This window comes from Oryctolagus cuniculus, chromosome 10 (genome assembly GCF_051225735.1).
Source record: "Oryctolagus cuniculus isolate XC-2025 breed Fujian yellow rabbit chromosome 10, ASM5122573v1, whole genome shotgun sequence".
NCBI classification, from domain to species: domain Eukaryota; kingdom Metazoa; phylum Chordata; class Mammalia; order Lagomorpha; family Leporidae; genus Oryctolagus; species Oryctolagus cuniculus.
In genome coordinates this window covers 7175352-7319530 of record NC_142876.1, presented here as the reverse complement: position 1 = coordinate 7319530, position 144179 = coordinate 7175352, and positions in this window count along the sequence as shown.

Genomic DNA, 144179 nt, shown 5'->3' with positions numbered 1-144179 from the left:
TCCCAAATTGCACATCTCTTCCCTCTCTTATTCCCACTCTTATATTTAACAACGATCACTTTTTAGTTAAGTTTCAGCACTTAAGAAGAATTGTGTATTGATTACAGTATTCAACCAAAAGTATTAAGCAGAACAAACAAAAAAAAATACTAAGAGGGATAACATATTAAGCTGCTCATCAACAGTCAGGGTGAGGGCTGACCAAGTCACCATTTCTCATAGTGTTCATTTCACTTTAACAGGTTTCCTTTTTGGTGCTCAGTTAGTTGTCACCTATCAGGGAGAACATATGGTATTTGTCCCTTTCGGATTGGCTTATTTCACTCAGCATAATGTTTTCCAAATTCCTAACAGGGATCACTTTTCAGTTAAAATTTAAACACCTAGGAATAATTGTGTGTTAATTACAGAGTTCAACCAATGGTACTAGATCAAAAAAAAATACCAAAATGGATAAAGTATTACACTGTACATCAACAGTCAGGACAAGAGCTGATCAAATCACTGTTTCTCATAGTGTCCATTTCACCTCAACAAGTTTCCCCTTTGGTGCTCAGTTAGTTGTTGCCGATCAGGGAGAACATATGATATTTGTCCCTTTGGGACTGGCTTAATTCACTCAGCATGATGTTTTCCAAATTCCTCCATCTTGTTGTAAATGACCACATTTCATTTACAGTATTTTTTTTTAAAAAAAACTTCATTTATTTATTTGAAAGTCAGAGCCACACAGAGAGAGAAGGAGAGGTAGAGAGAGAAAAGTCTTCCATCCACTGGTTCACTCCCCATCTGGAGATTCGAAGCCAGGAGCCAGAATCTTCCTCCAGGTCTCCCACGTCGGTGCAGGGGCCCAAGGACCTGGGCCATCTTCTACTGATTTCCCAGGCTACAGCAGAGAGCTGGATCAGAAGTAGAGCAGTCAGGACTAGAACTGGCCCCAAATGGGATGCGGCACTGCAGACAGTAGCTTTACCCTCTACGCCACAGTGGCAGCCCTGGCCAATATTGTTTTTAACAAAAAAAATCCTATGGCAATGTTGTAGAATAAAATAATTTTTTATGTAGCCTGTTAAAAAAAAAACTCCTATTTTCTATGCCTTTGCATACAGTAGAATCATTAGAATGCAATATTTAGTATGCTCCAAAGGGCTACAGGGTCCACATTTGTGTCAGAGAGCTCATGGTCCAAAGAGCCTCTAACTGTCCTTGTGGCTCGCATCCACCCAGCAACACTGTAGGGACAAGTGAAGCACTGAGTAGTGACAAGCATTGGGGTGATGTCCTAATACAACTGTGGATTTTCAGGAAATTTCTGCATTGCATAAGCTTACAAGAATGCCACAGTCTAAATTGCTGTAAAATACTAAATAAAATCCGAGGTGTCTTTGGGGTTCTGGACTGGATTTTCTGTAGAGTAACAGCCTTTTAACTCTACATACATGTAGTACTCGAGGCACACACTAAGTGTTGGTGAATTTGGGGGGCCTGGTGTGAGATTTATCTTAATCTGATTCAAATTAAAGACATGTAAAGATGGACCATTCATGCTTTCTTCGTTAATTTTCTGAGTCCACTTTATTCAGAACTTAATTTCAGGGATAAACTTTCTTCAATGAGCATTGTTCTAAAACGAATTCTTGGGTTAAATAATCAATTCTTATCAGTTGCTTTTACTCCATGCGGTTTTTCTCGTGAGGCTGGCTGCTTTCTTGTATGACAGCAACATTTCCCTTCCATCTCTCTCTTCCATACCCAGGGCCCTGCTACTGGTTCCTGCGTGCTGGCTATGTTGGGATCCCTGGGGAGGACTGACGCTAGGACATGACAACACACAGAAAACATGAGCAAATGCAATCTTGTTATGTGGCTCTAGAGGGAAAACTTGGCCAACTATATGTATTATTTTCAGGTACTCTGCTCCCATCTTTCAAAAGTAGGTTAAAAATTCACGTGGCTAATATTTGGTGCTGTGATGTAGAGAAGGACTCTGAGGTTTTCAGCTTCCCTTTTCCCTGATGGAAAGTTACAGATAAAGAATAAGTCATGCTGTGCGAATTCTAAAATATACGTCCAAATAAATTCACTAGAACAATTAGAATTTAAAATAAAACACCATTAAATCAGCTCATACTTCTTTTGCCAAAAGCTGGGATATGGATTTCAACAAATGATGGAAAAATATTTCTGCTGGAAATTGATGAAAAACACGTGTTAAAATCAGCATGTTTTCCTCCGTGTCCAGGGCTCAGGCCTGCAAGATTCCTTTGAGAATCAACTTTTAATTTTTTTTTAATTTATATCAGCTGAGCAAATTTCATATATTTCATATATATACAGATTTAGGGGCACAGTGACACTTTCTGCCCTATACTCCCTCCTGCCTACCTTCTCACCCTCCTTCCTCCTTTCTTTCTTTTAAAAAATGACGAACTTTCATTTTATTTTATAATCACAAGATTAACCCTCCACTAAGAATTCAACAAATAATGTAAAAAAAAAACTGTTCCTCAACAGTAGAAACAAATGCTGTAAACATTCATTGAATATCAAAATGACAATTGGACTTTTATGTATTACATTTGTTGGTACCCTGATCAGGGAAAACACATGGTATTGTCTTTTGGAGACTGGCTTACTTAACTAAATACAATGATTTTCAGTTGCTCCCATTTCATTGTGAAAGATGGCATTTCATTCATTCTTACGGCTGAGTAGTATTCCATAGTGTATATAAACCACATTTTATATATCCAGTCACTGGTGGATGGGCATCTGGGTTGATTCTGTATCATAGTTAGCATGAATTGAACTGTAATACACACAGGGATACAGATAACTCTTTCATTGTGCTAATTCTGTTTTCTTTGGGGAAATTCCCAAGAGCGGGGTGGCTACATTAGTTGGATCAAAATAGATATATTTTCAGCTTTCTGAGGAATCTTCATATTGTCTTCTACGATGTCTGTACAAGTTTGTGTTTCCACCAACAGTAGACTAGGGTAACTTTTTTCCCAACACCCTCATCAGCATTTATTGTTTGTTGAATTCTGCATGAGATCCATTCTGATTGGAGTGAGGTGAAACCTCATTGTGGTTTTTATTTGCATTTCTCTAATGGCTAGTGATCATGAGAGTTTTTTCATGTGTCTGTTAGCCATTTGAATTTCATCTTTTGAAAAAGGCCTGTTCATGTCCTTTACTCTTTTTTATCTGGATTGTTTGTTTTGTTGTTGTTGAGTTTCTTGAGCTCTTTACAGATTCGGGATATTAATCCTTAATTAGTTGCATAGCTTTCAAATGTTTTTCCCATATGTTGTTGCCTCTTCACTATGTTAAGTGTTTCCTTTGCAGTGCTGTAATTCTTAGCTTGATGTAATTACATTTACCTATTTTTGCTTTTATTGCCTGTCTCTGAGATCTTTTCCAAGAAGTCTTTGCCTGTTCCAATGTCTTGCAGAGTTTCCATGATGTTCTCCTCTGTTGAGGTGGATTCTTTTCTGAGAGGAAGAGGGTGGTGGGGGCAAGAGGTGCAGAGTCACCACACAGACCCCGGGAGTCGGGTGAAAGCAGGCCTGAGGCAAGCAGCCTGCAGACTCATTTATTTCAGTTGCTACAGCTGCTTATATAGCCAAGGCAGCCAATCTGGTCAAGGGGCGGTCTATGCCCTAACCAATCGCAGTCTGTTGCCAGGCAGCTTCCAAAGCCATCCAATCATAGCCTGTTGCCAGTCAGGCTCTGTTGCCAGGCAGTTTCTGCTGTCAGTGGCCATCTTGGCATGACCTTCTCACCTTCTCATTCCACCACACTCCTCTGGAAATTTGATGATATTATTTCATAGTTGATTTTTGTATAAGGTTTAAGGTAAGTATTTTATTTCATACTTCTGTGTGTGGAGATCCAATTCTCCTAGCACTATTTGTTCAAGAGACAGTTCCAGTATTGTGATGCCTCCAGCTTTCTTTTTATTGTTTAATATTGCTTTAATTATTTGGTATCTCTTGTGTTACCATATGAATTTTAGCATTGTTTTTTCTAGATCTGAGAAGAATGTCTTTGTTACTTTGATTGAGATCTCATTGAATCTCTAAATTGCTTTCAGTAGTATGGACATTTTGATGATACTAATTCTTCCAATCTATGAACCTGGAATATTTTTCCATTTTTTGTGCCTTATATTTCTTTTTAATGTTTTGTACTTTTCATTGTAGAGATCTTTTTTTCCTTGATAGTAGTTATTATGAATGGGACTGATCTTACATGGTCTTTTTCAGCCATTACATTGTGTATACAAAGGCTATTGGTTTTTATATTCTGCAACTTTACCAAAATGTCTTATGAGTTCCAGTAGTCTATTTGTGGATTCTTTTAATTCACTTTTATATATATACAATTATGTCATCTCCAAAAAGGGATGATTTGACTTTCTCCTTTCCAGTTTGTAGCCCTTTGATTTCTTTTTCTTACCTAATGGCTCTGGCTAAAACATACAAGTCTATATTGAATAGCAATGGTGAAAGTAGGCATCCTTATTTGGTTCTGGTTCTTAATGGAAATGCTTCCAACCTTTAGCCATTCAATACAATACTGTCTATTGGTGTATCATAGATTGCCTTGACTTTGTTTTTGTCTTTTTTTTTGTTTGTTTGCTTGTTTTTGTTTTTTGACAGGCAGAGTGGACAGTGAGAGAGAGAGAGAGACAGAGAGAAAGGTCTTCCTTTTGCCTTTGGTTCACCCTCCAATGGCCGCCACAGCCAGAGTGCTGCGGCCAGCATATCACGCTGATTTGAAGCCAGGAGCCAGGTGCTTCTCCTGGTCTCCCATGTGGGTGCAGGGCCCAAGGACTTGGGCCATCCTCCACTGCACTCCTGGGCCATAGCAGAGAGCTGGCCTGGAAGAGGGGCAACTGGGACAGAATCTGGCGCCCCGACTGGGTCTAGAACCCGGTGTGCCGGCGCCACAGGCGGAGGATTAGCCTATTGAGCCGCAACACCGGCCAGATTGCCTTGACTTTGTTAAGGAATGTTCTGTACCCAATATGCTTAATGCTTTTATCATTAAGAGATGTTGTATTTTATCAAATGCTTTCTTTGCATCTACTGAGTTAATCATATGGCTTTTATTCTTGTATTCGTTAATCTGATGTATCACATTTATGGATGTGGAATCATCCCTGCATACCAGGGAAAATTCCCACTTGGTCTGGGTGACTTTTATTGTGGATTTCTGATGTGGTGTTGGATTTGATTGGCTAGTATTTCATTGTGGACTTTTACATCTATGTTCATCAGTGATATTGGTTTAGAGTCCTCTTTTCTTGTTGTATACCTTTCTGATTTTGGAATAAGGAGTTTGAGAGGGTTGCATCCCTTTCAGTTGTTTTGAATAGTTTGAAAAGAATTGGAGTAAGTTTTTTTTTATTTAAAAAACTGGTGGAATTCAGCAGCAAATTCTTCCAATCCTGGGTTCTTATTGGTTGGGAGGGTCTTTATTACTGATTCAATCTCACTCTTGGTTGTTGGTCTGTTTTGATGTTCTGTGTCTTCATGGCTCAGTTTTGGCAGATTGTATGTGTCCAGGATTCCATCCATTTCTTATAGATTTTCCAATTTGTTGGCATATAGCTGTTTGTGGTAATCTCTGATGAGTCTTTTGATTTATTGTTACATCTCCTTTTTCATCTCTGATTTTATTGATTTGGGTCTTTCTATCTCTTTCTTATTATTTTGTCTAATCATGTATCATTTTTTTTTCAAAAAAAGCTCTTCACTTTACTGATATTTTGTATTTTTTGTTTAAATTTTGTTTATTTATTCCCTAATTTTAATTATTTCTTTACTCTTACTAACGCCCCTTTAATTTAATTTGTGCAGGAGCTCTTCTTTCAGAATTATTTAGTGAGCAGAAAGTACCCATGCCTCCAGAGACATAGGAAAGCCCTTACAGATTAACAAATATTTTCACAGCTTACCAAAATAATTGTTTTTTTTTATTTATTTTTACTAATTTGAAGGAGTTAGAGAGAGAGAGAGAGAGAGAGAGAGAGAGAGAGACTGCCATAGCCAGTGCTGGGCCAGACCAAAACCTGGAACCAGGAGCTTCTCTGGTTCTCCCACATGGTTTCAGAGGCCCAAGCATCTGGGCCATTCTTAGCTATCTTCCCAGGTACATCAGAAGGGAGCTGGACAGGAAGGGGAGCAGCTAGGACCTGAGCTGGCACCCCAATAGGAGGCCCACATCACAGGTGGTGGCTCTACATGGTACACCACAACACCAGCCTCAAAATGATTGTTTTTAAATGAAGAAGTGTGATAGCACAGAAAGCCTGCCAACTTTGATCATGGAAATCCTGTAATATGATACCTACTTCCTGAGCCCTGAAGGGCACTGAGTCTCCATGTGACTCCACTGAGTGCAGGATGCAATGTAATTGCTGTTCCAAATCTTGTGTTTATGAACCAAGTTCTGAGGCATGGAGCAATCCCAGTATTCTTCTTCTTTTTTTTTTTTTTGTTTTTTTTTTTTGTTTTTTTTTTTTTTTGTTTGTTTTTTTTTTTGACAGGCAGAGTGGACAGTGAGAGAGAGAGACAGAGAGAAAGGTCTTCCTTTTGCCGTTGGTTCACCCTCCAATGGCCGCCGCGGCTGGTGCACTGTGGCCGGTGCACCGTGCTGATCCGATGGCAGGAGCCAGGAGCCAGGTGCTTTTCCTGGTCTCCCATGGGGTGCAGGGCCCAAGCACCTGGGCCATCCTCCACTGCACTCCCTGGCCACAGCAGAGGGCTGGCCTGGAAGAGGGGCAACCGGGACAGAATCCGGCGCCCCGACCGGGACTAGAACCCGGTGTGCCGGCGCCGCTAGGCGGAGGATTAGCCTAGTGAGCTGCGGCACCGGCCCAGTATTATTCTTGATATTGGGATCATGGGTTTTTTTCTTGGCTCCTGTGTTGGTTATTGTTTCTTTGTTTTTAACCATTCATTCATTCATTCATTCAGAGAAGGGCACTCCCATCTGCTGCTTTATTCCTCAAATGCCCACAACAGATGCATCTGGACTGGGCCCAAGATAGGAGCTGGGAGCTCAATCCATATCTCCTACATGAGTGGCAAAAACCCAGTTATTTGTGCCACCACCTCTGCCTCCCAGGATGTGGCTTTGCAGAATGTTGGAGTCAGGGACCAGATATGGTTATTAAACCCATTTTTTCCCACATGAGACTTGGGCATCTTAACCACCAGGCCAAATGTCTACTCCTTTGCTTTTTTAAAAAAATAAATTTGTGCCATTTTTCATTCCATTTGCTATGAGTCAAATTTGTCTTCTGGGATGGGCTGTTATTCCAGTACTTCAGATACCACTTCAGATGCCCAATCCATGTCAGAATGCCTGCATTCTAGCCCTAGCTCTATTCCTGATTACAGCTTCTTGCTCTTGTATAGTCTGGAAGGTAGCACCTGATGGCTCAAGTATTTTTGGTCCCTGCCACCTGCAACAAGGCCCTACATTTAGTTCTGGGCTCTCACCTTTGGTCTTGCCTAGCCTCAGCTGTTGTGGGCATTTGGAGAGTAAAGTTGAAGATAGCTCATTCTCTTCTCTCTCTCTCTCTCTCTCTCTCTCTCTCTCTCTCTCTCTCCCCCCGTCCCCCCCATCTCTACCTTACAAATAAATAGCCTTTTCTAAAAATGTCTGATACGTTCTCTTCTTCCTCATTTTCTCTAACTGGGATTCATTTCAGTCACTCCAACTCTGTCATTGGTGTCCTCACTCTATCCAGGCTCAGAGCCTCAGAGCTGGTTTGGACTCAACTCTTTCCTGATTAATCAACAGAGAATTATGTTGATTCTTTCCTCAAATATTTCCTTCATCTTTATTTCCTCTTTCTTCTTATAGGCACTCTTCTCGTCACCTTAAATCTAGGTATTTTAATTAATTAGTTTTTTTTCCCTAATCTATGCATTCAGGAACAGCATTGCCTACTTAATTGAGGACATAGTGCAAATCTGCTTTGTCACCAATGCCTTGGAAGGCCTTCATCAGTTGCCTCTATTTGTTCTGTCACTTGACTCTGATGGTTCTCTTATCATTGTTTGCTTATTTTTTCACCTTTTTTGGGCACCTCAAAAACTCCTATATTTAGCATCTCATACTCAGCATTCCTTTTGTCCTTCTAGTATTTAATTTCTTTAAGAGAGAGCAAATAAGCTAACGTTCCAAATGATTAATTAGATACCTTAATGCCTGCCATAGCGTCTTGTAATCAAAGGGATCACACTGTCAGGACACCTACTTCTTACCCAGCACACATTTTTATCGCTGTCAGCAAAAGATGCAGACGTGTGTGCAGCTGAACTACTCTCAGAGGCCTCTAATATTTTCAATGAATCTTCCAGATGACTTCTTTGTACCCTTGAACATGTTCTCATTATGGAGTGATAAGTATTCACCAAGAACTAGACTTTGCTAGTTAGGTAGCTCTGCTCTGTCTGCAGGAAATAACTTCCAATAACACAATAAGGGGAGGTAAGATAGTCAGATATTTTATGGTTTCCGTGGCCTAGTGATCTAAAAAATCAGACTTTTAGTAAGTTTATGAAATAATTAGTTAATTTTCTGCATGTGCCTTCTTAAGAACTACACCTGGATGGCCTGCTCTCACTGCAGTCCATAGTTTTCAGGCTCACATCCACTAAAAATCCAGAAAACTAGATAGAGCCAACTAAAAACATCCCTAGTCCAGGATGCAGTGTTTAGCAATACTAGTGCATAGCAATTCCTTTCTCTGTTAGTAAAATCACATCAGACATTGTTACAAAGGCCACACTTTTTGTCATTCCTGGGGTAGGGGGTATTTTCTAAGACCCCCTAAAAATAATTTGCTTCTCCAGGGTCGTTATTCAGAACCTCCTTAGGATGTTATATCCTGCAGACAAAGTAGCAATGACAGAGGCAGTTTGTTTGAGCCTGAAACTGGGATAGATGAGCAATGGTGTCCTTTTTAGGCAATTTAATGTTCCTGTGCCATCTTCATGAATTAATGCGGGGCTGGCACTGTGGTGTAGCAGGTATAGCCACCACCTGTGGCATCCCATATGGACACTAGTTTGAATCCCAGTTGTTCCATTTCCTGTCTAGCTCCCTACTGTTATGCCTGGGATGACAGTGGAGGATGACCCAAGTGTGTGGGCCCTCCCATCTGGGTGGGAGACTCAGAAAAAGCTCCTGGCTCCTGGCTTTGGACTGGCATAGCTCTGCCATTGTGGCCATTTATGGAGTGAACCAGGGAAACAGAAGATCTCTCTGTCTCTGTCTATCCCTCTCTCTCTTTGTAACTCTGCTTTTCAAGTGAATAACTAAACCAGTAAAAAATAAATTAGTGACATTGGAAGGGTTACCACCTGTATTATAGGTGCTTTCAGTGACTAGTGTGCAAAGTGTAGTAAAATATAGCACTGTTTGTGGAATTTTAGACATTTTAATAGTGTATCCACATGGGGGTTAATTAAAATAATTAATAATAAATAATAATAATAAATAACCAAGATTTTAAGGTGATTAGTGTTTATTTGCCTATTTTTATTTCCTTATTATTTGTTTTTGTCATGGGACCTGTTTTCACTAGTAAATGTATGTGATTAGTGTTTATTTGCCTATTTTTATTTCCTTATTATTTGTTTTTGTCATGGGACCTGTTTTCACTAGTAAATGTATGTGGAGGACATCACTAACAGCAATGGAAAGTGGTTCAGAGATGCACTGTGCAGTTGCCTGGGCCGGGGTAGAGTCGGGTGGAGTGAGCGATGCACTTGTTCAGAGAGCCCACATCTTCCTAATGGCGGGTCCCAAGCACATTCTGGAGATCACTGTGTCTGGAGGAACCTGTGGGTGAATGCGGAAGCTCTTGCCTGTGTGGTTCATCCTGCTTTACGTTCAGATACTACAGTCTGAAGTGTCTCAGCTCAGGCATACTGGAGAGCCTTCTCTTGTGAACCCTCGAGGTGGATCTGTCTCCTCTCGCATCACTCATGACTTCTTGCTCCTTGTCTGTCCATCTTTGTAGGATGGGGTGCACATTTACAGCAATGGCTAAGTCGCTGCTTGAGATTCCTGCATCCCAAATCATGTACCTGGTTATCTTCCCACTTCCAGTCGAGCTTTCTGCTGGTGTGTACCATGGAAGACAGTAGATGGTGATACAACTGCTTGAATCTCTATCACCCATCTGGGAGATCCAGATTGAGTTGTGGGAATTTGGTGAGTGACCGGACCCAGTGAAAGTCCACGCCCCATCTCTGTGCCTTTCAAATAAATAACTGAATAAAAATAAGAAAACAATGACTATTATCCTGATACAGCTCATGGATATTTGAGTTAAACAACATGGTGAAGAAAGTACACTGAACAGAAAGTGTGTCTCACAGGGAAGCATTTGTCATTTTCGGGACAGTAGATTGGCCCTGCTTATGCAAATAGAGAGTGGGCAACTGCCTGAATGTGTAAACAGAGTGGAAATGCTGGCGTTCTTAAAGACGCTACTTTTGAAAGTTCAGAGCCTCTTTGAAATTAAATAGAACTTTCATGGACCTAACATTTTAAACCCTTGGTTAAAGAATTAATCACTCACATATGAATTATAATTTGGTGCTGTGTGCAAATTATACTAAATTTAAATTGATGATATATTACCGAGGTGTAATAATAAAACACTATTATGTAACTGAAATATGTGTGAAGATACTAGCATATGTTGTCAAGGAGTTTTGTTAGTAAAAAATACAGTTCTCTAACAAGAAAAATATGATAATACTTTCTTTTTTTATGGGATATCCCTGTTAAAATATGCCATAATATGAAATATAAGTTCAATGGCTATTATAAATTTTTTAATTAAAGCATTTTAAATATATATGATAATTTATCACTGTTTGCCTTACCTATATTTTTTATTCCATGCATGTGTGTGTGTAAATTAATACTATCTTAAATGAGAAAATATTTATCTTCCATAAATAATTGGTCATGTACAGAGAAAGACCTTAAACATCCAAATAACCAGTAAAATTATATGATAAAATAGGTTAGAAATTTTCACACAGAGCTTAAATTTCTACATTTCTCTTATTAAATGAACTAAAAAGGTATATGTTAACAATGATGTTAATCCAAATATGAAACCTTTGTTACCAAAGAGTACATATTATTACTTTCCAATCTAGAAATCTCCACTGCAAGCTATTGACTATTTTAAATGGCATGTAATGGCTGCTCTTTGCTCGTTCTCCAGTAGAATTTGCTATTTTCTATTTCATCATCTTTGTCATTAAAAGTTATGCTCTCTGAGGGGCAGAGGATATGTTGAATGAATATTGGCCCAAAGTGTCTAGCACATAAGTTAACTCATGGTATGCTTTTGCAAAGATTTTTCAGTAAACACAAATGTTACTTAACTTGATCTTTTATCTACATAGGTTGGCTAATACATAAACTATAGCTCCCCTCTCTTACTGCTCATGCACTGGAAACCACTCATGTCATCAGTTTGCACCTGACAGTGCAGAAATTGAATCTGTCTCTGAGTGAATAGGGAAGTGGCAATCACTGCTTTTGTTGTTGGATGCTTTTTGTTATTGTTTAGATTTAGAGGACTGAACTGTTCTTGCCCCACATATGTTAGATGAGTGTGAGTTGCTTGCACTAAGATTAATTTAGGCATTCAGTTGGCAACACAGATCTTTCCATGATAGAAGACAGGACAATAGAAATAGATGATAGGGGGCCGGCGCCGTGGCTCACTAGGCTAATCCTCCACCTAGCAGCGCCAGCACACCGGGTTCTAGTCCCGGTCAGGGCGCAGGATTCTGTCCCGGTTGCCCCTCTTCCAGGCCAGCTCTCTGCTGTGGCCCGGGAAGGCAGTGGAGGATGGCCCCAGTGCTTGGGCCCTGCACCCCATGGGAGCCCAGGAGAAGCACCTGGCTCCTGCCTTCGGATCAGCGCGGTGCACAGGCTGCAGCGCACCAGCCGTGGCGGCCATTGGAGGGTGAACCAACAGCAAAAGGAAAACCTTTCTCTCTGTCTCTCTCTCTCACTATCCACTCTGCCTGTCAAAAAAAAAAAAAAAATAGATGGTAGGGAACACACTTTTAATATTTTAAGGCTGTTGATTAATTGATACATGAAAGATACTGAAAAGAATTATTTTTGCAAGTTGGAACAAGATTTACATATTTTCTGTATTTGTCAGTTTCTTAACTGCTGATTAAAATAGAGGAAATAAGGATGTTTTTTTATTTAGGAGTTGGATTTAAAGTTTTTTTTAATCTTGAGAATAAATAACAAATGGTTATGATAATGTTACTTTACTCAGAAACAGGACTTGTTTATAAAGTGGATTTTTAAAGTATATTCATTTACTTTTGGCATTTTCATTATATAATAGTGCTTGATTATTCCACTTCGGTAATATATCATCAAAGTAAATTTAGTATAGTTTTCACACTGTACCAAATTAAAATTCAAATGTTGGTAATTAATTCTTTAACCAAGCTTTAAAATGTTAGGTCCATGAAAGTTTGGTTTAATTTCAAAAAGGCTCTGAACTCTTAAAACTAGATGAAAAATTTCATATGTAAATTTTGGAGAATTTTCAGAATCTTGATATTAATTGTGTACTTAGCTGGAAAACTAAGTGTAAATTAAATGGTAAAATGGACCTTTCCAGGCATTTTGATAATTCTAAAATTATTTTCTTATTCTGTCAACATTAAAATATTTTAAACTAAGTATCATTGCTTGTTTTTGCTTGATATGTACCACCAATAACAAATTATTATGTTAATAATTTTTTCATTCTTTCACCAATTGAAAAAAATATTTATTTTACTTTATTTGGATAGCGAAGACTGAGAGAGGTAACTTAATGCCCACAAAAGGCAGAAATAGGCCAGACTAGAAATCCAAGGACCCAAAGTACTCGGATCATCACCTCCCACATCCCAGGGTACACATTAGCAGGTGCTAGATTGGAAGTGGAGGAACTGGGACCCATACCAGGCACTCATAATGGGATATAAGCATACCTTGACATATTAACCCAATATATCAAACCCCCACTCATCTTTGAAATACTTTTTATTGATAGAAAGGGAGCGAGTTTCATGGACTTCACACACACAGTTTTTTAAATGTAATGTTTGCCACCTTACCCTCCCTCCCATCTTCCTTCCTCTTTCCTGGTTTGTCTTTGAATATTTGCAGTGACATATTTTCACTTTACTTTAAAATCACAAGCTTAACCATATACTACATAAAAAATTCGACAAGTAAGAAAACCACTGTTCCTCGGGAGTATAGTATATACTATATATACTATACTATAAATAGGAGTATAGTATATAGTATGTAGTATTATTATAAAAATAGTAAGATCTTAAGATGTTAGTTTTGCTAATATATGCTACATTGCCTTTTGGTACTTTATATATTAGTCACTGCAAATCAGGGAAAACATAGGATATTTCTCTTTTTTCATATTGGCTTATGTCACTTTATGACATATGAGCATAATGGTCTCAAATTGCATCCGTTTTATTGCAAAAAAAACCAGGATTTCATTCTTTTCTATGGCTGAGCAGTATTCTATGATTATATATACCTGATTTTTTTTAATCCAGTCTTCAGTTGATGGACATCTGTGTTGATTCCACATCATAGTTGTTATGAATTGAGCTGCTGTGCACGTTGAGGTACAGGTAACTTTTTCATATGCTGATTTCATTTTCTTTGGGTAAATTCCTAAGAGAAGGATGGCTGGGTCATATGGCAGATTTACTTTCTTATTTCTGAGGTATCTCCATACTGTCTTCCATAATGGTTATACTAGTTCACATTCCCATCAACAGTATTTTAGAGTACCTTTTCCCCCACATCCTTGACAGCATTTGTTATTTTATTTTTTTTTATTTTTGGATGATGATCATTCTAACTGGGGTGAAGTACAATGTCACCGCAGTTTTGATTTACATTTCCCGGATATGCAGTAATTGTTAACATCTTTTCTTGTATCTGCTGGCCATTTGTATTTCATTCTTTGAAAAATTTATTTCCTTAATGATTTCTTAACTGGATTTTTGTATTATTGAATTTCGTGAGCTCTTTATATATTCTGTATATTAATCATCATTAATTCATCTGATGTAAAGTTTGCAAATATTTCTCCCGTTCTGTCTGTTGCCTCACCTTTGCTGTACAGATCTTCTTAGCTCAATGTAATCACATTTGTCTATTTTTGCCTTTATTGCCTGTGCTTCTGGGGTCTTATCCAATAAGTCCTTGCCTAAGACAATGTCTTTCAGAGTTTCCCCTATGTATTCCTCTAGTAATTTGATGGTTTCAGGTCTAAACATTTATATCCCTAATCCACTATGATTTGATTTTTGTAGATGGTATAAGGAAGGGGTATAGCTTCATACCTGCATACAGAGATCTAATTTTTTTTTTTTTTTTTTTTTTTTTTGACAGGCAGAGTGGATAGTGAGAGAGAGAGACAGAGAGAAAGGTCTTCCTTTTGCCGTTGGTTCACCCTCCAATGGCTGCCACGGCCAGAGCGCTGTGGCTGGCGCACTGCGCTGATCCAAAGCCAGGAGCCAGGTGCTTCTCCTGGTCTTCCATGGGGTGCAGGGCCCAAGCACTTGGGCCATCCTCCACTGCACTCCTGGGCCACAGCAGAGAGCTGGCCTGGAAGAGGGGCAACCAGGACAGAATCCGGCGCCCCGACCGGGACTAGAACCCGGTGTGCTGGCGCTGCTAGGTGGAGGATTAGCCTATTGAGCCACGGCACCAGCCTAGAGATCTAATTTTCACAATGCCATTTGCTGAAGAGACTTTCTTCAGGGAGTGATTGTAGCTAGTTTGTCAAAGATTCGTTGGCTATAGGTCTGTGGATTAATTTCTGTTGGCCTCTAATATTTCCATTGCTCCACATGTCTATTCTTGGACCAGTACCAAGCTGTTTTTCTTATAACTGCCCTGTACTATGTCTTGAATCTGGTATTGTGATCATCTTCCATCAATTTTTACCAATCATGTAATAGTTTCTATGTGGCAAATGTCTTTATCCTCAGAAGAAACAAAAAGCACTTCATGTTCTCAAAAAGCACAAAGTTTAATGGCGTAGACAACTGTTAAATCTGTAAAGTTGGTGTGGGGTAATATATTACAAACTCACAGCTATGCTGGCTGCAGGGTAAATGCAAGTTTTGGAAAATGTGAAATTTTAAGAATTTTTTTGGGGGGATGGATTATAGAATGATGGATAAATTCATGCAAATAGAATGATGGATAAATTCATGCAAATAAGGAAGGCTATCTATAAACAACACTGTATTTAGTAAGCTACATGCAGTCAAGTTTTTAGAATAAAACTGTTTCTTTCCAGTAGTTGAAAGACCATAGGATATATACTAGTTTCTGGAAAAAAATCTAAACCAAGAAAGACACAACTGAGAAGACGTGGAGTGGACAGGTGCAAGTACAGATGCTTGAATGTTTGTCTATGGTAAGTTCAGTGAGAATCTGCTGGCTGCTGAGTGTCAGGCACAGGCGGGCAGGTGCCTGTGCTGGTGCTTCAGAGAATTGCTCCCAGACAATCCTCCTCCTCTGGGACACCATCTAGATGTTGTAATGCAAATTTACTTAGAGAATACAAAACACAAAAACAGTTTTGCATGAAACATTGATCAAGTATCTTTAACCCATAGCCCTGCAGAAGCAACACATGTTTCACAAATGTGCTGTCTCCGTCAAACACAGGCTTTCCAGTGAATTTGGCAGCTGAAAACGGAAGCCAATTGTCTTAGAGCAAAATACATTGTGAAACCTTGGCTATTACTCTATAGTGTCATAGAGATTTTGATTTAAATTCTATGTATTTCTACAAAACACTTGTATTGCATCTTGTATAGGAAAATAGTCAAAATATTTAAAATGCCTTAAAATGTGACTTGCTTGAAGAAAATCTAGAATTTTGCCATTAAAATATCTTGGATTTATTTTTGTGATTTTGCTATTTCTGTACTAAAACTATTTTTAATTTTTCAGAATTTTTAAAATTTTAGTTTTCTGTTGTTTTGAGAGGCAGAGAGACACAGAAAGTGAGAGAGAGTTCCCACCCACTGATTTGCTCACAATTGCTGCAAAGGCTGGTTGTGATTGGGAGCGGAGCTGGCACTTGAACCCAGGCACTACGATATGGAATGCAGGCGTGCTAGCCAGCAGCTTAACCACTGGGCCAGATTCCTGCCTGATCTTCTATTTCTATGAGATCCCAACAATTTACGGGCAAATATTGTTGTGACTAAGCCACTTATGTTACAATGATCATGATGTCCTATTGTTGACCTGCTTGCGCCACAGCATTGGGCCCTATGACTACTTCTAATTGAATCTGTGAAAATTTATGTAATATCAACATTAGAAAATTTCTATTAGTTATATCTCATGCTTGTGAAAGGAAATTCATAAGTTTTTTTTTTAGCAAGTTTCAGTTGCAATTTATATTACCACAGATCTTGAGGCCTTACAATATAACAATTTTGTGCACTTTCAGTTTGTTTTAGAGTTCAATGCCACACATATCCGGTGGGCCTTTCAGTAACATTTTAGCTTTGTAAGGATAGCTTTGGATAAAACACTTTGCAATGTGCTGAATCTATGTGATGGCTCAATCCATGTTGTCAAGGAAAATGTTTACTTGTGTGTAAGATTTTTGTAAAATCAGTTGCTAATGGCTCAATTCTTATGTGGATTTATCCCATAATATACGCATTGAGGTCCATAATAAGTTTCATAATCTTTTCATTTTGTCAAGAGTAAATTTCCTCATATATCCTGAACACAAACCCATTTTGAAAATAACTGATGATCAAATTGGAAACTGTTTCTTGCTCTGCAGTCCTTTTCCTCCACATTCAAGTTTTCTGCCACTTTTTATAGCATTCCTTATTTTGAAATTCATCTTTACGGAATTGGTAGCATCATTCACACAAATAGATGTAAATATATATTTTCCATAAGCATAAGGATCAAACCTCTAATCATTTAATTCCTACAAAAACTTGGAGCATAGTAGTGTGAATGAGGATCCATGTCATTGCAAGAGATTAATTTACAACAGCAAAACTGTGAGCAGTGCTGATACTGACAGTAAACTGGCTAGACGAGAGTTCACTTCTATATTTTGTCAGATGGTGATCTAAGTCCTTTGGATCCATGAATATCTTTGCATCTTTAGATAACCCTGGAGGAATAAGACATTTCAAGAAAGGAAATCTGGATTTTCTGCTAAGAAGCAGGAGGATAGTATGTCTTTCCAAGTATTAATCTATGCAGCATCTCAAAAGGCAATACTTGTTTCTCCATAGTTACTTTTCTTCTCCCTCATTCATTAAGAAAGTATAAGCTTTCTGCACAGTCTGTTAGTGCTATATAGATAGGTTCAAGAGAGTGCTGTATATATATTTTCAAGATAGACGTGTTCCATTCTTAGACATGCAGCTTAGAGTTTAAGATGGAGCCAAACAGAAAAACAGCTTGAAACGGAATAAAATACATAATGATCAAACTAAAATACTCACAGAAATGTATCAAGTGAGGTGCAGAAAACACATCACCTATTCTCTCTACACAACACACAGTTGTCACCTAATGGGTCCCTCAAATTCAGAGCTCTTCTTTCTGCTTCAGTCCCGTGTAACCATTTCCACCAAGGTGTGCTATAGGCACCTTAAATGTAACATCTCTAGGTATTTCTTTTTTTTTAGAAAACTTTTATTTAATAAATTTCCAAAGTAGAACTTCTGGATTATAGCGGTTTTTACCCCATAACCGCTCTCCTACCAGCAAACCATCCCATCTGCTACTCCCTCTCTCATCCAATTCTTCATTAAGATTCATTTTTAATTATCTTTATATACAGAAGATCAACGTAGTATATACTAAGTAAAGAATTCAACAGATTGCACCCACATGGACACTCAAAGTATAAAGTACTGTTTGAGTAGTAGTTTCACCATTAATTCACATAGTACAACACATGACTCCTGTTGTTGATTTAACAATTGACATTTATTTATGACATTAGTAATCACCTGAGGCTCTTGTCATGAGATGCCAAGGCTACAGAAGCCTCTTGATTTCACAAACTCCAACCTTATTTAGACAAGGTCAAAATCAAAGTGTAAAATCTCTCCTCCCTTCAGAGAAAGGTATCTCCTTTTTTTTACGATTTATTTTACTTATTTGAAAGGCAGAATTCCAAAGAGAGGTAGAGACAGAGAGAGGTCTTTCGTCCACTGGTTCACTCCCCTGATGGCCACAACAGCTAGAGCTGCACCAATCAGGTAAATGTAAATTAAAACCAGCTAGCATCTGTTGTAGTTAGTGAAACCTCATTGTGGTTTTAATTTACATTTACCTGATGGCTAGTGATCCTGAACATTTTTGGATGTGTCTGTTGGCTGTTTGGATTTCCTCTTTTGAAAAAATGTGTATTTAGGGTTGGCACTGTGGCATAGTGGGTTAACGCCCTGGCCTGAAGTGCCAGCATCCCATATGGGCGCCAGTTCTAATCCTGGCTGCTCCTCTTCCAATCCAGCTTTCTGCTATGGCCTGGGAAGGCAGTTGAAGATGACCCAAGTCCTTGGGCCCCTGCACCTGCGTGGGAGACCCGGAAGAAGCTTCTGGCTCCTGGCTTCAGATCGGTGCAGCTCCGGCCGTTGCGGCCAATTGGGGAGTGAACCATCGGATGGAAGACCTCTCTCTGCTTCTCCTCTCTCAGTGTGACTCTGACTTTCAAATAAATAAAATAAATATTTTAAAAAATGTCTATTTAGGTCCTTGGCCCATCTCTTAAGTGTGTTGACATATCCAGGTATTTCAAACTTCATCTTGCTCCCATGAATATTTACCAGAGAGCAGAAACAACAAATTCAACTGCAATATTCAGTCTCCAGGAGAAACATTTTGGTATCTCCTGCTGTGACATACTTAGGAGGCAGAAGACTCCAATCCTTCTGATTCTCTCACACATAGCCATCTCCTGACTCCACTGCTACCATATCTGATGAAACACTCGATACTCTCTCTGAGTACCCTCCCAACAGGCCAATCTGCACGCACTCCTTCTTGTTTTCTGTAGCTTTTTCACAGTACAGGCAGCATGATTTTTTAATAACTAACATGTTTCTTATTGTTTATTATCCTTTTTTCAAATAAATTCCAGAAATCTGAATGTGATGTTACATAAAGGACAGGTTACCTCCACTTTTGTCATTTGTTCTAATGGAAACATCATCAATATTAAAATACCAATATAATCATCTACCTGCTCTACTTAAAAGGATTCATAGGTCATTCATTGCTCTCAAGGTAAAATTCAACATCATTACCGTGGCCCAGGGGACTTTGCCCATTCTGTCCTTTCTATACAACAGCTTCGTTTTTGCAAACACACCAGTTTTTGGCTCACCAATATAATTTTTTATTAACACAAACTAAGCATTTGGTTTATGTACTGATCCTCAGGCTATGTGTTGCACTCACTGTTTTCAACCCAGTCATGTTTATCACTACCTCCTTGATCTTCCAATCATTCCTAGTAGGACCCCCTTGTCCTTTGTGTTTTCAATGAAATTCAACACCCTTAGGAAGAGTTTTGTCAGACAGGTAGGATTCCATTTTTTTTTTTTTTTGCATGTCACATAATCTTTTTTAAACTCATATCACTTCTACATGGATAATTAAAGTTTCCATTTGAAATTAGCATATAGCATGTTTGAAATAAAAAGCAAAGCTGTTTATTTATAAATCACTTGTAGGGAAAATGGACTAACCATGACATATAAGGTGATCAATATCACCTACATGAGTTTAGCTGAGAATATGCGAAGAACTCTGTACTATGTGATTTGAGAAGGAACCGTCCAGGGTCATTTAACACAGCTGTGAAATAACGAGCCCTAAGGAGAGTGACTAGGCCTCTTCAATGTTTAAAGAGGCAAATGGAGTTTCTTGGCCATGATCTATACTTTTTACACACATGTACGTCATTGTGAACATTTCAACACTCAGGATGTGGAACAAGCCCATCACTCTTTATTTAGAAATGGGAACAGATCAGTGGTTTCTATGGTTAGAGAGAAGCACTATTCAGGAAATCAGGACGGCATCCATTAAGAAGAGAGTGTAGATCTATATCCTAATTATTGCAGGATCTCAAGGATTTATACATATGTCAAATGCATAGGACTGAACCTAAAACCAAAATCACTTTACTGTGTGATCATTTTAAATATGAAATAAAAATTGGAGTGCTTATATGTCTTATTAGTAATACATGAGGATAGGCCTTCCACACTGAACCCAAGGTTTTTTACGAATGGACAGAGTGATACAGAGTTCCTAATTGCATTCACCTCAGATATTACTTCTCTGAAGCAGAAACTTGGTGGACATCTGGATGGTTAATTACCTCTCCTCTCAGCTCCATTTCTTATTGTGAAAACTCTAAGAAAAAAACACATCAACATTATCTATTTAGAATGTGTGCTTGTCAGTGTATGACAGAGATGGATGTAGGTCTTAAGCTACCTCTCAAGTCAGCTTTGTTGGGATTTTGGGATTTGGTTTCAGAAGTCATGTTTTAAGGTCAGTTCAAGATTTATTTGTAGATAGGCAATATTACATAGAAATTAAAAATAAATGCTCACACTCCAAATACCTCAGGCTGATTATACTGCTCCCAGGCATTATTTGAATGACACAAAATCTACAACTGTTGAAATTTCTCTGCATTTACAGTACTATATTTTATAACATGAATCTTATCAGTGGTGAAACATGCTATACACTGATGTTAACAATAAAGTTAGTATAAGGAATAAAATATCATAGTTAAGAATACATGTTATTTTCACATTTTTGCTGTGGATGAATATGTTTTTGTTGTTCATCATCTATTTATGAGCAGACATTTTCTAAGATGTATATTCAGATTTTGTCTTTCAAATTTCCAACCATGGGAGAGGAGGTAATGCCTTTTTTAACAATTAGTTCTCAAGTTCTTAATGAATGTGTGTCCCTGTTAAGCAATGGTAATTTCTAATGAATCAGTGAATTATAGCAGTTTATCTTGTGAGAATATAGTAGAGTGAAGTAGCAGATATGCAATTAAATCAGAACTGTATAATGACAAATTATTGCCAGTGTTAGAAAAAAATATAAGCTTGATTCCTCAAACACCAAGTTTTCCGGTGAAGTCTATGTGAATTGTAGTAGGTACCAGTTAATAGATTGTGTCACAAAAATGGAGCATGTCAGCAAGAAGCTAGGATGATTGTCACTAGACTCCACTCAAGTACTATGCAACTTTACTAAAAATGATATTAAAATACATAGCTTACTGTATAACCAAGTATGACTTTGAAAATACCAAATCCAAGCAAACTTACCATTATGAAAACCAGTGCAAAATGTACATAGGAATCTTGAGGGAATGGTATAATCATCCCTAAATAGTTCCCACATTTTGTTTGCTACGTGAAAAATAAGTCACAAGTCACGTTTGGCACCATTCAAAGCAGAATGTGCTGTTGCAGAATCACTGCACCTGCTGATAGGCAAGGATGCTTGACACAGTGCCCTCAAAACTTGAAGGCCTTCGGTGATAACCGAGTTGTTATGCCTCTTCCAGGATTCTGCACTTAATTTAAAGATGATGCCAGACTGAATTGAATTGTGGATTTCACACTGCAGAGGAAAGAATGCCAAAGCGGCTTACAAACTATTTTGGTAAATAGTTTTCTGTTTGTCTCATACCTTGTTACTGTAGAGTAATGCAGGGTTACTCCTCTCCTCTCCTTTCTCTCTCTCTCCTTCTCCCTTTCTCTCTCTCTCTCACACACCCTCTCTCTCTCTGTGTCACCCTCTCTTCCTCTCCCACTCTGTCTCTCTCTCATTCTCTCTCTCTCCCCCTTTTTCTTTCCCATTCCCACTCCCTTCCTTCCCTCCTCCCTCTCCCTTTCTCACTCACTCTCTTCCTTCTTCCTTCACTCCCTCCTCTCTCTCTCTTTATTCCTCTTTCTTGCTTGCTGGCACTGGTGAGATATTTAACTTCCTGATTATGACTATACCATAAAGCTTATTTTTAAAACTTGTATTTATTCGGAAGTGTTATAAATAGTCTATCACTTACTTTTCAAAATATTAAAGAGATGAATTTATCCCAGTTAAGTATGGTTTCCCTCCACAGATTTTATGACCCTTTAAAACATTTGTATTATTTTCCTTTGCCATTTCCAGGAAGGATTAAATTTTAAAAACATTTAGGAAAATAGGTATTTCAAAATCTAAGTTTTCTTGATAAACACCTCATAAGCAATATTATACATTCATTTATAATCATACTTAATAATTTGATATACAACCTAAGGGTGAGCCGCCCTTGTACTTGAATATGATTATAACATAAGTCACCACCTGAATAACGAACACACCTTAGACTGATGAAATGTTACACCTAGAGGCACACTGCTTCTCCTTGATTGAATGACACAGACATAAAGAAAATACACAGCACAAGGTGTTCTGAAAGATTCTCCCTTTTTACCTGTGATAACTAAAATGTTGTCTATCTATAAACATGTATGAGTTCCTCTTTTAGTTTTGATTTATTTTTAGTTTATATTATGAGGAAAATTTATATTGAACTTCTCAGTTATTTTCTAAAATCAGTTTCATTTCTTTTTCACTGTTTAACCTCAAACACCACAATTTATGTGGCCAAACAGCATTCTCCATTTCTTGTGAAGCAAATTAAAGCAAATGCTTTACTTTCATTTTATCTAAGCTATCTCCATAAACAGACAATTCTGTCTCAGCTGGCACAAAGACATAGCCATCTATGTGGAACTTTTGTGCCCCCTTATTGTTGGCATTATTAAAATTGTAATGCTCTAATTTAAATAAAACCATTCAATTAAAGTCATTATCAATTCACAACTTTGATACAAAGTTTGTATCTCTGACTCAAAAAGCTATTTGTAGAAAAAAGTAGGTGTGAACATTAAGGAAGAGGTAAGTCAGTTCCTGTGCAGGGAAATTGCTGGAACTTGTCTCCTTTCATTCAAAGATACAGTGTATCTTTGATGACAATGTCCCTGACAATCTAAAGCAAGTGTTGTGTCAGTGACCTGTTACCTTTTATCATACTGTCTCAATGAAAATTCAAGATGCCATTTTCATTTGTACAGAGTATTCAGATGCTCTATTTGTTATGTAATGAAATTGGTATTTTAAGATATTATAAAATTAAACAAAATATATTTACTGTGATGCTTTTTTATCGAATAAGAAAGTTGGTATTAAATATTTTTCAGAGCTTTGAAGATGCAGTGCATTTAATGACATTTTTTGAAATTAGATAATGCTTCCTTGGTTTACAGATGAACTATAGCCTGGAGCTTAGATGCTTCCAGGTAACAGAAATGTTTTATTCAACTTTTTATTGTTATATTCATCCTCTTCATTACATACTATGGGTGATACCTGTCAAATGTCCCTTTACATGTAATTAGATATTGTATCTATCTTTAATGGTTATACAAGCAAAGCAAAACTTATATTGATATAACAGAGCATTAGATTTTCATCCTATGTATCTGAATATAGAAGGATGTGTTACTTCATCATACTTTGGAATGTATGTGTATACATATGAGATTGTTTAGCAAACAAACTCCAAGAACCTATGCATCTAAGCTAAATTTGTAGTTAGTTTCTTAACTGCTTTCTTCAATGCAGTACGCTTATGTATGTATATTTCATTCTATAGCACTATAAGCATCTTGAGCAGATTTATACTCATTTAATTTCGTATATTACATTTGTTGATAAATTATTTGTATTTAATACTTGCAAAGTAAATGTAATTTTAATGAAGGTACCCGAGAACATGCTGCAATTGAATTAATTTGTTATGTGAAATGTAACGATTATACCATGTTTTTAAATCTTTTATGGTTCTTCTATGTGTATTCATAGTAGACCTAAAGCTCCTATGTTATTTATAAAATCCTTAAGCTTAAAGATCTTTTTAATCTATCATTTATCTTCACTATTAAATTAGATAATATTTTTCACTGATATAGCTTACTGTGAGAATGAATTGAATAAATTGATCATTGTTCATATTGCATAAAGATGCATTTATTTAACACATGATATATTTCTAACCATTTTCATAGCCACCGTCTCATTCTCTATGCTCCACATGTCATAATTTAAATTACACAAAAAGTTTTTGCATTTGTTAGATATATTGGTATCCCAACACATTCAATAACGTAAATTTAATGGAACCTCAAGTGACTCCTGTAATAAAGGAGGAATTGCTAAGGCTTAGACCAAGATTGAGTAAAAAAGGTGTAGTGCCTTTGAAAAATTATTAAGGATGTCTATATGGTCACAGTAGAACATTAAGCCAGGCTTGGTAGCCTTCTGATTGTAGGACTCTGTAATTTCATAACCCATGTGTCTATGAAGCTACCCTGGGTTAGAAGAATCCCAGAGAAAAAATACAGGAAGAATAACAGAAAAAGCTGACTTTATTGACTATTGTAAACAAGGGCCCTAATTAATTCCCCCACTTAAATGGGACTCTCTTCAGAATATTAAGGTTGAAGGAGAAAAGCAATCAAAAATGTGTATCATTTGATGCAATCCCAAATGTTAATTTTGGCTTTGACTACCTGTGCTTCCAGGGTCTTTTCCAAGAAGTCTTTGCTGGTACCTATATCTTGCAGGGTTTCTCCAATGTTCTCTAATAATTTGATGGTGTCGGGTCATAGATTTAAGTCTTTAATCCACGTTGAGTGGATTTTTGTGTAAGGTGTAAGGTAGCAGTCTTGCTTCATGCTTCTGCATGTGGAAATTCAATTTTCCCAGCACCATTTATTGAATAGACTGTCCTTGCTCCAGGGATTGGTTTTAGATCCATGATCAAATATAAGTTGGCTGTAGATGTTTGGATTGATTTCTGGTGTTTCAATTCTGTTCCATTGGTCTATCCATCTGTTTCTGTACCAGTATCATGCTGTATTGATTACAACTGCCCTGTAGTATGTCCTGTGAATGGGATTGATCTTAGAAGTTCTTCCTCAGCCATGGCATTGCCTGTGTATACAAAGGCTGTTGATTTTTGTGCATTGATTTTATATCCTGATACTTTGCCAAACTCTTCTATGAATTCCAATAGTTTCTTAGTAAAGTTCTTTAGATCCCCTAATAAAGAATCATATCATCTGCAAAGAGGGATAGTTTGAGTTCTTCCTTCCCAACTTGTATCCTTTAATTTCTTTTTCTTGCCTAATAGCTCTGGCTAAAACTTCCAGAACTATATTGAATAGCAGTGGTGAGAGTGGGCATCCCTGTCTGGTACCAGATATCAGAGGAAATGCTTCCAACTTTTCCCCATTCAATAGGATGCTGGCCGTGGATTTTTCATAAATTGCTTTGATTGTATTGAGGAATGTACCTTCCATACCCAGTTTGCTTAGAGTTTTCATCATGAAAGGGTGTTGTATTTTATCAAATGCTTTTTCGGCATCTATTGAGATAATCATATGGTTTTTCTTCTGCAGTCTGTTAATGTGGTGTATCACATTGATTGTTTTGCGCACATTGAACCATCCCTGTATACCAGGGGTAAATCCCACTTGGTCTGGGTGGATAATCTTTCTGATGTGTTGTTGCATTCTATTGGCGAGAATTTTATTGAGGATTTTTGCATCTATGTTCATCAGGGATATTGATCTATAATTCTCTTTCAATGCTGCATCTTTCTCTGGCTTAGGGATTAAGGTGATGCTGGCTTCATAGAAAGAATTTGGGAGGATTCCCTCTTTTTTGATTGTTCTGAATAGCTTGAGAAGAAATGGGATTAGTTCTTCTTTAAATGTCTGGTAGAATTCAGCAGTGAATCCATCTGGTCCTGGGCTTTTCTTTGTTGGGAGGGCCTTTATTACTGTTTCAATTTCTGCCTCAGTTATGGGTCTATTTAGGTTTTCTATGTCTTCCTGGTTCAATTTAGGTAGGTTGCATGTGTCCAGGAATCTATCCATTTCTGATAGGTTTCCCTGTTTGCTGGCATACAAGTCCTTGAAGTAATTTCTGATGATTCTTTTTATTTCTGTGGTGTCTGTTGTTACGTTTCCTTTTTAATCTCTAATTTTATTAATTTGGGTCTTTTCTCTTCTTTTTTTAGTTAGTTGGGCCAATGGGGTGTCAATTTTGTTCATTTTTTTCAAAAAACCAGCTCCTCATTTGGCTGATTTTTTGTAATTTTTTTTATTTAATCCTGTTCATTTCTTCTCTGATTTTAATTATTTCTCTTCTACTAGATTTGGGTCTGGTTTGCTGCAGATTTTCTAGATCCTTGAGATTAATGAGATGAACTGAAAGCTCATTTATTTGGTGCCTTTCAATTTCTTGATGTAGGCACCTATTGATATAAACTTTCCTCTTAACACTGCTTTTGCTGTGTCCCATAAGTTTTGGTATGTTGTGCTGTTATCCTCATTTACTTCCAGAAAGTTTTTGATTTCTCTTGTGATTTCTTCTATGACCCAGTGTTCATTCAGGAGCATGTTGTTCAATCTCCATGTGTTTGCATATGCTGTAGGGATTCCTGAGTTGCTAATTTTCAACTTCATTCCACTATGGTCTGAGAAGCTGCATGGTATGATTCTAATTCTTTTGAATTTGCTGAGACTTGCTTTATGGCCTAGTATGTAGTCAATCCTAGAGAAGGTTCCATGTACTGCTGAGAAGAATGTAAATTCTTATTGGGATTGCATCAAATTGAGAAGTTTCTGTATTGCACAAGAAACAGTCAGGAAAGTGAAGAGGCTACCAACAGAATGGGAAAAAATATTTGCAAACTATGCAACAGATAAAGGTTAATAACCAGAATCTACAAAGAGATCAAGAAACTCCACAACATCAAAACAAACAACCCACTTAAGAGATGGGCCGGACGGCGCCGTGGCTCAATAGGCTAATACTCTGCCTTGTGGCGCTGGCAAACCAGGTTCTAGTTCCAGTGGGGGCACCGGATTCTGTCCCATTTGCCCCTCTTCCAGGCCAGCTCTCTGCTAGAGGATGGCCTGGAATAGGAGGATGGCCCAAGTCCTTGGGCCCTGCACCCCATGGGAGACCAGGAGAAGCACCTGGCTCCTGCCTTCGGATCAGCGCAGTGCACAGGCCACGGCGGCCATTGGAGGGTGAACTAACAGCAAAAGGAAGACCTTTCTCTCTGTCTCCCTCTCTCACTGTCCACTCCGCCTGTCAAAAAAAAAAAAAAAAAAAAAAAAAAAAAGATGGGCCAAGGAACTCAATAGACGTTTTTCAAAAGAGGAATTCCAAATGGCCAACAGTCACATGAAAAATTGTTCAAGATAACTACCAATCAGGGAAATGCAAATCAAGACCACAGTGAGGTTTCATCTCACCCCAATTAAAACGCCTCACATTCAGAAATCTACCAACAACAGATGCTGGTGAGGATGTGGGGAAAAAGGGACACTAACCCACTGTTGGTGGGAATGAAACTGGTAAAGCCACTGTGGAAGTCAGTCTGGAGGCTCCTCTGAAACCTGAATATAACCCTACCATACAACCCAGCCATCACACTACTTGGAATTTACCCAAAGGAAATTAAATTGGCAAACAAAAAAGCAGTCTGCATCTTAACGTCTATTGCAGCTCAATTCACAATAGCTAATACCTGGAATCAACCCAAATGCCCATCAACAGTAGGCTGGATAAAGAAATTATGGGACATGTACTCTATAGAATACTATACAGCAATCAAAAACAATGAAATCCGGTTGTTTGCAACAAGATGGAGGAATCTGGAAAACATCATGCTGAGTGAATTAAGCCAGTCACAAAGGGACAAATATCATATGTTCTCCCTGATCTGTGACAACTAACGAAGGACCAAAAAGGAAACCTTTTGAAGTGAAATGGACATTATGAGAAACAGTGACTTGATCAGCCCTTGTCCTGACTTTTGATGTACAATTTAATACTTTATCCCTTTTAGTATTTTTTTGTTCTAGTTAATACTATTGGTTGAACTCTGTAATTAACACACAAGTATTCTTAGGTGTTGAAATTTAACTGAAGAGTGATCCCTGTTAATATAAGAGTGGGAATAAGAGAGGGAGGAGATGTCTAAGAGTCAACGGGATCACACAATCAAGACTACTGTCTGTTTTACTAACAGAATCAGCCCTTAGAGACACCCAGTCTAAAGAAATATGGAAGGAAGTGGGATTTTATGAAACAATTAACAAATGAATGGTTAGTCTTTGAAGAAAGTTGTTTGGAACAGAAATCTAATTTGGTTGTATTGATTGCATTTTCATTCTATTTTTAAAGTCATTATAGCCATACTGTGTAGCTACTCTATACTTACTTTTCCTGAGATTGTTTGGGAAATATACTAAAGGTCTAGAAAGCAAAATATTTTTTTTGCTGTATGTACATTGTGAAGACACAAAACAATGATTTTTTTTCCTTTTGTAATAGTCCTTAAGAACAGACTAAACTGTTACAGCAGTTACTTTAGTTATTCCTAACTAGTACTGCTCAATTGGAACATAGCATATTATTTCTCATAATCATTGGGTTACTTTTTTACCTCTCTATGTATTATATAATAATTACTTATTTGTAGTTTAAATAAAAGATAAACTAATGTAGAGGTGTAGCACAAGGAACAACACAGTAGAAACTATATATATATATTTTTTTGACAGGCAGAGTGGACAGTGAGAGAGAGAGACAGAGACAAAGGTCTTCCTTTGCCGTTGGTTCACCATCCAATGGCTGCCGCGGCCAGCGCACTGCAGATGGCACACGGCGCTCATCCGATGGCAGGAGCCAGGTACTTCTCCTGGTCTCCCATGGGGTGCAGGGCCTAAGCACTTGGGCCATCCTCCACTGCACTTCCCTGGCCACAGCAGAGAGCTGGCCTGGAAGAGGGGCAACCGGGACAGAATCCGGTGCCCCGACTGGGACTAGAACCCGGTGTGCCGGCGCCACAAGGTGGAGGATTAGCCTAGTGAGCTACGACGCCGGCCCACAGTAGAAACTATAATTGTAACCTCCACATTCCATAGTCAAAATCTTATATTCTGACCAACTCACTTTTTTCTAATTACTTTTTATTACTTCTGATAGAAGAATAAAAAGGCAAAATTTTAAAGAAGATAAATCATCCTATTTCAAAAACATAACATTGACTACTGTTCGAAGGAAAATGAGATTTTACTGCTCATTTCCTTTGTTAATGTGCTTTGTTTTAGGCAATATTATCTACCTTTTTGTTGCATAAAATTATTATCCAATACTCAGACATTGTTTATAGATTCCTGATTGACTAATAAACATGCTTAACAGCTTATCCAATCAAGATTTTTATTTAATTTTCTCTTAAGTTTAATTTATTGTATATATTTATATTTAATAATGGTATCAGTAAATCATTAAATAAATAAACAACATTTTAATGGTTTTTACTTATACACATATGTAAAATTTCCCACAATTTAAAGACATGGAGCAATTAGTAATCCTGAAAGCTCTACCTCCTGTTTTTGGTTGGTTGCTTTCTGGATTGGGTGATAATCTTGCTTTTTTCTTTCATCATTTTATTAATGTGGTGGATTAAATTTTACAACTTTGTTGAGTATAAGCTATAGATGATGTCTTCCTATTTAATTTATTTCATTTCAGATGACACATCATGTCTGTTTACCCAATATCAGTGATGAGACACTTGGCTTCTTAGTCAGTATGGTTCTTCTCATAACATTTTCTTATAATCAAAGAATAATTGATCTTCAAGTTTCTTTTTTTAACTTTTATTTAATAAATAGAAATTTCCAAAGTACAGCTTTTGGATTACAGTGGCTTTTTCCCCCCATTACCTTCTTCCCACCTGCAACCATCCCATCTCCTGCTCCCTCTCCCATCCCATTCACATCAAGATTCATTTTCAATTATCTTTATATACGAAGATCAATTTAGCATATATTAAGTAAAGATTTCAACAGTTTTCACTGACACAGAAACACAAAGTATAAAGTACTGCCTGAGTACTAGTTATACCATTATATCACATAGTATGACACATTAAGGACAGAGATCCTACATGGGGAGTGAGTGCACAGTGACTCCTGTTGTTGAATTAACAGCTGATACTTCTGTTTATGGCATCAGTAATCACCCGAAGCTCTTGTCTTGAGTTGCCAAGGCTATGGAATTCTCTTGAGTTCAGAACTCCGATCTTATTTAGACAAGACCATAGTCAAAGTGGAAGTTCTCTCCTCCATTCAGAGAAAGGTACCTCCTTCTTTGACGGCCCCATCCTTTCTACTGGGATCTCACTCGCAGAGATCTTTCATTTAGGTTTTTTTTTTTTCTTTTTGCCAGAGTTGGCTTTCCATGCCTAAAATACTGCCATGGGCTCTTCAGCCAGATCCGAATGCCTTAAGGGCTGATTCTAAGACATCTATTTAGGACATCTGCCATTCTATGAGTCTGCTGTGTATCCTGCTTCCCATGTTGGATCATTCTCTCCTTTTTAATTATATCAGTTAGTATTAACAGACACTAGTCTTGATTGTGTGATCCCTTTGACTCTTAGACCTGTCAGTGTGATCAACTGTGAACTGAAATTGATCACTTGGACTAGTGAGATGCCATTGGTATATGCCAGCTTGATGGGATTATATTGGAATCCCCTGGCACATTTCTAACTCCACCATTTGGGGCAAGTCTGATTGAGCATGTCCCAAAATATACATCTCCTCCCTCTCTTATTCCCACTCTTATATTTAACAGGGATCACTCTTCAGTTAAATTTCAACACCTAAGAATACTTGTGTGTTAATTACAGAGTTCAACCAATAGTATTAACTAGAACAAAAAAATACTAAAATGGATAAAGTATTGCATTGTACACCAACAGTCAGCACAAGAGCTGATCAAGTCACTGTTTCTCATAGTGTCCATTTCACTTCAACAGGTTTCCTTTTTGGTGCTTGATTAGTTGTCACCAATAAGGGAGAACATATGATATTTGTCCTTTTGGGACTGTCTTTTTTCAGTCAGCATAATGTTTTCCAGTTTCCTGCATTTTCAAGTTTCTTATGAAAGCTTGTTGAGCACAATTTCCCTGTGAAAAAGTCATATCGTAGTTTTAACAGAAACTTTTAATGCGTTACTCTATAAATGTCCAAATTATAGTTTTTGATTTATTTTTTAAATACTGTTATTTATTTTATGATTTTGGCTGCTATGTTTTGGTAATACAAATCTTCCTCTCAACAACTGTTTTCATGTGTTTATATTGTAAGCTTCTATTGTGTAAACATGGCCTCCCAGATAATAAAATACCAGGTTTAATAATAAACTCCTTCTTAACTATGTACTTCAAAGCAATAAGTTGTTTGAATATCTTCCTCAAATATTATAATGGAATATCATTTTCATTCTTTGAAGATTTATTTTTTTTTGTTTGAAAGACACAGTAACAGAGAGAGGTAGAAACACACGCACACAGAGAAGTCTTCCATCTGCTGGTTCGCTCTCCAAAAGGCCGCATTGGCCAGAGCTGAGCCCATCTGAAGACAGGAGCTAGGAGTTTCTTCCAGGTCTTCCACATGGGTTCAAGGGTCCAAGGACTTGGGCCATTCTCCCCTGCTTCCTCAGGTGCATTATCAGGGAGCTGGATCAGAAGTGGAGCAGCCAGGACCCAAACTGGTGCCCATGTTGGATGCTGATGCCTGAGGCCTGGGCTTTAACCAACTAAGCCATAGCACCAGCCCCTCATTTTCCTTCTTTGAATACCACTACATACTTACATATTTTAAATAATCATATTTTTAATAAATTATAGCTATTAATCTTTCTTATTTTCATATAATTAAACCTATAAAAGATGGAATTCTCTTCAGTTTGGCTAGTCCCAATTAATCTGAATGGCACCAGCCTTTCTTGGACATTGGAAGGAACCTTTCTCTTTTGCTATTCCTTGTTTCAGGTTCTCCTCATTCTTGCTATGTCCCAGGCGAGAAATCAGCCATTTCTTCACAATTTGTTCCTTATACAGGAGAATGGCATTGGAAGTTGTAATTTAAGTTCAGGAGGTTATTATTGCTACTAGGGTCATATTTACATCTAGGCCATTTCAATTATATCATTTAAAAACATGACTTATATAATCAAATAAATTTAATTTCATATAACAATTTTCACAAGTGATTTACTTTTCATAATATGATATATTAGACAGCAATGGCTCACAGCAAAACCATTATCTAAGTGGCTCCCAAAAAATGAATATTTATTTTGATTACATTATTGTAGGTTTTGGGTAGCTGTGTCTCTCCTTGGCTCTGCCATGCTTGGCCCACCCTGGCTCCTAATGTTTTCTTATTGCAGACTCCTGACTGAGGGAGCTGGCCCACATTTAGGATATAATTAAAGAATATTACCTCCTCCAACCCCAAATCAAAGAGACATGCTAACATGCTCCTCTTAACTATGGTTAGACCAATAAGATGATGTACCAACCTTATATAATGAAGAACCAATCACTGACAGCAATGCTCCAATGTGCTGCAACCTGCCTGCCTTGTCACAGCATTTATCTTCAACCTTAAACAACAGAAATTGAAATCATTTCCCAAGATTCTGCATGAAATTCCTGAAAACTTGACATAAAACTTGAATGCAAGAGCTTATCATCTATATTATGATGCATATTTTTTTAAAAATCCTGAAAGGAAAAGGATTTTCCAACTACAGGTTCCCTTAGAAATGTTGAGAATGGGCCACCCCACTGTTGCCTGTACTTTCAGAAGCTGTGTTCTGAACTCCCGTGTCTTCATCTCTTTAAAGGAAAAGAAGACCATGTGGACAAGGGGTTATCATTGCCCGGGACAGGTTTTCCTCCCATGAACTCACTCTTGAGTTGCAGAGACCTTGAATTCCCTATCCAAATGCTTTTCTGCATTTGCCCAGGGCCCTCCCAGATCATGCTTTTGAGCCCCAACTGTCCTGTCAGCAAGTCTCTCCGAAATCCCAAAAGGGGGACAAGAGTAAATTGTGTGTAGGGAGAACAGAAAGCAGATTATTGATGGGGTTGCCTATCTGTGTGTACCCACAGCCTCTGTGGTGACTGTTCCTCGCCACCGCCAGAGAATTAGGCAGGCTGCCCGCAGCTTTTGACGGAGGAGGGGAAGTGCGCCACCTGCCACTCAGCCTTCCCCAAACCAGGGGGACAATCAGGCGCAGTGTGGAGCCCAGTGGAAGCAGGTTCTCACTTTATTGTAAAAGGGAGGTGTATACAAAGCTGAGGTACAGAGCGGATGGTACAGAGCCAATGAGGGGATGCGGGCAAGGGGTGGGGTGATGCGATGCAAAAGGGTCCTAGCCACTCCTATTATACCACCTTAGGCAAAAGTGCCCTGGGGCTGGGTGTTTGCTACCAGGGATTTGAAACTTAAAAGACAGGTTTTCAAATTCAAGGCGGGCTCAGGAAGTTCCTCTAGGCCTCTCCGGATTCAGCCTCCCCCACAGGCCTCTCCAGAGTTGGACAACAGGGGATAAAGCAAGAGTGAAGAGAATTCTCCTGAATCACCCCGAGGAGAGGGCTCCGCAGAAAATTGACACGTCTGAATTTTATCCCCAAAATTTCTAGGTAGCTATGAATAAAGACAGAATATACCCCAACACTTAATGAGCTCAGTTTATAGTGAGGGAGTGTGTGTGTGTGTGTGTGTGTGTGTAACTTTATTTATCTTTCTGCCAAGTAAGATTTAGCAGCAGACCTGGCCCCACACATCCTATATATACCCACAAGTTATGAATAGAATGACTGTAACAATGCATGATACCTGAACAGAAGAAAAGCAGGAGTAGTCACTGCAGAAATGATCCCTGAAAGCCTGAAATTCTAATGGAGAAAAAATGTATCAAAGCTCGGTTCTTTGCTCTTCGACTGCGCACCTGAAGACAGCACAGTGGAATTGTCCTCCTTCACAGACTGCATCCTGACTGTAGAGCTTTGGGGGAAGGAGATTATGCCTTTAGAATAGTCTCAGTTTTCTCTGGAGCCATGATTCTATGGGACCTTCTCTCACAAGTTATGTCTAAGGGATGTTGTGTGTCGCTAGAACCCAATATGTTTTGTGATAAGGAGATTACTGATAGAGCCCTGATACAGTCTTTGTGCCCAGACAGGATCTTTTTTTTTGTTAAAGATTTATTTATTTATTTGAAATTAAAAGTTACACAGAGAGAGAAGGAGAGGCAGAGAGAGAGAGGTCTTCCATCTGCTGGTTCATTACCCATTTAGCCACAACAGCCGGAGCTTCGCCAATCTGGAGCCAGGAGCCAGGAGCCAGGAGCCAGGAGCTTCTTCCGGGTCTCAATCTTGCACTGCTTTCCCAGGCCATAGCAAAACACTGAATCAGAAGAGAAGCAGCTAGGACTCGAACTAGCGCCATATGGGATGCTGGCACTGCAGGTGGCAGCTTTACCTGCTATGCCACAGCACCAGCCCTGCCCAGACTGTGTCTTAAATGGAGAACCATTTATCAGTAGAGAGAATTGGACTTTAAGTGAAGGATGAATAAGAATTTTATAATTCTTTTCCCATTCATGTGTGCTTTCAAACAGATACTGCATATTTTTTAGGCTTTAAGTTTTCCTGTTGTAACTCACCAAAATAATTGCCCTGATTTGATCCAGTGTATTAAAATACTATGTTGTACCCTACAATGATATTAAACTATCACATTTTAATAATAATGAAAAGGATAGAAATTTCATTTATTTGTTTATTTGAAAGACAGAGTTACAGAGAGAGGTAGAGAGAAAGAGAGAGAGAGAGAATGAATCTTCCATCTGTTGGTTCACTCCCCAGATGGCTGCAAGCTGAGAAGCTGAGCCACCCAGAGGCCAGGAGCAAGATGCTCTTCTGGGTCTCCTATGTGGGCCCAGGGGCCCAAGGGCTTGGACATCCTCTGCTTCTTTCCCAGGCATATTAGCAGACAGTTCGATTGGAAGTGGAGCAGCTGTGACTGGAGCTGGTGCCCATATGGGATACAGGAGCTGTGGGCCAAGGCTTTAACCCACTGTGCCATAGCGCTGACCCCAGGGGAAACAATTTTAAAATGCATTTATAGCCTGTATTCTACTTACTGTTCCCAATAGTAAAGAATCAGCCTCTTGTGCATTTCTTCTGAAAAATATAGAAAAAAAAAAAACAAGTCTTCTTTGATTTCTTTGATTATTTCCTTTATATTTTTGTGTAAAGAACTTTATTCTTGATTAATTGTCATTAGGTAATACTTTGGGATCTCTCCAAAGTGAATGTGGCAATTAGTAAATGTAAATTTGCTTACAGAACTCTGCTGTATCCTGGCTCACCATCCAAGCATTTCTCAGCACTTTTATTAGCTATATTATAACTTTTGTGTACTCAAGATTTTCAAAAAAATTCTCTGTGACTGTACTGACCATCATTGTTCTTACTTATATAATTAGTACTGTTCAAATCCTATCAGTAGTTACTATGATATTCACAATAAGCTCTCCACTTAGATGATTTGGAACTCATTTTTTATGGCTCTATTCAAAATGTGTTCCTGAACCCTACAATCTGAGTTATTTCATCTTAGGATTTGTAGGCATTGCTAATAATAAGAACTGTGACACTGACATAACTGCGGGTGATCCTGCGCCCAGGCTGGATCTTTGACTTATTTCTGATTGAATTTTATTTATAATTACCTGATGTTTTTTGTTTGTTTCTTTGATCAATTTTGTCACTAATACATGACATTTCATTTATGCAAAATACCAGAGATTACTGCATAAACTTTTAAGATCTACTTTGGATTTTAGTTCAAAAGAAGTCTTTTTTTGTATGAATGAAAACCTCAGTCATGGAATTTGTACATAAAAGAACTATGAATTGTCTCTGATTGTATTTCTCTTTATATTTATATTTATTTATTCTCAATTTTCCCCCTGCATTTGTTGCAGTTACTCAGGCTTTTCCTTGTGTCTAAAAATTCATTGTATATAGTATCTGTTCTTTTCCTCAATGACTCCCATATGGTTTCAAAGTAATCATGTTGTCTGAACTTCAGTGTACAGTCTTTGCTTTACACTCCGATTTCCTCTGATCTAAAACCTGGTTCTATTAAATACGAGGTGGATATTCTTGGGAAATTCTTTCTTACCAAGTTCCAAATACCATATTTTCATGTGCTGTGCTATGCTATCCAATGAACTTCAACTTATAGAAATGTTTTGTGATAGCAAATAAGCTTATTCATAGTCTAAAACACTGTGCGAAGAATACCCATTTATAAAAAGAAAATATGCATGGTGTTTCTTACTTGTATTTCTATAAGTGACACTTTGTTGCTTTAGTGATTTCTTCCTTAGTGAATGTTTTGATGGCAAAAAATATGCTAAGGATTATACTGCATTTGGTGTAAAACCAACCCATAACTATAAATCATTATTTATTGAAAGACATAGATAGATGACAAATAGAACACTTATCTGCTGGTTCAATTTCCAAATGCTTGTAACAGATTTGGGAAATCAGTCTATGTAGTCCACATGAGAGGCAGGGGCAGGGACCCACGTACCTGGACCATCATCTGCTCCCTCCCAGGGTACACATTAGCAGGAAGCTGGAACCCAGAGTGGAGCTGAGACCAGAACTCAGGTACTCTACTATGGGAAGCAGGCATTCAAAGTGGTATTTTAATCACTATGCTATACAACCACCCCAAACCTGTAACTTTAACTGATAATGTTTATTAGCATAGATTCTATTGAAATGACAGATATGTGGATAATTAATAACATTGCATGTATTGCTTAAAACTCATAGAACACAGCAGGGAATTTAAGTGATATTGTCACTTCTATCAATAGCAGTTGCAGAGGGTGAGTTTTCAACAATTGTGATGTCAGGTAAGACACATCGGATGCCTGGGTCTAATTCCCAGATCTGAATTCAGACTCCAGGCTCCTTCTAATGCAGACCTATGGAGTCAACAGGTGATGGCTCCTGTGATTGGGTTCTTTTATGCGGGAGAACTGTATCACATTCCCTGCTGGGCTTTGGACTCTTGCCTGACACTGTCCCATCCGTCCCATCTGTTGTGGCTACTAAGGAGTGATCCAGAGGATGGGAGCTTTCTCTGTCTCTCTCTGTTGGTCTCTCTTGCATCTCCCTGTCTCTGTCTTCAAACAAAACCCATATTACTATTATTAATGCTCAAATTAAAGCCATTCTATGTTTTTGATCTTTGGTCTTATCATATAATTATACTAGGAAATATAAATAGATTAGACTTGGTTTACAAAAAAATAATGGAAACCATTAAATAGAAGTAAACTTACAGAAAATTCAATTTGGCAATATTTAATTCTATTTCCAAAGAAGTACAGGAAAAATAGGAAGTATACTGGAGTGAAAGTAATTTTCATCCTTGGATCTAAACTTCAAGGGGCAGTCTGACTATACAAAGAAGGAAACACTGAGCCGAAAATTCTTCCTAAGAATTATGTTGACTACAGTTTTCAAGTTCACATTTATAAATATTTATCCGTATCTTTAATCCCAGCAGTTTCTGAAATTCTTGACTATTTTCTGTCATGAAAATTCACAATCCATCCTTTACCTGTGTTTTTGTCCGCCTTTTGTGCTTCAAATAAAAGAGGAGAGTCGGCAGTTCTGGGTGACTCCGGCATAGTCATGAAGGAAGAATAAATGGGACAGTTTATTTTTCTCTCTGTTAGTGCTCAGAAATCTCCAGTGGAATATGACTGTTAGGGCAGTAGTTCGTCAGGCACAACATTTTCTGAGGATTAATAAATGAGACAAACAGTCCATGCTGAAATGGTTACATACGCCATAGGGATTGTAAGTTTTGTGTGTGTGCCTCACACATTGCAGAATCTATTATTTTAAGAAGTTACTGTTTCAGCTTCTTGTGTTAAAGGAACATGAGCCCACTTCACTCAAGGTGCTACAGGACTATGTTTTCTTCTCTCCAGAAATTGGGCACTAGATTCTGACTCTTGTGTGTAGAACCAAAGCAGATTTCTGTTCTCAAACATTTTCATTTTTGATTCCCTATGTTTTGTTTATGTATATTCTTACTTGTATTTTTTTAAACTTTTATTTAATGAACATAAATTTCCAAAGTACAGCTTATGGATTACAATGGCTTCCCCCCCATAACGTCCCTCCCATCCGCAACCCTCCCCTTTCCCACTCCCTCTCCCCTTCCATTCACATCAAGATTCATCCTCTTACTTGTATTTTTAATCCTATGCTCTTATCATTACCAAGTAAGACTTTATGTTGTCCATTATTTTCACTCCCAGGGATTTTGTGATCAATTAATCTACAAAAATCTGTGCTGGCAAAGTGTAGTTTTTTGGATAACTCTTCTGGGCTTGTTGAAAACTAGAGAAAATACCACTTTGCCTGTTGAGATTATGGGGCACCATTTGCATCTGCCACTCAGGAGGTCCATTATCCACAATGAAATCCAAGAGACCATTTGGAAAAGCTTAGTAAGTCATTAATTCATTTAGAAAGGGAGGGAAGCAGGGAGAAGAAAGAGAAACAGGAGAATTGGTCCATTGGTCCAGGTCACCCAGAAAGTCATTTCTTCCACATAATCACAGAAGCCAGGATATGTTAAGGTTAATTTTCAAGAAAACATTTTTAAATACCATTTAAAACAATGAACACTTTCCTAAACCAAGTAGAACTTGGAACAGGACATTCAGTCAAAGATAGACTGGCCTCCAAAAATATTCAGTGAGAATGAAGGAGCTGAAATGTAAAAAATATGACATAATAAGTAATACAAGAAACAATAGATAAGCTAAGAAAATTACTCATTGAGATTAGATATTTAACAGAGATGCCTGGGGACACATCCTTAATTAGATGATTATTTTTAAATGAATTTATTTATTTATTTGTAAGGCAGAGAAAGAGGATGGGGGAGAAAGCTCTTCTATCTCCTGGTTCACCCCCGAAACACCCGCAACAGCTGGAGCTAAGCCCAGCCAAGCCAGGAGCTGGAATTCTGGCTGGGTCTCCCACATGGCTGGCAAGCAGCCAAATTCTTAAGTCATGACTGCTGCCTCGGGGTACACCTCCATCAGTAGGACACTGGCTCTGACACAGGGCTGGGACTTGAACTCAGGCACTCTAGTGTAGGATGCAGGTGTCCCGAGCAGCCACTGAACTGTGCCACATGCCTGCACCTTGGCTGACCACTGATGATGCCCAAAAGGCCCTGCAGCTTTCTGCATCTCGGAAGGGATCATTCTGCAAGATCACTTCAGATGTGAAATTCTCAGGCTTCCAGTAGTGATGGAGAATTTATGCAAGAAGTCCAAGCGTGGTAGAGGTGTTAAGGCGTGATGAAGACAAGTGCTGGGGTTACGAACAGAACTCAAAGGAGTGCAAGGGACAATGAGAAGATAAAATCAAAGCCCTTCTCTGTCAAGGCAGTGACTTCCCCCTTGTCTTCTTTGTCATCTCCTGCATTACATGCTGGTGGGTATTTATCTCTGAGAATAAGTATAAAAGTAGCGATGCTGGCACAACCAAAAATTAAGAAATCAACAGACTGTGTTGTATGTGCTTTGGGCCATTTTGTCACCACCCAGAGAAGGAGTCGTGCAGTGCACAGCAAGCAGCTATGTTCTCAAGGATGTAACGCTTAAAGTGCAAATGGAAAATGAAAAGCAAGCAGGGGCTAAATCCTGCTGCATCATCCTGAATGACGCATGATCATTTCCATAGTAATATTGCATACCTTTTCAGGAATTAAAGTGCCCTTGCCAGTGGAAGTTCTATGTCCATCAACTATTTATTTATCTATTCTACAGCTGGTTCTAATCATACCTGTGTCTTTGCTTGGACTCTCGTTCCACCTTTGCAGTAGAATCTAATCATCAGCATGATGCAGAAGCTAGCTGGCATTATACTAAATATTTCTCAGTATTTTAGGGACCTCTTCCACTAAATTATTTCTGTCTGCACTCTGACACATTTACAATACATTCTGACAAGTTTAATGAATTAAAATGTCCGTCCCCATCTCCAGCCATTGCCAGTTTTTCACTCAGACAAAATTATTACTACTTGGAGAATTCCCTTGCTGCTGTGATAAAAACTACTATTTTCCAAGGGATTATAAACATGCCCCATCCAAAGTATGGTATGGGATTTATTTGTTTGAATAAACTATTAAGTATATTTATCTTAAAATGTAAATATTAAATTAACATTGCATATTCTGTAATCTTCATCTTGGCTAAATTTTGAGATAGATGGCAAAACAAATATATTATTACACAAAGATAAACGACATATAGAGTTGCTCTTGTATAATAAGAATAGCTTGTTATAGAAATTAGAAAAGTAAAAGTCTTTAATGAAATTATGAAATCCACTTCTCTAGGGATGAATCTTAGTAGTAGATACCTATGTGTCTTTTCAGACCTTTTGTAACACCCACATGCATGCACAGCACACACTTAAAAAACATAAACACATAGTTATGTACATTGCTTTTAAGTCAACAGTATAACATGTTCCACTTCATATGTTAGGCACAGAGATCTGCCCCATTAATTTTAACAGCTTTATAAGTTTTCCATAATATGATTCTTTACAGTTTTAACATGTGCTTAAAAACAACAACTAAATCAAGTAGTTTTAAACAATATTAAATATTCTTTACCATGTGCCTTCATTTCTCAAAACCTCTTAAGTCAAGGTTGATTGTAGCCTTTTTTCAAAAGGTTCTTTTTTGATAAATAGCACCCCGATGACACTGAAGAAAGATACTTCAGCTGATGTGGTAACTCCTACAACTCACAGCTGATGAATGATCTGAAACCCAGAGAATCCCTGGGAGAATGGTGTAACCTCGAGGATGGAAGTCATTATTCTCGGCTTGTGTGACTGTTACTTCTTGCTAAAAATTTCAGAGGTACTGAGTTATGAAAACATTAAACAAAGCATATTTGATTTAAACAATATTTAGATAAATACATCAAATTTTAATTTCTTACCAATGAAGTTCAATAATTTACATATGTCAAAATTCAAGAATTAGAATTCAAAATGTCCCATGTAATAATCTGTTTCTCTTTCTTACAGGCTCTATGTGTCTTCTCATTTACATTTTATAGTATAGTTTAGAATCAGGAGAATTTGAATATGGCTGAAGACCATTTATCTTTTCTACTTTCTACCCTGATATAGTAAGAACAGCAATCATATTCTTTTGACTGTTGGGTGTTTTAATATTTCTCTATTTTATGGAGATTTATGGTTAGCTGCTGTTTTGTCTGAACCATGTTACTTTTGTTTCCTTGCACTCTTTTGAAAGGTAATTCCTTGTGATATAAAATCATGAAAAACATATGTCTTCCTTGGATCTAGAGGCTTTGCTAAACTACTCCTTTCACATACCTAATTGCTATTAAAATTATAGGTCATAAATAAAGCAGAAAGTTAATTTTTTGAATAGCTGACCTCCCTTTGCTAAGGAATAGAATTTAAAACTGCTTTCTAGAAATATCACAGAAAGAAAAAATGAAATTCTATCCCAAATTTTGTTTCTGAAATGTGCTTTTAGTCTTGTGTGAGTCAACTCTAGATTTCCCCCTTGCTACTGCACACAAGGAGTGCATTTCTGCCTGAGAAAGACAAAATTGTCATCTAGAACCTGAGAACTAATATATTTATACACACTATATTTGTTGAAACAAAAACAAAATAGAATTACCTTTAGTGTGGGATTTGTTTTTTGACAACATGCACATGTCTTTAAAAATGCCTATGTTAGAAAGATTAAAAAAAAGTATAGAAATAGCATCTCATACTATTATAACACTCAGAACCCAAGGTGCATTTGATATTGTGCAGGTGTCAACACAGCTGATCATACTAATGGCACTGGCTGGTTTTCTTCATTTTCTTTGGTGTAAGCCAGAGAGTTAAAAATACTTACAAGTAAAGCAGGGTTGGCCTTCTGGGGACTTCAGCAACCTACAGTGGAAGATGTCTTTGGGAAGGAGCAAGCTGACTTGTGTCTCGTTGTCTGCTCTGTTGGCCCGACTGAGGTTCCCCTGTGCTTTGGAGAGTAAAATGATAGTGATTGTTGCAATCAGTGCCTACCCTCCAAACTGTACCTGACAAGCACTCCTTTGTGTGCCTGGAGATTCCTACCGTTCTAAGCCAGGTCCTGGAGTATTTGGTGATGCTAGATTCCAAATGGACAGGGAGGGCAGGTCATTAGAAGAGAAAGAAGGAGAAGGGATTCGTGAAAGAGGATAAATTCATGTACACATTTCAAAGTGATAAAATGGGGGAACAGGCTGAAAAACTGGTATTAAACTGTGATTTCTCTATGGTGTTTTGACTGACATGTGAGCGGTTAAAGAAAATGTGGTAAAAAGAATTAAGAGAAAATGAGATAAAATTATTAATGAGATTAATAATTTGGGTGCTGCTTACAGGCCTCCTAAGGATTAGAATCAAGTGTGTATTTGCAATTTTAAATTTGTTTTCAGCATTTTGGAAACATGCTTTTAAAAGTATGACTAACTCCTATAATAACCACACACACGGCTGAAGTTTCAATAAAGTTATCTTCTTAAGCAATATCAGTATGTGCTAGAAATGCTCCCAGCATTGAGATTTCTAACCGTGCAGCCTTGTCTACTCTACATATGTTGTGGGAGGCTGAGAATTTATGTCAGGTTTAATTATAGCAGGGAAGGGGGATTTACGCTCTCTGGAAGCGCCAGCTATTGAAATGAATTAAAACACAGGCAAAGGAATCAGTTGTCTAGAGGAGTCTGCAGGTGAATTTCTGTAAGGTTGCTTGTGGGGATTAGGACCTGAAATGATGCATTTAACACATCTGCGGTTTCACTGGAGTGAGAAAGGGAGAGGCTGAGGTATCATTTGGAGTACAAAGTTTAAAGTGATTAAACAACCCAGAAATTGAGCTACTGAAAAAAGAATGTGGTCATTCACCATTTGGATTGAAAGGAACTTGTGTGTGAGCATAAGTACGCATGTCTTTGACAAAAAATTACTTAAATTCATTCGACAAAAATAAAAAATATTCTGCCTCCATTAAGAATTAGAAGATGCAGTCATCAGCAAGATGCAGGTACTTCAAAAACAGTTTGAGGGGAATTGAATTAAATGCCAACCTCTTCGTGGAGCTGGAATTATGATTCCTGCACTTGGAAGGCTCTCTGAGTGTGTTATTATTTCAGCCTGTTGTACCACAGTGCCAAAGGTCAGAGGAGATAAACTTCACCTCATGTGACTAAGACAAGGGTCTACCTTAGTACCTTGACATGTAAAGTCTCTAGATGATTCTCTCACTGAAAATAGTATTTATGTTGAAGTTATTTATCTTGGTACACTATCCATGCAGAATAGATGCAACAAGCATACATATTAAGTTCTAGCATATGTATTGTACATTTGACTGGAGTATTTAAATAAATGCCCAGGTTAAATAAAGTGATTGTTACTGCTCTTCTCTAACTAGTAAGTCAAAAATTCCCTGATTTCTCCCATAGAGCTAACAATTTTATACTCAGATTCTAAATTTCTCTTGAAATAATTCTTTGTGACTTCCTGTACTTAGGATGATATACAATAAAAGTGATAGAAAGCAATAATTTTCAGTCAAGTTCACATTACCTGAGATTTTGGTGTTAAAAAAAAAAATCTGAGAAGTAGAGAAGGCATTAAAAGAAACAGAACTACTAGGATTTATTCATTAACTACTATTTATCTTTCACTGGATTTCATAATTGATTCATATTTTAACTGAAGATATCAAAAAGGATAAAGTTTGAAATAATGAAGATTAATAGCTTACTCTTCAGTTTCAGGAATGTCATGATTGAATCTGCATTGGAAAATCCTTCACATATAATTGCACTTACCTTATGTATCTAAGTTAGTCAGCACATGCACTTAATAATTCTAAATTTCCAAATGAATCCAGTGCCTATTTTCAGAAGATCATTACAAACAAAAAGATGGTTAGAAAACGAGGCTTGGAAACGCTCAGTCCTAGATCAAACGGGGCATTGTCCTCTCCCCGGATGTGTGTCCATGGGAATTGATTATCCGCCTGGGCTCAGCGTCCTTCTCTGTGCAAGTAGATAGGCTGATATCTGAATCTCAGACATGTGGTGATTAAGTCAATTAAATGTGCCTGAAAGTACCCAGGAACTAGTGAGCAAGTCAAGTAGTTTCAAAATTGAGTGTCACATTAACTATGACCTCTCTACAATTTTATAATCAGAGAATAGAATTTTTCTATAAGTGACTATTTACAAACATAAATGTAAACATGTATTCATATCATTAGTCTTGGAATTAAGAATCTACATTAAACTGCACATTTGTGCATATTGGTTTATTTTAATATCTCAAATTATCGATGTAATTTTTATTGAAATATTTTCGACTAGTGTTGCATGATTTTAAGAAAACCAGAATCACTATGATTGATGATATAGATGTATTCTTAAATGTAAATTAAAATACACTTCCTAATTATGAATTTTAAAATATGAAGTTCTCCTTTCTGCTGGTATATTATGGTAGTTGTGTTTTTGCAATGAGTTTACTGTGGTTTAAGATATGCAGTAACATTTTATTCTCTCTCGCCTTCTTTAGTTCTTTCCTTTTGCCAGCAAAACACTGAATTCTAAATGACCATCTGTCTAAAGTACTTGTGTTGTAGAAAGAACTGATTTATTTACAATGCACATCTTGACAACCATTCTTAGATCTCACCTCAAGTCTCAGGAAAACTAGAAACTCTTTCATCATTCATAGGATCAAATGCAAGTGCTTCACATCACTTTGTGTCATCTACACGGAGAATATAAAATATTTAAGCTATGTGATGAAGCCTATAACCCAGGTTCATCAAATTCTGTTGGCACCTGAACAGCGTGTCCCACTTTATGTCCCCAAATCAATGTTGCCACCACCTTAATTAAGGAAATTGCTCTTTGCAACACACTGAGAAATCCAGACATATAGACACCTAGAGACAAAAACAAACATGCATTCAGCTAAGGGACAAGATCACATAAAGTATTTGCCAAATTCAATTTTGTCACAGAGCATTTTTATAGGAAAACAATAATACACTGATGTTAAGAATGTAAAGGCTTTTCTGAAACTATTATGCTGTTGCCAAATATTTGGACTCAGGTAAAAAGGAAACCTACAACAACAGTCAGTGTCTGTATCCCAGTCCTTTCTATGTTGTCCATAGATATGGCACCCCTACTCCTTTTTATGAAGAAGCAGGTAGGGCTGGTGTTGTGGCACGGTGAGTTAAGATGCAATTTTTGACTCTGGTATCCCCCCATGAGTGCTGATTGGAGTCCCAGATGTTCAATTTGGAATCCAATTTCTTGGTTATGCACTTGAGAAGGCAATAGATGATGGCCCAAGTACTTGTGTCTCTGCCACCCATGTGAGACACCACTTTGGATCTAGAACAAATATTTGTTTAAGGTGGTTCTGGAATAGTCAATGATATTATGAGAATTCTTAATAATCCAAATATGCGAGTCAAAACATTTTAGTAACTGAAAGGTAAGTAACTCAGCATTTTGTCTCCTTTCCTGTCTAAGGGGTTATGGTGTGATGACCAGAGCCTGGAGAGAAATTATAGGAGGTGGGAATGACATGCTTAGATGCACCTGAAACTAGTCCAACTAACGTTGGTAACATTAACAGTATGCAAGCACACAAAGATAAGTCAGCCAATCAAAACCACCAAGAAGCATTATGTAAATCTTTTTATTACGATTTTTTAATTTGTTTCTTTGAGAGTTAGAATCACAGAGAGAGGGAGAAAGAGAACAGAGAGAAGGTCTTCCATCCACTGATTCACTCCCCAAGAGGCTGCAACAGCGGGAGCTGAGCTTATCTGAAGCCGGGAGCCAGGAGCCAGAAGCCAGGAAGAAGCTATCCAACCTGTGTCTCTCCCATTTGGGTGCAGGGGCCCAAGCACTTGAGCAATTTTCCACATCTTTCCCAGGCCATAAGCAGAGAGCTGAATCAGAAGTGGTGCAGCCAGGACAGGAACTGGTGTCTACATGGGACACCCGTGCCACAGCGGAGGCTTAGCGTCAGCCCGGGCATTACCTAAGTCTTGGCCCAAAAGGATTAACAATACCTATGTTACCAGTGACATCCTGCCTGAGCAAAGGAGGCTTTCTCACGAGTATTTCCTCCCTTATGCAAAAGGTAAGTAGATTAAAGGACAGAACCATGGCATTTCTTTATTTTGCTCTTTGTTCACTGTAGCCAATGATCATCTCAATGAAAAAAAAAAAAAAAAAACAAACCTCAGTCTCATTGAATTAAGTACTCCCCCATGGATAATTAATATAAGTAATTCATTAATCAGTTCTCCACTAATCTGATGTTAAGGGACTAAAATATAAAAATTATCACAAATGTATTATTCATGGACAAAACATTTTATGATAGCACTATTTACAATAAAATTCAAGAGAAATGCAGGAACAAGTAAATGATTAAATAAATTGCCATGTACTGTTAAACTGGAATAGTTGCAAACATTACATTTTAAATAACACTGACCAGAAAAATGCTGTACTACACACAATGTTGGCAGAGTTAGATGTATTCCTATGATTCCATTGATATAATGAAGTGCACAGCACTTAAATTCAAGCTGATATGTTCTCACACTTGAAATAATGTTTATAACACTTACTCAAGGAATTGGAGCAGAACACACTAAAAGGAATCTGAGAACAATTTTTTTATAAACCCTAATGTAATTGGAAGATGCTTAAAATGATCCAAATGAAGATCATTTCCCAGATTAGAAGATAAGTAAAAACTAATTATAGGACAAGTTTTTACTTTAAATAATGAAATCCACTCATTACATGCATATTTTCTAATATTTCAAATTCTAGTGATAACTATAATGAAAATGTATTATGTTTGAAAATTTGTGGTGTAAAGACCATGTTTTATGCGTATTTGTCTACTAAATATGGAAACAAAAGTTAATGTTATTCTATGGATATCTATCATATTGAGTGAAAAAAATGAAGGAGGCCCTCCCTGTGGCCCTGCAGGTTAAGCCACCTACTGTAATGCTAGCATCTCATATGAGCACTGGCTTGAATCCAGGCTGCTCCATTTCTGATCTGCTCTCTGCTTAATGTGCCTAGGAAAGCAGCAGAAGATGGTCTAAGTACTTGAGTTCCCACAACCCACTTGTGAGACCCCGATGGTGTTCCAGGCTCCTGCCTTCAGGTTGGCCCAACCCTAGCAAACAAAGGAAGGAATATATGAGAAAAATGGGCTTTTTTTTAATCCTAAAAGGGATGAAATGTTTTAAAAGCAAAATAAGGAAAAACTAGAAACACTTCATGAAGCCAGAGGTGCTTGCTAAACCCCATAAGTTATTTTATTTTTTTAAGATTTATTCAGCTCTCCATCCACTTACTCACCACTTAAATGGCTCAAAGGCTGGGGCTGGGTTAGGCAGAAGCCAGAAGCCTGGAACTCCATCCGAATCTCCTGTGTAGATGGCACAGGCTGAAGTACTTGGACCACCTTCCACTACTCTGCCAAGCACATTAAGAGGGAGCATGGTCGGACATGGAGCAGCCAGGTCGTGAATGGGTGCCCAGATGGGATACCAGTGTTGCAGGCAGTGGCTTAACCTACTACACCACAATTCAGGCGCTTACAACATTATTTTTTTAAATAGCAAATCACTTTATTAACAAAAAAGCTTGGAGAATAAGTGTATGTTTATGTGCTGATACAGATTATATACTTGTTACTCTCCATAAGATAAGAATGCGTAATACAGTAGAGATACCCCTGCTGCTCTCCCAGACTCGTTAGCAGGGAGTTGAATTAGAAGTGGGGCAGCCAGCACTTGAACAGGTGTGAACAGGGATATTGGCATTGCAGGCTGCTGGTTAACGTCTCCTACACAACACCAGTCTCATACACACTTTTCTATGTGACACCCATCAACTTGGCTTCATCTCGTTCTTGATGTCACTTAAATCCTTCCCTGGCATATAGTCTAAGTGGAAATCTCACTTTTTGTATGCCACTGCAACGATATGGAGAATTGTTGGTACTTGCCACAGTTTTAAACTTATTTTTTCTTTATGTCTTCCTGTAGTTTAAGAAGATATTTTACTATATTTTCAAGACTAATTTTTCATGAAATATGATTATTAAAGAAACATCATCACAATACTCTTTCACTTAAAAATTTCTTCATTTAGTAGTCACATTATTCATTATGGCATTGCCCAATTCCATGCTAAAAGCTAGGTACAGATAGAAAAAAAAACAAATGAATCCTAATCATAATAAAAGTAACACTGAGATAGATGTATAGACCTCACGATGCTTGGCAATTGCATGTGACATTAAATTTACCTAGTGTATGTTTATTTTTATTATAATCCAAACTAAATATTTTAATCAAATATAATTATTCCTAAATCTTGTTATCAAATCAGTAATTTATTTGATGGTTGTTCAAGAATACTTAACACAAGTATAATCAATATACTAATAGTAGTTTTTGTTTGATTTTATCCAGGATCTATACTCATACCATGTAGTAATCAACTAATATACTAAAAATGAGAAAATATCAAAATTCATGATGAATATATGAATTTATATACTCAGGAGAAATTTGTTATATGACACACAACATAATATAGTTATGAAAAGGAAAATAATGGAAATTCAATAAAATCTCAGTAGTCATTTTTGAATTAACTTGGGATGTTATCAGGTAGGGAAAGAAACATTAGTATTTAGCAGTTATATTAAAATTCATTCAGTAATAAAATGAACATGTCTTAAACAAATCAAAAAGAGAAAACTAATAACTTCCAGTCAATTAGAGTAATTTGATGGTATCAGGAAGAAAGTAGGAGGAATCTAAATAGTCTACCTTTCCCCATTACAGAAACAAATTTGATTTCATATTTTGTCTCTGTAAAGCTATAATTTTTCTTATATTCCTTTATCTCTTTTTTCAAATGAAAATGTATAGTTGCAAATTGCAATTTAATATTCCTCTCAGTGTTTTTCCTGACATATTTTTTAGATTATTTTATTGCATGTGTCTCAGTGTACAAGGAGAAAATCACAACACCTCATCTTTGTTGAATGCCTATTATGTGAAGATACATTGCGATTACCATACTATGTGTTATTATCAATGGATAATTAGGCGATCATAGAGGATCAGAGGTAAAAATTTGTATGTAAACAAACTCATGCTTCCCAAAATTGTTTTAGGAGAAACTGAATTCCAGATGTTTCCATATCAGGAAGTGAGTTCAGTCTAAGCTTCCTAACAGGTTAAAAAGATAACAAAGTAAAAGAAGCACAACAAGTAAATAAGTCCAGATACTGTATAGAAACTAGTCTTTGATAGTGGTGAATCAGTAAATGCAACTCAAGGATCATAACCCTAACAGAAGTTTGAACGAATTTCACAATGAAGTCTAACAAGTAGAAGAGCTAAGATCATGTGTAGATTATCTGTTTTTAAATGCAGAAAAAACAAATTTTTTTTTTAAAAAAGCAGAAAGCAATGTAAGAGTACATTAAAATGAATTGGTGAGATAGAAAAAAGATGAACTTCCAAGACATTAATATTTGATAAAATCAACTGCTAAAAGGAAAAAAGGAAATCATTGATTGATAATAGGGGAAATTGAATGTTCATACTAAGAGAAATACTTTTTATTTTTATTTTTTATTACTAATTTTTTTTTTACAAAAGGAGATGGGGAGAGATAGCTCTAGATCTTCTATTCACTCACCAATGGCCCCAATAGCTGGGAGTTTCATGCAGGTCTCCTATGCAGGGACCCAAGGACGTGGGCCATCCTCTGCTGCTTTCCCAGGTACCTTAGCAAGGAGCTGTATTGGAAATAGAGCAGCCGGAACTTGAGCCAGTGCCCATATGGGATGTCAGCATTGCAGGTGGCAGCTCAACCCATTAACACCACAATGTCAGTCCCAAATAATATACCTTTTAAAAAGCTACTAAATAATTTGGAAGTATAAAATGAGGAAACATGTTCCAGGCGAATGGACAAAAAGCAAGCAAACATTAAAAATCCAATGAATATTACATAACAAAATAAAGAAACTGCTTAGCAAAAGAAGAAAACTAGTGTAAAAATTAAGTAATCGATTTTAAATACGGTGTGATTCCAAATGAAATTATAAACAATAAACCATGCATATTAGACTAAATGAAAATGATCATCTAAAACCTAGACACTTAGAAAAAGTGCCTAAGTATTTCTTAAAAGCAATCCTGTAGCTTTGATGTATCACATTATAAAAAAAGAAAAAGGCGAGAAGATGGTGAAGAATTCTTTCTATCCCGGTAACCTGCTAAAACAGGACTGTATCAGAATTGAAAATAGAATCATAAGGATAAGAAAAATGATACATTAAATAGAAAATACAGATACTATACCCAAAATACCAATGTCCAATGTTGGATTCTATGTATTTTTTAAAAAATGTATTTATTCATTTATTTTCATTTTATTTAGAAGATAGGGAATGAGAGAGAGGTAGGGAGACAGATAGACAGGGAGAGAGACCGAAATCTGCCCACATGCTGACAGCAGCTGGGTTTTGATCAGGCCACACCTGAGTGCTGGGAAGTCATCCTAGATCTCCTACATGGGTGATGGGGACTCAAGTACTTAAGGAAACATTGCTGCATCCCAGTATGTACATTGTAAGGGAGCGGGCATCAGGAGAGGAGCTGTGACGTGAACACTGTCATTGGGATATGGGATGCGGGTGTCGCAAGTGGGTCTTTAGTGCTGCACCAAATGCCTATTCCAAATGTTGAATTTCAAAGTGATTAGCCCAGGGGCCAGCACTGTAGTATAGTGGGTAAAGCCAGCCATCCCACTTCTGATTCAGCTCCCTCCTAATGGCCTGGAAAAGCAGCAGAGGATATTCCAGCCTCTGGAGCCCCTACTGCCTATGTGGCAGACTGAGGTGAAGTCCTGGCTCCTAGCTTTCACCTGGCTCAGCCCTGGCTTTATGGCTGTCTCGGGAGTAAGCCAGCAGATAGATGATCTCCCTCTGTCTATCTCTCTAAAACTCTGATTTTCAGATAAATAGAAAAATCTTAAATAAAAAAAAAGAGTGATCAGCCCCAGCCAGAATTAAAAATATAAAAATACTTTATCAGAAACAAACTAAGAAATCTACACGAGTTCCTAGAAAAATCAAAATGTAAAGATGATACTATAAAAATTATGTAATAAAATTTACAATATGAGAAAATTATTTTATTTCTTGAAATTTTATACTTAACACGTCTGAGAGATGGACTTCAGTATGTGAACACTGTCCTATCCATTAAAAAAGCTATATATTGTGAAACCATTTTTAACAAAGAAAAACACAGGCACTGCTGGCTTTAATGATGATTTGAATAAAATATAATCATCATAAAACAAAACACATCAATGTAAAACACAAGAAACTGCAGTATATTTTACAGATTTCCCAGAGAGTAGAATAAAGGTAAACACCACTGCTCATTTTACAAATCTAGACAATAATCATGACAAAATGTTTATAAGGATGAAATTGTAGCTGTAGAATTAAATTATTGCCCCAGTAGTTAAAGCCACCTTTTTTTTTTTTTTAAGATTTATTTTATTTGTTTGAAAGACAGAGTTACAGAGAGAGGTAGAGACAGAGAGGTCTTCTATCCACTGGTTCACTCCCCAGATGGCCGTAACAGCCAGAGCTGTGCCTATTTGAAGCCAGGAGCAAGCAGCTTCTTTCGGATCTCCCACATGGGTGCAGGGGCCCAAGGACATGGGCCATCTTCTACTGCTTTCCCAGGCCATAGCAGAGAGTTGGATCGGAATAAGCACAGCCGGGACTAGAAGCGGTGCCCAAATGAGATGCCGGCGCTTCGGGCCAGGGCTTTAACCCGCTGAACCACAGCACCAGCCCCATAAGCCACCCCTTGAGATGTCTGCATCCATTATGGGAGCACCTGGGTTAGAGTCCTGGCTCCACTTCTGATCCCAAATTATTGCTAATGCAGCAAGCAGGTGATTTAAAATGCTGGGGCCTTGCCACTCACATGGGAGACATGGATTGTGTTCTGTGATGGACTGTTGCAGGCAACTGAGAAGTAAGGAAATGGATGATAGATGTCCATATGTTTCTCTCTTTGTCATTCTCTCTCTGCCTTTCAAATAATGAGGAGTATACACATGAAAGATTTTTAAAAATGGAATTATATTTCAGTAAGAGCCTGTTAAATATTGATGTATTGATGCAAATATTATAAATGAAAATTATTAGCAAAATGAGCAGTGAATACATAAAAAACATACCATATGACAAATGGCTGGGATTTGCTCTAGGTATTTTAGCATGTTGATGATAGAAATTCAGTCACCATTCTTTGCTGTTCAGGACAATGGTAATCTTTGTGGAAGAAGCCTGCAGGGATTTGTTGTGCATTTAAGTTTCTGTTTCTTTGAGAGCAGAATACTGTATGTGGTGTTTTTGGTGAGTGGAAATCCCATTGTCTGCCCCCATCTGATACAGATGTCCTAAGTAGGATCTTACGTAAGTATTTAAGTAGGTCTGATATCTATATATACACACATTTCAAAAATACTTTTAAAAGTACATTTATAAGCATAAAAAAAAATAAAGTAAGATTGGATTGAAAGAAGTAATTTATAGAGTTGAAGACCTCAGGGGTGGGTGCTGTGGGGCAATGGCTTAAGCCACCACTTGGGTGCCCACTACCCACACTGGAATACTGATTCAAATCGCAGCACCTTCAGTTCCAATCCAGCTTCCTGAGAATGCACCCTGGAGGACAATGCATAATGGTTTAAATTCCTGGGTCCCTGCCACCCACATGGGAGAACAGGATGGAGTTTTGGCCTCTGGCTTTGGCCAAGCCCAGTCCTGGCTACTGCAAGCTTGTGGGGAGTGAACCTATAGATGAAAGATACCCCTCGCTCTCATTCTCACTCTTGCCCTCTTTCTGCTTTTCAAATAGATAAAAATAAATAAATAGATGAAAAGATTTAAAATGAAACTTCCCCAACATATCCATACACTAGTCTTTAGCATTATTTTCAGCAGACATTTTATACTCTACACAATTTTACGCATTACTTTGCATGCCTTTATGAATTATTGTATTTCTGTATGGGATAAATTTCCTTCAGTTAACAGAATGGCTTGTAGCATTTACTGCTGATCCCATCCTGTGTTTTAGTTCTCCTAATGTTGTATCTGTGTAGGATAGCTACACTTTCCCAAGGTATACACAGGTTTTTCTATATACATTTATATAAAAATATTTATCAGTTTTTTTTTCCATTAATAGGTCTTGCTTTGACAATAGAAAGTACAAAGGCAATACTTCGTGAGTTCCAGGATGAAGGCTCCAAGGCACTCCTCTTGTTCCACTTTGCCCCATTGGAATACTGCCCTGAAACAAAATACAAAGCAGTGGGAGAGGCCCAGCTGGGACAACTGCTGCAGCTGAGTCCAGCCCACAGCCATCTGTCAAATGAACAAAACCAAAAGGGTACACGCAGGCAAGACCAGAAATAAAACAGCAGAAACAAATAAAGAAGCTTCATGCCAAACCAGAGAATCGTAAGAAACAAATAAGTGAAAATGTCTATGGCATTTATTTTATAGAGCACCAAAGAACTGGTGTCTACTTTTACTTTTATGGATACACTTTGTGGTGCTTGTTTATAGTTTGGACACTATTTTATTTCAACCTTAAAAATATTCAATCTGTTGTCTTCCGTCTTCTATCCCTCCCTTGGAAATTCAAGTGTAAGTTTTATTCACATTTCATAAATACATAAATACCTCAAAAAAGTTCAAGCACAAATGGGATGAAAAGATAAATTTATTTTTGTGCAAAAACATTTGAAATCTGGTCATAGTTTTTTCATAGTAGACATTTTCCATAGAAAATAGACTTTTTGAAGTCCCTAAACACTGCTTTAAAAACTTACCTTTGTGTTGATGTTTTAAGCTATTATACTGTGATGTAGCTCTATGTAGTTTTATTTATTTTGCCGCTTAGATTTGCAAGTTTTTATGTGTAATCTGATGCCTTTTAAGAATTTTATTAATTCTCAGACTATTTTATGTAAATATTTTTGTTTTTTTCTGTTATTCCAATCATTATTGTATTTTTTGATTTCTAATAGGTTATTGTTTTAAATCATTTTTCTTTCAGTGTTAATTTTTTTTGTTTTTCTTTCAGAACTGTTCTAAATTTGCAAAACAAAAATTGTGAAGTACAGAGTTCCATATAATGCACAGCCAACTTCCCATATTATTAACATGTGATGTTCCTATGATTTATTTATTTGAATCAGTAAACCACAACCAGCTTCCTCTTTCTTAACCTTGTCTTCAAGTTCACGAATGTTTTCACTCATGTTGAAGATAACAGATCTAAAATTCCAAGATCTTTGTTTTATCACAGTGCCAAATTACGACCCTTATGATTCCTTATCTAATGTGAGTTTTTTTCTTGTCATTTTTCCTAAATATTGATCCTAAATATTTCCCTGCCTTGTAATTTTCTAAAGTGTGACAACTGTTTCACAGAAGAAAACATGTAGATTTGAAGTGAGTTTACTATCCTTCCAGAAAAGCTTAATCTCTACTGATCTATTGGCTTCTCTAGATTAGTATGTCTGGCATCCTGGTTGACTAAGCAAATTTTTAATGTATTCAGATAAAGTTTTCTTTTTCTTTTTTTAAATTTCTCTTTTGTTAACATAAGGAGAACAGATTCCATGTATTTCATAGTTAAATTATAAGAAGATAACCATACTTCCCTCCCTCTCACCTTTGCTTCCTCAATCTCACCTCCTTTGTTTTCTTTTCCTTTAATTTTTACAATAACAAACATTCAATTTACTTTATAATCAGAGACTTTAGACACCACTAACTATAATGTTCAACAAGTAAAATATCTTTGATCTTTTCTTAAGGAGTTTTCTGCTAATTTTTCTGCTAATAATTTCTATTTTTATTTTAGTTGTCTGCAAAGGGACATTAATCTTCCACAAGCAAACAAGCATTGCCAAAGCAATGACCCTTTATAATAATTGTTGTATAGGTGGATGTGTTGTATAGATGTGTAATGAGGAAGAGGATAGATGAACAATTTTATTCACCCTCAATCATATATTATGTTGGTAAGAAATATAGCAAATATAGGCCGGCACCATGGCTCAATAGGCTAATCCTCCGCCTAGCGGCGCCGGCACACCAGGTTCTAGTTCCGGTCGGGGTGTCGATTCTGTCCCGGTTGCCCCTCTTCCAGGCCAGCTCTCTGCTATGGCCCAGGAGTGCAGTGGAGGATGGCCCAAGTCCTTGGGCCCTGCACCCCATGGGAGACCAGGAGAAGCACCTGGCTCCTGCCTTTGGATCAGTGCAATGTGCCAGCCGCAGTGCACCAGCTACGGTGGCCATTGGAGGGTGAACCAATGGCAAAGGAAGACCTTTCTCTCTGTCTCTCTCTCTCTCACTGTCCACTCTGCCTGTCAAAAAAAAATAGCAAATTTGAAATTCTGAATTATAAATAATTTTTCTGATATATTTATCTTTTTAGAAGTATAAACATCGAAAGTATTCACATGGTGATGGGCATTTGGCATAGAAGTTAAGGTATGGCTTGGGGGTGTCCATATCCCAGAACAGAATGTCTAGATGTTAGTTTTAGCTTCACTTCCAGTTCCAGCTTTTTATGAATGCAAGTCTTGAGTGGCAACAGGTGACTCAAGCAGTTGGGCCCCTGCAACTCTTGTGAGAAACCCAGATTGAGTTCTTGGCTCCTAGCCTGACCTGGTCCAGTCCCAGCTATTGTATGTATTTGGTGAGTAAACCAGGAGATGAGAACTTTCTCTGCCTCTCTTTTCTTCTCTGGTTTTCACATAAATAAAGTAAACGAATAAACATTATAAAAAGTATTCACATAATGGTACAATGGTGTGTTTAAATCATTTTTGTAGATGTAAATGTGGCAATTGATATAAATATTGATTGACCTTTACCTAAGGGATGCCAAAATTCAGTTAGATAGAAGGAATTAGTTCTGATAGGCAGTAACCTAGGAGGGTAATTACAGTCTGTAGCAACCTGAGATATATTTCAAAATAACTAAAAAGTAGAAGTGTGACACTACCTAATTAACACCAAGAAATAAGATAGAAATGCTAATTATCCCAATATTATCATTTGATATACATGTATGAAATGATCATACTATATTCCATAGATATGTTGAAATATGTCAATGAATGGTAAATAGAATGTTTAGTTTATAATATTTAGTTGTCAACTCATAGCATTGGTTTATTTTCACAACATCCAACTTGCATGACACACACAAATACACACATTTAATTGGGTATAATATATTAAGATTTTTTAAAAATATATTTATGTGTTTATTTGAAAGGCATAGTTATAAAGAAAGAGGGAGAGACAGAGATCTTCCATCGATCACTACAACTGCCAGGGCTTGGCCAGACCAAAGCCAGGAGAGAAGAACTCCATCTGGGTCTCCATATGGGTGGCTGGAGTCCAAGCATTCGGGCAATACCCTGTTTCATTCTCAGGAGCATTAGCAGGGAGCTGGATCAGAAGTAGAGCAGCCTGGATTCAAACTGGTGCTCACTGCAGGTAGTGGCTTTTTCTGTTGTGCCCAACACTGACTCATCAAGATTATTTTCCTTTTTTTAAAATTTTATTTAAGATATATGAATTTCATATATATACAAATATACACATACATACATATATATATATATATATGCACACATATACATATCTATCTATCTATCTATAAAGATATATACACATACACACAAACATATACAGATTTAGGGATATAATGATACTTCATGCCCACTCTCTCTCCCACCCATCTTCCTCCTCCCTCTCCTATTCCCATTCTTGGTTTTATAAAAATCTATTTTCAGTTCACTTTATACTCATAGGATTAACACTTCACTAAGTAAAGAGTTCAAAAAATAATTTGAGGAAAAAAACACTGTTCCTCAATGGTAGAGACAAGGTTTTGATAATCATCAAATCTCAAGATATCAATTTCACTCCAATATATTACATTTTAGGTGCTCCATTGGTTACCACGTATCAGGGAAAACATAAGATATCTTTCTGAGACTGGCTAATTTCACTAAGAGTAATGATTTCTAGTTGCAATAGATAAGATTTCATTTTTTTCTTATTGCTGAGTAGTATTCCATAGTGTATGTATACTGTATTTCTTTATCCAGTCATCAGTTGATGGACATCTGTGTTGATTCCCTATCTTAGCTATTGTGAATTGAACTACTCTTTCATATGCTGATTTCATTTCCTTTGGGTAAATTCCCAGGAGTGGAATGGCTGGGTTATGTGGTAGATCTATTTTCAGATTTCTGAGGTATCGCCATACTGTCTTCTATAATGACTGCACCATTATACATTCCCATCAATAGTGGATTAGGGTACTTTTTTCACCACATCCTTGCCTGTATTTATTGTTTTTTGATCTCTGTGTGAGAGCCATTCTAACTTGGGTGAGGTGAAACCTCACTGTGGTTTTTATTTGCATTTCTGTGGTGGCTGTTGATCATTAGCATTTTTTCATGCATATATTGGGTATTTGAATTTCCTTTTTTGAAAGATGCCTGTTCAAGTCATTTGCCCATAACTTAACTGGATTTTTGTTTTGTTTGTTGGAGTTTCTTGAGCTCTCTATAGATTCTCGATGTTAATCCTTTATCCTTTCATAGTTTGCAAATATTTTCTGCCATTTTGTCAGTTGCCTCTTCACTTTCCTGAGTATTTCTTTTGCGGTGCAGAAGCTTCTCAATTTGATGTAATCTCATTTGTCAATTTTGGCTTTGATTGCCTGTGCTTCTGCAGTGTTTTCCAGCACTTTACCTATGCCAGTGTCTTGCAGTTTCACCAGTGTTTTCTAGTAACTTGATGGTATCAGGTCTTGGATTTAGGTCCTTGATCCATTTTGAGTAGATTTTTGTGAGAGGCGTAAGGTAGGGATCTTGTTTCAGACTTCTGTATGTGGAGCTCCAATTTTCCTAGCAACATTTATTGAAGAGACTCTTTGCTTCATGGATTGATTTTAGCTTCTTTGTCAAAGATAAATTGGTTGCAGATACATGAGTTGATTTCTGGAGTTTCTATCCTGTTCCATTGGTTTACATGTGTGTTTCATTCCAGTTCCAGGCTCTTTTGATTTATAAATGCCCAGTAGTATGTCTTGAAATCTAGTCTTGTGATGCCTCTGAGTTTGTTTTTGTTGCTTAAGATTGCTTCAACTGAAATCGGAAAAGACCCCCTAAAATCTACACTAAATTGTGGCCCCTTAAAGTTCCCTAGAGATGCTATCTGAGGTGCCACATGCGCTACCAGAATTTGGGGTGCCTTACGATTTCAGCACGGGCTTATTACTAAATCCCCAATATTAATAAGCCCAAGAGGGTTCTTGCCTAATATTTAGAGAAGAATTCTAAATACCGGCACAGATAAACAAGGCAGCATGGTACGTTTTAAGCTTTTATTTAGTAAGAAAGATGCATAAGAGAGTGAGAGCTTTATTTAGGGGAGAGAGGTGAATAGGGGTTCATACTGAGCACCAGGAACCAGCCACATGGATGAGCATCTAGGCCAGGAAGCCTAGAGCACATGGCCCAAAGGGGAGTGGTTAATTAGCCTGATTGGCTGGTGGGCACCCTAGTGAGGCCAGGTAGGGGAGTGAAGCCACACAGGGGCATGGCAAAGGCATCGGGTAGGAGCATGAGGTCACACAGGGGTGTGGTCTTCCAGTTCACAAATCTGATCAATTTTAACCTGTATGCCTGCTTACTTCATTCCCCTCTCAGAGACTCCAGACCTTAATCTTAAGGGGATGTTGATGGGTGTTGAGTCTCCATCTTCTGTAGCTACTTCCTGCTGATTAGGGGTGCAGACCCTGCCTGTTCTCGGTCTGGAAGTCTCTGCCTATCTCATCTAATGAGTTCACTTCATGAGCCGGAGCTCTTTCAGTCACCAGCATTCTCAGTGTCTCCTGCATGGTCATCATTATTCTCAGAAGCTGCTGGGTTCTGCGGGGTTCTTTTAGATATAAATGAAGGTCCATTGTCACTCTGGAGTGAACGTGGGAGTCTAAAGCGTGACACGATGTCTTTCAACAAGGCTTTAAACACCTCATGTGCTTTCTCCGTTCAGGTCAAAAAGGCCTCTATCCATCCTGTAAAAGTGTCAATACAGACTAGAAGGTACCTATAATTGCTTGTTGGGAGCATATTGGTAAAATCAACATGCCAATCTTCAGTGTTTATGTTCCCCTCCTCTGCACAGGAGTCAGCAGGGGAGGTGGCCTTACGTGGCAAGGGTTATTCTGTAAACATAGAGGCCAGGAGCGAGTCACTTCCTTTATGACCATATTAGGTCCCTTTCCTCCAAAAGCTCGGGAGACCAGTTGTACTAAGGCATCTCTTCCCAAGTGGGTAGAGTTGTGTATCTCCTTAATAATTTTCCATTAAGTGGCCATTGGTAGCATAATTCTATGATTTAGCATCCACCATCCATTTGTGTTTTTAGTATAACCTCCCTGTTGGGCCCATTCATTCTCAGGCTCCGTATAGTGAGGTTCCTTCGCCACTTCCACAGATTGACGTATAAGGGCCATTTCCAAATTTTCCTGTGTAGCTGCTCTATCTGCTAACGCATTTCCCTGGTTAACTTAATTATCTCCCTTCTGATGTCCCTTGTAGTGGATGGCAGCCACTTCTAAAGGCTCCAGCACTGCCTAAAGTAGAGCCAATATCTCTTTTCCATATTTAACAGGGGAATTCTTTGCAGTCAGTAAGCCCCTCTCTTTCCAGATTGCTGCGTGTGCATGCAACACAAGGAAAACATATCTGGAATCTATCTATCTATCTATCTATCTATCTATCTATCTAAAAGCTCGCTGACCTTTTCCCAGCTATAAGGCCCTACTCAATGCAATAAGCTGTGCCTTTTGGGCTAAAGTATTGTGTGGTAATGCTTGGGCTTCTATCGTCTGCCTTTCTAACTCCTTCCTTCAGATAGCTGCTGCCATCAGTAAACCATTCAGCATCTGGACTTTCCAGGGGCTCATCTCGAAGGTCTGGCCTACTAGGTTACATCTGCCTAATTCACAACTTCTTGGAGTCTCTTGTGTTTCCATATGAATTTTAGCATCATTTATTTCTAGATCTGAGAAGATATCCATTGGTATTTTAATTGGTATCACATTGAATCTGTAAATTGCTTTTGGGAAGATGGATATATTAATGATATTAATTATTCCAATCCATGGACATAGAAAATTTTTGTGTCTTACAATTTCTTTCTTAATGTTTTGTAATTTTCCTCAGATCTTTGATGGCTTTTGTTACATTTATTCCAAAGTATTTAATTTTGTTTGTAGCTATTGTGAAAGGGACTGATCTTACAAGTTCTTACTCAGTCCTGACATTGTTTGTGTACACAAAGGCTATTGATTTTTATGTGTTAATTTTATATTCTGCTACTTTATCAAATTCTTTCATAAGTTCCAATAGTCTTTTAGTGGATACTTTTGGTTCACCCATATATAGAATCATGTCATCTGCAAATAGGGATTATTTGGCTTCCTCCTTTCCAATTTATATCCCTTTGATTCCTTTTTCTTGCATAATGGCTCTGGTTAAAACCTCCAGGACTATATTGAATCACGATGGTGAGACTGGGCATCCTGTCTGGTTCCAGATCTCAGGGGAATGCTTGCAACTTTTCCCCAATTCAATAAGATGTGCCTCAGGTTTGCCATAAATTGCCTTGATGGCGTTGAGGAAGATCATTTTATAAATATGAAGGACCTATTGTAGAGTTATTTCAAATAGATCACATAATTTTAAAATTGGTATTCCATATGTTAGATAAAAGAGCATGAATTTGACTTATGCTAGGCAAAGTGTTTGACACTGTAAATAGAAAATTAAATTTTATATATATTTTTCTCTACCGTGTAATCTGTTTATGCCTCAACTTCCAATGGTTCTTTCCTTTTTTAAAAAAGATTTATTTTGGCCAGTGCCGTGGCTCACTAGGCTAATCCTCTGCCTGCGGTGCCACTACTTCGGGTTCTAGTTCTTGTGGCGCGGTTTCTGTCCGGGTTGCTCCTCTTCCAGTCCAGCTCTCTGCTGTGGCCCAGGAGTGCAGTGGAGGATGGCCCAAGTGCTTCGGCCCTGTACCCGCATGGGAGACCAGGAGTAAGCACCTGACTTCGGATCGGCACAGTGCGCCGGCCGTGGCAGCCATCTGGGGGAGTGAACCAACAGAAGGAAGACCATTCTCTCTGTCTCTCTCTCTCTCACTGTCTAGCTCTGCCTGTCAAAAAAAAAAAAAAAGATTTATTTTATTTATTTGAAAGACAGAGTTACAGGGAGATGTAGAGACACAGAGAGAGAGAGAGAGAGATCTTCAATCTGCTGGTTCCCTCCTCAGATGGCCTCAATGGCTGGAGCTGTGCCAATCCAAAGCCAGGAGCCAGGAGCTTCCTCCAGGTCTCCCATGTAGGTGCAGGGGCCCAAGGACTTTGGCCATCCTCCACTGCCCTCCCAGGCCATAGCAGAGAGCTGGATTGGAAGTGGAGCAGCCAACACTAGAACTGGCGCCCATATGGGATGCCAGTGCCTCAGGCCAGGGCTTTGACCCACTGCACCACAGTGCCAGCCCCTCAATGGTTCTTTCAACTCTCCATATGATTTGACATTTTCATTTCAGCCTCTTTAGAGGGAATCACTTGAATAAGATTATATTAAATCATGTTGGTGCAAAGAATCATAGGAAGAAAGAAAATTACATTATTACCAACAAAATTTATTTCTTGACAGCTCTCTGCAATATTCTCTACTTATCTCTATTTTCATATTCCTTTTTAATTTTTTTCTCTTAACTGAAAAAGGAGGCAGAAAAATAATAGAATTAAAATGATTGCTATTAAAGATATAAAGCATCTCTGGTTATAATTAGGGAAGCATTTTGTAGAGGTATGTTCCCTAGTTGTTACAAACTCATTTTTTTTTTTATTTTTTTTTACTTGATGATAGATAATATAACTGCAAATTGTGTGTTTTCATGAAATAAACAATCTGGACATGCTCCATATTTTAATATCTAAGGCAAAGAGTCTTAGAAGTTATAGTTCTCCCTTACAAATTATTGGTAACAGGGGTGCTCAATAATCCAATGCCAGCTCAGATTTCTGCAGGCTTAATATTGCCAGTGATTGATCAAGAAACTCATTAGCATAAAGAACTGAAAGAAGGCAGGCACATTTTTGTTTATTTTGTACTGCATGCTTATTTCAAAAAGGGCTTTGTGTGTATTTGTCACTTTATAGCCCATTTTCAGATTTTCTCATCTTTTGTGTTATTAATTGTAAAATATTTTGAGGTCAAAAAGGTCAAGGCTTGCGGAAGCAAGAAGCTTCCAGCAGGGTTGATGAGCAAATCAGTTGTCTCTCTGCTCAGCGTGGGGTTCCCTCAGCTGCAGAGGTAACATGGCTCAGCCCTGGAATTCCCCAGAGAAGCTAGCACTTACCACGGTGTGGGTGGGGTGGGGGTTCATTACAGCTCTGTGCAATTAACTTTAAATGTAAGTAACGTTACAAAATAGGTCAATGTCAAAATTGTAAATGTAAAAATAAAATATTATATTAAGAGAAATCATGAAAGGGAGAGTTTAACTTGTAAATTTCTTTTTACTTCAAGCTTACAGAACTGAATTACATGCCATGGATAAGGAGATCCATACGCGTGAGCACTTTGCTTTTGTTCTGGAATGTATGCTTGTTCTAAAAAGAGCTGGACACATATGAATCACTTTAATTATTCTCATAAGGCTCTCCCTTGCCTTCATATTTAAAATATATCTGCAGTACTCCATACTCCATGATTTTATAGGTGAATGCTGAATTCAGGGAGTTTTTATTTTGGATAGATCAATACTGACTTAAAATTGAGGCAAGGACTTAGTGTTACTGTGCGGCAGTTTAAGCAGGTGCCTGATAGACCAGAATCCTTCTGGGTGCCGATTTTAGTTCTGGTTACTCTACTTCCAATTAAGTTCCCTGCTAATACACCTGGGAAAGCAGTGGAAGATGGCCCAAGTGCTTAGGTAATGACATCAACTTAGGAAACTGGAATAGCATTCCAGGTTCCTGGCTTTTGACTGTGTGTGTGTGTGTGTGTGTGTGCCTCTCATCTCGGTAACTCTGCTTTTCAGATAAATAAATAATGAAATCTTTAAAATAATAAAATAAATTCAAGACATTTTGATGATTTGCTTTTAATATAGATGAATTTATTTCTCTATCTAATGCTTTTTCTTGTTTTCACTCAACTTCCTAGGTCTGTCTTAATTCAATAAAAATAATTTATCAGAAAAATATTAAATGCCACTAAAATTAGACTATCAGTGAACAGCTATGTGAATAAATTGTATATGTCATACTGTATATCTTTACATTATAGTGTGTACACACATACACATATACATGTGTATATATACACACACACATTTATTTTCATTGTGCTCTTTACCAGTTTGAACATAAGAATTCAAGTATTTTATATGGACCATTTTCACCAAAATTGAATTTAAATAATTTGTTCTTAGATTCAATGCATTGCTTAGAATGAATCCATACATATTTAGGCAACTAAGTTGGCAATCCATTTTTGGACTATATACATAGGAAATTCCTTTAACAATTAAAAAACTAAAAAGTGCAAAGCAATGTACCAACACTACCAAGTAATGGGTGCCGGTGCTGTGGTGTATTGGGTTAATCCACTCCATGAAATGAACTCCAGTATGAATCCTATTTCAAGGGCAGACTGCTCCTCATTTGATCCAGCTCCCTGCAAATGCACTTGGGAAGGCAGAAGATGGTCCAAATACTTGCACCTGTGTTACCCATGTGGGAGACCCAGATGAAGTTCCAGCTACCAGTTTCAGCTGACTAAGGCCTGGCTGTTGCTGTGTTTTGAGGAATGAACCAATAATAAAATAATTAAAATAAAATAAATAAAAAATAATGGTAGTATAAAACTTAATATTTTTGGCAAAATGATAAATCATTTAAAGCTAATGCTGATTAATGATGAAGATATCAAAGAAATAAAAGAGCCATCTGAAAGATCTCTCAACAGCCATAGCTAGAAAATTTAGAGCAAAATAAATACATAAATAAGAAGTAAAGCAGCCAGTGCTGCGGCTCACTAGGCTAATCCTCCGCCTTGCGGCGCTGGCACACTGGGTTCTAGTCCCGGTTGGGGCGCCGGATTCTGTCCCGGTTGCCCCTCTTCCAGGCCAGCTCTCTGCTGTGGCCCGGGAGTGCAGTGGAGGATGGCCCAGGTGCTCGGGCCCTGCACCCGCATGGGAGACCAGGAGAAGCACCTGGCTCTTGCCATCAGATCAGCACAGTGCGCCGGCCACAGCGCGCTGGCCACGGCGGCCATTGAAGGGTGAACCAATGGCAAAAAGGAAGACCTTTCTGTCTCTCTCTCTCTCACTGTCCACTCTGCCTGTCAAAAAAAAAAAAAAAAAAGAAGAAGAAGAAAAGCAATACTGGATAGCAAATCAACATATGAAATTGCCTTGAGTTAATACCAATGTAAATAAACACTGGATAAATAAGTAAATAAGTAGCAGGAATTGGACAATATCCCGTGTAGGAGGATTACAAAGAATTTATGTAGATATTCTAAAGGATATGGAACATAACTAACTTCTCCTTGGATTTAGTCTGTACCTCATACTCTCCTTCCAAAGAGCATAGAATAAAAAAAAAAAAGAAAAATTGAGTAATTGAGTAATTTTGTAGTACAGAAGCCTAAGAAACAATACTGTAGTCAAATTATTGAGTTTAATATAGACAAAACTAAGTCGTGTTGGACACATGAATTTCTAGTCTTCCTCCTCAATCCCCTCAATCCCTTAACTCAAGTGTACCATTAGGTGAAATCTGAAATTTTATTTAATTTCCAAAGGGACGTGTAGAGCATTATATAGAGGAAAGATTCTACTGGGTGATCAGGGCAAGTTCTCAGTATCTTACTTTTTCTCTTCTGTAAAACAGGATAATGTTACGTGTAATGTTTCAAAGAGTTGTTGAAATAAATAAACTTAGTTTATGGAACAATTTCATAACAAACCAAAGCCCATAATAAATGTCCAGTATCTACTGGCTTATTTGTAAATGCATTCACCAAAGCACCTAGCAATGATGGGCATCAGATTGATTTGCAGACATTTAAGGTTATCATTCTGATAATACTTTTAATAGGGCATATAGCTATTACCATAACATGAGTGCAAAAGCACAATGAGAAAATGAAACAGTCCAAAATGTAGTGTGGTGATGTATGCCAGGTTTTTGCTCATGAATCATGGGAAAGAACCAAAAACCATTTGATTCCTATTGAAGTAAATATCCCCAAGGAAATTTCAAAATAACTCTGTAGAATGATTCTTTGGTTATAGTCTTCATCCTTTCAAAACTATGAATGCACTCTTATATTGCCTTAATTGTTGGTTGACTTATTTTTAATATGGAGTTTTCTAAAATACTTTAAGACTTCTATAGATGGTTTGCATTTACCTCATTAAATTCCACTAGTAGCTACATAGTTTTTTACAACAACTCAGAATGCCATTAAGTAGAAATCTTGGACAAAAATTGTTATACATTTAGTGTACTAACCTTTCACCAACTGTCCCACAAGAGAAGCCAAGCCTACTGACTCAGATGTTTCTACATAGCTGGCATGCTCTGTTTCTGTGCTTCTGTTTCTGTGAAATGGAGCTTGTAAGGCTTTAGGTGATATGAATTTATAATTTTAGTAAAATTTCTCTGGATACTTTAGGAAACATAATAGTTATTAACAAATTTTCACCATTGACAAGTGGCACAATCTTCTTTCTTCTATTGTTTTGTTCTACTAACCCCCTTCCAACCAACCCACCATGCAAATATAACAACTGAAAACAATAATTTGTTCTCATTAGGATCTGCCTTTGTTAATTTTTGGACCACTTCAACTGCCTATATCCACTTAATATTCTTACCTGTTTGTTGTTGTTGTTGTTGTATAAGAACTCTACCCTTTCTTCTTGTTTTTTACCTTATTTTGTCAACAAGTTTAAATTTTATATGCATTCTGAGTAGTAAACCCTTCATGTACCAATTTATCATTAAACATTTTTACCTGCCTAAATTGAAATATGTATATTTTATACACTTGAAATATTGAGTGCATATATACACATATCTGTCCACATTTTTCTTATGAATTATGGATTTCACTTCTTCCTTCAAAGTATTCTCTACAATTGGATTGGTATTATTTTATCATATTCCACCTAAAATTTATTTTGATATATTCTGAACTTATTTAACTTTGTTTTATTCTGGGAAACCACATTTATGTGCAATTTTTAAAAAATAAACTAAACATATTCAATCACATAATGACATCTTATATGAAATTATCATAATAATTGACTAAGTATATATACACCCTTCTTCAGCAAGCCTCATTGATTTAACATATAATTGCTATCAGAATAAAATTCACATATTATTATATTCACATATTTAGGATTGTAATTCTTAGAGAAATTCACTCCAGTTACTTATATCTCAATGAACCTATCCATAAAGTACGGATAATAACACTGTCTGAGGGATGTTTTGACGATTTCATAAAATGTTACATAAAAGTTATTAGAAAATGTCCAACAATAAGAAGGTACTAATGAACAAATATATTATAGAACTTTTAGCTTACCTCATTTATTGTATCTGTTGGTGAATTTTGAATGGATTTTTAATTCATTTTTATTTTACAATTTTTTAACATTTTGCTGTACTCACTTCAAATGTAGACATATATGTTCACACGTATGCAGTTTTAGTATCACAGAGTGTTTCCTAATGATCATAATTGGGGAAGGAACAGTTTATATTGTATAATTTAGTGAAACAACATTCATAACTAAATATATAATGATATGATATCCACACAATTTTTATACTCACATAATTGGATAACTAAGAAAGAATATTAAATTTTATTTCTATATTTAATCATGTTATCTACTTTTATTTATTTGACAGTGAGTCTATTATTTTTTGTAATTTAGATTTTTGAAAACCATCATAATCCACTTGAATATTGATTTGGTCCATTCCAGCTTTTCTGCGTAATTTGGTCATATTTCTTTCTGCCCAAAAGTATGACTAATGATTTGGTTTACAATTTTGTCCTAAGATTTGTTTATTTTATAGTTTTTTAAAGATTAAAAATAAATAATAAAATAAATTTAATAAGTTCTATACTCCTTATCTGCTCATATGGCAATTTTTTTTTTTTTACTGCAGATACAAACACTACTTGTGTCCTTATTATTAACTAGTAGAGGAAACACACGCACACACACACACACCAGCTATTTCAACGTCCCAATATCTATATAAAAAGCCATTTGCAACAATAAAGTGCTTTATGTTACAGAACAGATGGAGGATGAAAAGTATTCTAAATCTTCCTCCTCTAATGATTAGACCCTGTTCTGTGTTACATATAAAGCTTTCTTTTACTGACAGTGAGATGCAAAATGTAATGCTATGCTCTTGGGAATAGTATCCATGTAGAGTGATGGAAACAAATTGAACTAGTAAAACACTTAGCTATTAAATCTTTGATATGTGTGCAGAAATATTGTAAAACAGAACAATGAGAACACTGATGTGCGTTTACCTCCATCCATTATGACTAATACAGGCTAACTGTACCTTGCAAATTCTCACTGTGTATGTATGTCTGCCAGTATTTCACAGCAGAGAAGTTCACACATTCATTGTGTTAATTGCAGGCCTACAAAAATGTGGCAGTGTTAGTGTCTGCAACAATTAAGATGACTGGATAAGCTCCCAGTTAAGAGGAATTAGAATAGAATAGCATATTGAAAACAATTTAGAAGTAGTCACATTAATTATGAATTTGCACATGAAAAGAAATATATACCTATGTGAAAGTATTTTAAGAACAGGTTTTGTCCTCATTTCAATGAAAGTGTAATAGTTATATGCAGTATCTGTGAGTATTTCTGGGATCAAGGGTCTCTCAAAAATTGGTGGTCTAAAATGTTAGGAAATGGAAGGAACAAGATGCAGAGCAGTAGATTGTGTCATTTCCAATCTTTTTAGAAGTTATACATCAAGAGGCCAGAGTTGTAGCATAGCAGGCGAAGCCACTGCCGACAGCGCTGGTATCCCATATGGGTGCCGGTTCCAGTCCTAGCTGCTCTACTTCTAATCCAGCTCCCTCCTAATGCACGTGGGTTCAGCCTGGCACAGCCCTGGTAATTTCAGCAACTTGGAGAGTGAACCAGCAAGTGGAGGATCTCTATCTCTCTCTCCTCTCTATAATGCCACCTTTTAATATGTAAAATCGATCTTAAAAAAGTCATACATCAAATAATTGAATGATACAGGATGAAGATAAAAAAATCTCCTGGGGAGAGCTGCTGTGAACATAGCTCCATACTTGTGAATATTTGTGGGATACAGCTGAATGACTTGCAGAGAAATCTCGTGCCAGATTTTTACTGAGCAATTCTCACATTCCTGAAGCAGAGAAGTGTGTGAGGGAGCCTCTGGCCCAGCACGGAATCTGTCAAGGCAACTCTATTACTGTGGCCTAGATTTTTATTATCTTCATTCCTTGGTGGGCTCCAGGTTGAACGTAAATCATGAAAGGAGCTCAATGAGTTGGTGAGAAAACAGATTTTCCAGCAGTATTTATTGCCATTCTAGGACTATGGAAATTGTATGTGCGTAACAGCAGATTGAATGGTTCTGTAGGGGTTAGAAGACGTAGGTAAGTGATGTATAATAAATTTTATGATCATTTCTTTCTGTAGATTTGGGACACACCCTTGAGACTCATTTAATTTCTTCCATAACATTTTTGTCTTAGTGGATTTGGTATTTGTTTTCCAGGGGAAATGCAAAGTAAATAAAAATTAAGCTGTCACAGCATTCATAATTTTTCAGTTTCAGATGGCTATTTCTACATTCATAAGTCACTTTCAGACTATCAGTAAAGCACCTGCATTTTAAGGGAACTTGATGCGGTAAAGCACCTGCGTGAAAGCGTGTCTGAGTCTTGTTCCACTTAGACACGTTATTTATATTGCGTCCATTTGGGAGTTGGATTCTGATTAGAAATTTCCTGCTTTAATTAATAGGGTCATCTTTTCAAACCCGAGCATTGTCAGAAGAAGTGGATCCTAGTAGTGGTCAATCAAAGACTTGACAGAAAACCAGAGGACAGATAGAAAAAGCTAAGCTTTGTTGTCATTTTTTCACTTATGTTTGAAAACCCAAGATAAAGACAGCAGTGAATGAGTGATGAGTTCGCGTTGTCCCTGTGCATGTAAATATCAACTCTTACGCCTACATCCTGAACCAACCTACTTCACAGAGGATTGCTATGACCATAGTACACTGTTTAAGAAAAGGGGCACAATCACACAGCTCCCACATGACAGAAGTCAGTGTCAGAAAGCCTGGTGGGAGCTTGACGCCAGCTCTGAGCCGCTTGGTTCGGTGACAGTAAGTGACGGATAAAAAATCCTGTAGAAATGTATGTCATTCATTAAAACACAGAAAACACTCGTTCAGCAAACTTTTTGAGTACTACATCAATTCCTATTGCTTCCTATCAATTAAGGACAAACAGTGTTTTAATGCAATAAAAATATGATTTTACTGTTTTCAGGATAAAACCAAATCTTAACGGCTTATTCCTTTGGAGGTTTTGAAGGTAGAAATCCATTCCTTCCTTTCTTCAGCTTCTAGTAACCAGAAAATATACAATGAAATAGCTTTTGTTTTAGAAAAATAAAGACTCGTTGCTCCCTTCTCACATTGCTCCAATCCCCGTGACCATCCTCATCATTCCTAATAACTGACTATGGGCATTCGCCTCCATTTTTAAAGACACTTCTGATTGCACTCTGAATGATCCAGGCAAAACCTGGCTAAGAGCAAAGTGTCAAACAATGATAAAATTGTCAAGGGTAGCTCTTGTGATACTTGAGGTCATTAGATTGCAGTTAAAGTTTATCCTCAGAATACTCATCCTGTGTTCATGGTGACTTTCATGGCTTTTAAAAGTATGGAAATCCTGGCCAGTGCAGTGGCTCACGAGGCTAATCCACCGCCTGCAGTGCCGGCACCCCGGGTTCTAGCCCCGTTTGGGGCGCTGGATTCTGTCCCAGTTGCTTCTTTTCCAGTCCAGCTCTCTGCTGTGGCCTGGGAAAGCAGTGGAGGATGGCCCAAGTCCTTGGGCCCCTGCACCCCCATGGGAGACCAGGAGGAAGCACCCAGTTCCTGGCTTCGGATCAGCACAGCGCTGGCCGTGGCAGCCATTTGTGGGGTGAACCAACGGAAGGAAGACCTGTCTCTCTGTCTCTCTCTCACTATCTATAACCCTCTGTCACTCTCTCTCACTAACTATGCCTGGAAAAAAATTTTTTAAAAAAAGAATGGAAATCCAGACTTTATACGTCCATAAACATAAGATACATAAGATATTCTGTGACATTTCTATCTTTTGTATATATGTGGCTGTATTCTAAAAGTGTTGCCCAGCTGATACATAAACCAATGGGTTCTATTTATAGGTTGATATTTAAATCTTTGACATTTTATTAGCCCAATACTGCTGAAAAATTTATCTAAATATTCCCTTCTGAATTACTATATCAGCACATTTACACCTTTGAGTTGTAATAAGTATATTCACATCATGGCATAAATCTTCTAATGCCACTTTTCTTTATTCCTGAATCTGAAGTCCATGAATGTCTCCCAAAAACGTGTTTGTTAATTCCATAAAAATAGTAAATGAAAATAAACCAGATTTCTAAGGCCTTCAGATCTTCAATGTACGATGACTATACAGCTGACAATAGGCACTTGGTGGGGGGTATTTATGAATGTAAGAATCAATTTACTTTTTTTCCCTAAGTGCTCCTCTCAGTGTTTGGTAGAAACATGGTTCACCTGGGTACTGTACCATGCAAGTTTTGGATGTTACAATTTGGCCATAATAAAAGAAAACAATTTCTCTGCTTACTTTTGGAATTTAAAAGTAAGGAATTGAAAATGTTAAAGATAAGTATATTTTACTGTGAATCAAAACAGTTCACTGTTCCTAAGGTTTTTGGGATTTTTATTTCTAAAACTTCACTCTAGTTTTCTAAATAAAAATAAAAGTATTTGTATAATTTACATGCCTTAATTCTTTAGCACATATAATGGTTTATGCAATAAGGTAGGGAAATTTAAAATATAAACGTTTGAATGATTTGTTCATTAATTTTAATCCTTTACTTAAACACATAAAATTCAGTGTCAGGCTCCTGGTTTTAATCTGGCCCAGTTTTGGCTGTTGCGGGCATTTGGTGAGTAAAACAGTGGATAGATGATCTCTCTCTGTTTCTGTATTTGTCCCTCTTTATGTCTCTCTTCCTTTGAAGTAAAATGAAAATAAGTGAATAAAATTTGAAATATTGATTTATTCTTAGCTCACTCAGTCTCTCATGTACAAAGAGACTGGCAATGATTGAGCTCTTACAAATGTCTAGGAAAAAAAATATTGAGTAGAAACTTCAAAAGGTTTCCTGAAAATGATTTTTTGCTTATAGTCAAGGGAAACATACATTTTGTACTTTCCATTTCCTGTTTTTCTAAGGATAATATATAGAGAGTTAGCAATGTCAACTGTATTCTTAGAGAGCTGGAGTTAAAATGGCTAAAATAGTTCAGAGCTTCAAATACTTTACAGTGTTAAAGGGAATAATTCTGAGTAGTTTTCCTCCCTGTTCCAAAATAATTTTTATGTAGGTGAAAAGCAATACAAAATGATACATACTTTGTGAAAGAAATTGCATTTGGATCTGAAAATGAAAAATAGCTGATGAACTCCCCTGCCAAACAATTAATACAAATGAATGTCCTGATTAATGCCTAGTCTATTTCAGATTGGGAATGAAATATTGGGATACTCTAGAGTACATACTACACAAAAATTGTGGCAAAATATTAATAGAACTTGGATATGTCTGCAGTCACACAGATTGCATTGTAAGATGTGACACACAAAAATTTTTAGAATATGAATTTAAATTTAATCTGCTTTCAAACTACGAAAGAGTTCCCACTCTAAATCAGCCTCAAAGAAGAAAGAAGGAGAAAATTGGGTGGCAGCAACAAGGCTCCTTCAAGGACTTAATGTGTTAAGGAAAGAAGTATAATCTGTGGGAAATAAGGTATGGCAGTGAGTCAGGGCCAACCTACTGGAAAGACAGTCATGAAGGCTCCAGAATGTCATGGCAGGAAGCCAGGAATGTTTCTACAGAAAACAGGAAACAAGTGCAGGCTTTGCTTTTGTTAGATTGAGATAATTTTCTATTCAGATGGATACCATGGTGGCAAGGTAGCAGACAGAATCACAAAGGGGCAGCCTATGGAGAATTTTACAGAGCTGAGACCAGAGTTAGGATAAATTGTAACAGTGAGTAATGTTATTGGGGAAGGGAAAGGCAAATGACGCTAAGGGAGATTTTTTTCTTTGACAGGCAGAGTTGGACAGTGAGAGAAAGAGACAGAGAGAAAGGTCTTCCTTCCATTGGTTCACCCCCCAAATGGCCGCCATAGCCAACGTGCTGTGCCGATCTGAAGCCAGGAATCAGGTGCTTCTCCTGGTCTCTCATGTGGGTGCAGGGCCCAAGGACTTGGACCATCCACCACTGCACCCACTGGGCCACAGCAGAGAGCTGGACTGGAAGAGGAGCAACTGGGACAGAATCCAGTGCCCCAACCAAGACTAGAACCTAGGGTGCCGGCGCCACAGACGGAGGATTATTCTAGTGAGCCACAGCACTGGCCAGCTAAGGGAGATTTACACGGACAATATTTCCTTTAATTAATGCGATAAATTTATTAAGATGTATTATCCTAGCTTCTCCAGTATAAACCTTTGAGGACAGGGACTCAGCTGTCTACACTCATGACCTAACCTACACTGTAGAACCAACCCAATTTCATAATAACTATTTGGTAAGTATGTTTTTTAATGAATGTAGAAGAGACAGAGGCAAAGGACAAGGATGGGACTAAAGCTCTTTAAGCAACTGGTTAAATGGTGTTCCCTATCACCAGAAAGAGGTATAAGGCATAGACACTCAATGAGGGAAGACATGAAGATCTTGCTTTGGAACTTTGGAGTTTGAGATATGATTAAAGTCTGGTAATAGAAATAGCTAATAGTCAATTGGATAAATAAGCCTGAACTGTCAGGCTTATAAAGAAGAGCTGAGAGGTATATGGCTTAGATGAAACCATAAAATATATCTAATCAAGATAATTACAAAGAATGTTGAAAACAAGATATTAGAATATACTTCTGTTGAAAGTCAATAGATGAGGCATATATAAGGACGACATAGTGAAAACATTTGAAGCTTGAGTAAATGTCTTGCCAACAAAAATATTAAAATATTCATATTTTCTCACTTATTTCTGAATATAAATTTAATGAATGCTTCTAAGCAAATGAATAAAGGTAAAATTGGCAATAATTTAATAATTCTTTGTAAAAATCTTTTAAATACATCCCAGAAAGAGAAAAATAAAGATACTTTCAATATGACAAGGTAACAAATTCTATTGCAAAGAACATGCTTTAAAATTCTTTGTTTTCAATAACATTGAAGATGCAGTTAAATTATGCATCTGCAGTCATATATCACTGTATAACTTTTGGCAGATAAACTGGAAAAAATTTGAAAAGTAAAGTTATATTGCCATGAAATAGCATTTCTATTGTGGAATAATTACTTATGTAAATAAATTTGATCAACCTCAAAAGAATATAAAAATGAGTAACAGAACAGAATTAATGCTGAGCTCTATCTATGTGAGAACAGTAATAAACTAAATAAAGGGAAAATATATACATTTAAAATTTTTTTATTTCAAAATTATGACAATGACATATTTGTAATTAGAAGATATAAATGTAAATAGAAATTCAAAAATAAGAGGACTAATATAAAATTTTGGCCACTAAATATATTGTGTGTGAGCACGTTGGCAGATGGCAGTGATCAAACTGCTGTTTTGTCTGGAGGATCTAGCTTGATAGAACAGAAGGGGTATTCAGGTTGTGCAGCAGTTAAGTTCTGCTTGGGATGCCCACCTCCATATCAGAGTGCCTGTGCAAGTCTCAGCTGCTCCCCCTTGAGCTGGTAGTGCAAACCTTGGGAGGCAGGTTATAATGGCTCAATATATTGGGTCCTGGGCACCAACATGGGAGACCCAGTTAGAATTCTAGACTTTTGACTTTGGTCTGGTACAGCCCTGGCTATTGTGGACATTTGAGGAGTGAACCAGGGGTGGAAACACTCTCTCTCTCTCTGACTTTTATATAAAGTGAACATTAAAAATTTAAAATATTAAGATACTTAATAGTTTCATTTGAACATATCAACAATTATTATATCAAGCAATTATATCAATTGCTCCTATTCAACTGTATGAATTAATAGCTTGGATTTCCAAACAAAAGATTTGAAGCTTTACAACATTTCCAAAACATTATATGAAACAAGAATAAAAGGCTGAAATCAGTACTTCTTAATGATAATTTGAGTTTCTCAGGCCCAGCTCCTTCTGATTAACTATAACTGAAATTTTATAAAGTAATAACTATAGAAACCCTCTAAATTAATGCATACATCTACAGCCAACTAATCTTTGACAAGTGCTCTAAAAACATTTCTTGGACAACATCAGTCTCGTCAACAAATGGTGTTGGAAAAATTGGATCTCTGCTTGCAAATATATGAAATTAGACTTCTACCTTTTACCCCATACAAAAATCAAGGATTTAAATCTAAGAATTGATTCCATCAAATTACTAGAGGAAAACATAGGGGAAACTCTGCAGACATTGGCATTGTCAAAGACTTCTGGGATAAGAATCTAAAAGAGGCAACAAAAGCAAAACTAGACAAATGGATTATGTGAAGCTAAGAAGCTTCTGCATAGCAAAGGAAATACTCAACAGTGAAGAGGCAACTGGCAGAATGGGAGAAAATTTTGGCAAACTATTAATCTGATAAAGGATTAATATCTGGATTTTATAAGGAACTCAAGAAATTCAACAATGATGAAAAAATAATACAATTAAGCCATGATAAAAGGGCATGAACAGGCATTTTTCAAAGGATGAAATACAAATGGCCAATAGACACATGAAAATATACAATTGGTAAAACCATTATGGGAGATAATATTGAGATTCCTCAGAAATCTAAACATAGATCTACCATATTACTAAGCCTGCCCTATCCTGGGAATTTACCCAAAAATATTAGCGTATGAGTTATCTGTACCCTGATGTTTACAATATCTCAATTCACAATAGCTAAGATATGGACTCAGCACAGATATCCAACTGATGACTGAATAAAGGAAATGTGATATATGTATATATTCCACCATATATATATATATATATATATATACACATATATATATGTATATTACTCAGCCAGAAAAAAGTAATGAAATCCTGTCATTTGCAACAAATTGGATGTAACTAGAGACCATTATATTTACTGAAATAAACCAGATCCGAAAAGGCAAATATCAAATGTTTCCTCTCATTATGTTATGTATACACTGAGTCCAAAACATATTATGTACACAAAGTTGACATCTTGGTATTTGATTATTGTTTAGACCCTTATCTATATTCCTAGTAACAATGTTCTGTCTACTTTGTACTTGTTGGAGTCTTCATTTAGTGAAGGATTAAGCCTGTGATTATCAAGTACATTTAAAATGGTCCCTCAAAAAAAAAAAAGCAGAAAAAAATGAGGAGAGATAAGAACGAAGGAAGGAAGGAGAGTAATATATAAGAGTGGGAATAAGAGAGGGAAGAGATGTGCAATTCGGGACATGCTCAAGCTGACTTACCTCAAACGGTAGAGTTAGAAACATGACAGGGGATTCAAATTCAATCCCATCAAGGTGGCATGTACCAATGCCATCTCACTAGTCCAAGTGATTAATTTCTGTTCACAATTGATCATAATGATAGGACTAAGAACCAAAGGGATCACATAAACAAGACTAGTGTCTGCAAATACTAGCTGATAGTATAAAAAAGGGGGAGAACGATACAACATGGGAAGCGAGATACACAGCAGACCCATAGAATGGCAGATGTCCTAAACAGCACTCTGGCCTCAGAATCAGCCCTTAAGGCACGCGGATCTGGCTGAAAAGCCCATGAGAGTATTTCAGGCATGGAAAGCCAATACACACTGGCAAAAAAACAAAAACAAAAACAAAAACAAAAACAAAAACAAAACAAAACCAACCCTAAATAAAAGATCTCCGTGAGTGAAATCCCAGTGGAAAGAATAGGTCATCAAAGAAGGAGGTACCTTTCTCTGAAGGGAGGAGAGAACTTCCACTTAGACTATGACCTTGTCTAAATATGATCAGAGTCGGTGAACTCAGGGGGCTTCCATTGCCTTGGTAGCTCATGACAAGAGCCTAGGGTGATTACTGATGCTGTAAACAAGAGTGTCAATTTGTTAAGTCAACAACAGGAGCCACTGTGCACTTACTCCTCATGTAGGATCTTTGTCCTTAATGTGCTGTACATTGTGATTTAATGCTATAACTAGTACTTAAACAGTATTGTTCACTTTGTGTTTCTACGTGGGTGCAAACTGTTGAAATCTTTACTTAATGTATGCTAAACTGATCTTCTGTATATAAAGAGAATTGAAAATGAATCTTGATGTGAATGGAAGGGGGGTGGGGGAGGGAAAGGAGAGGATTGTGTGTGGGAGGGAAGTTATGGGTGGGGAGCCATTGTAATCCATAAGCTGTACTTTGGAAAATTATATTCATTAAATAAAAGTTTTAAAAAAAAAGAATTTTATCTTTGAATTACATAAAATCTATTGTTTATGTTAATACATTTTCAAAATAGTACAATAGAAGAAAAAAATGACAGGATGAAGTAATATAAAGTTAAATATTTATTTATTTTTTGACAGATGGAGTTAGACAGTGAGAGAGAGAGAAAGGTCTTCTTTCCGTTGGTTCACCCCACAAATGGCCAGTAGGGCTGGCGCTGCACCGATCCGAAGCCAGGAGCCAGGTGCTTCCTCCTGGTCTCCCATAGGGTGCAGGACCCAAGCACTTGGGCCATCCTCCACTGCCTTCCTGGGCCACAGCAGAGAGCTGGACTGGAAGAGGAGCAACCAGGACAGAATCTGGCTCCCCGACCAGGGCTAAAACCCGGGTACCAATGCCGCAGGCGGAGGATTAGCCTAGTGAGCTGCGGCGCCGGCCAAAATATTTATTAAAATATCTATTTAAAACAGTTTTTAAAGCCTTATTGAAGGGTATTTGTTAAAAGGATGAACAGAAGACATTAGACTTAGGGGTGTGATGAGCATGGTGAGGTTTAGTTATGCAATGACTCATGAATTTCCTTCAAATTCATCTCTGAAAAATGTAAATAAACCTTTCAAATTCAACCTATTGTGTATACATATATATATACATATAAATATATATGTATGTATATGCACTCTGTTCATTAGAACTAATTTGGAAATTCAGTAATGGCATGTGAGAATCTAATCAGTGCTTAAAAATTAGTTTTAGGGCTGGCGTCGTGGCTCATTAGGCTAATCCTCTGCCTGTCAAAAAAATTAGTTCTATTTCTGATACCCTTCGAAGTTTAATTTGTAGCTGTCATTCTATAAAACAACTATAAAATATCTATACTAAAAATAAAAATAGTATTATTTATGAATTAAATTTCTGGTGAGAATTTTATTGAGATTATTTTTGTTGGTATCGCTCCTCGGCCTTTTGGCTAAGATCAAGTGTGAGATTATTTTTGTTTCCTTTACCTTGCTTTTTAATCCTAGATTTCAGCTTTCAGGGCATATTAGTAATGCCATAGTCATGGTGATTGCTGTTAAGTGAGATGCATGATATGTAAACATTTTAGTCTCAAGACAGGCATTATTAAACTTGCTGTTAAAATTCAGATTTATAATTTATCATCTTCTGGTATAGACACTAACTTGTATTCATGCCTTCCAATGTCAAATGATTATATAATAATAATGCTTTTCTTAGATTAGCATTGCAATCAAAAGTCCTTTGATTAACCATCTGAAGGCCAAAATATTCAAGTCCATAATGTGAAGTTATCTTAAAAGTAGAAGCATAAGATATTTAGAAAATATCCTCTCTTATGTCCCACTTCATTTTTTAAATCACAATATATTGAATAAATTTTAAATGGCTAAATTATGCCTAGTACTATCAACCATTCTGAGAGAAAATATTTAACCTCATTGCTCACTTTTAGTTTTATTAAGTGAAAAAAAAATACAGATGTATGTATGAGTATCCATGGATTTTGTGCACCAGTACAAACTTATCTTTCATTTCCATTTCTGGGAACTTTTTGAAAAACTCTCATTTATCAGTAAATAGGCTTCTTAATATTTGCAACCAAGGGTTTTCAAAGTTTTTCCAGGCTTGATTGTGTTCCCATGGTGCCATATTTGAAATCTCCTAAGTAATGTGTATTGTGATGTTCTTTGTAGGAAATGGATGGATAGTTTTCCAGAGGTGTTAACTGAAGAGAGTTTAGGAAAGGGATTATTTGCAGATTGAGGTTATGCTGAAAGGACCCAAAGCCTGGTAAAATAGCAAAGCCCTGAACATGCCTCAGTCTAAGAGGGAAACTGCAGGAAACAAAGGCAGTCAGGGAGAGAGAACCTGTAGAGGACAGAGCCACCGATGGCCTTCAGTACAGGAATACATTCATTGCCAAAGCTGACCCCTCACCAGAGAGCAGCCAGGAGCAATGAAATGGAGTGTTTGCAACAAAATAGATGCTGCTGGAAGCCATTATACTTAGTGAAATAAACCAGTCCCCAAAGCCAAATACCATATGTTTTCCCTGACCTGTGGTGACTAAGTACCAAAAATGTAATGTGTAGGAGTGAATTGACAATTATTTTTATACAGCCCTTGTCTCAACTGCTGAGGAACACTATTATTCTTACTATATGTTGAACTCTTTAGTGTAGGGTTAATCTTATGAATGAAAGTAAACTCAAGGTAGATCATTGGAAAAGATGAGAGAGGATAAGAAGGAAGGAGAATGAAGGGTGGGAGGGAAGGTAGGGAAGGAAGTATCACTGTTTTTAAGAATGTATATATGAAATATATGAAATTTGTTCACCTTAAATTTTTAAAATAATCAGTTAACAAAAATAAACGCCACCCTTCTAAACGTTCCATATCTCTGTTCCCTAGCAATTTCTTCCCATTGACAGAAAAGTAAACATTAATAAAGATTTTAAAGACATTAAATAACACTTAATTCATATTATTTTGATGAGTACCTTTGCCAAGCCTGCCGTTTATTACCAACACCATGAATGAACATAAAAATTGCCCTCTATCATTTTCTAATAATTTTACAAGGAGAGTCGTGGGCATGATATGCTAAAAGATGTGAAAATGACATTACTCATTTCAAATCCCCAGGAAACATCAAATAGCCTATTTCCTATAGATGCAGAAAAAGTGATTCATCCTTTTCTTTGAATGTTCATTTCCTGTTGTTTGAGAGCTGAAATGTTTTTCCCAGCATGCTTGAATTCAAGAAAGTTGTGAAATAGGAGCTATGTATGTAAAGACTTCAAAGGCTTAAAAGCTGCAAAAAACCCACTGCCAACCACCAATTTTTTAGCATTTTGCAGATTATTTTGCATGAAGTAAATGGTAACAAGCAGGAGAATAAGTGTTAGAGATAGATGATTCCCAAGACGGCCCTGAGTTTTTCAAGTACCCCAGTCAATTACAGGTTTTAAAAATGGAGTAAGTGATTTTTTTTGCAGGTTTAATCTGTAGCATATTGGTGAGCTGAAGAAAGGTACAATTGACAGATATATTTTATACATTTGTCATAAAAGCTCCGAAACCTGTACCGTGTTGAGGGTTGTATGATGTTTGTTTCTGAAGAGAATTAAAGTGCTCTGATAATTGCCACAAAATATAAGAATTTCAGTTATCACCAATTTAGAAAATGTGCATTATAAAAATAAGCATTCAAAAATATGAAAATAAATATAAAATTTATGCCTTAAAGTCTAAAAGATTAAAAATTTGTATTTACTCAGTATTAATCCCAGCTTTGGAAACCCTGAATTATTAGAATTGCAGACAGGAAGCTACCTAATACACCTGGATGTATTATTCATTTGCATGAGAATTGAGTTCAACATTTAAAGTAAAGCAAATAAAGTCATAATTTAAATAATACATCATGTAAATCTATATAAATGTGACTTATTCCTTAGAAAGTACAAACACATGCTTGGCAATAATCATTAACTCCTTTCAGTATAAAACTATTTTTTTCCTGTTTAACCTGAACAATAAATGGGTTATAATTGAATCCTGAAAAAAATAGATGTAAATATTTACATTTATTAAAATCATTTATAAGTAAAATCACAATTAATAATATGTTTTAATAACTTGTTAAATTATTTGGTACAATATTTTAAAAAATAATGTATTTGAGAGGTAATGTCACAGAGATAGGGAGAGACAGCTGGAGCTGAGCATATTTGAAGCCAGAAGCCAGGAGCTTCTTCTGGGTTTCGCACATGGGTGCAGGGTCCCAAGCACTTGCGTCTTCTTCCACTGCTTTCCCAGGCCATAGCAGAAAGCTAGATTGGAAGAGGAGCAGCCAGGACACAAACCATTGTCCATATGGGATGCTGGTGCCACAGGCAGAGGCTTAGCTTATTATGCCACAGTGCTGACCCCGGTACAATATTAATTTCTCAATAGAAATTTAAAAATAGCTTTTCTCTACACACACACACACACATATACATTAAAATAACCTGACTAGTAGAAAAGAAAATTCCTTATTTTTAAGATTAATGCTAAAATATAGACCTATATACATATTAACTTCACAAAATGATTTTTACATATTTATATACATTTATAAAAACATATTTATAAATGCATATTTGTGATATGCACAGATAATATTATTAGTCTAATTTATACTCTAAAATTTAAGAAAAACTTACTGACAGGAGATATTAAACATGAGTTTGAAATTATATATTTCAAATTATTTAGGAAAAAGAATAAGCTTTCTTATAAACCTGATTTAAAATTATTTTTCTATAAATTCCTTCCTTTATTTTGTGAGACAACATATTTTTGATTTACATTGTAGTCAAAGACTTAGTGAGTTCACTGATAAAGTGTTCAAAAAATAAAGTGAAAGAAATTGTCTAGCAGGAAAATAGGCACAGGCTATATGCAACAATCAATGGAAAAGTTTTTCAACCTCACTCATAGAAAGTAGATTTTAAAATGGTCACAAAATCATTAAAACCCTTCTGATATAAAATTTCTATCAATTTGTTAGACAAATTTTTTTAGTAATATAAATTTCCAAAGTACAATTTATGGATTACAAGGGCTCCCCCCCCCCATAATTTCCCTCCCACTTGCACCCCTCCCATCTCCCGCTCCCTCTCCCATTCCATTCACATCAAGATTCATGTTCAATTCTCTTTATATACAGAAGATCGATTTAGTATATATCAAGTAAAGATTTCATCAGTTTGCACCCACACAGAAACACAAAGTGTAAAATACTGTTTCAGTACTAGTCATAGCATTACTTCACATTGGACAACACATTAAGGACAGATCCCACATGAGAAGTAAGTACACAGTGACTCCTGTTGTTGACTTAACAATTTGGCACTCTTGTTTATGGCATCAGTAATCTCCCTAGGCTCTTGTCATGAGTTGCCAAGGCAATGGAAGCCTTTTGAGTTTGCTGACTTCGATCTTATTTAGACAGGGTCATAGTCAAAGTGGAAGGTCTCTCCTCCCTTCAGAGAAAGGTACCTCCTTCTTTGATGGCCCTGTTCTTTCCACTGGTATCTCACTCGCAGAGATCTTTCATTTAGGTCCTTTTTTTTTTTTTTTTTCTCCAAAGTGTCTTGGCTTTCCATGCCTAAAATACTCTCATGGGCTCTTCAGCCATATCCAAATGCCTTAAGGGCTGATTCTGAGGCCAGAGTGCTGATTAGGACATCTGTCATTCTATGAGTCTGCAGTGTATCCCGCTTCCCATGTTGGATCGTTCTCTCCCATTTTTATTCTATCAGCTAGTATTAGCAGACACTAGTCTTGTTTGCGTGATCCCTTTGACTCTTAGACCTATCAGTGTGATCAATTGTGAACAGAAATAGGTCACTTGGACTAGTGAGATGTCATTGGTACATGCCACCTTGATGGGATTGAATTGGAATCCCCTGGCACAATTCTAACTCTACCGTTTGGGGCAAGTCAGCTTGAGCATGTCCCAAATTGTACATCTCCTCCCTCTCTTATTCCCACTGTTATATCTAACAGGGATCACTTTTCAGTTAAAATTTAAACACCTAAGAATAATTGTGTGTTAATTACAGAGTTCAACCAATAGTACTAGAACAAAACAAAGAAAAAATACTAAAATGGATAAAGTATTACATTGTACATCAACAGTCAGGACAAGAGCTGATCAAGTCACTGCTTCTCATAGTGTCCATTTCACTTCAACAGGTTTCCCCTTTGGTTGTCAGTTAGTTGTCGCCCATCAGGGAGAATATATGGTATTTGTCCCTTTGGGACTGGCTTAATTCACTCTGCATGATGTTTTCCAGATTCCTCCAGCTTGTTGCAAATGACCGGGTTTCGTTGTTTTTGACTGCTGTGTAGTATTCTATAGAGTACATGTCCCGTCATTTCTTTATCCAGTCTACTGTTGATGGGCATTTGGGTTGGTTCCAGGTCTTAGCTATTGTGAATTGAGCTTCAATAAACATTAATGTGCAGACAGCTTTTTTGTTTGCCAATTTCATTTCCTTTGGGTAAATTCCAAGGAGTGGGATGGCTGGGTTGTATGGTAGGGTTATATTCAGCTTTCTGTTGAATCTCCAGACTGACTCCATAGTGGCTTTACCAGTTTGCATTCCCACTAACAGTGGGTTAGTGTCCCTTTTCCCCCACATCCTCTCCAGCATCTATTGTTGGTAGATTTTTGAATGGACAAATATTTAAAATAAAGATTGACAAAACACCATTTGCAGCACAACTGATACAGTCAGGCATTTATTCTTCCTTTTTTTTAATTTTCCTTCCTTCCTGCTTCTTCCCTCCCTTGCTCACTCCCCCTTCCTCCCTCCCTCCCTCCCTTTCTTCCTTCCTTTCTAATGTTAGCTTCCATACATAAGGGAGAGCATGCAGAATTTCTCACTCAACATGACGTTCACCAGTTCCAGCCAAGTGTTAGAATTTTATCCTTTTTTTGTGTCTGAATAATATTCAATGTATATATCATATTTTCTTTTTCCATTTATCTGATCATGGACACCTAGGTTGATTTCATATTTTGACTATTGTGGTCAGTGCTGATAAAAACATCATGGAGCAGGTATTGCTTTGATACAATGAATTCATGCCCTTTGGCCACATACTCAATAATGGAATTGCTGGATCATATGTCAAGTCTATTTCTAGGTTTTTAAGAAATCTCCATACTGTTTTCCACAGTGGCTACACTAATTTATATTCCCACCAACAGTGTATAAGAAATTCCCCTTTCTCAACATTATTTATTGTTTTCTTTCTTATGAATAATAGCCAATCTGACAGGGGTAAAATGTTATCTTATTGTGGTTTTGATTAGTTTTTCACTGATGTCTGGTGATATTGAGCATTTTTTTTCATTTATTGTCCATTTGTATTTCTTCTTTGGTAACTGTTTAGATCCTTTCCCATTTTATAACTGGATTGGTTGTGGTGTTGTTGAGTTTTTTGAGTTGCTGATACATTCTGGATATTAATCGTTCATTGGATAGGTAGCTAGCAAATATTTTCTCCCATTCTGTTGATGTGTCATCACTCTATTGATTGTTACCTTTACTGTGTGGAAACTTCTGAGTCTGATATAATGCAATTTGTCTAGCCTTACTTTTATTGCTTGAATTTGGGGTTTTTATCCAAGGAGTCATCACATACATCGATGTCCTCAAGTATTTCCCCTACATTTTCTTCTAGTATTTCCATGGTCTTAGATCTTAAATTTAGGTCTGTGATCCATCTTGAGTTGATTTTGTGGTGAAAGGAAGGAATCTTAATTCATTTTTCCATATGTATATATGGAAGACTATATCTATATCTATATCTATATCTATATCTATATCTATATCTACACACAGTTTTAAAATCACCATTTATAGAAAATAATGCCTTTTCTCCAATGTATGATCTGGACACATTTGTAAAAACTCAGTAGGCTATATGAACATGGATTAATTTCTGGGCTCTCTATTCTGTGAATTCATTTCTAAGATCTCTGTTCTATTCCATTGACCTGAATATCAGTTTTATGGCAGTACATGCTGCTTTAATTCTGATAGCTTTGTAGTAGCTTTGAAATCATGTTTTATGATGCCTCCAACTGGATTGTTTTTACTCAGGATCACTTTGGCTTTTTGGTATTTTGTGATTCCATATGAACTTAGAATTGCTTTTGTCTAATTCTGAATACAACATAATTTCTATTTTTTTTTTTGGACAGGCAGAGTGGACACTAAGAGAGAGAGAAACAGAGAGAAAGGTCTTCCTTTGCCATTTGTTCACCCTCCAATGGCCGCCACGGCCAGTGCACTGCAGCCGGCGCACTGCGCTGATCCAAAGGCAGGAGCCAGGTACTTATCCTGGTCTCCCGTGGGGTGCAGGGCACAAGTACTTGGGCCATCCTCCACTGCACTCTCTGGCCACAGCAGAGAGCTGGCCTGGAAGAGGGGCAACTGGGACAGAATCCGGTGCCCCAACTGGGACTAGAACCTGGTGTGCCAGCACCGCAAGGCGGAGGATTAGCCTAGTGAGCCGTGGCACTGGCCTGATCATTTCTATTTTAATAGACATTGCATTGAATCTGTAAATTGCTTTAGTTAGTATAGACATTCTGATAATACTAATTCTTCCAATCCATGAGCAAGAAATATCTTTCAATTTTTTGTATCCTTGATGATTTCTTTCATCAATGTTTTATTATTTTCATTGTAGATATCTTTTATTTCTTTGGTGACAATGTGGATATACCCAGAGAAAATTATTGTAAGGGAAATAAACCACACATAGAAAAAAATACTACTTGATCTCAATTACATGTGAATTCTTAAATCTTCAAGTTGATAGAAGCAGACAGTATTATGGCAGTTACCAGTGTTCCGTGTTGGGGACAATGGGGAGCTACTGGCTTATAGGGCCAATACTCAGATCTATAGTGTGAACAGTGATCACATAAATATACAGCAGAGTGACTATCACCAATTATACAGCATCAGATACTTGAAACTCCTATACAGCAGATCTGAAGTATTCTCTTCCCACCAGGAGCACAGTAGTCACTCTGTGAAGGGATGGGCATGTTAAATTATTTTACTATTATAATAATTTATTTTTTTAAAAAAATATTTATTTGAAAGGCAGAGAATGAGAGGGAGAGATACAGAGAGAGATAGATCAGTCTTCCATCTGCTAGCTGAATTCCTAAGTGGCTAGGGCTGAGCTAGGCAGAAGCCAGGAGCCAGGACTTCATCTGGGTCTCTTATGTGGGTGCAGGGGCCAAAGCACATGAACTATTCTCTGCTGCTTTCCAAGATTCATTAGCAGGGAGCTAGACCTTAAGCTGGCACCCATAGGCATTACAGGCAGTGGCTTTTGCCACTATTCCACAATGTCGTCCCCTACAGTAATAATTTCTATCTGTCTCTCTGTCTCTCCTTGCTTCTTGTCTCTCTCTATCCATATATTAATATATATCCTCATCTATATATATAAAATATCATGTTGTAAAGCTTAAATATGCACAAATTTCATTTATGAAAATCTAATAAAGGGAACCACAAGATTAGGAATGTGGGGATGGGAAAAATGTTACTTGGACTCTTTTGAAAGTATGCCTCAACAGTGCTTGATTTCAAATGGAAGTTCTTTTTTATTTATCTTCAGAAAGCCCTTGAATGAGATTATTTTTATCTCTTTAAATTGCTAAGGTTATCAGCATCTCTTGAGTAAAATCTGTTTTTCTATGTGTATCAGAAATGGAGATATAATATACACATATCTTACTAAAATGGCATATTTAATTATCATCTCTAAGTGGAAGTTATTAACGTACTTTAATAATATTGATACACCAAATAAGGTAACATGTATGTATGTATTTTCTAATAATCTCAATATTGCTTCAGTTGAATGTAGCAACAATTTAATGAAATATTTTGTACTTAATCCTTTGGATAAGTCATCCTTTACATAGCAAGGGCAATCGAATGATGGTGTTTACATTGGAAAGATACATAATTGCAAAAAGAGAAAGCCAAGATAAATTTCTCAATAGCTCTATTAACACACATGGGAAGAGATTATGAACATAAAGCCAGAAACCTTATTCATTTAGAAAACAATGCAGCAAATTAATTTTTTGTCAGCAAATTGTTATGACCACTATTCCTGAAAAATACATCTACTTTGATAAAGAGTACATTTTTATATAAATTGTTTTTATTTAAAAGAATTACAAAGAGAGCGAGACAGATATCTTCCATGTGCTGGTTTACTTTCCAAATGATTGCCAAAGCCAGGACTGGGCCAGGCTGAAGGCAGGAGCCAGGAGCTCGGAGCTTTATCTGTGTCTCCCACACAGATGGCAGGGGCCCAAGCACTTGGGGCATTCTGCTGCTTTTCCCAGGCCATCAGCAGGGAATTGGGTTGATAGTTGGAGTAGCCAGGACACAAACCATATGGGATGCCAGCACTGTCAGCAGTTTTAAAGAGTGAAATTTATAACTGTTCTATAGTAACCTCTAATACAGAAATTGAAGATAAACACATATACACATACACACACAAATAATGGAACCTCATGAAGTTCATGGAAAGTAGAATATAAAGGCTAACCAGGAAAATTGTTTTACTTAAATTGTACAGTGTATATATAGAGTTTTCATAATAAGCACTTTCTATGAGGTTGTTGAAGACCACTCATGTGGGTATGTTTCCGCTTGCATGCATGTGTGTGTGTGTGTGTGTGTGTGTGTTTGATTTTGACACTATGGGCAGCGACTCAACGTAATAACTGGAATGCAGTTGGAACCATGGAATGTTGTTTTAGAAATAAGATCAAGATTGTGGATAAAAATTTAGAATTCTCTTTGTACAGGCGGTACTATGAATCATATAATTAAGTGTGATTACAAAGGAGATGAATGTGTATAGTAGTGGTTCCCAATATAGAGGACAAATAATCATCACTAAGAGCAGATTTCCTGCTTAGTAGATCCAAATTGTGGCTAGAGAATCTATAAGCACATGCAGAATCCTTTGTTGTTCTAAAACAGATGACCCATAGGATTTATTATGAGAAAAATTCTAGAGAATTATGAACAATAAACATAGATGGATCTTTTGTTTTGATTATTTTTGTTTATTTGAAAGAGAGAGAAAGAGGGAAAGAGAGTGAGTGAAAGATCCTACTGGTTTGCTCAGACCTCAAAGGCCCACAGGTCTGGAATTGCATTGTGTGTGGAACCAGAATCAAAAAACAAAATCCAGATCACCCACTTGATGCCAGGAACCCAACAAGTTGGACCATGTTATTGCTGGTTAAGGTCTGCATTAGTAAGAAACTGGAGACATGAGCCAGAGCCAGGTATCAAACCAGGCACTGCAATGTGATACATAGGCATGCTAAGAAGCATCCTAACTGCTAGACTAAATGCCCGTCCCTTATTGTTTCATGCCATTTTAGAATTTACCTTAATTGAGACATGATAATTATATACTTATAGCATACAGAATGATAGTTTGATCCATGTATACAATGTTTAATGATCAACTCAATAATAATCATGCACATCACCTGAAACATTTTTTTTCTTTGCATTTACAGCCTTCAACAACTCTCTTCTAGTTTTTTAATGTAAAATTATCATAAATAGTACTCCTCTTCTGTGCTCTAGAACACGGGAACTTACTCTTCCTATCTTGCTACATGGTGGTATCCATTAGCCAAACTTCCCCTCTCCTTTCTCTCTCCTTACCCTATAGTAATCAGTATAGCCTCTCTTCTTTTATGAGGTCTACATATAAGTGAGGACATGTGGTATGTATCTTCTGTGCCTGGTGTATTGAGCTTAATATAGTGACATCTAATTCCATCCATTTTATCACCAATAAGATTTCACTCATTTCTATGGCATAACAGTACTGTATCTATATATTTTTATGCTTGAATCCATTTATGAATATACGTTATTGACATTTCTTGGCTATTATATAAGTGCTACCACAAACTCTGGAGTATATAGGTTTTTGACAGCTGATTTCATTTCTCTTGGATGTAGGCCAGGCAGTGTGATTCTAGGTAACATGTTACTTCTATATAAACATTTTTGAAATTTTTGAAGAAGCAGCATATTGTTTTCTACCAAGGCTGTACTAATTTACCATCCCACCAACATATATAAGGGTGCTCCTTCTTCACATCCTCATCAGCATGCATTATTCTTTTTCCTTTGTGATAAAAGGTATTCCAACTGTAATGACGTGATATCTCATTTGTGTTTTGCTTTTCCTTTCCCTGATGTTCAGTATGCTTTCACAAACATGTTGGTCATTTGTATATCTTCTGTTGAGAAAGGCCTATTAATATTTTGTCCATTTTTAATTAAACTTGTTGAATTTTTTGAGTTAGTTTTGTTTTCTGGAAATCAATCCATTGTTTGGTGAATAGTCTGAAATATTTTCTCGCATTATGCCAGTTGCCTCTTCATTATGTCAGTTGTTTCCTTAACTTCATAGAAGCTTTTTTCATTTCGTAGAACTCTACTTATATGTTTTTACTTTTGTTGTCTGTGCTTTTGAATTTTTGTTCAAGAAAACATGGCTTATACTGATGTCTTGAAATGTTTCTACTGTATTTTTTCTAGTAGTTTCATAGTTTCTGGTCTTAATATTTAAGTCTTAGATCTATTTTGAGTTGATTTTTCTATGTTGTGATAGATAACTCTAGGCTCATTCTTTTGCATTAAGTTATCCAGTTTTCCCAGCACTATTTCTTGAAGAGGCCATCCCTTCTCCAACATTTGTTTTTGGCACATTAATAAAAAATCAGTTGGATGTTTCCATGTGGATCCATTTCTAGGACCTTCATTCTGTCCCACTGGGCAATGTGTCTGGTTCATGACAATCCCATGCTGTTTTAGTTATTATGGGTTGTGGTGGATTTTGTGATCAGAAACTCTATGACTCAATCTTTGTTGTTTTGCTCAAGATCTCTTTGGCTCTCTAAGATCCTTTGTGGTTCTGTACAAATTTTAGAATTATTTTTTTTCTTTGAAGAATGATGGTGACATTTTGGAGGGGATTGCTTGCAATCTGTGAATTACTGTGGGTATTATGTTCATTTTATAATATTTTTATAATATTAACTATTCCAATTCATGTATATGGGAATTCATTCCTTTTTTTGTCATTATTTCATCCATCAGTGTTTTGTAACTTTCATTATCATTATCACTCACAGCTATGATAAATTTATGCATAGTTATCTTGAAAGCTATTATGGAGAGAAGCACATTCTTGGTTCTTCAAATTCATTATTGGTGAATAAAAATGTGACTTATTTTTTATTCTATAACTTTACTAAATTTGCTTATCACTTGTAAGAGCTTTTAAGCAGAATAGTTATTTATTTTTTTTTTTTTGACAGGCAGAATAGACAGTGAGAGAGAGAGAGAGACAGAGAGAAAGGTCTTCCTTTTCCGTTGGTTCACCCTCCAATGGCGCTGCGGCTGGCGCACCACGCTGATCTGAAGGCAGGAGCCAGGTGCTTCTCCTGGTCTCCCATGGGCGCAGGGCCCAAGCACTTGGGCCATCCTCCACTGCACTTTCCGGGCCACAGCAGAGAGCTGGCCTGGAAGAGGGGCAACCGGGACAGAATCCGGTGCCCTGACCGGGACTAGAACCCGGTGTGCTGGCGCTGCAAGGTGGAGGATTAGCCTATTGAGCCACGGCGCCAGCCTTATAGTTATGTTTTTATATATAAAATACCATCTGCAAATAAGGATAATTTGACTTCTTTTCCTGTTTGGGTAACACATATTTCCTTCTCTTATTAAATGATTCTGAATAAGACTTCCAGTACTAATTTGAATTATGCTGATGAAAGTGCATATCCTTGTTTTGTTACAGATCTTAGAAGGATCACTTTCAGTTTTTCCTCCTGTATGTGATATTGGTTGTAGCTTTATCTTCTCTCACCAAATGGATAAAACTATAAATTAACAACAAGAGGAACTTTAGGGATCATATAAAAACAGGAAAATCAACTATATGTTCTTAAATGAGCAATGGGTCAGTGAAGAAATAAAAAAGAAGGTTCAAAACATTTCTTAAAATCAAAGAAAATGGAATCAAATCATGAGAAATTTATGGTATTAGCAAAAGGTTAGATTTTATAACTATGAGGGCCTACATCAAAAAATTAGAAGAATTTGAAATAAACAAACTGAAGATTCAATTCCAGGATCTAGAAATGAAGAACAAAGCAAATGTAAAAGTAGTAGAAGAAAAGAAATATCAAAGATCAGAGTAGGAAGAAGTAAAATAAGGATTAAATAGGTGAATAATACAGAAGTTCAATGAAAGTAAGATATTTGGAGAAATAAATAAAATTGAAAAACCTTTATCTAGACAACCAAAATGGGAGAAAGAGAAAAAAAAATAAAGACAGAGATACAAAAGCAGACCTTAAAACTGATGCCACAGAAATACAAAGGATCTTTTTTGACTACTATGTGCAACTCTTTACTAACAAATTAGAAGAGCTAGAAAAACAGGTCATTTAGATATGAATATGCATAAAGAGAATAGAGAAGTGAGAAAAGGAAATGGAGAAGAAAATATTAAATACCATCACAAAACTAGCAATAGTGTTTGATGAAAGGAATAGTTAGTAACATTCAATACTGCAGAGTCACAGAGTACTGTGGATTTGAACTTGATGATCATAGTGGCATTATTCACCCAACATGATGAAGCAGAAGGCTGTTAGTAGAAGTTACAAGTACATTTTAAAGCAGGCATCCAGAACAGTCTTTTTATTGTGTGATGACAGAGAGTAGTAGGGAGTTAGGGAAAAGTATTTCAGGCAAATTTTATTAATTTTAATTATTTTTAACATTGGGAGAAAAATGTTTGTTGAGCATGTGCCAGTGAAAAAACAAAGATAAAAAAATGAAAGTACGTGAAAGAGAATAATGAGCAAAGCTTTAAATTATTTGAGAGGCAGTGAAATGCTCAGGTGAAGCACTTCTATCAAAACAAGAGTCACGTGTCCATGGGCTTGCATGGGATTGTGTGATCACATTCTGGCGTGGGGAGAGCGAAGCAGAGGTGGCCAACTAGTTAGGACATGCAAAAAGAGGTAAGGTAGAATGGCAAGAGATAGGTTTTTAAAGTGTGCTGTGTTATTTATCATGGAACAGTGCGGGTAAAGTGGTGTTAAACAGGAAAGACAGAGTGGTCAATAGGAGATAAGCCCTGGCGAATCGGAAAAGCAAGTTTAGCGAGAGAGAAGGGAGCGTGAGTGCTGGATGAACGGCAGGTAATGAAATCTTCTTTTGATACAACGAGTGGTCTGGACTCAGTTCTGAAACATGAAATGACATTTATCTGACCTTTAAGGATACAGAAAATGTCAGAGTTAGAAGCACTACTCTCGGAATAAAAAGGAGCAATCTTATTATATTTTTAAAAGCAATCTCAAAACATTGATATTCCTTTTTTACCTATGTCAGTTTCTGACTAGATGTCTCTTGATTTGTAGTTCTTTGAGTTAATGAGTTACAACAGATATGTTCCATTGTTATCGACTGTACAGGTACATGAAAGAAATGGGATATATTTTCTCTGTTACTTTTGCAGTTGAGTTTGTATAACTTTGACCATTTTCACTCTTTGTTTACATCAAACACTGGTTATGTGAAAGTGTGTAATAAACATCATTTATCCATAGGTATAACATTTCAATATTTGATAGGAAAATGGATTTCTTTCGTGAAGGCCATTGATACTTAGTAGGTAATGCGTGAAAGAGCAGTTTTTGCATTTGTACTGAGTTTTTGTCATTACATAGTTGTTCTTATAGAACATGATATAATAATAACTATAAGTTGCCTATTGAAAATATTTCAGTCTCTTAAACTACAGAGTCTGGCTTATGTGGAGTATATATATATTCCAAATAGAAGCAAAACAAAAGGCTTGATTGGTATCCATGCCTAAACAAACATGTGTCTGACTGTATTTTCCCTTGTTTTTGTCCACAGATAAGAACAGTCCTTGGTCATTATTATATATAGATTAAGTTTGTTATATGTAGATTAAAGCTACATATAAATATGCCATCTATATCTTACTCTAAAATGAAGGAGTTTAATGCCTCTATGTATTTCACATATCTTTGCTTTCTTTTCTATTTTACAATGATATATTTTGAAGATTGCATTCATATTTAATGCCACACTCAATACAGCATTGGCAATTATCTATGCACATCCCTTAGTAGCCACCCCATTACAGATTACATTCCTTCAATAGTTGAATTTTTGAGACACTCTTATGCACATCCAATTAATGAATTCTCAAGCTATCTATGAAGTAGTCATAATTCTCATCTTACAAAAGAGAGAATTGATCATTTGAGAGCCAAAAAATCTGCTCAAGTTTATCTACACAAGAAGTGGCAAGGCTACCATATAAACCAAGGCTTATTAAATAGCAGACTTTATCTCTTCAAAATCTTGCCTTCAATAAAACTATAGCAATGTGTATTGAATGGGTGTCTAGCTAACGACATGAAGGAAAATGCAAATGACGTTAAGTAAAATGCTCATTAAACTTAATGCTAGGCAGAATGTAAATTTGAAGAGGTAGCTTGGAAGAGCTAAATGAATGATTGCTTACATTCCTTAATATTATGAAACCAACTCAAGCTATTCATTCTCACACACATACACACACACGGAAAACTTGAAGAAGCTCCTTCTAAAGAAAGGGCAATTTGGGTAACCCATAGTAAGGGGTAGAAAATGATGCATGAGTAAGAGATTTAAGTAATTTGATAAATATATATATACATGTTAAAAAGACAAAATTCATGTGGAAATTGGTGAAAAATACCTTAACAGATATGTTTTGTAACTTTGACCCAAGGGCAGGGTAAGTGCTTCTAGATGGAAGTTACCTGGAGTTGTGTGGACAATGCCACAAAGGTCATGTCTACACATGTTCTGTGAAATTACTGCACGTATTGTTCTGTTGGAAAGCTACACTTTCACAGTATGTACCAATTGAGGAAATGCAAACTTTTCTTTTTCCCATAAGCAAATTTATGTCTTTGGGCATACTGTGTTTACTGTATAAAATTAAGTGTTGCATGATTGCTTGCAGGTGGTTATGTATTTCAACTGCATATCTACTCTCATAAAAATTACAATAGGTTTGTGACCAGATACAAATTCCAGGTTTCAAATGACACTACCATTGGGTATTGTTGTATTAAGGGAAAACAAGACTGAGCAATTTTTTATGAGAAGAAAAGAGCAATTCAATAATGAATGTGGTCCATTTTAAATTTCTTTGAAGTTTCCCAATGAGAATAGAGAAAACAGTTGTGATAAAAAGTCACCTTGTTCAGATTATGCCAAAAATTTTTTAGCAGAAAGTCTCTTTACACCATTTCACTTAAACAATATTTCTGGTTTTTAAAAAAGGATTCATTTATTTATTTGAAAGACAGAGTTAGAAATATACACTACAAGAACATTATATAGAGTTACTCTACTGTGCAATAGAAACTCAGAGCATCTTTCTGTTAGCTACCTACAACTTAGTTATGCATAAACCTGCCTTTCTTCATCATCCCATCCCCTGCCCACGCTCTGGTGACCACTGTTACACTTTCCACTTCTATTAGTTCACCTTTTAAAAAATAAAACTTACTTATGAGTAAGTCTAAAAATTTTAAATTAAAAGTTTAAAAAATTAAGGGCTATTCTTGTGGTATAGTGGGTCAGGCCACATCCTGAAATACTGGCATCCATATGGGTGCCAGTTCAACTCCTGGCTGTTCCACTTCCAATCCAGCTCCCTGATAATTACCTGAGAAAGTCGGCAGCGGAAGTCGGCCCAAGTGTTTTGTCATTTGGGGCCAATACCACCCAGGTGGGAGATTTGGACGAAGCTCCTGGCTCCTAGCTTCAGCCTGGGTCAGTCCTAGCCATTGTATGACAATTGCTTAGTGACAAAGTCAAATTAATGCTGTTCTTTATATATTGATTAAAATTAAGCAAATTAAAGAGGGTTCAAGTCATCAAGGTGGCATGTGCCAATGCCATCTCACTATTCCAAGTGATCAATTTCAGTTCACAATTGATCATAATGAAAGGACTAAGAGTCAAAGGGAGCACATAAACAAGTCTAGTATCTGCTAACACTAACCGATAGAATAAATAAAGGGGAGAGTGATCCAACATGGGAAGTGAGATACTCAGCAGACTCATAGAATGGCGGATGTCCTAAATAGCACTCTGGCCTCAGAATCAGCCCTAAAGGCACTCGGATCTGGCTGAAAAGCCCATGAGAGTATTTCAGGCATGGAAAGCCAAGACACTCTGGCAAAAAGATCTCTGTGAGTGAGATCCCAGTGGAAAGAACAGGTCTTCAAAGAGGGAGGTGCCTTTCTCTGAAGGGAGGAGAGAACCTCCACTTTGACTATGACCTTGTCTAAACAAGATAAGAGTCGGAGAACTCAAGGGGCTTCCATAGCCTTGGAAACTCATGACTGGTGCATAGGGAGATTACTGATGCCATAAACAGGAGTGTCAATTTGTAAAGTCAACAACAGGAGTCACTGTGCACTTACTCCTCATGTAGGATCTCTGTCCTTAATGTGCTGTACACTGAGGCTTAATGCTATAACGAGTACTCAAACAGTATATTTCACTTCGTGTTTCTATGGGGGTGCAAACGATTGGAATCTTTACTTAATGTACACTAAACTGATCTTCTGGTAAAAAAAAAAAAAAAGAAAAAAAGAAAGAAACTATCAATTCCCAACTTGACTCTCACTGGGATTAAACATGACAATAGGTCTGATCTGATTTCATCATCATTTAAAAAAATCATCTATTATTTTTCACTTTATGTTTCTGTGTGGGAACAAACTGTTGAAATCCTTACTTAAGGTATACTAAGCTGATCTTCTGTATACTAAGATAATCGAAAATGAATCTTGATGTGAATGGAAGGGGAGAGGGAGTGGGAAAGGGGAGGGTGGTGGGTGGGAGGGACGGTATGGGGGGGAAAGCCATTGTAACCCATGAGACGTACTTTGGAAATTTATATTCATTAAATAAAAGAAAAAAAAAATAAAGAGGGTTCAAGTACATTCTGCATGGAAATACTTAGTGAAAATTCAGACCACCCTAGGAAGTGGAAAATTTCAGTATCTTGGATATGTATATATGCATGAAAATTCTAACTCACGTGTAAATGTAACAACTGAACACCTTGTATCATAAGGTTTTGGAAATTAAGAAAAAATGATACCAAATTTTTGACATCTTTCACAGAAATATTAGAGTACTTTAAATGTCTGTGGAAGGGCAGGCATTTAGCCTAGGGGTTAAGACACCTAAATCCCACATTGGAGAGCCGGAGTTCAGGTTCTGGCTTCAGCTCCTGATCACAGCTTCACACTTATGTGGACTGGGAAAGACTCCTGATGGCTCAAGCATTTAGAGTTGTGCCACCCACATGGGAGACCTAGATTCAGACCCTAGAACTATGCTTTCGCATAATAGCATCAGCCCCGAACTTTTGAGTTGTTAATCAGCAGATGGGAGGTTCCTCTATCTGTCCCCTTCACTATTTCTGCCTCTCAGATAAATACATGAGTGATTTAAATAGCTACTTTTGAATCAAGTTTTTTGGGAAAATGTCATTCAAAGATCAGTTTAATTAGGTGGAAACATTTTTGAAATTCATTTTGAAATTCATGACAAAAAAATCATTTTTAGGAAAAAATGCATCCATGTAAAAAAGCTTTTGCACCAAAATAAACTTAACTGTTAAAATGTGTTTTATGTGTTTGAAAAGTGGAGGGATAGAGAGACAGAAATTTCCCACCTGCTGGCTCACTTTCCAAATGACTGCAGCAGCCATGGCTGGGTCAGGCCAAAGACAGGAGCCCAGAACTTAACTGGGTCTCCTACGTGAGTGGCAGGCACCCAAGTACTTAACCTATTTCTGTGGCCTCCGAGGGTACATATTGTCAGGAAACTAGATTGGTGAGCAGATTGGGGTGAGAACTAAGGCACTCCAATAAGGGATATTTGTGTTGTTTTAACCACTGTGCCAAACGTCCATTCCAAACACAGCTTTAATTCCATTTTCCAGAAACTTGTTAATATACCCTCATATGTCATTGTCTACTATTCTTTCAATTGTTGTGTCTTTTTTATCCTTCTAAATGCTACTTCAAATATAATCTACACTGACATAACAATGTTAGTTTTACTAAAAGTAACATAATATAGACTAATGTTCATCAGAGACAGAGAAGGAGGAGGAGAGAGAGAGAGGCCATGCATTTTCTAAAAGGTTTTCTGTACATGGGTGAATGGATGAATTAAGGAAAACATTTCAATAATCATGGAAGCATTCCATGGGCTACAGTGAGACTTATTAGGGTTTTGCTTTATTAATAGTAAATTAAGCAATAAGGGGTGAAAACTCTTGGTGATGAGATAAGAATTTATGTATGTAACAAGTAGACAAATCACACATTTTATTATAGTGAAGTATTCCCTAAATAGCTAAAATCTGGTATTTAAACATTAATGTTTACTGTATCTTTTGCTGGAACCAAATTTATATCTGCTTTCAACACTGCAAAAAAGTAGATCCATAGCGGTAATAAATCTTTAAATGGCTTTTAACCTTACAAGCTCTTTATAAGCTGAAGGATAATCAATAAACAGGGCAGAAATACTGCTTGTGATTCATCTTTTAAGGTAGTGTTATTCTATGACATAATGCCAATAGCTCTGAATACAAATGCCAAGATCAATTTTGCTTCTGGGAAACTATTTGAATGGATATGGCAGGCGGTATGAAATAATCACTTTTATTAAAAACTTGCTAGATTACTTTTAATCATTATTAAACAGCTAAGCATTTTATCTGTGATATCATAGAAGAAAGAATATTTTTCTGCTATGGTTTTCTTCCTGAGATATTAATTATCACCAGTATGTATCTAAGAATTTGAGACCAAATTTAATATGGATTTTGCATATACATAGAATGTGGAAAATTGTATGAACAGTGTAAGTGACTCACTTTTTTTATTTTTTCTCAGACTCAAGAAAAACATAAGAATATTTAAGCTATTTTCCCAATAATAATATGTTTTGTCATTGTAATTACTTTTAAAAATTAATTTTGCATTTACATTGATAATATTGGTTCATATCAACTATATAACAGTATACACCCCAATAAATAATTGTATGGAGGCAAATGACAATTTGCTTAATTTTACTTTAAATTCCAAAAATAGCAGTAAAATAGAATTTTTAAAAATATTTATTTATTTGAGAGGTAGAGTTACAGAGGGAGAGACAGAGAAAGGTCATCCATCCACTGGTTCACTCCCAAAATGGCCACAATGGCCAAAGCCAGAGACAGGAGCCTCTTCTGAGTCTCTCACATAGGTACATGGGCCCAGGCATTTGGGCCATCTTCTACTGCTTTCTCAGGTCATAGCAGAAAGCAAGAAGAGGAGCAGCCAGGACAAGAACTGGCAATTGTATGGGATGCTGGCCCCTAAAATAGAATTAAGATCCTAAATTCACTTTCATAATTATTTCCTTGTTCATGAGGTTGTATAAATTAGTCAAAAACATAGTTATTTGTCAAACTTTGTTTGAAATCTTAGTCAAAAATTGTTAGGAATTATATACGGGGTTGGTGTTCTGGCATACAGATTAAGACACCCTCTGTATCAACTCTTGAGGCTTCTTGGTCTGGCTGAAAGGCCTGTGAGAGCATTTCAGGCATTGAAAGCCAAGACTCTGTGGCAAATAATATCCTACATGAAGGATCTCTGTGAGACTTCAGTGGAAAGAGAGGGTCATCAAAGAAGAATGTACTCTTCTCTGAAGAGAGGAGAGAACATCCACTTTGCTCATGGCCAAATACCAATGGAGTCTATGGTCACAGAAGACTTGCATAGCCTTGGCAGCCCATGGAAAAAGCCTCAAGTGATCACTGATGCCATAAATAAGAGTTTTAATTGTTAAAGGAACAACAGAAGTCACTGTGCACTTACCCCTCATATAGGACCTCCGTCCCTAATGATTTGTACTTTGAGAATTGACTGCAAATTTTGTTCCCAAACTGTACTCTGTATGTTGTGTGTGGGTGTGGGTGCTAATTGTTGACGTCTATGCTTAGCATAGAGTTGGTCCTCTGTATATAAAGCCAAACTAAAAATAAACCATAATAAAGAAGGAGATGGAGGGGGAGAGGGAGGTGGGATGAAAGTTGGGGGGGGATGGGTATGGGGGAAAGAACCACTGTATTCCTAAAGTTGTATCTATGAAAAATGCATTCATTAAGTAAAAACTTTTAAAAAAAGACACCATCTGCAATGCCAGTATCACATATGGGTGCTGGTTCCATCCCAACTGCTCAGCTTCTGATCAGGCTCCTTACTAATGCACCTAGGAAAGCAGCAGAAGATAGAAAAGGTCTGAGCACTTGCACCCATGTGGAAGACCCAGAAGACGCTCCAACCTCCTGGCTTTGGCCTGATGCAACCTGATCTATTACAGCCATTTGGGGAGTGAACCAGTAGATGAAAGATCTCCCTCTCTGTCTTGATAACTCTGCCTTTCAACATAAAAAAATAATTTAAAGAATAATTATATACTACTATAGTTTAATGTAATTTGCAACAATCTGAAAATTTATCATGTACGAGTGAACTTGAGCATGTTTTTGATTATTACTTATAGCAGTTGCCTATATTCTTGTTGACCTATTATATTTTTTTCTTTTTTTTTTTTTTTTTTTTTTGACAGGCAGAGTGGAAAGTGAGAGAGAGAGAGAGAGAGACAGAGAGAAAGGTCTTCTGTGGGGAGCAACCCGGACTGGACTGAGTTACTGGAATTAAGACTTATTCTATGCATCTGCTCTCCCACAATATGGCGCTGGGAGAGGAGAAAACAGCTTCTACGCAGCTGCCTCTTGCCAACTTGAGTGCTGACTTTCAGGAGCTGATCCTGCTCCTGATTGGAGGAGAGCAGCGTACTCGGCGTGTGGGCAGCCGAGTTGGGATTGGCGGAGGAGGACTATAAAGGAGGAGAGAGACGGCATGCACCAGGAACATCTAAGGGGAACATCTATCTGAAGGAACACCTGAGCAGCCCCCAAGAGAGCTGGCCCGCGGAAGTGGGGAATGTGGCAGGGGGAACCGCCCTTCCACGGAGGTGGAAGGGACAGTAGCCAACCCGGGAAGAACCAGCAGCAAACCTGGGGAGGGACGAGCAGACAAAAGAACAGCGCAGGGTCCTGTGTCGTTCCTCCACAAAGACGGGGAGCGACATAATGGTGCCGTGACTCAGATATGAAGCCTAGGCAGGGCTTAGTGTCGTTCCTCCACGAAGAGGGGGAGCGACAGTCTTCCTTTTTTCCGTTGGTTCACCCCCCAAATGGCCGCTGCGGCCAGCGCACCGCGCTGATCTGAAGCCAGGAGCCAGGTGCTTCCCCTGGTCTCCCATGTGGGTGCAGGGCCCAAGGACTTGGGCCATCCTCCACTGCACTCCCAGGCCACAGCAGAGAGCTTGCCTGGAAGAGGGGCAATCAGGACAGAATCTGGCGCCCCGACCAGGACTAGAACCTGGTGTGCTGGTGCTGCAGGCGGAGGATTAGCCTATTGAGCCACAGCGCTGGCCAACCTATCATATTTTTACATTTTACTTGTTGAAACGTTTGCTTAGTGGAACACTAAGCATTTGACTATAGCATAAATAAAAAATACGTTTTCTCAAAAGTTATCAAATATTAAGCTGAAGAAAGAAATTATAAAATGATGAAGAATGAATATTGCCATATACAAATAAAAATATTTAAAAGGCAAGGCAACATAAAATGGAGTGTAGACTGAAAATTTTCTAACTTTGTTACAAAGTGCTCTCACATAAGGGGTAAGAACATAAGTTGTTGACCTAAGTGGCTGGAATTGATGGTGAAAAGGAAAAGGACTTGCACAGAAGCTTGGTACTCGGGCAGCTGCACTTGTTCCTCCCAGGAGCACATGTTCATTCTGATCCTCTCCACAGGAACATTGGAATTAAACAATGAAACAAGTGCATGCAGAAGATGGGAGTCAAATTCCTCTTTATTATAGTGGGGGTTTCATACAAGCAAAGGAGCAAGTTTAAATAGCATTTATGGTGTAGCATTATTATTGGAGGCATCAGTATGAACTCTTGTTACCTCTATGGCTAAAAACAATTCACAACAGGATACTAGAGCCATGCTACTAATAACTGCTAAGAGGAAAAGTACATGTGCTGATTATAATCCTGGAAGATATCCCCAGTGCCATATGCAGAATGAAAAATCATAATCCCTAAGACCTAAGGTCTCTAAAGATCAAAGTCATAATCCTGAGAGAATAAAATGCTGAGTGTTCATATCCCAAACAGGCATTTTTCAAAGGATGAAACATAAGTGGCCAACAGACAAATGAAAAAAAAAATGCTCAGGGTCACCAGGCATAAGGGAAATGCAAATAGGAACCACAACGAGGTATCTCCGCATTCCAGTTTGAATGACAATCATCCAAAAACTTAAAAAATGATGAATGCTGGTGAGGATGTGGAGAAAAAGGTACCCTAATACACTGTTGGTGGGGATGGAAATCAGTACAGCCATTGTGGAAGACAGGATGGAAATTCCTCAGAAGTCTAAAAATAGATATGCCCTATGACCCAGCCATTCCAGTCCTGAGAATTTGCCCTAAGGAAATGAAATCAGCATATGACAGAGTTATCTGTACCTCCATGTTTATTGATGCTCAATTCATAACAGCTAAGATATGGAATCAACCCAGATGACCAATATATACACAGTGGAATATACTTAGCCATAATAAAGAATGAAACCTTGTCTTTTTCAATAAAATGGATGCAACTGAAGACCATTATACTTAGTGAAATAAGCCAGTCCCCAAAGACAAATATTGTGTTTTTTCTGACATTTGATAATCAATATAGAATACCCAATCAAGTATAAGAATAAAACTGACATCTTATGATTTGGATTTGTTTATAGTTTTGTCTATAACCCCACTGAACTGTGGTCTTTTTGCCTTTTACTTGTTGAACACTATGGTTAGTGGCACATTAAGCCTGTGATTATAAGTTAGTGAAAGGTTGTTATTTCAAAAATTAAAGGGTGAAAAAGAAAGGAAAAGAGGAGGGGATTATTGAGAGAGGGAGGGAAGTACTGTTGTCTTCTTAGGATTCTATCTGTGAAATACAAGCACTCTATTCTCTTTATATTAATAGAAAGGGGTAGAAAATTGAATTGTGAAATAGAGTCACTCATGTGTTTTTCATTGTACACAAAATATTTGCTAAATTAGTCATCCATGTACTACTTCTGCCCCTTCACACATGGCTTCACTCTTGACTCCAGAAACTGCTCTTACTCAGAAAATAAATAGAACTCACCTAGCTCAGTCACATTCTGAACCAAAGACACCTGCCAATATAGAGGTTATGCCAGTTAAAAACTAATTAAATGGCAAGCTATCCTTAGGGAACTGCCTCTCACAGAACATAGACTTATATTTACTCTGAAATGTAATACTGAGAAACTAGCTCATGCTTCACATTGGCTAATGGAGCACACTTTCATTATTGGCCCTGCTATTTGTTATCAAATATATAAAAGTCATGACACTGTTGGGTCCCAAAATTCTAGAGCTCATCTGCTTCTTTGTGCATTCAAGATTTGGAAAAGTAAAGCATTTTGTAACCCCTTGTCTGAAGATTTGGTTGACTTTGCAGAAGAAAATGAATTTGAATTGTACGTGCAACCCACAATGTCAGATTTGGAGTTAGATGTGACCAGCACTCCTGAAAGCAAGTTTCAAGTGTTGCCAGTAAATGCATTGTGAGAAAGTTCAGATAAGTGAGTTGGTTCTGCACTATGATGGCAAGGGAGAATTTAATTTAAAAATGAATCATTTGTCTACACTGGTATTCTTGTCTGCTGATGAAATCTCTGCAACTTTGAATGAATCAAAGCCACATTTGGTTGAAAGAGTCAGAGAAGTTACTGGCTTGTTCAAAATGATCAGGTGCGGGACAGAATAAGCATACACACAATGGTGCTGCTGTTGGAGCCCCAGAATTGTTTGGGTCAAATTTGTTAAGTGGACGTGTGGAGTGTTGAGTGGGTTTCCGTGTACCAAAGCAGCAGGAAGCATAGCATGGAAGATCGGGAAATGCCAGAGTGTATTTAATCCTAGAAGAATTTGCAAAAGAGCAACGCCACTTAGAATATGATTGTGAATGTATCCTGCGGCAAGAGTGAAAAAGCATCTATCTTCACACAAGAATTTAAAATATAGCTGATGATCGTAAATGTGAGTAGCTCCTATGGACTTACTCTGTGCACCTACCCACTATTTATCCTTGAGTCACTTTTCTATATGTTGAGCTTAATTTTCAATGTTTATTTTTTCTTTTTCAGGTTTATCATTTAACTATTTTAAATTGTCACTGTTACATTTCACAATGTGCTATACAATGATTTTCATCTCTGTATCATCAGGCATTTTTTGCCTCTTTAATGTGCATCACAGTGTTGACGCTGTATGTAAGCATTTTAGAATAGAATGTTGAAATTTCTCAATAAGTTCAGATATGTCCTCTTTCTACAATTTGGGAAAGGTGTGATTTCCCAAGATCTTGGCTCTATGGGCAACTGCATATGTGGTGGAGATGTGTAGAGATTTATGACTGTTATTGAAAGACTTCTGTGGTCTGTCACCATTTTCAGATGACTACAGTTATAAAGGTGGATGACACAGTTACCAACCAAAGCAATGCACATTTTCACATTTGACTTTTGATCTATTTATTTTTAGTGCATTTCTTCTGCATATAACTTGTACATGTATGACTATTGTGAGTGTAATTCTTATATGTGTGTGTATTTGTGTGTTTGTGTGAATATGTCATTATTATCTGTTGTGTAAAGTGCCCTGTGAAAATGCTGTGTGTACTGTGTATTTCTCAGATACATTCATTTTAAAAATGTGGACACATTTCTTTTATATAATTCCTAAGTTATTGTTTTTCAGAATTATAATTTTGGTATTTTGAACTTTTGAGATTTTAGACTTCTGGGATTTAGATCTTTTGCAATTTCAAATTCAGGTTTATAACATTTGAGTATTATGTCCCAAATCCAAGATTTACAAAGCAAGGGAAAATAAAACTGATGAAAATATAATGGAGGAAAACATTACTTTGATATACAACATAAACAGAATTCCAGCATACCAAGCAAGTGAATGGATAGAATTAAAACATTGCTTAAAAAATAATACAAAGGTAAAATGTTGGGGAGCTGTGACTGTTTGTCCTAATGGTTAGGGTACCACTTGAGACATTGTCATCCTGAGTTCCAGGCCAGTCACTGTTACTGATTCTGGCTTCCTGCTAATGTGCACTCTGGGAGACAGGAGATGATGGTTCAGGCAACTGCATTCCTGCAACCATGTTGGGGACATGAATTGAGTTTCTTTCTCATGGTTTACCCTGACCCAACTTTGGCTGTTGTGAGCATTTGAGGAGTGAAAAAAAGGTCAAGGAGATGTATTGCTTGCTCTCCCTGTCTCTCTCAACTAAAATTAATAATTAAAATTTAAAAACTTGTAAGTAAACAATATTTTCTAGTTTATCTGTGAAGCAGAAAAGGGAAAAATATTGGTCTATAACTTCCAAAAGAAAAAATAATCAGTAAAATTCACACAGGTTGATGATTCTAGAATTATTTAATCCAGAAATGCATAAAATACAGAAGTGACAAAACACGACTTGAAGATTTTATCATCAGGAAGTTTAATCAAATTAAAAATTTGGAATCATATGAAAATAATTTTTAAAAATTCAATAATGTGTAATCCTTAAAATTAATTAAATACACATATTAGTTTAAATATATAGTAAAGCAAATGATAAAGTGGTATTATATATTTAAAATTTGAAAATTTATATAAATCATATAAACGAGCAAAAAACAAAACTGGAGTACCTGCTTGAGTTCACAGTACTTAAAATATATCATAGAGGTAAATTGATCACATGAAATTTTATTTTGTCATTGCTCAAACTGACTTGCCCCAAACGGTAGAGTTAGAAACATACCAGGGGATTCCAATTCAATCCCATCAAGGTGGCATGTACCAATGCCATCTCACTAGTCCCAGTGATCAATTTCTGTTCACAATTGATCATAATTATAGGACTAAGAGCCAAAGGGATCACATAAACAAGACTAGTGTCTGCAAATATTAACTGATAGAACAAAAAAGGGAGAGAACAATCCAACATGGGAAGTGAGATACACAGCAGACTCATAGCATGGCAGATGTCCTAAACAGCACTCTGGCCTCAGAATCAGCCCTTAAGGCATTTGGATATGGCTGAAAAGCCCATGAGAGTATTTCAGGCATGGAAAGCCAAGACACTCTGGCAAAAAAACAAAACAAACAAACAAAACAAACAAACAAACAAAAAAAAAAACAGACCTAAATGAAAGATCTCCGCGAGTGAGATCCCAGTGGAAAGAACAGGTCGTCAAAGAAGGAAGTACCTTTTGCTGAAGGGAGGAGAGAACTTCCACTTTGACCATGGCCTTGTCTAAAAATGATCAGAGTCAGTGAACTCAAAAGGCTTCCACAGCCTTGGCAGCTCATGACAAGAGCCTAGGGTGATTGCTGAGGCCATAAACAAGAGTGTCAATTTGTTAAGTCAACAACAGGAGTCACTGTGCACTTACTCCTCATGTAGGATCTCTGTCCTTAATGTGCTGTACATTGTGATTTAATGCTATAACTAGTACTCAAACAGTATTTTTCACTTTGTGTTTCTATGTGGGTGCAAACTTTACTTAAAATATGCTAAACTGATCTTCTGTATAAAAAGAGAATTGAAAATGAATCTTGATGTGAATGGAAAGGGAGAGGGAGCGGGAAAGGGGAGGGTTGCAGGTGGGAGGGAAGTTATGGGGGGAACAAGCCATTGTACCCCATAAGCTGTACTTTGGAAATTTATATTCATTAAATAAAAGTTAAAAAAATTATTTTGTCATTACAATACAAATTTATGTGTGTATGCACATATCTAAAAAACATGTATAAAGCATCATTTTAAACAATAGCAGTATTCTGGTTTCTAATATTGTACTTTATATATTAAATACATTATAAAATCTGCTTTCATAATTGTAATACAATGTTAGATTAATTAAAAAGAAAATGCGATTTTTAATTTTAAATAACTATTGAGTTCTAAATAGCTGTTTCGAATAGTAATTTAATATTCTTCTCTAGTTCTACAATGGACTTGTTACTAACTGACTCTCAACTTTATGCAAAACTGATTTTGAAATCAAATTATGTGGAAGGAAATTTTTGACATGGTTCAATGTTTCATAGCATCTATTAATTGATTTTATGAATCGTACTATCATATTTTTAAAGAAAAACACTAATTTTGGAGAACCATATTATTAGAGAAATTTAATTCTCCAAATTATTAAATATGAAAAAAGTTTCAGGATAGTATATATTATCAAAGATTTTTAAGATTTATTTACTTATTTATTTGCGAGTCAAAAATACAGAGAGGGAGAAACTGGGCTTCCATCTGCTATTTCACTCCCCCAGTTCCAAGGCTGAGCCAGGAGCTTCATCTTGGTCTCCTACTTGTATGCAGAGGTCCAAACTTATGGGCCATCTTCCACTGCTTTCTTAGGCACATTAGCATGGACCTGAATTGGAAGTGGAGCAGCCAGGACTCCAACCAGCACCCATATAGGATGTCATTATGGAAGGCTGTGACTTAAACCGCTACACCACTGTGCTGGCCCCAGTTAAAATATTTTATAAAGGTCTATTATGATATTAAAATATCTTGAAGGGGTTGGTGCTGTGGCATTGTGGGCTGAACCTCCACCTACAGCACCAGCATCCCATATGGGCGCTGGATCATGTACTGGCTGCTCCTCTTCTGAATCCAGCTCTCTGCTAATGGCCTGGGAAAGCAGTAGAAGCCCAAGTGCTTCTGCACTCTCATAGGAGACCTGGAAAACCTCCTAGCTATCGGCTTCCGATGGGCTCGATTCTGGGCATTGCAGCCATTTGGGGAGTAAACCAGCAGAGGGAAGACCTCTCTTGGTGTCTCTGCCTCTGTCTCTACCTCTCAAATGGTGTCTCTACCTCTCAAGTGAATAAAATAAAATCTTTTTAAAAAATCCTTGAAAATTAAATTTGACTTTTAAAATTCTGAAAATGTCTTAATATGTGTCTATTCTCTTCATAACGAAATGATGATGATATGAAAACTGTAATTTTTTGAGAGAAAGAATTTGTTTTATACACTAATTGACACTCCTTTGGACAATTTAGTTGAGTAGACAGGTGAATATTATACAACATCTTATTGTTAATAAAAGTCTGTACATATATGCCAAACAGCAAGTTTCCAAATGAAAATAGACTAAAATTTAGGAAATCAATACAATATCCTTGTTGGAATGTGGAAAGCACTTACTGATTCTAGACATTGCTTCTTTTCATGGAACTCCTTCCTGCATTTTCCATTTTATATTTTTCTGTACCTGCTAGACATCATTGGATTTATGCAATTAAATCATTTGCCTTCCATTTATGTTTGTGTCATACATTAACTAATGTGTTTTTGAATATTTAACATTTTATGAAAGAAAAAGAGACAAGCTATTTTTATATATAATACATATCCATAGTCTATATATGTACAAATTAGATAAAAATATAGTTACTCTGTTATTTACCCATCAATATAATTATGTCTTTTTTAAAATGCATTGATTCTATATAAAATGAGTTCAAATTTGTTTACTTTTAGAAAATAATGAGAATATTTGCATTATTACAAGGAAACTCTTGAGAGACTTTATTTTTCCCTTTCCTAAAGAAAATATATCTTTTCTACACTTATAAAAGTAAATATGTACTGTGGATTTTGGACATCATATAAAAGCCCATAAAATTACAAACAGTAGTAATTGCCAATAACCTGTTTAGCTCTCAGTATTTGGGGAAATGAGAAATCCAGTATCTTGGCCAGTGTCTTCTTGTTCGTCATACCCTGGACCCTCTGCCAAGTGATCCTGAATCACTTAACTGTGACAACCAGGGCAGGGAAGCTTCTGACAAAACCTATAAAGCACTCATTTCCTCTTTCACAGTTTATCTGGCAAGAAATGCCACATAAAAGGTATTCAGAGAAAATTTTCAGACTTTAATTCCATCTCACTCTTATCCCCTTCTATTTCTTCTACTTACCATGTCCTATTTAGAAAAACACAATAGGCCGGCGCCGCGGCTCAATAGGCTAATCCTCCACCTGCGGTGCCAGCACACCGGGTTCTAGTCCCAGTCGGGGCGCCAGATTCTGTCCCGGTTGCCCCTCTTCCAGGCCAGCTCTCTGCTGTGGCCAGGGAGTGCAGTGGAGGATGGCCCAAGTGCTTGGGCCCTGCACCCCATGGAAGACCAGGAGAAGCACCTGGCTCCTGCTGGATCAGCGCGGCGGCCATTGGAGGGTGAACCAATGGCAAAAAGGAAGACCTTTCTCTCTCTCTCTCTCTCTCTCTCTCTCTCTCACTATCCACTCTGCCTGTAAAAAAAAAAAAAAAAAAAAAAAAAAAGGCACAATATTCATGTAAAATCTTACCAAATGCTGCAAAACATAACCCAAAATATGATCAAGTGAACACAAAATTCTCCTGTTCATCTCCATTTACAAACTGTGCCCATAAGTTCATTATTAATAACTGAGGTGTAAACTATTATAATTTACTAAGGAAGGTTATGACCTCATAATGAGTTTTACCAAGTGCCCATTTGGGAAAGAAATTATTTGGCAACCCTTAATTCCATTTCCTCTGATCAGGTAATTCTGCCACGGAGTTGCTAAAGCCTGCTCCCTTGGTTGAAATTCTGTACTGTTAGTGTTCTCTCACCAAGCGTAGGAAAACCCAATTCAAAATTTTCTTTCCTGAGAATTACTGGTGATTATTGGGTGATTACTAATAACTATAAATCCTACTTATGAAATTGGCTTATTAAATGGGTAGTGATATGGAGGTTAGTATTTTAATGGCTATGTTAAACCTAAAGGTAACTTTATTTTTAGATGCAAGGGGTTTTTAAAAACTTAATGAAAAATTGAATTAAAAGATGCATTTATTTTGCTTCAAAATTTTTTGAAACTAATATTTATTATTTCACAACACATATTTTCCTTAAACTCCTTGAATATCACTTGTATGTAGAGACAGAGGTAGAGAGATACAAAAATCTATCAAGTTTTATAAAAAGAATTATATTAAAACTAGGGTAAATTTACTTAGCCTACAACTGTCTTGTCGTCAACTTGTAAAATAGAATATTTTCCTTTGAAAGGTTTCCTTTCATAGTTTTTGTTCTTCTTTAAGGATGGCTACAAAAGAGAATAGTATCATATACATCTATATAGTAATCAAGTAATCTCAAGATTTATAACATACTCCAATAACTCTAACTGGTAATTACTGAAATACAACCACTATCAATTTATTTTCTATTGGATATCAAAAATTTTCATGGAAAGAAATGAACATTTTGGAAGACTTTTTCATAGACATAAAATTCTTTGTAGTGTTATTAATCTTCTTTGACTTCTATGTAATGTAGTACAGCCGAAAAACAAAAAGAATAAAATGTTCTCAGAATTTCATTAGGTTTTAATGAAAACAAACAAGTTCAATTTTTGAATTTTAATCATTTTCCTTTATCTTTTAGAAAAAGGGAAATGAAAAAGAAATCTAATTAAGCTTCCCTTAGATCTTTGAAATCCATGGGAGTATACTTCAGAAGAAAGCAAAACCATCTGTTTTTATTTTCAGATCTGGAAATAAGCATTGCATAACCTGAATTGCTGGCAAAAATGTATTGCAAAAGATCTATGCTTCTTCACCAAAAGGAGACTATTTTAGCTAGATTCTTCTCATGTTCATTAATATGATTAGGGATAATTCCATTTCACTGAAGTGGATTAGCAATGCATTTATAAACATAAACAGCTTAAAACATGCATTAGCTATTGTAACCAATTCATTCCGTGAACTGAGCGCTGTAGATTAGGGAGAAATTATTTACACTAGTATATAAAATGTTCCTGATGTAATCCTCAGAAAATGCCCTGGCTAATTATCTGGGACCATTGAATATAAACATGGATGAAAAGGAGAAGAAAAAAAGATAATTGTAATTGGTGCTTATAATTCCCCTGTGTACAGTTAAAGCCTAGGTGATATCAAAATCATAATTAGTTCAATAGCCGAATACAATATTTTCACAGTATCTGTAACTCCTGCCTTAGCCATTACCCTCCAGTAGAAGCCCATTCTTCTATTCATGGGTGCTGGTATGGCAGTCTTAGGATGCTACTGATGATTTGGTGACATTACCTGATGACCACTGTAATTCGAAAGCTACCTCCTGGTATTGTAATTCATATTTGTTCATAAAAATGGGTTTTGTCTCCAGTCTTACCCTCCACTGAGTTCAGGTCTTCCAAATGTAGCCTCCTTGGGGAGATTTTTTTCCTATCTAAGGCCTTACGGCAAGCTCCAGATATTATAAATCTGATAACGGGGTTGCTTTTCATCTTGTCCAATTTCCATGAGTTCATGAACTGCATATGGTCATGTGTATAATATAATGAAATTAAGTATGAATGGGTAACACAGTATTGAAAATGCAATAAAAATTAAGTCAAAAATCTGTGGATTTGATGTATGCGTGAACATTTTTACATATATAATTATTTCTGTATATTGGATTGTTCATCAATGAGAAATATTCAACAAGTTCCTTTAGTAATGCAAGGAAATACAACACAAGGAGACACAAATCAGAAATTTCAGAATAAGCTTCATCTTGTATTATGGTCTTATTTTTAAACAATTTTTTACTTATATAAGGTGAACACATTTAATGTATTTCATATACCAGACTTAAGAGCATGGTGACACTGCCCACCATACCTTTCCTCCCACCCATATACCCACCCTCCCTTCACCTTCCTTTCTTATTCTTGCTTTTAATCTTTACAATGGAATAGTTTCAGCTTATTTTATAATCATAAGATTAACCCTCTACTAAGTAAAGAATTCAACAAAACTAAGAAAAAAATAATACTGTTTCATAACATTAGAGACAAAGTATGTAAACAATCAAATCTCAAAATGTCAATTGTGCTCATATACTTTGCAGTTTTTGTACTCTATTAGGTACCACTTATCAGAGAAAATGTAGGATATTTGTTTTTGGAGACTGACTTATTTCACTAAGTATAATGGTTTCCAGTTGCATCCATTTTGTTGCAAAAGTGAAGGTTTCATTATTTGTTGTGGGGAGCAACTGAGACTAGACTAAGTTACTGGAATTAAGACTTATTCTATGCATCTGCTCTCCCATAATATGGCGCTGGGGAGGAGTAAACTTCTACGCAGCTGCCTCTCGCAAATTTGACTGATGAGCTGCAGGAGCTGATCCTGCTCCTGATTGGAGGAGAGCAGCGTGCTCGGCGTGTGGGTAGCAGAGTTGGGATTGGTGGAAGAGGACTATAAAGGAGGAGAGAGACAACATGCACCAGGGAACATCTGAAGGAACATCTGAGGAACCCCTGAGGAACCCCTGAGAGCCGGCCGGCGGTGTGCCGCTCCTCCGTGGAAGCAGGGAATGTGGCAGGGGGTGCCGCCCCTCCACGGAGGTGGAGGGGTAGGCAGCCAACCTGGGAAGGACCAGCAGCAAACCCGGGAAGGGCCGAGCAGACGAAAGAACAGCGCAGGGTCCTGTGTCGTTCCTCCGCGAAGAGGGGGAGCGACATTTATATAGCTGGCTAATTCTATAATGTACATATACTACATTTGCTTTATCCAGTCATAAGTTGTTGGGCATCTGTGTTAATTCCATGTCTTAGCTACTGTAAATTGAACTGCTATAAACATAGGTGTATAGATAATTCTTACATAGGCTGATTTCATTTCCTTTGGTTAAATTTCCAGGAGTGAGATGGCTAGATTATATGGTAGATCTGTTTTCAGCATTCTGAAGAATTGCAACAATGTCTTCCACAATGGCTGTACTACTTTCATTTCCACTAACAGTGTTTTAGTGTATATTTTTCACCATATCCTCAGCAGCATTTATTGTATGTTGATTTCTGTATGAGAGCCATCCTAACTGGAGTGAGGTGAAATCTGATTGTGGTTTTGTTTTTGTTTGTTTTGTTTTGTTTTTGGCATGTCCCTGATAGCTAGTGATCCTAAGCATTTTTATATATGTCTGTTGGCCATTTGGATTTCCTCTTTTGAAAAATGCCTGTTCATGTCCTTTGCCCATTTCTCAACTGGATTGTTTGTTTTGTTGTTGTTGAGTTTCATGAGCTCTTCATAGAATCTAGATATTAATGCTTTATCGGTTCTATAGTTTGCAAATATTTTCTTCCATTCTGTTTGTTGTTTCCCCCCTTTGTTAAGTGTTTCCTTTGCAGTGTAGAAGCTTCTTAGTTGATGTAATCCTATTTGTCAGTTTTGGTTTGATTGCCTGTGCTTCTGGGGTTTTTTCAAGAAGAACTATGCCAATGTTTCGCATAGTTTCACCAATGTTCTTCTCTAGTAATTTAATGGTATCAGGTTATACATTTATATCTGTAATCCATTTTGAATTGATTTTTGTATAGTGTATAAGGTAGGAGTCTTGTTTCATACTTCTGCACACAGAGATCCAATTTTCCCAGCACCATTTGTTGAAGAGACTGTCCTTGCTCTAGGGATTGATTTTAGCTCCTTTGTCAAAGATAAGTTGGTTGTAGATGCATGCATCAATTTCTGGAGTTTCTATTCTGTTCCATTGGTCTGCATGTCTATTTTTGTGTCAGTTCCTGGCTGTTTAGATGATAACTTCCCTGTAGTGTGTCTTGAAATCTGATATTGTGATGACACTGACTTTGTTTTTATTGTTTAAGATTGCTTTAGCTATCTGCCATCTCTTGTGTTTGCATGTAAATTTTAACACCATTTTTGTCTAGATTTGAGAAAAATGTGATTGAATTTTGACTGGAATCACATTGAATCTTCAAATTATTTTCAGAAGCATGGACATTTTGTTAATATTAATTTTTTAAACCTACAAACATGAAAGGAAACAAAGCATATGGTTTCATCTGTTTTTTACCTGAAATAAAAGTAGATTATTTTTACGAAAGATCCGCATATGGGAGCCAGCGCTGTGGCATAGCAGGTGAAGCCACTGCTTGCAGTGTAGACATCCCATATGGGCACCAGTGCAAGTCCCAGGTGCTCCTCTTGTGATCCAGCTCTCTGCATGGCCCGGGAAAGCAGTACAAGATGGCCCAAGTGCTTGGGCCCCTGGACCCATGTGGGAGACCTGGAAGAAGGTGCCCCTGGCTTTGGATCAGCCCAGCTCAGGCCATTGCAGCCATCTGAGGAGGGAACCAGTGCATGGAAGACCTCTCCCTCTCTCCTCTGTCTCTCTGTAACTCTGCTTTTCAAAAAAATAAATAAATCTTTTTTTAAAAAATCTGCATATGTCATAAAAATGCAAAAAAAATTTATTTAAGGTAGCACCCTTGATAATCACTTAAACCTGATTGTGAACCAAACGTTCTTAGGAAAGTCAGGAGAAGAATGAAATCTGTGGAGAATAAGTGTGCAGTCAAACAAAAGGATGATAGAGAGTATGTGGTGGATGATGTACTTTTTCTTTTAGCCAAGGCTAAAGTAAAAATTTACAAATATCATGAATAAATAACATTTTGTTTCATGGAAAATATTGAATAAAGATGTTCTTAGCAAAAAAGTTTTTTATATGTTTTTTCAGGAACATTTTTGTTTTAAATATGCCAGATATACCAGAGAGAGAGAGATCCCTCTGAAAATAGAAAATGTAAATTATGGAAAAGGAGAGTTTTTTTTTTAATTGCTCAAATCAAAGATGTGATAGTAAGGGCTTGAGATTATCCCAGGTTTGAGTCAGATTCTTATCAAAATATCAGTATTCAGGGTTCCAGCATTTCCCTTCATGTTGGCTTACTTAAGATGCAATGAAGGGCTAACATTTCAATTAAAATAGTAAAATCTTGGGGCCAGAACTTTGGCATAGTTGGTTAAGCTACTGCCTGCAGTGCTAGCATCCCATATGGACACCTGTTTGATTCCTGGCTGTTCCATTTCCAATCCAGCTCCCTGCTAATGTGCCTGGGAAAGCAGCAGAGGATGGCCCAAGTGCCTGGGCCCTATACCCACATGAGAGACCTGTAGGAGGCTTCTAGTTCCTGGTTTCTGTCTGGTCCAGCTCTGGCCTGTAGCCATTTGGGGAGTGAGCCAGCAGATGGAAGATTTTCTCTCTCTCTCTCTCCCTCCCTCTATCCCTCCTTCCTTATTTCTCTCCCTCCCTCCCTCCTTTCTTCTCTCCCTCCCTCCCTCTATCTAACTCTGCCTTTCAAATAAAATTAGTGGATTTTAACAAAAAATAGTAAAATCTAGAGAACATTATGGTTAGTGAGAACAGAGAGACAGTATGAGTGTAATCTAAAAATGTCAAGCCCATAAAAATAGATAGTAGATTGGTGGATGTTAGAGGTTTGGGAGGTGGACAGGAAAAGAGGAGACATTAGGCAGAGGATGCCAGGATTTAGTTAGACTGGAGGAGTAAGGTCTAGAGAACAGTTGCACAACAGAGTGGCTTTAGTTAAGCGTAATGCATTGCATATTTAAATTAGCGGAAAAAAAGGATTCTAAATATTGTCCCCACAAAGAAATGATAAACATCTGAGGTAAAGGATATGCTAATTAGCCTGATTTGGTTATTCCACAATGTATACATTTATCAAACCATCATATTCTATCCCCATATAGTAATTTTTATCAATAAAATAACATTTGAAATGATATGAAACAAACAAAACAAAAAAAGCAGAGAAGATATTGATTTTCTGACAATTCAAATTATTTTTACACATGTGCTGGAAAAGTAAAGATTTTGCACCCCCAACACAGAGGACCGTTCTATTGCTTCTGCTTAGACCACATTTTGTCCAGATGGTGCCTCCTCTCCTTCCCTTCTATAGCTCCTGCTAAGGCCATCTGCAAAGTTACCACAAGGGGAACAAAAAAGGGAGAGCAGAGTAAAGAATGCTAATGCTTGTCAGTCTTTTGAGCTCAAGTGAGAGAACAGAACTGAGATAATGAATCCATGTATACAGTGTCAGTACCAACTCACTAAAGAATTTTATTTGATAGTGATGAAAACAGAAATAATGAAGCTTCAAATATGAGTCAGTTTCCCTTGTCAGATGGTATTTTTATGGTGAGTGGTGGAATTATTCCTTTAAAAGTTAGGTTAATTAATGGGTGGGTAATAGGTTGTAGCTAGATAGAAGTATGGCATTCTGGGTTTTTTCCTTTTTCCTTTTTTTTTTTTTTTTTTTTTTTGACAGGCAGATTTAGACACGCAGAGAGAGAGAGAAAGAGAAAGATCTTCCTTTTCCATTGGTTCACCCCACAAATGGCTGCTATGGCCAGCGTGCTGCGATGATCCGAAGCCACGTCGATCCAAAGCCAGGAGCCAGATGCCTCCTCCTGGTCTCCCACGCGAGTGCAGGGCCCAAGGACTTGGACCATCCTACACCGCCTTTCTGGGCAACAGCAGAGAGCTGGACTGGAAGAGGAGCACCTGGACAGAGTCTGGTGCCCCAACTGGGACTAGAATCTGGTGTGCCGGTGCCGCAGGCGGAGGATTAGCCAAGTGAGCCGCGGCACCAGCCAAGCATTCTCGGTTTTTATTGCAGAGTAGGGTGACAATAGATATTGTACTATATATTTTTCTATTTTGAAAAACTATAAAAGGGGTTTTAGACTTCCACTATAAACAAATGTTAAACATTTGAGAACATACATGCATTTTTTTCTGATCTGATATTATACTACCTATGCATGTATGGAAATATCACTTGATGTCTCACATACATGTGTAATCTATGTCTGTTAAATTTTTTAAACAGAAAAGTAGAGCATTAACTTAAAATATTTTCTTTCAAGAATAAGGACTAAGCTTATATTTGATAAGTGTTTTGAGTTACTCAAGAAAAATATAACAACCATAATTCATCTGTAATTTTAACAACTTTTGAAGTGATAAAAAAGGTTAATTTTCTAAACACAGGGGTAAAGGCTAAATACAACAGATGAAAACTTAGAAACAAATGCTTTGTAGGAAAAGCAAAAGAATGAGGTAAGTATTAAATAATTAAAAATATATTTGTTACATGCCAAAATTTGATATGGATTTATTTGAAGATATATTTGATAGTTTCAGTTTATTTGATGTAAACGTATTTTAAGAAATATCTTCCAAGTGGCGTGACACCCACCAGAATAAGCAAAATGATGTAACCATTACTGAATCCAGACATCAATCCATCCCCTCTGGGCTGTGAAGCTGTAGAGTGGAGAATTCTCACAGCAACTGCAGATCTATAAGGTGTCATCACACAATGAATTCATTGTCAACCCACTAACTACACAATTAAATGAGCAATTATGCAGGAGTAAATAATGTTGGTGATAGAAATATTTTCATAAAGCTACTGTCATAAGAGATATTCAGATTAAGAGAAAGAGGAAAATATATCATTACCAAGTTCCTCAGTGAACAGGTTATTAGAATTCATTAAAAAATAATCTGTCTAGAGAAGTTGACTAATGTGCAAAGAGAGGGTTCTATAAGAGCCTGTGTCTAGAGATCTGAGGTTCATTCTGAACCATTTTAGGTATAATGACTGAGTTTCAGGGAGGATGAATTTACATTGTGAGGACCAACATTTTCCAAAGAAAAATGCATCAAGTCTGGACTCCTTCTTGTGGCCTGAGCAACTCCATGGTGTTTTGAGAGTAGACTTCCTGTTTTGATCAAATTAAACTCAATTTATGAAACTTATTGTTGTTTAACCTGTGTTGCATCTTTTTTGTTTTGATAGTTGCTGTTGAGGTATCAACCAACACACCAATACTTTGAGCTTAAAACAGACATGGCTGATTCTACCATGCACATAAAATATTGGCTGAGGTTTACCTGAGTTTGAGCCATGCAGGCCTGTGCTGTTATGGAATTCCAGTAGAAGGGAAGCCCTTAGGAAGGACAGAACAGACACCTGGTACAAGGGAGACAGTGAATGTTGGGACAAGACTTTGGCTTTCAAAGCTTCTGTTTAGACCTAGAAATGCCATGCAGGTTCACATTCAGTTGTTCTAAAGGCCAATGACACCCAGATGTATAATTCCATCAGAGAAAACTGGACTTAGGAATAATAATGCAATCTCCACCTATGAATAAGGATTAAAAACTCTTATCTCCTTTGCTGCACAGCTAATCACACATACATATTAAAGGAAAGATAACAGTACATATTTTAATTAAAGTGACCATTGGAATTATATTTTAAGAGTTGTATGCATACATATTAGTACTTTAAAGACATCCTTAGAAAAAGGAATGAGAACACAAATTTATTTTGTTGCAAAATGTTTTGAAATCCATACATAGTCTTGTCATAATGCATATTTTCTGGAAACTTTTTAGCACCTCTCATAAACATGGATTTCAAAATAATTTGCTTGTAAATAAAGTTTTCTTTTAATTCCATTTCTTGATATTAATGCTTTATCCATACTGACTAGTAACATTAATATCAAGAATGCCATAAATACAGAACTGAAGTACAAATTCAGTAATGAACCAACTAACTGGTTTATCTTGGGGCATTGGAAACATTTGCTGTTCTATAACTACGTATTGAATTTAGAAAAAATAACATAAAACATTTGGAACTATATTCCCTAAATATGTTACTTGATGACCTCCATCAATAAAGAATATAGAGATTTGTTGAGGATACAGGTGTGGGCACTTGGCACTTGGCACTTGGCACAGCACACAGTTAAAATGCCTCTTGGGCTCTAGATCTCATGTCAGAGTACCTAACTTTGCATACTGGCTCTGTTTCCAGTTGTCTGCTAACACCTGCTCTGGGAGTCAACAGCTGAGGGCTAGAGTACTTGGTTCCCAGCCTTCAAGAGGGGGACCACGATTGAGTTCCAGCCTCCATACTTGAGCCTTGCCCAGCCCTGGCTGTTGGGTCTGTTTGAGAAGTGAACCAACAGTTAGAAGATTCTCTCTCCTCTCTCTCTCTCTCATATATATATATATATATATATATATATACACATATATATAAAATATGTATGTTATATACATTATATATATAAATCAAATAAAATAAATATTTTAAGATGAATACTAAGTATGCACATTTAGAAGATCAAGACATTTTGTCCTACTGATTTTTAGGATAAGGAGGCATCATGTGAGATGTTATTTTAGAAAGTCTCATAAGGAGGAAGCTACAGAACTTTCAGTGGTAAAATTGTGGGATTTTGATATACAGACAGCCAGCTTTTGCTTTTGGTACTATAGATTATAAAATAAATAAAACATTTATTTATAATGTAGATGTTACTTAATGCTGCTCAAATACCCTACACTATAATTATTTTAAATCCAAACCATTGATCAGTATATACTACTTTTCTTTATAGGAATTGAATTTAGTGATAATACTAGCAGGAATCGCTAGGACAGGCAAGATAGACTGCAAAAATATAAAGTATAAGTTTAAGAGATAAAACAGGAATTGATTATCTGATTGAAATTTGAAGGATGATTAGAATCCTCATGCATAGAGGTTTTCAGGGAGTCTTTTAAATTGTGGGGCTTTTCATGAAAAATAGATAAAAATGAGAACTTTGAGGGAAATCCCTGAATAATTAAAAAATTAAAAACCTAGGTCTAGACAATCTGAGCAATATTGTGGAGGGCATTGAATCTTGTGAGCTGAAGCTTATGTGAAACCTGGTGATCAAATGAATTCACTTAGAGTTTGAGCCTATGATAATATATCAAAACTATGATTTGGTTTTATCACAAGCACATATTTGAAGATTAGTATGACAAAAGAATGTGAGGTTGATTAAACAAGAACTGGAAAAAAAGAAATGTGATATTAAGGTAAAAAATGGAGTAACGAGGGGACTAGATGGAAAGACAAACGTGAGATATATTGTAAGGTTAGAATCTGGCAAATAATGGTGGATTAGTCATACAGGTAGTGCAAGAAGGTGAGTTAAATAAGGTGACTTTTAACAGTAAGAATCTATTAGGAGGGCCAGCACTGCGGCACAGTGTGTTAAAGCCCTGGCCTGTGGTGCTGACATCCCACATGGGTGCCAGTTCTAGCCCTGGCTGCTCCTCTTCCAATCCAGCTCTCTGTTATGGCCTGGAAAAAGCAGTAGAAGATGGCCCGAGTACTTGGGCCCCTGCACCCACATGGGAGACCTGGAAGAAGCTCCTGGCCCCTGGCTTTGGATCAGCGCAGCTCCAGCCATTGACACCATTTAGGGAGTGACCCAGTGGAAGGAAGACCTTTCTCTCTGTCTCTCCCTCTCACTGTCTGTAACTCTACCTCTCAAATAAATAAATAAAATCTTTAGAAAAAAAGAATCTATTAGGAGTATTATCCACGGTAATAAAATAAAAATTCAGATGGGACAGTTGATTTGGAATTAGATAGATATTGGATAGGTAAATGATTCTATGATGTTTGCTGTTATTCATTTTCAGTTATAATTTATTAAGAAAACTTTCAAGATTTCTTGTCATAAACTCTGATACTTCAAAACTACAAAGAAAACTTCCTACCACACAAGATCAGTTATAAGAATTATAAACAAATCTCAACAGTGAAGAAAGTAGCTCTAGGATTGAGGATGCTGACTAACATGTATTCCAGGAAGACAGTATCTGGTGTGCCCACGCTACCAAGAAGATGGAGTCAGATGCATTTACAATAATTCATGACAAATAAGTCATGCATGTTTGGAAGAAAAAAATCAGCAACCAGAAGTATACTCTGACCAATACAGTGACAGCATGTAATATATTCCATTTAATGTGAAATACATGAAGCTGCTTTCTTTTTATACACACAAGTGTGGATAATAACATGAATCTCATCCATCACGTTGTATTATTATAGTTTCATAGTATCCTTAATGCACTGTTAATGTGATATGGAGAGTTTAGTGTTCATTCATCAAGTTGCATTAGCATTGTTGTTTGTTATTATTGCATTAAGCTAATGCAATACAGTCCTTAATATAACATCACCATAGTCCACACTGAATAGAAACATTAATATCAAGAAACTTTCAAGTGCATTTCCACACTGCTTGTGAATCTTTTATGTATCAAGATGTAATAAGAAACTCAGAAATAACCTTTGAGACTACCAGAATATCCGTGAGGGAAAATTATGAGTGTATTTTCGGCATACTGAGTGCATTCCCATGGAGGCCTGTCCTACATGAACCAGTAAATCTACTTTAAGGGTTAACAATATTTTCCACCTCTACTATCATGCAATGGGAAGTAATTTTACCATGGAAAAAGTAGGTCATATATTTATCCTCTCAGAGTCTATTTGGTTTTGTTTCTCATTTATGAAATAAATAATTCTAATCAAGTTCAAGAGGTAAGATATTCAAAGAAATTCTTACGTAGATGATCAGTTACTAAACTAAGAGTACTATCTGTTTGAGAGCAAACAATCCCAAAAATAGCTGGAGCTTAAAAATGTGACTTTAAATCTGAGGGAGTCAATAATTTTATATTAAAAAACACATGATAGACCACCAAAATAATGGGCAGATGACTCATACCATAGGAATTTAAAGAAACTTTCTTGATGGGAAATGAGAAGTTACATGAAGGAACAGGAAAGGTAGGAGGAAGGAATATGAAAAATTAAGACTGCTTATGGTATTTTTAGCTTCTAGTGAAAAAGATCAGCTTATTGCTAAATATATTTATGTTGTTATCAATGGGAAATACGAGGTAATAGGAAATATAGAACTAAACTTAATCCTGTAGAAATTTCTAAAGCTATTTCAAAATTATTAGAATGATAGAGAATGGCTAAATGACTATTTTAGGTTGATAGATATGACAGAGTTCTTTAAAGTAAGAAAAAGCGATGTAGTATATTGGAAATAGAACAAAAGGTAAGACTCTACCCAAAGCTATACAAGATGGGTAGAGAAAAGAGTTACTCTATAGAAGTGATCAAGAACTCATTTAAGTGTTAGAAGACACTTCAAAAACCATGTGGTTTGAACTTTTCTGTTTACAAGTAAGCTAAAGTTGTCACTATTTAGAACTGTTTGAATATTGCCAATGAAGAGTATGAAACACCAATTAGAAAATATATATATATAGTTACAATATATATTGCATATTACATTATATATGTATATGTGTATATTTACTGCACAGACTAATGAAGTCAGAACAGAAAAATCAAGGGTTAAGAGAGGAAGCATGAATTATCTTCTGAAATATTGATGGAGTAACACTAGGATGACAGGATGAAAGCAAATTCATGAAGCAAATTATGGCCGCAAACATTGATTTTTAATCGAATGACTACTATAATCATAAGTTACAGTCAACTCTATAGAAAGAGATTATGGAGAAAATATCAGAACAGAAGGTCAAGAGCACTTGTTTTCCATTTATGGTTTAGCACACTATATTTTCTGTTGTGAAATGGAAAGAGTGTTTTGCAAATTACATATTTAACATGTAGTGTTGGCACAGGGAGCTTTCTATAGCCCGTGCATAGAGGGCAAGACCCAGTTCACTTTCCTTTATCCTCAGAGCCCCTATAGCAGAGAAAATCACCATATTTTATTTTTAACACTTTAATATTGACCTGGCTAGAAAAGAAGGGAACAATCCCTTTTTATCGTGCTCATTTCTTTTGGTGGAGAAGATTTCATTGCGTTTTTGACACTTATTTAGATCAAGGCTTTATGTGAAATCATTTTCTTTCTTTCCTAACATAGTCCATTGGGTAGAATGCCATTTCTAATGTCAGAACATGAAATATCTAATCAGCTCTGCCTTCTGAAGAACATGTTCAGTCAAGTAGTAGGACAGTTCCATCTGCTTGAATGCATTTTAGGAGGCAATGGTTTTCTGCACAGCTGAATCGGACAGAACCCACACCAGATGACTGACACGGCCGCAAGAGATGCTCATCTATCTCTCTCTATTGTTTGAAGCTGAAAATAACACCCTAGGAGCAAAAGACTAAAAGTCAACCTATTTTCTAGCATCTTGAGTGTGTGTTCACAAGCATGTTTTCTCTCTTTCACAGACACACACACACACACACACACACATCAGAGAACATAAAATGGAGATTTTATGAAGAGTAGCACATTTGAGTTTTTGAACTATCAAAGCAATTATTCGTTGCATCTTTAATCTTTGTTGAAATATTCATCTGGATATGTAATTCCACATCTCAACATTGAGTTTTGTATTAAAATCTCAATTTAATTGAATATGATAATCTTCTAAATATTAGGGTATGTGATGACTTGCATAATGCCATCTATTGAATAAGATATTTTCTGAATGTAACATGATATTGTGACTTAATTGGTTGTTGGGGCACAATTGGGATATATTCAATGACCAGGAATACTATCAAATATTGGCCTCTTTTACTACATTCGAATTATCCTTTATGACCCTTTCAGTGTTGACTTCACTTTCCTATTCTATTGTATATTTTGCAACCAATGCTCCAAAATGATGATTAGTTATTTTTAAAATTAATGATCTCCAAACACATACACACAAGCACACAATCAACTACATATGAGCCAAATTTAATTTATCATTCTTGTAAAAATTCCTGGAGCATTTGTCACAATAAATGTTTGTATAACGTAAACATTGCATGTTTATCTCTAATTTGCTCTTCATTTACTCTCATTTGTGTATGTTTATAAGTATGTGCAAGCAAGTTTATTTGTTATATTCTTTTAACCCTTTATGCTCACACAAGCTACTTACACATAGATTTCTGTCCAATTATCTTATTTATTAAAACTGTTTTATAACTCACTTGATAGGTATAGTGAATTCCCATATGTACTTTGTTGTAGCAAAGGCAATAATTGACAAAAAATTAGAAAAGGACTTGAATAAGCATTTCCCTAATGAAGGCACAGAAGTGGCCAACAGATAGCCTCTCACACCTGTTAGAATGGCTATTACTGAAAAAAAAAAAAAAAAACAAGAGGTAAATGTTGGCAAGAATGTGGAAAAAAGGGAACATTTTTGTTGGTGAGAATCAAAGTACTGTCATTATAAAAATCATTATGGAGATTCCTAAAGGAAATATGAACAGAACTACAATATGATTCAGAAACTTGTCTTTTGAGTATATGAACTATGCAGAGAATGTATACTCTCACAATCACTGCCACATTATTCATAATCCAATGTTATTGAAACAATCAAAATGTCAGCCAATGGATAAAAGGATAAAGAAATGTGGTACATGTATATACAGTGGAATGGCATTCACGTTTACAAAAGCGAATTCTGTCACTGGTGACAGCATGCATGAACCTAGACGACAATATACTAGGTGAAATAGTAAGATACAGAAATAAAAATACGATATTAATCTACTTTCCTGTGAATTCTAAAACAATCAAAACTCAAAAACATAGAAACATATAGTAAAGCAGCGGTTTCCCAGGAGTGAGAGCAAATGTGGAGACAGATGTGGTTCCAAGAGTACAAGGTTGCATTTACGTAGGATGGACAGTCCAGTGACCTAAGGTGCAGCATGGGGACTGAAGTGTGTGAGCCTGTATTCTGCCTTCACATTTGCATAGATTTTAGATTCTTTCACCACATACATACAAGATGACTCCATGAGATAATAAATGTGTTCATTTACTTAACTGCAGTAATCATTTCACTGTTTACATGTATATTAAAAGTAAATATTAACAGTAAATATTAACATCTAAAACTAAAATCTTAGAGAATGTCTTATTTTTATTTTATTCATTTTTCTATATATTTCAAAAGTTAATGGAAATGCAGTAAAGCTGCTGTATAATTTATTTGTCAACACATTAAACATAGAATTACTATACAACTCAACAAGTTCATATTTAGGTGTACACTCAAAAGAATTGTAAACATGAACTTAAAGAAAGATATGTATCCCAATGTTCACAAATAGTATTATTCACAAAAACAAAAAGGCATAACCAACCCACATCACCATCATAGATAAGCAATTTTAGCATATACATATAACAAGCTATTATGCAGACAAAAATAAAAACAATTAACAAATGCAGATGAATTCTTAAAACATTATGCTAAGTGAAATTAGACAGACAGGAAAATAAATATTGTATTACTCTATTTATAGGCTAATTTACTAAGGAATAATATAGATCAGACGTGGCTAGGGATAAGAATACAGATGTTGCATAAGAGTACGAAGTTTCTGTTTAAGATGATATAAAAAACTTTTGAAATAGATGATAATTATGGTTGGGTTGTCTAACGTTGTGGACTGAGTCACTGCCACTAATTTATACAGAAAATGGATAAAATAGTCAATTGTATATCATATATTTTACCATACATGTAACTAATAAAGAGTTAATGGAAACAAATATTTGTCTTGAGTAATTGCTTGTGATCATTTTTAAGTTTTCAAAAAATTACTTTTATTTTATTTGAGAGAAAGAGACAGACAGATCATCCATCTGCTGGTTCACTCTTCTATTTAACCCACAGCGCCAAATCTTGTCCAGGCCAAAGCCAGAAGCCTGGGTATCAGTTACCTGAGTCTCCCATGTGGGTGGGAGACCCAGATATCTAATCCATCCTCTGCTTTTTCCTAGGGTGTACATTAGCAGGAAGCTGAATCAGGACCAGAGCTGAGACCCAAACTGGGTGGGCATTCTAATATGGAAAGTGGGCATCCCAAGTGGATATGTAACTCGTGTACCAAATACTCCCTCTACTTGTGATCATTTTTTTTCTTACACAGGTTATTTAACTGAATGCTTTCAGAATAATTATTCAGGGGGATTTATTTGCATTGTTATTGTTGCTATTGCTCCCCTAAGCAGGAATGGTGGCAAAAAAAAATCACCTTGCAAACATTATAGATAGATGAAATTCTGTTCTTGGTAAAGTCACCCCTCCATCATAGCGTAGCTGTGAACACTTCAGAACCACATATATGAAGTTCATTGACTCTGAATCCCTTAAAAAACTTTACTGTGTGATCAAAAACACATTGCCTAGAAAAAAACAAAAGTGAATCTTGCAAAATAATAGTGATGATATTTATAAAGTAAGGCTAAAACATTTTTAGTAGTTAGGAAACTTAAAACATTTAAGCACTATCTAGTATATATTCATAGAGTAAGAAATGAACTGGTGCCTAATGAGACTGACATTTATCCTGTCCTAGTTAGGGCTAATTGCATGTGGAGATGCTGGTCCACTGACGAGCTAAAAGAACTAAGCAGAAAGGAGCTGCGTGGTTAGAGCCCCTTTGGCTGAAAGAGGATCACGTCCCTTGAGAAGGTTGTGTTGTCTGTGCACGTCTCAAAGGCAGCATCACTCTGGCTGGCTCATTCACAAACGTGTGGAGAAGAAACAACAGGTGGATTAATCAACACTCTCTTTTCTCTCTAATTGTGTATGGAAGCTGTATTCCTCTTTACTCCTTGGGAACATAAGGGCCTGACATTCCTGTAAACTTGGGTGAAAGAGTGGAGATAAGGAGGGTCCTGATAGACCTACTGACAAGAAGACAGGATTGAGTAGGTGAGAAATTATTTTTGGAAGAACAGTGAGTGAGGCACATCTGTATGATGAAACTGAAGCTCTTCATAACATTTTCATAAGTATGACAAGGGGCATTATAGGAAATACCTCATTTCTCCTCCAGGCACGAGGGAGTGTGGAAGAGGATATACTGGATACATTCAGATAACAATTAGCAGATTATTCAGATCCATAACCACACCTAGTGATTTATTTGGGATTTGTAATTTTGGGGCAAGAGAATTTATGTGTGATTATAAATAGTATGCCATAATATTGTATCTTATGTGGTTGCATGTCTGTTATACCTATTTATTTTTCAATTCCCTTAAGGTATTACACTTAACAATATTAATCTTTTTAACTCCAGCCCATTAAAATCAGATGTTTTAAATTGGACAAATTTGTACTAGGAAATATGTAGACTTTATATTGGATTTTTACAGCTGCTTTATTTTTAGCAGAGTTCAAAAGAACTACATTCAAATTCAATGGTAGAATTGCACCATGCCCACATGATAGGATGACTGTCTTTGCATTTCTTATAAGAAAGTAGAACCTTCTACCTAATATCAGTGCCATTCTGCTAGTATACGCTCCTGTTGAGAGGGAGAGAGATATGAAATGTCTTTAAATTTTTTCCCTCTTCAGTTATTTTGCAAATTGTTCTGTATTTAGTCTGGAAAAGGTGTGTATAATCTTCGTTCCACCAGCTGACTTTAGGGCAATATTTTATCCACAATAGATTATTTTGTAAATGTCTTATAATATTTTGACCTTTTTAAGGTGCAGTAAGGTCAATATTGAAGTTGAAATTATATTTTAATAACTGAATTGGATACTAAATATATTGGTTAAAGTATACATATGCCATGTAGATACTCCTAAAGTATGATGTTATTTTTTCTGTAAATTATGATGAATTACACTAATAAAAATATCATATATTTCATTTAATAAGTGGAGCACCTCAAACAAGTTCTTTTATAAAATTATATATATATATGTATATTCAGGAGAAATATATGAAATTTTATTTCTTGTTCATTTCCCAGATATACTTAATATGTCATGTTATTATCATACTTAAAGTACTGTAACAGCATTAATTATATTTTTATTTTTATCAAAATTACAATACAGTAAGGCTTTTCCCTTGATTTTTAGTATTTCTTGAGGTGATAAAACATAAACTAGAATTACTAAAATTAATTTTTCCCATAAGGATTAAAAGACAATTCTACCACACACTTTGAGTTTTAAGGGTTTGTTGCTTTGGAATATATCATTTCTAACTGTGGAAGCTGGGAGTTTTTTTTTTTTTTTTTTTGCTACAGTAACAACTAGAGGTTAAAATAGCCACGTACAAGAAACAGGGATAATATTTCAGTAAGTGATTTTTAGTATGTGTCAAATACATGTTGAAAAGAGACAAAAAGAGAGGTCTTGGCTATCTGTCAACTTGAAAGCGTGCATATCAACACGGGTGAAAATCTAACATTTGAGTGCTTGATCCTGTCAGCTAGACTAAGTAGTTAGAGCAGAAAAGCAATTATATCCAGAAAACCTATCACACTCCCACGTGCTGTGCATCTCCTGCTTTGGTCTGAGTGCTTTTGTCCCAGCTATGCAGTGTTAGGAGGTGGGTGATTAGGTCTTGAAGATGCAGCCCTCTTGATGAGATCAGTGACCTTATAAGAGAGGGCCCATCCTTTTTTTATGGCTGAAGAGTTATATTGTGTTTTGTGTGTGACACATTCCTGAGGAGCTACATTTGTTTTTCCTGGACTAACATTATGCAATGTATCATATATCAAAACATCCCACCTTCCTACATAAATATGGGCAATGTTCTGTGTCAGTTAAAAATCCTCTGTGTGTGTGTGTGTGTGTGAGAGAGAGAGAGAGAGAGAGAGAGAGAGAGAGAAAGCTATCCCTTTCTAACGAACATGCTCAAAAGGTACTGTCTCTGGACAGAAATGGGTCCTCTTTGGACACTGAATTTGTCAGCACCATGATCAGGTACTTCCCAGACTAAAGATTATAAGAAATAGATATATATCACCTATAAGCACCCAGTCTATGCTGTTTGTTAGAGGAGCCTAAGATCCTGGGATTCCTCCCTTTCCATGTTTTTCCTTTGCAGTTAACCTCTAGTCTATCCACTGCCTTCATCTCAGCCTTCCAGTCCACTTAAACATCTAATGTAGCCTTCTCCTAAACTGTACCACCATTTTCCAATCTGCATGCAGCAGCATTCAGGATATTATTTTTAGAACATAAACCAAGCATGCTTCTCTCTTGCTAACGTCCCATTGCAGTAGATGGAAGTTCTCTGTCTCCTCCAACCCTGTAACTCTGCTTTTCAAATAAATAAATGAATCTTTAAGAAAATCCACGTTGTTGTAAATGATAGGATTTCTGTTTATTGAAAGATGAATAATAATCCATCTTAAAAGACATCTTTAAAGCCGGCGCCGTGGCTCAATAGGCTAATCCTCCACCTTGCGGCGCCGGCACACCGGGTTCTAGTCCCGGTTGGGGCGCCGGATTCTGTCCCGGTTGCCCCTCTTCCAGGCCAGCTCTCTGCTATGGCCAGGGAGTGCAGTGGAGGATGGCCCAGGTGCTTGGGCCCTGCACCCCATGGGAGACCAGGAAAAAGCACCTGGCTCCTGGATCCTGCCATCGGATCAGCGCGGTGCGCCGGCTGCAGCGGCGGCCATTGGAGGGTGAACCAACGGCAAAGGAAGACCTTTCTCTCTCTGTCTCTCTCTCTCACTGTCCACTCTGCCTGTCAAAAATAAAAAAAAATTAAAAAAGACATCTTTAAACAGTTGTAGGAAATGTGCATAATATGATTAAATTAAATGTGAATCTCAAATTTGTCGCACCAAAAGTAATCTTATGTTTCATTCTACTTTTTGAAGTACTTCTGTGTGTTCATATACCACATTTTCCATATCTATTAATGCACTGACAGTTGTTTCTGTATCTTGGCTATTGTGAATAATATTGCAATGAACGTAGGAGTGCAGTCTGCATGGTGCTGATTTCATTTCTCTTGATTATACCCTGGAAAGAGGTTGCTGGATCATATGGCAGTTCTATTATTAACATTTTGAGAAATCCCTGTATGGTTTCCCACAGTAGTTACATCCATTACATTCCTACCAATAATGCACAAGGGTTCTCTTTTCTCGACATCAGCGCCAACAGTTGTTATCTCTTGTCTTTCGGGTAATCATCATTCTCACAGATGTAAGGGATATCTCACTGTGGTTTTGACTCACATGTATCATACAATTAGTGATGTTGAGCACATTTTCATTTACTTCTGACGTTACTTTTTTTCCTGATTTTAGAGCAGAAGCCTCCTATTTTCATTTCATTTCATTTTCCACTCTGTCCTCCATGCGATGGGGTTATTCCCAATCTGCTGGGTAGAGCCCGCTTCATGCATCTGGAAATATACCCACCTTCAGTTTCTCCTGTAGTGTGACAGGTTTGTGTCTTCCTGTCTAGTTTATTCATAAACTTTACTATGTACCCATCTTCTCTGACAGCTTTTCCAACACCATAGCAATATCTGAGATGAGTTGTTTTCTTGTGTTGACCTGGCTGATGTATGCAGGGATTATTTTGCAAAAGACAGTTTTAAAATTGTGTATACATTTTTGTCTCTCGGTCCTCTGTTAAAACATTTCTGTGATACTCTGGCTATAGTGGTGTCCATACAATATTAAACAGTGTGGTGTATATTTACTCTCACATGTCAAAATTTGTAGACTTCTTTCATGATAAAATTCCCTTTAAAATCATCAGTTTATTGTATGATTCTCCATATTGCACAAGTTATAAACTTTCATTTTTTTAATTTTTGAAGTTTTATCTTACCTCATGGTTGCTTTCCAGGAAGTAGCAACATTTTTAGCCTACTGTTTATAGAAAGATTTTTGCAACAATAATTATATAAAATTTACCAGTTTAAGATATAATTAAAACATGTTGGCATTGTACTTCCAATTGACATTCAGAAATAAGATGATTCAAATTAGTTTCAGAAAAGTTAATAAGCTAATATATAAATCTTTAAAAATATAGGAGCTGACATTATGTTTCAGAAGGTTAAGCAACCACTTGCAATGCCAGTGTCCCATATACGAGTGCATCATTTATGTCCTGAATTTTCTACTTCTAATCCAACTCTCTGCTGATATGCCTGGTGTCTGTCTGTCTGTCTATATGTCTCTTTCCTCTTTCTCTCTCCCTAGCCTGTAACTCTGTCTTTTAAATAAGTAAGTGGACCTTTATAAACCGGAACTTTAAAAACAGTTCCTTTAAAGAAGGAACTGATTTTTTTAATATGATAAACTCTTTAACTTAATCACTCAAACACTCATGATTTTAGAAATTCATGGAATATCCTACAGGTTCACTTAACTTATTCCTTCATAACTTCTCTTTCCTTTTGAAAAAATAATTAACTTATTTATTTGAAAGACCAAATGTCAGAGAAAGCAGGAGTGATAGAGAGATCTTCCATTTGCTGGGTCACTACCTAAATGGCCATAGTGGCCTGAGGTAGACAAAGTCTGTCAGGAGACATAAACTCCATCTTTGTCTCCCATATGGGTGGTAGGATCCCAAGTACTTGATCCATCTGCAGCTTTCCCTGGAACGTTGGCAGGGAGCTGGATTGGAAGCAGAGCAGCTGGGTCTCAAACCTGTGTTCACATGAGATGCCAGCATTGCAGGCAGTGACCCAATCCATTGTGCCACAGCCAAGTCCCTCTATTTTCTATGTAGTAGTTGTCTTGCTTTTATTTAATTGGTGTTCAAGTCTCCTGACTTCCATGTGCACATTGCTTTCCTACATTCTTATCCAATTGGGAAAATGTGGAAAGAGTGCAGGTTAATCCATTCATTCAATTATAATTATTGTCAAAGTGCTTCTATAAGTCAGACTTTTGCAATCTACAAAATAGAAAAAAAATCCTGGTTACATAGCAGTTTATATTCAATTGAAAAGAAAATGAGAAACAATAAACAACAGATGAGATATTATAAAATAAATAAAATAAAAACAAGAAGTACAAATTATAAAATTGTAAAGAGAAGTGGCACAGCTGAGAATGGACAGAAGGAAAAACATTTTATGTAACAAAGTTATGACATTTTGAACAGAGATTTTTTTTTATAGGAAGTAAGACATGGACACATTTTCTGTACTTGATGGTTTCACTATGTGATAACTGTCATTTTCTACAGTTTCTGAATATAGAGGGAAAAGCTAGAATTCATTTATAAAAAGAAAAAGTGAAGAAACTGGCTTCCATCCATGAGAGTAACTGATTTTACTACGGTACTCCATCACTCTAGGCAGCTGACATAATAGGATCACCTATGGAAGCAGCAGATATTGTCAGCTTGCTCAGGAGCTACCTTATAAGGTGACTAAATGTTTACCCATCTACACTGCCAACTTTCTCATATAGACAGAACACTTGGCTCTCTAGATCAAAGAGTGGAAGGGAGAGTAGCCCCTTTCATTATAATAAAATCTCACTTAGTATTATGAAATGTGGCTTTTATTATCTTCAGGATTTGCTGGTCTATATGTCTCAGTGATCAAAAGAGAAATGCTTCTGTCAGGAGACTCAACATTTCACTGGAAGATAAGTCTGCTATGCTGGCTACTTTTGGTTCCAATACTGCTCCATCAATACTAAAACAGAGTTATGATATAGAGTGGGATAATTGACTCTATTGTGAAAGAGTAATATTAGATACAAACTGAAATGTTTTACATGAATCTTCAAACCAGACTTTCATGGAGTTTCTATACTCATTAATAACATTATTGGAAAGGAACAGCAACCACTCTGGGGAGAACTTATCTAAAAGACTTAACCCATTCAAGAACAGGAGTTTCAGTACAGTCCATCAGAATATAATATATTATTGTCCTCAAGATTCTCTCCTGAAGATTTTGTCGAAAATAAAAAGAACAATTCTTTGCTAGGAAGAAATTCCAAAGGGCAACTACTGCTGTAAGAAAAGTGACAGAGAAAAGAGCATGCAGACCTATACTCATTGTACATTTCATTTTTCTCTTTAGAACCTTGCATGCACATATGTACATACAAGTGTTTACTACTAAGTAGAGATACTGCACTCAAGAAACTGTGTGTACTTTATATTTTAAGCACCATTCCTAATCACCTTCCTTCTCTCTTTCTATAAAGGACAGATAGCAAGTAGACTTATAGCTCAGATTTTTAAAACAATTTTTGAGATTTATTTATTTATTTGAAAAGCAGAGTTAGAAAGAGGCAGAGGCAGAAAAAAGAGAGAGGGCTTCTATCCACTGCTTCATTCCCTAAATGGCTACAATGACCAGAACTGAACTGATCCAAAGCCAGGAGCTTAGTGCTTCTTCTGGGACCCCCACGTGGGTGCAAGGGCCCAAAGACTTGGGTCATCTTCTATTGCTTCCCCAGGCACATTATCAGGGAAATGGATCAGAAATAAAACAGCTGGACTTGAAGCTGTGGCCATATGGGATGCTGGCACTGCAGGCAGTGGCTTTACCTGCTAGACTACAGCGTTTGCCCCTAAATTTTTTTTAAAAAAAAGATTTATTTATTTATTTGAATTTTTTTTTCGATTAGTTGAAATTCCCTTACACTCTTACTGGAGTCTCAGCTGGTCACGGGGAAAATCAGAAGATCCATCCTCAATATCTGATCCCCAGGGAAACTGCAAGTAGAGTCTACCCGTGAAAGAAATTAATAGGATATTTGGAGATCAGAAGAAATGAAGAAGCCATTGTCCTCGGAGCTCAATTGCAGGCAATACAGTTGTGCAAGGCCAGTGATTCTTACTGGCTTTGATGCTGCAAGATATTGAGGTTGTTATAATCTACAAACTCCCCTCAGCCACATACCCAACCACTACCTGAAGTCCTTGAGTTCAGAAACATCTTTGTGAGCTTCTAAACATGTTATATTTATAGTGTTGCCCATTTTTTTTTCATTCAAAGTCATCCTAATGTTTTGTAATAACTCTGTATATATTTCCATTGAGGCCCTGTTTGCCTGGAATATTTGGGGTGGCTTCTATTTTCCTTATCAAACCTCAACTGAAGCATCTGCAAAGACAGTTCCAGGTAAAAGAAAATGTCTCCCAAACCACCTTGAGGGAGGGAGGAGGCACACATTGAACCAGTTGTGGTTCATTGACTTTTTTTTTTGAAAACAAGTTTTACAATTAACTCTCATAATCCAACTCTTTGAGGACAGAGGTCCTACATGGTAAGCTAGTGCACAGTGACTCCTGTTGTTAATTTAACAGTTAGCACTCTTATTTATGACATCACTGATCACCTGAGACGCTTGACATGAGCTGACTAGGTTCTAGAAATCTTTTGAATCCACAAACTCTGTCAGTATTTAGAAAAGGCCATAGCAAATTGGAAGTTCTCTCCTCCCTTCAGAGAAAAGTACTTCCTTCTTTGGTGACCATTTCTTTCCACTGGGGTCTCGCCCACAGAAGTCCTTCATGTCAGACATTTTTTGCTAAAGTATCTTGGCTTTCAACACCTAAAATGCTCTCGTGGACTTTTCAGCCAGACCAGAATGCCTTTAAGAGCTGAGTCTGAGGTCAGACTGCTACTTAAGGCAATTGTCATTCTATGAGTCTGCTGTATGGACTTCTTCCCATGTTGGAGAATCCACTCCTTTTTAATTATATCTATTATTATTACCAAACAATCCTATTTGTTTGATCACTTTAGCAATTAATCCTATCTATATGATCACTTTAACACTTAATCTTATCCATATGTTCACTTTAACATTTATAATGCTATTTTTACCACCTGGTTTAAGGGGATTTGAGATCCCATGGCAAGTTTTTAAACTGTAACCTTAGAAGTAATTCCATAAGATTACATGCAGAACTATACTGCTTTACAGTTACAAACTTCATACATTTCATAATTACAACTTTAGGAACATGGTGATTCTTCCTACCATGCCCACTTTTTCACCCACACTCCCACCCCACTTCCTCCTCCCTCTCTTATTCCCACTCTTTTCAATTGACTTTATATACATATGACTAACTCTATGTTAAGAAAAGGATATAACAAATAATATGAAAAAAATAAAACCTGTTCCTCAACAGTCAAGGCACAGATAACTCTTTCATATGTTCATTTCCTTTCCCTTTGGTAAATTCCCAAGAGTGGTCTGGCTGGGTCATTTGGTAAGTTCATATTCAAATTTCTGAGGTATCTCCATAGTGTCTTCCACAGTGGCCTTACCAGTTTATACTCCCATCAACAGTGGATTAGGGTTTTTCCCCATATCCTCACCAGCACTTGTTGTTTGTTGATATGTGTATGAAAGCCATTCTTACTTGGGTGAGGTGAAACCTCATTGTGGTTTTGATTTGCATTTCCCTGATGGCTAGTGATTCTGAGTGTTTTTTTTTTGTTTTTTTTTTTTTTTATGTTTCCGTCATCCATTTGGGTTTCCTCTTTTGAAAAATGTCTGTTTAAGTCCTTTGCCCATTTCTTCACAGGGTTGTTTGTTTTGTTGCTGTTCAGTTTATTGGTGTCTTTATATATCCTGGCTATTAATCCTTTATCAATTGTACAGTTTGCAAATAATTTCTCCCATTCTGCCTGTTGCCTCTTTACTCTCCTGGGTGTTTCTTTTGCAGTACAGAAGCTTCTCAAATTGACCTAATCCCATTTGTTAATTGGGATTTGATTGCCCATGCCTCTGGGGTCTTTTCCAAGAACTCTTTTTCCACTGCCAATCTTTTGTAGGTTTTACAAATGGTCTCTCATAATTTAATGGTATTGGGTCATAGATTTAGGTCTTTAATCCATTTTGAGTGAATTTTTCTGTAAGGTATAAGGTAAGGATCTTGGTTTATACTTGTGCATGTTGTAATTCAGTTTTCCCAGCACCATTTTTTGAAGAAACTATCCTTGAAACAGGGATTTGTTTAAACACTTGGTCAAACATAAGTTGGTTGTAGATGCTTGGATTGATTTCTGGCATTTCTTTTTTGTTTCATTGGTCTATTTATCAGTTTTTGTAAGTACCAAGCTGTTTTTATTATAATTGCCATGTAGTATGTCTTGAAATCTAATATTGTGATGACTCCAACTTTGCATAAGATTGCTATAATTATTCGGGGTCTCCTGTGTTTTCATTTGAATTGCAGTATCATTTTTTTTTTCTGTAAGAATGTCCTTGGTGTTCTGACTGGTATCACATTGAATCTGTAAATTGCGTTCAGAAGTAAGAACATTTTGATTATATTGATTCTTCCAATCAATGAACATGGAAGATTTTTCCATTTTTTTTGTATCTTCTTATATTTCTTTCTTTAATGGTTTGCAATTCTCATCATAGATATCTTTGACATCCTTGTATAAATTTATTCCAAGTATGTGATTTTTTGTAGCTATTGCGAATGGGATTGATCTTAGAAGTTGGTCAGCACCGCGGCTCAATAGGCTAATCCTCCACTTTGCGGCGCCTGCACCCCGGATTCTAGTCCCGGTTGGGGCGCTAGATTCTGTCCCGGTTGGCCCTCTTCCAGGCCAGCTTTCTGCTGTGGCCCGGGAAGGCAGTGGAGGATGGCCCAGGTGCTTGGCCCTGCACCCCATGGGAGACCAGGAGAAGTACCTGGCTCCTGGCTTCGGATCAGCGCGATGCGCCGGCCATTGGAGGGTGAACCAATGGCAAAAGGAAGACCTTTCTCTCTGTCTCTCTTTCTCACTATCCACTCTGCCTGTCAAAAAAAAAAAAAGAGTTATTTTTCAGCTGTAGCATTTGTGTATTAATTTTATATCCTGCTACTTTACCAAACTCTTATATGAGTTCCAATAGTCTCTTATTGGAGTCTTTTGGATCTCCTATATATAGAATCATGTCATCTGCAAATAGGACTAATTTGACTTCCTCCTTCTCAATTTATATCCATTTGATTTCTTTTTCTTGAATAATGCCTCTAGCTAAAACTTCCAGGACTATATTGAATAGCAATGGTGGGCATTGGCATCCTTGTCTGGTTCCAGATTTCAGTGGGAATGCTTCCAACTTTTCCCTATTCAATATGATGCTGGCTATGGGTTTGTCATAAAATGCCTTGATTGTGTTGAGTAATGTTCCTTCTGTACACATTTTGCTTGAGAGTTGTCATCATGAAAGAGTATTGTATTTTATCAAATGCTTTCTCTGCATCTATTGATGTAATTATATAGTTTTTAATTCTTCAATTTGTTAATGTGATGTATCACGTTGATTTATTTGCAAATGTTGAACCATTCCTGCATACCAGGGAGAAATCCCATTTGATCTGGGTGGATGATCTTCCTGATGTGTTGTTGGATTCCCTTGGATTGAATTTTTTTGAGGAATTTGCATCTTTGTTCATCAGGGAAATTGGTCTGTAATTCTCTTTCTATTTTATATCTTTTTCAGGTTTAACATTAAGATTATGTTGGCTTCAAAGAAAGAATTCATGAGGATTACCTCCCTTTCAATTGTTTTAAATAAGTTGAGAAGAATTGCAGTTAGTTCTTCTTTAAATATCTGGTATAATTCAGTGGTGAAACCATCTGGTTCTGGGCTTTTCTTTATTGGGAGGGTCTTTATTACTGATTCAATTACTGTCTTGGTTATGGGTCTGTTTAGGTTTACTATGTCTTTATGCCTCAATTTAGGTAGGTAGTTTGTGTCAGGAATCTGTCAGTTTCTTCTAGGTTTCCCGGTTTGTGGCCATACAGCCCTTTGTTGTAATTTCTGATGAGTCTTTTTATTTCTGTGGTGTCTGTTGTTACATTTACTTTTTTCTCACAATTTTTATTACTTTGGGTCTTCTATCTCCTTTTTTTGGTTAGTTGGGCCAATGATGTGCCAATTTTGTTTATTTTTTGAAAGAACCATCTCTTTGTTTTGCTTACCTTTTGTATTTTTTTGGTTTTAATATTGTTTATTTTTTCTATAATTTTAATTATTTCTTTTATACTACTAATTTGGGGTTTGGTTTGCTGCTCTTTTTCTAGATACATGAGATGTTTTTGATAGCTCATTTATTTTTTGCCTTTCCAATTACTTGATGAAGGAACCAATTGCTATAGACTTTCCTCTTAACACTGCTTTTGCTGTATCCCATAAGTTTGATATATTGTATTGTCATCTTCATTTGTTTTCAGAATTTTTTTATTTCTCTTTTGATTACTTCAGTGACCCACTGTTCATTGCATGTTGTTCAGCCTTCATGTGTTTGCATATATTCTAGAGATTGTTAATTTTTTTATTGCAGCTTCATTCCATTGTGATCCAAGGTGCATGTTATGATTTCAATATTTTTGAATTTGCTGAGACTTGTTTTATGGCCTATCAAGTGATCAGTCCTATAGAAAGTTTCATGCGCTGGTGAGAAAAATGTTTATTCTAGGCCGGCGCCGCGGCTCACTAGGCTAATCCTCCGCCTAGCGGCACCGGCACACCAGGTTCTAGTCCCGGTTGGGGCGCCGGATTCTATCCCGGTTGCTCCTCTTCCAGGCCAGCTCTCTGCTATGGCCCGGGAGTGCAGTGGAGGATGGCCCAGGTGCTTGGGCCCTGCACCCACATGGGAGACCAGGAAAAGCACCTGGCTCCTGGCTCCTGCCATCAGATCAGCGCGGCGCAATGGCCGCGGCGGCCATTGGAGGGTGAACCAACGGCAAAGGAAGACCTTTCTCTCTGTCTCTCTCTCTCACTGTCCACTCTGCCTGTCAAAAAAAAAAAAAAAAAAAGAAAAAAAGAAAAATGTTTATTCTGCAACTGTAGGATGGAAAATTCTGTAGATATGTTACGTCCATTTTGTCTATGTGTTGTTTAACTTTTGTTTCCTTGCTGATTTTCTGTCCAATTGATCTATCCATCGCTGGAATTTGGGTATTGAAGTCCCCTATTATTTTGTATTGGAGTCTATGTCTCCCTTTAGATCTCTTAACATTTCTTTTAAATAGCCAAGTGCCCTGTAATTAGGTGCATATATGTTTATTATAGTTACATCTTTCTGTTGAACTGATCCTTTAACCATTACATAGTGCCCTTCTTTGTCTCGTTTAAGATTTTTTGTGTTAAAGTCTATTTTGTCAGATATTAGGATGGCATCACCATTTACTTTCTGGTTTCTGTTAGCATGGGTTATCTTTTTCCATCCTCCCGCTTTCAGTCTGCATCATCTTTGTTGCTGAGATGTATTTCATGTAGGCAGAAAATAGATTTTTTTAACCCATTCTGCCAGTCTCTGTCAATTAACTGGAAAGTTGAAGCCATTTACATTCAAAGTGACTATGGATATGTAATGACTTTGCCATGCCATTTTTCTATAAGTATTCCTATTTTTTACTTTGAACATCATTTGCACTTTTACTGGGAGATTTTATGTCTTCCCTTTCTTTCATAGTGATGACCATGTTTTTGTGTTTCTGTGTGTAGCACATCCTTAAGCATTTTTTTCAAGGCTGACTGCATGGTGACAAATTCTTTCAATTTATTTTTGTTATGGAAAGTCTTTATTTCACCTTCATTCATCAATGAGAGCTTTGCAGGGCACAGTATTCTTGGTTGACAGTTTTTTTCTGTTTAACTTGGAATATATCTCGCCATTATCTCCTAGCTTGTAGGGTTTCTGATGAGAATTCAGCTGTGAGTCTAATTGGAGAAACTCTGAAATTGGCTGACATTTTTCTTGTGCACATTTTAGAATCTTTTATGCCTTACTTGGATGAGTTTGATTAAAATGTGTCATGGTGAAGATCTTTTCTGGTCATGTCTATAAGAATCCTATGTGCTTCCTGTACTTGGATATCCCATTCTTTCTGACAGTTGTGATAGTTTTCTGTTATTATTTCACTAAAAAGGCCTTTGAATCCTTTCTTTCTTTCCATGCCTTCAGGAACTCCTAGAACCTGTATGTTGGGTCATTTGATAGTATCCTGTAGATCCCCAAGAGTGTATTTTAGTTTTCTAATTTCTTCTTGATGTCTTATTGTATGACTATATTTTCCAGTGATTTGTCTTATAAGAGAGATATTCTTTCTTTTAACTCACCAATTCTGTTGTTAAGACTTTCCACTGCATTTATTATTTGTTCTATTGAATTCTTCATTTCCAGGACTTGATTTCTCTTTAAGGTCTCAATTTCAAGGGAGAAATATTTTTTCATGTCATATATTGATTTCATTAGTTGGCATTTGCTTCTGATTACTTTTAAGTAATCCTATGATCAATTTTTTGAATTCTATTTCTGGCATTTCTTCAATCTTCTCATTTTAACAATCTAATATTGAACTGCTGTTTTCTTTTGGGGTGTGATTTTTGTCTTCCTTATCGCTTCTTGAATTGCTGCATTTGTTATTCAGCATTTGTGGAAATACTCTTTTGTTTCTTTGTTTTAGCACCATGGCAGCTTTTATCTTATCTTTATACTATACCTCTGTGGATTAGTGGAGAGTCTGCTTTCAGGGAATATCTAGAGGTGTGTGGTAGGTGTGGCCAGGGAGCTCTGTTCAGTCTCCAGGTTGAAAGGGGTATCTAAGGTGATACACTCATTTTAGGCATGGTAAATCTCTCTCTCTCTCTTTTTTTTTTTTTTTTTTTTTTTAGAGGAGAGTCTATGCTCTGCAATATTTGCTCTGCCACAAGAACCACACAAAGGATCTGTGCAGTCCTGGTATAAGCACAGATTCCCCAGCAATGTCCCTCACCAGGAACCAAGGAGCCCTAAGCATATGGAACCTCCCACAATGACTGTCTAAAGTCACATCCTGAGTCCTCCCATGCAGCCTCAGTGTTTTCAAATTCCCAGCACACAAGCCCTCCACAGTCATGAACACCCAGCCTCTAGTCAGTTCTCCCCACCAGACTCAGGCATCTCTACTCAACTATTTGCTGGACACAGACATGGGCTGGCACAGTTGTTACATATGTCCAAAATGGTGTGGGCACTCTATAGGCTTGTTAAAGGATTCCATTGCAGGGTGATCAGGGAGATAGAAATGTGACCCCCATTTTTTGTCCTCTAGTTTGGCAGGTACACTGTCCCTCAGGGGGCTACCAAGCCTGATTCCCTCGAGGCTCTTCCTGCAGCTTTTTCACCAGTGGATTGGGCTGCTGCAGTCTAGTCTCACTTTACTCTCCAATGCTGGTGTGTAGGCTCTTGGCTCCTGGGGTCCTTACTGGTGGGTGTCCACACCCTCTATGTAGGTCCACAGTGTCCCTCTAATTTGCATTGAGTTTTCTCTGCTGGTTTCTCCCTAACTCTTCCCTTTGCGCTCTCTCTACTTTTATTAAACTATCTTCTAGACTAGAGCAGTAAGCTCCCTCCCTACCCTGCCATCTTAATCCCTCTCTATATAGTTTTCTTTAGTTCATGAATTTGCTTCTGATTGCTTCTGAGTAATCCAATGATTAGTTTTTTGAATTCAGTTTCTGGCATTTCCTCAATCTCTTCATATTCAGCTTCTAATATTGAAATGTTGTAATGTTCTTTTGGGTGGCTCATAGTGTCTTCCTTATTCTTGTTTTTTTAAATTTTTGCCCTTATTTTTCAGCATTGCAGAATTTTTTTGTCTGATGGCTTTTATCTTTGATCTATGCCTCTGTAGCTTAGTGGGATGTCTACACTTTCAGTGAATACCAAGGGGTATGTGCTGGCTGTGGCCAGTGTGCTCTGTTCAGTATTTCAGGGTGGGGTGAGTATCCAGGGTAAGACCTCATTTGTGTGTGGCAGCTCTCCTCTCCCTGTCTGGATTGAGAGGAATGGTCACCTCTGTTGGTGTGTCCAACCCTTCCCCCAGCTGATGAATGCCAGATATTAGTCCCCAGTGTGCTCAGCACTCATCTGCACTGCTTTATAAACTGCACATTATCTGTGGAGTCTTTCCTGTGAGCGAGGTTCCCTCTGCTATGAGCTGAGGAGGCAACTGAGGAGCTCGGAGAATGTGGAGAGGTGCTCTGTGGTTGCCCAGAACCTAGCCACACTCTTCCTCCTCTAATGCGGTCACTGTTTTCTCAGACTCAGCTCCCAGGGCTCTCGGGTTCATGGGGTGCCAGTGGGGCCTCTCCACCCCCACTCCCCCCTGCTAGCCAGTCTTTTCTATAAGGAAACTAAGGTGTTCCCAGAGCCACTGTCGCTCTGTGGTGCTCCCAACCAGTTTCAGTGTCAGGGAAAGCGGGTTTTTCTCTCCAGTTTGATCTGTGGTTCACAGGCACACAAAGAACCTGCCAGCTGCAGCCCTGCTAGCTTCTCAATTGTGTTAGGTGGATAGGAGAGTCCCACAGGTGGCACTTCCCCTCCATAGGGGTAGCTCCACCTCCCCTCCCATTGCTGGGTAACCAGCAAGAAGCAACCAGCATGATGGAGGCCCTCCTCAGCTTCCTCTGAATTGCTGTGGCCCTCACCGACTGGGTGGAGGGTGACCCTAGCAATTGCTGGGTGTGTGCACAGGATCTGGGGTGGCTGCCACCTGCCTGTGTCCAAAAATGGTGTCAACTCTCCCCTGACCAGCCACAGGTCTCCACTGTAGCAGGGAGCCAGGGGAGGGAGAGAGATGTGCAGCCTTTTTTTTTTTGTTTTCCTGATCTGGGCTACCACTCACCTGATGGTATGGGGGTTCCACGTGGAACTCCAAAGCAGTTCACTAAGCTCTCTCTCCTGTTGTATCAGCAGCACCATGGGCCTGTGGAGTCCCCTCTCACCTGGATTGCAGGGTGGACCTCCTCCTCCCCAGATGCAACTCAGTGGGTCTTCTGTTGTGCATTGGCTCTCAGCACGGGTCCGGACCACCTCCACCACTCTGGCAAAGTCTCCCACTGCAGCTTTCCTGCAGTTTTATCCTGAGAGTGTACTCTCTCTCTCCTTTGTTAAATATTAATTTCACCCATGTAAATCATACCATCCTGTCACTATTCAGCCATCTTGGAACCCCAGTCCATTGACTTTGACTTGATCTTATGTGAGCTTTATAGTGTGATGGCTTTCTTGAAGGTGTATATAAAATAATTCCCTGGGCAGAACACTTAAATGACGTTTGATGGCTTCAGTAGTAGAAGCTATAGAATAACTGCTCCTCATAGAAATGATTCTTTTTTATGTCAGCCCAATTTCTTACAATTCCTTGACCATTTCTTTCACATGTCTCAGTGTGATGACTGAATCCCTTGATGGTAGTTAATACATAACTTCTTTCAGATTTGAGTGACTCATCTCATCTGAAATTTTGTGGTTTTGTAAACTAACACCATGCACATCTTCAGTAGTATTTTGAATAGATAATTTGTGCCTACAAGATTGCTTCAGCAACCTAAAATCTACTCTTATTGTACCAAGAAATGAAGCTATTGCCATATAATAACCGATGGGGCATTTGTCAGTATCTGCATTTTAACAAGAAAATTGTTATTAAAAGGAATTTTGAAATTGAATTAAATACATCCAGAACACTCCTTAATCTTCTGACAGGAACTGGCCTCTGTTACTCTGTTGCTGATGCTGCCAACTGTCCATCAGTAGATACTGAAGACACAAACAAACCAAGAATTTTTCTTGACTTTCAGAATGTTACTTCAGAACCCTCTATAGGCTTTGAAATCATTAAGACATCAGCAGAATGCAAGTAATAGTTAATGGGTTTTCCTAGCTGCCAACGAGTTCAGAAATCATAGAATTCATGTGTAATTGTCAATAATTAGTACAGAAGAGCAGTCAATAATTAGCACCTAGCAGGTAGGATTCCTGCATGCTACATAAAAGGACCTGGATTTGAACCTCAGCTCCAGCTCCTGCCTTCAATATCTTGCTAAGGCAGCTAAGGCAGACTCTGGGAGGCAGCAGTGATGTTTCAAGTAATTGGGCTTTTCCCCTCCACCTGGGAGAGCTGAATCCTAGTTCCTGGCTTTGGCCCTGTCCTAACACACTGAGGCTGCAGGCATTTGAGAAGTGAACCAGTAGATGGGGCCAATCTCTCTCTCTCTCTCTCTCTCTCCTTCCTCTTCTCACATATGTCTCCATACTTATCAAGTGAATAAATAAAAAATGATTTGTGCACACTTCAGACATTATTTTTCTTCATTAATCATGACATAGCAGTGTTTAAAATGCATTCTTTTTAAATTATTTTTTTATTTTATATATCATTTTGTGAAATTCTTCCATGCCTGTCTCATTAGGAAATGTGTTTTACCTTTTATGTCACTTAAAACTAGATGTGTTTATTACATTATTGCTGCACTATGATCAAACCTTAGTGGTTTACATATTACAATATTTAAGCTGTTAAGCTTGTTATCGGGATTTTATTATTTGGATTGTTTTAGACTACATGCCACAGTTATTATGAGTATTTGGTTTGATGGCCAGTATATTCTCTTTTTTAACTCTCAATTTTTTAATTTATTTGAAAGTCATAGAGATAGAAAAATAGAGAAGGATAGAAATCTCTAATTATGCTGATTCAATGCCAAAGTTTATACAACAGCCAATCCTTGGCCAGACCAAAGCCAGGAGCTAGAAACTCAACCCAGGCCTTCCACATAGGAGGCAGGGAACTAAATACTTGAACCACCACGTGGTGCTTGCCAGGATGTGACTTAAATGAAAGCTGAATCGGCAAGGAAGGAGCTGGACTCCAAGCACTCTGAGTGGGATGTAGGCATCCTGATCAGCATCTTCAGCACTGCACCAAGTCCAGCCCTAACCAATATATTCTTTTCAATGCAAGTGAACATTTCTGAGAAAGAAAACCAAATACACTACACATAACCATACACTACGTCATTGAAGATTATTTTTCCTAAAAGCATAAAAATCTCAATTAATTAATTCAATCATTTGTTGAACAAATGAAAGTGAATTGAGTAGTATGTTCCAAGGTCATGCTAATTAGCAGAAATACAAAGTCAAAAATATACCAATAAATGTTTCTGAGTGATTAAGAAAGGCAAACAAGTTTATTAATTATTATACTGTGCTAATTAGCAATCACAGTATACCTTATAGTGAGAACACATTTAGCATTTGAGCCAAGAAGCTGGGGTTGTGACATAGCAGATAAAGCTACAGCCTGCAACACTGGAATC